Source organism: Drosophila novamexicana, unplaced genomic scaffold (assembly GCF_003285875.2).
Source record: "Drosophila novamexicana strain 15010-1031.04,08,12 unplaced genomic scaffold, DnovRS2.1 tig00000485-arrow-pilon, whole genome shotgun sequence".
Taxonomy (NCBI): Eukaryota; Metazoa; Arthropoda; class Insecta; order Diptera; family Drosophilidae; genus Drosophila; species Drosophila novamexicana.
The window spans coordinates 4,642,594-4,784,158 of NW_020824808.1; the positions used below are offsets into that span (position 1 = coordinate 4,642,594).

Genomic DNA, 141,565 nt, shown 5'->3' on the forward strand with positions numbered 1-141,565 from the left:
AAGCTGTGCACACTCAAATACACACACACGCAGACACATACCACATGCAATCTAGAAACGATTCTAAACAAAAGAAATCCGCTTTCATAATTTCCCTATGGAATGCACATTCTTTTTATTGCCACTAAGCGACCAACGTTGAAATAACAATGCAAACAGACTCAGCACACGCACATAGCCACACACACTCCTATGCACACGTATACTCCACGTATACACACACACACACACTTACACACTAATACACACGTCCATGACGACTCTCGGCTCAATTACAATTGCAATTGTTTGCCTGAATGCGTTTTGGTTTCGCGCTGTTCGCCGCACGGCCGCGTTCGCGAATGCTGAAGCCATTTTAAAAAACAAGTAAGAGGTTCTAGTCGGGAGCTCCGGACTAGGGGATACCCTGAACCCCCTTCTTCCAACATCAAATGCATATATGTATATATTCTATTTTAGAAGCTATATGTCAAGTTTGATGAATCTAGCTCTTATTATTTACCAAAATTGTCCAAAAAACAGGATATCGATATCGATTTTTATCGATTGCTTGGAAACGGAGTAAGTTATCGATTATCGGATACAAACTCGATCTGCGCGGGAACTAGGAGCATCTACATCTAAATTCAAGTCTCTAGCTCTTATAGGTTCTGATATCCTTGCGATCATACATACGGACGGACGGACAGACAGACGGACATGGCTAGATCGACTCGGCTATTGGTGCTGATCAAGAATCTATGTACTTTATGGGGTCGGAGATGCTTCCTTCTGCCTGTTACATACATTTGGGTTTTGCACAAATACAATATGCACTTATACCCATTTTTAATGGGTTCAGGGTATAATAATGTTCGCCATGGCTTATCCATTGTGCCAACCCCATAGCAGACACATACCACCCCCACCCCATTGGCAGTATCAATTTAAGCTCCTTTTCCTCATTTCGCAAGTCTTGTGTAATTTTCCTGCAGTTTCGACTTAAATCACTGTGCACAAGGCTGAAAGCTGACCGAGCGCAGTGGCATTGACTGCTTGAATGCCTGTATACTGTTGATGCTGTCTAGCTCTGGATCTGGTTCCCATGACAAAGCCAGCGACAACACCAGTTGTATATTATTGGAGTAGTGATTACTGAGTAGTAAACGTCTCTATTCCAAAAATGATTTAAACGATTTATAATAAGCTTAAGTGTTAAAAATTATTTAATTGTATATTTGAAGCACCTGGCTATTTTTATTTTTGCTAAATCTAATTCAAAATACATGAAAATAGTAAAAGTGAAAAAGCTTAACTATTGACTTAATTTGTACAGCACTTTAAAACCAGTTTCAAGTCTAAAAAATGTTATATAATTGCAGTTTCAATTATAAAGACAATATGTTTTTAAAAATTTAATTTAATATCAACTTTAGCCAAAATTAGAAACTCATTTTAAATGTTTTAGCTGATGCATTGACATATCTTTTGATTTATAACTATGCATATGAAAATATTGCGCATACGCCGCGTTGTCAATCAAATATAACTGTATTGACACTGTCCTGTAATTTATGCAAATGCAAAAATGTTATAAATCGCACGTCTATGGGCCTGTCAGAGATACACGCACACTTATATATAAAATACATTACTATACAAAGAATGCGCCACAAAAAAAATTGCGTATACGTTATATGAAAGCTGATTAGACGCAGCAAACAGCAAACAAAATATGTAATTTTGCGCCCATGTGTGTATGTGAGGGTAAATGTGTGAATTTTTCTCATTAGAGACTATCAAAAGTTCAATGGCCCATAGCCTAGTCTGTGCCATAGCCAAGGAAGCAGATGCAGATACAACTGCAGTTACTTATAGGCTACATATGCAGCATCAAATGTGCCTATGTGTGTTCAGTTAGTGTGTTAGTCTAATAACTCTTTGGCTGCAGCTACAGTTATTAATAATCAGCGTGAGCCGCTGCCCACTCGAACTAAGTCCCGCTCAGAGTTCTGCCCTATATATAGATAGCTGGTTGGGTGTTTTTAATTTTCCACAACGTTGCGCAAAGAAATAGTTTCGGTTTTTCCGGCATTACTTCGTTTTTTTCTTTTTTCGTTCATTTATTGTGCGGCAGCTTCTTGGATCTGCTGCTGGGTAACCAGTTAAGTTGCAGCCATTTCTTTAGTTGTTCTTGTTGCTGTAGTCACTCAAGTGTCTCTCCTGGGAGTCATAAGGTTTTGTTGTTTTTTTTGGGCCGCGCTTATGAAGCTTTTGATGTTTGCGCAACCAAAGGGAAACACAAAAACAAAAAAAAAACGGTAAAACCACAAGAGAAAATCACTGCATAGTTTTCCTTCATTTCTTGTTCATTTATATTTATTGTTGTTGTTTTTGTGCTTATCGATGCGGCAGTTTAATATTAACTGGCTCGCTGATGCATTCAATTTGGTTTTTTGGCTTACGCTTCATATCTCTGCTGCCCATTAATAGATATTAAACATGTCCCCTGACTCTCAATATTTCCCATGCATAAGCTGTATTAGTTTATTTTGTGGTCTTCTATGCCCATGTGGTTATGCGGTCAGCCGATAGCCCCACACAAAACTCTTTGTAGTTTGTGATCAAAATTAAAATAATATAATTTATTTTTGTTAAGGCACAAGAAAACTCCTGCCACGACAGATAATCATACATATTCCTGTATATGTCTGCCCGATCGCCATTTGTTGAATTTGTGGCAGCCACAGACATGGCCATCTGATAATGGTTTTGCATTCTGAGCGTAATCAATGGGAAATGCAATTGTTGACCATTTGCCATTATATTTGTTGCTCGATGTGCATTGTTCAATCAAATTTATTGAATTTGTGTGCACATGCCACATTGGCTAGATCTCTGTGTGTACATATCTGCACACTAGGCTGCACAAGCAGCATCCACGCATGCACACACACACACACACACACTACTACCACACACACCTGAGGCAGCATACCAATTCCAATTGCTTTATGCAAACTAAACTCTCTCTCTCTCTTTCTAAATGGCTCTCGCTGTCGTTTAAGTCCCGCTTGATTTAGCCGCCAATTGAGCAATGCGCATAATTTGATAGAGCACAACAACTGTGAGACCTATTCAACCTCTCGTGGTAACAAAGCCGACTGCATTCGTCCTGTGACAAGCAGACTGTACATGTACCTGACAGCTGTTGGAATTGTCTGCATCTTGTCTAGTCAAAAAGTAGTCATAATTGCTGTGCAATTTTCCCAAATGTTTTGTTGTGCAAACTCAGCAGCCAGAGTGCACAAACAGCGGGGAGCGATAAGCGTACGTTGATTAAAAATGTCAGCGCAGAGGTTAAACAACTCTGAAAAGCAGCAAAGTAGCTTAAATATATATACATAAAACATCTTTGTGATGATAAAAAAAAGAAGCACAAAAGAGTGCACAGAAAGAATAAATTATTTTTGCAAAAATTCTAAAGAACCAATTATAGAGAAAACCGTAGTGTATTTAAAGAGCTTTATGAAAAATATGCGGAATTTAATTCTGTTAATTAAATTAACGGAAGACACATATAGAAAAAATTATAGTGTATTAAAACAGCATTAATTTTAAAATTAAAATAATTTATATGTTTTAAGTGAATGAGCGGAAGACAAAATATAATGAAAAAGCGCAGAGTGAGACATCTAGAAAGATAACAAATAAAAAACAACAGACTTTTGAAGAAAAAAATCGGAAAAACAAAATCTTAAAGCATTTATCTAAAGTAACAAAAGAAGCTGCGCTAAATAAGTTCAAAAGACTCAATTTTAGTTCACTTTTCTATTTTCGTCCTAACTAATTTAATTGGTTAAATCATAGTAACACCTCAACACCAAAGTTTACAGTCAGGATGCAGACAAAGGAAAGCGGCCTTTATTTGTGCCCGACTGCAGCAACTTTGATATATAATTGCCGTTTATCTAGTTCTGATTCATATGCAACAACTTATTTATAATTAACCACCCTCAAGCACAAAGTACAACACATCAGTTGGTTTCCAAATTGCGGAAATCTTCTTTATGTTTTTTTGATCTTGGCAACCTTTCTTCATACGTGCGTTAAGCTCACCTGAACAGCATTCAGCCTATAACTAAATAAATGCCTCTCCCGTAATAAGCCTGTCTCCATATATTCCCAACTGTCAGCATTTCGGGGCAAACAATTAAAGTACTTAGGCGCATCAGCAGCCGCACGGAGCCCTGTAAATATTCAAAGAGCGACTTGTCACCGACACACAGCACACCAATTCTCTGCCTACCCTGCCTGCCAGGCGCACCCTACCTTAAATTGTATAGAACTCCGGCCATACTGTTTGTTTGCGGTGCACATGTGTTTTATGTGCGTCTGCCTGTCGGCTTGTCACTTACTTTTGATTTCCTTCCCGCCTCATCGCGAGAATTTTTTTCGGCCACTGTGATGTCGCCTCGAATACCCTGTAGACAGAAATGTATATAAAGGCTAACACAATACTTTCTTTATGTATGCAACAGAAGAAATGTTAAACCCTGCGCTATACATTGATTTATATTTAATATTAATTATCTTGATTTTATATGCTAATATGGTATTTTATCTGCACACTGGGCATCCCTAGCTTGAATACTTTTAACTATAATATTTCTGTATTTTTTCAGCTCTTATGCTTCGCAGCTTGTGTTTCCCTTGCCAAAATTGTCTAGCTTTGATTTATGCCACACACATGCATTGCATACTTTTTGGGGCGCAACTGTCTGACGCTCTTCTTCTTGTGTATTGTTTTTTTTTCTGGGACTCATCCTTTCATTTTTTCTATGTTTTTTTTATGTCTGTTAGAAATTAGATTTGCTTTTGCCTTGTGTGCTTTGAGATTTAACAAACAACAACAAGTCGCATATTTGTTGACGACTGGGAATTAAAAACGTGTTTCCCATCGCTTACAAATACACGTGTTGTTAAGTGCGTGTCTGTGTGTGAGAGTAAAAGATTATGCAAATTGAGTTTTTATGAGCGAAGCAGCTAAGTAATTTAACTAAAGCGGTTGCCACAAGCACTAAGTACAGTTGCCTCAATTTGCATCATTTGGACTATTTATATAATAGCTGGCAATAATGGCGTGTGTAAGCTATTTAAAAGCTGTTGCACTGCTTAAAAGAACGGTGAGAAATGTTGAAGAAAGGCCTCAAGAAAAAAGGTGTACCACAAGTATTTAACTGAATGATCAGTTTAACTAAATAGATTGCTACTAAAAATGTAGCATTAGATAGTTAAGGAAATCAATAAATAACATTTTTGCTAGCAAGCTTGCAAGCTTTCAATACTTTTCAATTTAATTTGTCGATATAATATATATATATATATAATATATATATATATTTTTATTTTTGTACTGATATTATGATATAGATAATTAGACTTCTCGACCAAAATTGTGAGGTATGACGATCAGTAATAAGATATACATTTTTTGTCGAAACAATATTCCAATTATCGTATAACAAACAAACTCTTTGTGCCATTGGAATATAAAATTTCCGTAACATACTCTCGGAAGCACTCAAAATAAAATTTGATATAAATGTTAGGACAATTGCAATTGAAGAACCTCACATGAGTGCAGGAATACAGTGAAAGCAGCTTGTGGAACTCGTATCGCATAAAACAAAGCTAAACAAACGCAGCAGCACAACAACAGCAACAACGCCACAAACAACACATACAGATAACAATTAAATTACAACAACAGCAACAAGAGAAAAGACAATCAGAACAAGTGTTAACTGCAGCAAATGTGCAATAACTTTGGGAAAATAACGAGGCATTGTTTTAGAGCTCCCAGTGAAGCGATTTGAAAATGGAGCACGTCTTCAATGCAATCGCCCCCAAAGCTGCAGCCCCTAAGCTCGCATATTACGTATACGCCTGGCTGGCAAAGTGCTAAAATGGTGATACGGAGGCGGGTGGAGGTGGAGTTAGAGGGTGGTGCGTGGCCAGGACCTGGTTATGGTGGGGTTCAAACGTTTCGAGCAATTAGCGTGTGCCACAATCTCGGCAAAAGACTAAAAGGAAGCTGCAAATGCCAGCAGGGATACACACGCACACAGCTACACATACACAGTGCCGGCAAATGAATTGGTAAGCTGCGAATGCGAGTCAGAATGTGAGTATGCATGTGAGTGTATGTGTATGTGAATCTAAATGAATGTTTCTCTATCTGACTCTGTCTACTGAGTGTGTGTGTGGCCAATACAAAAGCTGCTTGAATAACAAAATAATTTGAAGTTGCAGCATAAAAAATAAACATTTTCTTATTGTTAATTGCATTGGAAATACACAGACATAGGCAAAGCTAATTTTGCAAATAAAAAACAATAAAATTAATAACACTAATCAGAAACATATAATATATCCATATAATTTATATGTTTAAGTTACATATATTAATTTGTATTTTCAGTCATTTTCTTTATTAACTAAGTATTACTCCAAGCTTCATTTCTATATGACCCATTTCCTCTGAAACTATAGCCCCTAGACAATTGCTTCAAGCTACGTTCCTGTTTTATGTTAAATAAGCTCACACACACACGCAGGCACACACACGCACGCACAAACGCTACGCAGCTACAGTTGGTTGTAGCTGCTTCGAGAACCAATTGAGCCCCACTCCAGCAGCCAGCATGCACACACACAGACACGCACACGCACACACATGTGGCATTAACTTTTTCGTTATATTAATTGCCAACATTTGAACTTTTATTCAATTTACGAGCTGCAGCAACTGCAATGCCAATTGCTGCTGCCTCGCCAGCAAAAAGGCCAAACAACTTGCAGATGAGTTAGAGGTAAAGGGGCGGGTGTGTGAGTGCATTCCCAAGGATAGCTCTGGCAGACATTTGCTTTGTCTTGCAGTCAAGTCTTGACTCTCGAGTCGCAATCAAAGCTTACTATCTGTGTGTGTGTGTGTGTATGTTCGCGCGTACAAATAAAACAAAGCCGCGCAGCCATCGTGGCGTATTAGCAATATGCCCAACTGAGGTCTACGGCCAGCTATAAATATATGTCATGTCTGCCAACTGCTACCCACATATACTAAGGCCTTAAAATTTATGTGGATCCGCTCGGGTTACACGGGTTATTCGAGACTTATGATTTTAATTTAAGCAACGCGAAAGGTTAATTGCCATTAAACTTAAAATGTTTTATGCGAGGGGTTGGTAAATGTTTTATTCATAAATAGTTTTTATGTTCGGCGCGGGAATTGTCAAGATTTTATGTGCATTTGGGGTGCTAGGCGGCAAAAACATCAACTGAACTACATCACTTCAAATGCAACCAAACTTCAGACATTTACTTCAAGCACCCCCCAAAACCAAACAATGTCCTTAACTAAATTTTAATATATTCTTTAAAGCTTATATTTATATTTTTCATTTACTATAACAACAATATGGAATAATAACATATATTAAGAAGTAAGAGGTTCTAGTCGGGAGCTCCCGACTATTAAATACCCTGGGCCCTTTTATTCCAACACCAAATGCAGCTCGCACTTCAAGCCTTTTTGCCTTAGTAGTAACAAAGATACAAAAAAAAAGTTCCCTTGGCGGGGTTCGAACTCGCAACTGACCTCATTACTTGCTGCCGCTTCTTCTCAACAGCCACACAAACCAAAAAAATAAAGTAGTTCCCTCGGTAGGGTTCTAACTCGCAACAGACTCGTCACACGTATTGTTAATACTTAATCAGAAAAAATAATTTAAGTAACAGCACAGAAAACAATACAATCGCAATTGCAATGCCGTTGATCGAATTCGAAGCAGACGCGCATGAATGTGTGTGTGTACATGTATACAAACACGTGCACAGTCAAAACTTAATGAAATGTTCTACAGTATATCTTTTTGTACCATAGAATATTTGTGTATTCTCAAAAAGTGAATTGCATTTAAATTGAGGCTAATCTTGTTTACCAATACAATACGGACATGGCTAGGTCGACTCGGCTATTGGTGCTAATCAAGAATATATATACTTAGTGGGGTCGGAGATGCTTTCTTCTGCCTGTTACATACATTTGCACAAATACATTATACCTTTTTACCCATTTTCAATGGGTTCAGGGTAAAGTATTTCTTTGGTCATAATTTTGGGGACTTTACGCCAACTGAATGCGTAATTAAAATGTTACCAGCTGCTGTATACTTTGAAAAGTTGCTGTGTAGTGGGGATAGGGAGAGGAGGCACGAATGGCCAAGGACAATTATATAAAGAAATTTCAATTTGGCATTATAAAGTGCGCAGGCACAAAATTAACAAATGTGCATACAATTTGCGAAACAGTTGCTCTTAACAATTGTGTGCAACTCCATGAGTGTGACTGTGTGTGTGTCTGCGAAGGGTATTATACCCTGAACTCATTAAAAGTGGCTAAAAAGGGTATATTGTTTTTGTTTATTATCTGAAGAATTAAATATAAATATAAATATTTAAAGTACTTTTATTAGGTACAACTTTTTGTTTACAATAATTTGTATACCCTGAACCCATTGAAAATGGGGTAAAAGGGTATATTCTATTTGTGCAAATGTATCTAACAGGCAGAAGGAAGCATCTCCGACCCCACTAAGTATTCTTGATTAACACCAACAGCCGAGTCGATCTAGCCATGTCCGTCTGTCCGTCCGTCTGTCCGTATGTATGAACGCAAGGATCTTAGAATCTATAAGAGCAAGAGAATTGAAATTTTAGCTGTAGGTCCTCCTAGTCCATTCGCAGATCGAGTTTGTTTCCGATAATTTATAACTTACTCCGTTTCCAAGCAATCGATAAAAATCGTTTTTGAGCAAATTGGGTAAATAATAAGAAATAGATCCACCCAAAGTGACATATTTACTCAAGAATAGTATATAAACATATATTAAGTATCTTTAATTTTTTACCTATCGCCACCTCCCCGCTACTACCTCATAGCTATAAATCAAGTTAATAACCCAATTTGTATTGGCCACCAATTTAAGCTACAATTTTAAAGCAATTAACTTTTTGAAAATACACAAATATTCTATGGTACAATAAGATATACTGTAAAAAATTTTAATAAGATCGGTTTTTGTTTTATTTTTCGGTATTTTGACTGCGCACGTGTTTGCGACGCAAAATCCAAGAATTTCTGTTTACATGTGCACACACACATTCATGCGCGTCTGCTTCGACTTCGATTGTATTGTTTTCACTGCTGCTATTTCAATTAGTTTTTTTGTTCTCAATGACATTCAATTATAGATGTCGCTGTTAAGTAGAGGCGGTGGCGTGGTATGTCACGAGTTCGAGCCCCACCGAGGAAGCCTTTTTTTTTTTTTTGGCCGGTGAGGCTGTTGAGTAGAGACGGCGGCAAGTAGTGCGGTTAGATGCGTGTCCGAGCCCTGCCAAAGGAAATTTATTTTTATTTTTCTTTATCATTACAAACGAGCGAGTAGCGCGTGCTACATTTGGTGTTGGAATAAGAGGGTTCAGCGTATCCCCTAGTCGAGAACTCCCGACTAGAACCTCTTACTTGTTTTGATATATATTTCATTACGAAAACAAAATACCATTTCGAAATGAAAACTATCATTCTTAATCCATTTTTTATGTCTTAACCTTTTTTATAAATATATATATATATATATATATAGTGACATATCCATAGTCGCACCCACCCTTTAACATTACTTAGCACATAAGCATAAGCACAAGTATAAACATTTCTAATATTGTAAACAAACAGCATGGTGATAACATCGACATTGGTGAAGATCAAACTGTCCCCCTTTGGTAGACATAAACAATTCACCCTAAATATCACGCCACTGTCGATGTTCCCACCAGAGCATTATCCCACGCATAATTGCTGACGCTGCTCAAACTTTACTCAATTTTAACTTAAGCTCTCTCAAAGCGAAGTTTGCTAAGCGACGGCAATAGTTAGATAAATCAGTTCATATTCGGGAAGCAAATCGGATTGTACTCAGCAAAAGTAGCCGCTAGTGAAAATAATAAATTGAAATATATTTTTTTTATGTAACTGAACGTGTAAAACGTATAAAATAAATGTTGTCAGAAAGCTTTGAAAATGATTTTGAAACTGATCGGACGGTAAACGAACAACTTTCATACAAACGTTTTCCGCCAATTTACCACTGTTGCGAGTGGAATATCCCAAATCGTTGTAACACGTATTCATTAAGTTTTTATGTAGAGCCTTAAAAATAATTTTGAAGCAAATCGGAAAAAATTTAAAACATCACCAAATAAATCGTTGAATTGTTCTTTACCTAGGACACTGCAAAAAATGTGAAATGGGTCTCAAACGATTTTTCTTTTGGATACCTAAAAATGAATTAAAGTGCGAAACTTCACCCCCAAATCTTTGACCCCCATAACTACCTCCTGAAATGAATTTGAGCTAGGATCTTTGAAAATGAGTTTGAGGCTAATCCGATAAAAACAAAGTTTCATACCAACGTTTTTCGCTAATTAACCACTGTTGTGGATGGAATTTCCCAAATGGCTGAAACACGTACTCATTTAGTTCTTATGTAGAACCCTGAAAATCGGACACCACTTAAAACTTCGCCCAAGAAATCTTTGAATCGCATTTCTTCCGAACGAAAAATGTGAAACACGTCTTAAACGATTTTCCTTGAAAATAAATTTGACGGCGAAACGCCATCTACCAAATATTTGACCCCTTTTTCCACCAAAGAGGAATACATTTTTGGAAAAGTGTAAAACACCCCTCAAACGAATTTGAACAAAGATTTTTTTAATTGAGTTTGAGGCCGATAGGATGGTAAACAAAAAGTTTCATACAAACGTTTTTCGGGATTTTTCCATACTTGCGGGTGGAATTTCCCAAAACGCCTTCTTAACATGCACCTTCATCACATAAGGCAACTACAGTGATAATTTCAGCTTCCTAGTTCTTACGGTTTGGGCTGTGCGTTGATCACCAATCAGTCAGTCAGTCAGTCAGGACAAACAGTTTTATATATAGAGATTTACTGAATAAAATGTTTTATAAATTATTTGCATGATATATACAAAATTGCTGAAAAAAGAATTTAAGCCAAAATGTATATAAATATATACATATTTATTTTTTACCTAAATTTTTATTCATTTTATTTAGGCTGTCATTAAATTCTTGAGTTGCTATCTGCATAATAACTATATCCCACATTTTTGCGGTTTTTTAATTTTGCAATAGAACAGGCAATTCAGAAGTGCCACATTAGCAATAAATGTGCACTGAATATGCATATAATTAAATTCTACAGAGTACAACAAAGTGTCCAAATGCTAATCAACACATTTTTCACAGCGTGCTGCACACATTTTCTATTGGCAATTAAATTCAATTCACTGCGCACTGCAATCAAATAGTAAATTTAATAAAAATTCGAACTTTAACGCGTCCATCAGTTGGCGCATTAATGTATTTAATTGCAAATCGTATTTGCAATTGTAATTCGTACGTTTTTGAAATTGTGCATATTTATTGAACTGTCAGTTTATTCCTAACATAAGAGTTGTTAATTTTAGTTAATATAATTAGTAATAAGTCGTTGAGCTGTTTGGTATTGTAATTATCACAGCCAATCAAAGTTTATAAGCATGTAGCAAATTTCTAAACACATAATTTATTGGCACACATTAAAAACAATTTAATGAACAAAAGCTAACCGGTAATTTGGATGTAATTGAAATATATTTGTGGCCTACAGCATTTTGTAAGGTCAGAAATGTTTTTTGAGCATTCACTGGGAATGCATAAATATTTCTTTATATATAGGACAACTAAATAATTTATAATTTATATGCATTCAGTGAAATTCACATTTAAAAATAATATATACTATATATGCATGATAATTTCTCCCGATAATAGATAAAATGTATGCTTTAACAACTAAAGCACAGATATAAAATAATGTCTCCCTCATGATCAAGTTCCAAAAAGTAAATTTACTTTATTTAAGGTAAATGATGTATAAAAGAAAGATTAAATTTATATGCATGCAGACTTCACACATTCTAGCCTGATACATAAGCCCTTATATAAACCATTAACCACAAACTAAATAGAAACAAAATTTTGGTTACTTTTGACCATCATCAGTTTTGGGTGGGATCTCACGTAAATCCAAGTGCAAATGTGTGTGATAAACAAGTAGCCGTTATTGCTCAAGTCAGGTATAAACTATCGCCTTGGCCACGCCCATCAACTTTGCTTCGTTTTTGTAGATTTTTTTGCTTTTTTAAATAACAGTGAGAAAAGAGCTTGCAATAAACTTTGTTTCAGCATCGCCCACAACAGCAACAAATGGGGCTGGCCGTAGGCTAGGCAGTGCTTGTAGAGGCGCCTAAATAAACATTGCATGCTTTTAGGCGGGCGCTCATCCTACACGTTTACAGTTGGTGTTGTGTTAACGCTGTGTTACCGTCGTGTTTGCCCTTGCTGTTGACATATGCAAGGCGACTACGGGTGTGGCGGGGCAACGACAGGCGGTATCTGCGGCCATGTTAAAAGTATTTTGATTTAGAAAATGTAAATTCCAACTGACTTATGCACAGGCAACAATACACTGGCAGACGGCAGGGATGGAGGAGTGGAAGAGGGCGCCCATGCCGTGGCTGAGCACAAACATTGTAAGTCTGGCAACAAGTTCTTTTTTTATTGCTTACCAAATGAGCTGCAGCTAACCAGACCAAGTTGGCAACGCTGCTCGGTGGAAGCGTCCATAAAAACGCAGTCTATATGACTGAGCCTGGCCACGCCTCAGACGCCCGTAATGGGCACGAGATTAAATCTAGACGAACGAGTGCTTATCAAAAACGCAAAACGCGCATTTCCATTTCTTGACGCTACGTGATTTGCAATTTTCCAATTTTCCCAAACGCCGAAAATAAAGTTAAGCTCTGGCATATCAAGACATTCAGTTGCGGTTGTCCTCGGCCGAGAGAAAGGGGCAGGGGGCATTATATGGTTCCCTATTCAATTTTTTTATTTACTTTTTTTGCCTCTCTAACATGTTACACAGTAATCACTCTATAAAAGAAATGCGTGGATCTTTAAGAAAAACATATTTCATACAAGTCTATGAATAATAGGAAATATTATTTAATTTAAATAATTTAAAAAGAAAAACTAAAATTAACTCCAATAACATTAAACTTATAGAATTATTTAGAAAATGGTTTAGACGTTTCCCTTAACCAGTGTTCACTGTACAGCTGTCACTGATTTGGTAGCAGTTTTTTGGTTTGTTTTTACTTTTGCAGCGCACATTTGTATTGCATTTTATTTACGAGCTGTTCCCTTTGTTGTTGTTGTTACTGTTGTTGTTGTTGTTGCATTTGCTATTCGCGATATGCGCTTCTTGGTCTGATACCTCAACTTTGTATATCCGTTATTTCTTTAGCATTTCTTTAGCATTTCCTTAGCTGTGATTTCTATTTTAGCGCTGCCAACGGTTCGCTGCAAGCCAATAAATATTTTTCGCCTGGCACGCGATTTTCGTTACGCCTGGCCCCCAACTATTTCTTCTACCCACTTCGGCTCCCCTCGCCACACCACCTCCGTGTAGCTGAACGTGTTAGTATTCGCGTCTGCCGCTATTGTCTGGCACACAATTTAATGTGTTTACCAGATAATCGAAAGCTCGGATGCAAGACGCTTTCTCCGGTTTTATTTGTTGCATCTAGCCCGAAGGCAGCTGTGTTCGAAATTGTAAGCTGCATCTTAAAGGATTTGCGAGTATATATCTATACAAATATATATCTATTGTGAGATAACAAGTTATATTTTGTTTATAATTATATATTGTGTGCATTTTCAAGCATTTAACACCAAATTAAGTTTTCACAAATTGCAAAGTTTTACAATTTATAGTAGCTCGCAGGCAAGCAGCAGGCTCAACTACTAATTAAGCACAGGAAATGTTAATGTTTCAAGCAATTTACGCCCTTAGCAAAACAAAAAATGAGAGTTTGACTTTGTAAAATGTGCTGCTATTTTCTACAGTAGCTACGATACTGAAAGAATAGGGTATGAAGTATAGGGCATAAGGTTTAAGATGCTAAGTATAAAATATAAGGTATAAATAAAATAGCTTGGGTAAGGACGGTAGTTAGAATATAAAACCTTTCTATAAGATCTCTATAGAACACGCTTTATTATATATTTCGTAAGATCTCCTTTTACATGACTTTATAGCTTAACAGAAGTGGCACGCTTTAATACACATAAATGACCTGCCAAAAAGGTTTTGTTTTGAGTAGGAGTATATGTATTTCCACTTTAAAAACAAATCATGAATTTAATTCAATTTACACAGCCTGCATATGAGATATTTTAGATACTAAACATATTAGCAAGGGTATTTTATATTGCTCTTTTCAAAGATAAATTCAGTTTGTGATTAAACCTACAAATTGGCAGCGGCACTTGGCAGATTGCAAGGGGCAAATAATTAGTAGAAGAAGAAATAAAGTTGCACACAAGAATTGCAGCACCTGCTGCAGATGCTCATATGTGACTGTTGTGTGTGTGCGTGTGTCTTACTTGGCTAGCTTTATCGTAGCTGCAAATTTGTTTCTCTCTGCAGCTACAACAGCCAAACGGAAATTGTTGCTGTCTGCACAAGTGGCACAACCAAAAAAAGTTAAAAAAAAAATATAAAAATTGCATACCCTTTGTATACGTAATATGCAGGTGGCGATTGTACAGTTAAAAAGCCGTGTCGAAACGGAAACTGAAATTCCATTGCATTTAGCTAATTTGATTGCATAGTGTCAGCGCTTTTTCTATGTCCATTGCCTGCTTCAACTTCCATATGGTCATGCACATATAATTTTATGGAGCTTATTCAGGGCTTGGCGGGTGGCTACAACTTTTATCATATGGCAAATATTTTGCTTACACTTTTATTGTTTACCATTTGTTTCGCTGCAAAAGTTGGCACTTCAAATATAAATGGGCAAAAAAAAAACAGTAAGCCAACTATTGAGAATTGTTTTACTTTTGTTTAAATGTTTGCTTGTTGCATTTTGCACTGTGCGAGGGTGTGGAGCATATTTTCGCTTTTTGCCAACACGTTTGTAATGGGAAAAGTTTTTGGCATGACCAAAAAATGCCTTCGTTGTCTGCTGGCTTGTTAGCATTTGTCATTTAGTTGCATTTAAATTTGCTGGCAATTTGACTTTTAATGAGATTACAAGCTGAATACAATATGTCACCCTAGTGCGACATGTTCGTTAATATAATAAAAAAAATATTATAATTAAAAAAATATTAATATTTTTAGCTACTATGTAGCACTTGTTCTATACAAACACAAGCCAAATTTAAATACTAACAGAAACTAAAACTCGATCTATATCCAAGTGGAATAATAGAAAGAATACGTCTTGAAGCCTGGTTGAAACCTTGAATGAAAATATATAATCATTTTCATACTTGGTAAGCAACATTTCCAAAGCTCTTGTCAACTAATTTTTAAGGCCTTTAATCGTATACCAAGTTAATAGTTTGTAGCTCTAGCATTAGCTGGGCACTTCGTGTATTTGGGTTGAGCTCCAAATGCGTCTCGACATGTGGCAACTTTTTGACATATTACGGGTTCTATTAAATTGAGTCTTAATTAACATTCAGCAAGCGTAACAGATCTGATGTTGGCAGCCTAGCAAAAGCTAAGCATATGCGAACGACTACTGCTATTAATATTACGTATACGCGCCACAGCATTGAGTTGCAAATGAACACAAGTTGCGGGAATTTGTGATGAAACGCTGCAGCCAAAAATTAATTTGCAGCTAGCAAAGTTTTTCGACAGGCCATAAGGATTCAAGGGGTTGGCGCTGTACAGGAGTCAGCAAGGCACAAGGCACAAGGACTTGCCAGAGCCAAAACAAGCCGCATTAATTAGTGCCCAAGGACAAGCGAGCGCGCAGGATAACCGCTCGCTAGCTCGGTGCTGCATGTTGCAACATTTTTCTTGCTGCAAGCGCCCAGGCGCCATGACAAATTAGATATGCGCTGGAGAGTGTCCAGGGCAACGCGGCAAAAATACTAGACCTTTTTGCTGCTGTGGTCTTTTTACTGTTCTTGCTGTTGCTGCTTTTTGCTCCACTGCTGTCTGCTTTCTGCTGTTTTACGACAATTCCGCCCACAAAAGTATGCAACATGCAACGCTGAACCAACTGCTGATATGCATTGAGTGCATGTGCATTATGCGCGTCTCTGTCTGTGTGTCCTACATGGGTGTGTGTCTGTGTTTGTGTATTTGTGTTAGTGTGTGCTATGTATTTTGCACTGACACTAAAAGCTATTTGTAAATTTCGTGGTTGCAATTATGTTTGCTGTGTTGTTAGCGAACCGACACGCCTTTAGTCAACCTACACTCCGCAATTTCCCCATGCTTGTCCAGCGTCAGACTTGCCGCACTTAACTCATGTGCCGCTTGTCCACACACATACACCCCCCCTCCCCGCTCCACACTCTGTTCATTTTTTTTTTTGTGGGCCTGCTGGTTATTATTAGTTTGCTGCGGTTTGCTGGCTGCGGCCGCTTTTCCTGATGCACTTTCAACAGCCCCCTTGTGTCACTCTGCACCCCCCCCCCCCCCACAGCGCCGTCTATTTATAGTATTTTCTGACCACATCACACATATAAACAAATATATATACACATGCATACAAATATTTGCACAATCACACATTAAAGATTCGGCTTTGGGGTTTATTTTTTGGCACGATTTTTATTATAAAAGCAAATTATTCAGTTTCAGTTTGGCTCACATTATTGGCCCATTTACTGGGTCCGGCTTTAATATTTTATCAAGCAGTCCAAAATTGGGTCATTCCACTCTACATGCATACATATATATTTTTTACTGTACACAACTACAGAGAACTTGGTAAATGTATAACCATGACCAAGTGCTTTTCCAAAAATTTCTGCTTTTATAGTTTCACCCATTTTTTGCCCGTGAAATGATTTAAGTCAATTATAATTTATATAGCTAACTGCGAGTAAATGAAAAAAATTTTCTAATAATTCAAGCACATGGCAGCTGCTCCCAAAAAAAAATGGCCCTAAGTTGCTCGCTTCTCACTTTTACCTTTAAATATGCCATCAAATACTCGAAATATTCACACTTCGACGCTGTGGCAGCGACTTCGATGGGCTCTCTTCTCAGGGCCGAAGTCTGTTGCGCTGGCTACCACAAATCATTCAGTGCCATGAATTATTGCTGGCGCTTAGAACGTGCTCACAGCGCTAAAGTGTCATTACTGGGGCTTAATGAGTCTGCCAGCAGCATACAAAAAAATTAAATAAGTAAACAAAAATAACACAAATAATAAAAAAAATAAAAGCGCTTAAGTGTGCGCGCGCCAGAGAAAAAAATGTGTACCAAGAGGCACACTACTTTGTCCATTGTCTGCGCCTTATTTATGTCGGTCCTTCGGTCAGACAATAAATAATAGTTGCGAATACCCTGTCAGAATTTGACAATAGCAGCGGCTGGATAGGTAACAACTTAGACGACTGACACGAAGGTTATACAAATATAAATATATGTGTATATAAGTTTATTTATAGGATTACTTATGTTAATTCAGATCGAAGGTATATATAGTTTATTCAGAATGAAGGACTTGTTTATCTATTGCTTCCCTTATATTACATTAGGAAATAAGGTTAGCAACTGACTACAAATATATATTAAACAAATCCTTCATTCTGAATGAATTTTGAAAGTATTGTGCTTAAAAATATATTGAAAAAAATTTCGCTTTCAATAAATTAAATACTAAATTCTATTTTTAAAAAACCTAATTAAATTGGGAATTTGCATGTGGTAATCAGAAGAATTAGGCTTCAAGCAGATTCAATTTTGTTTGGACCCATATTTTTGGTGCTAAGACGCAAAATTGGGAATTTGAAGATTATAACAGCGTACATTTGGTAGACATACTTAACCTTTGGATACAATGCCCCTCTCACCAAAGTAAGAGCTATGGCTTTGGAGTTGGTATCTATGTATCTTTCTGTCTAGCCCAGAGCCTCAGGCACTGTAAATAGTTTATTTTATTTAATATTATAAATATTTTAAATTTGTAAATTTAAATGCTGAAGGGTATTAGTAGTCAATGTTGAATTTTCGAACGATTAGTTACTAAGTTGCCACTTAATGAAATGTTGTGCAGTCTGTTACAACTGCTGCTGCTGCGGTTGCTGCTGCTGATTAGTTTTTTAGCCTGACATGTTAAAAGTTATTAACACCCATACGTCACGTGGGCTGGCGGGCATTGCGATATGCTAAGCAGCTGCAACAGCTGGCTGCAGGCAGCAAGTAGTAGAGCCACCCGCAACCACTCGCAAACCGCTTCGCAACTGGCAGAGGGAACCACATAAATCGTGGTGCCCAAAAAGCATAAAGCAAGCATGTCGCGCAATCATTTTCAGCTGCCACGTGCCTGGGCATACATTTTGCGCATTTTATGGGGCATGCAGCAAACTGCAACCAGCGCACAGTCGAGCTACTGTGGCCAAGAAACAAACAACAGCCACGCCCCAAAGCTGGGGGCAGCAGCTAGTTCAGAATTTTAAAGCTGATTACTCAATAACTTTACTGGCGAGTGCATAAAATGCGGGTCGTATCCTTGGAGTGCATAATTCCTGGCCAAGTGCAAGTGGGTAAGGTGCTGTAAATGGTTGTGGAATGGTAGTGTTGTAGGAGGGGGGAGGGGTGTAAAGGAATATTTCAGTCATTTTATGTGCACTTAAATTGTGTTTGTTATTAAAGCTGTTGCCCCCCGCTGTTGTTGTTTTGTAAGTGGAACCAAAACGAAATTTACGCTCAAATTGAGCTGCCTCGAAGTGATTTTCAGGTGCAACCTACTGGCTGCTTCCTTTCTGCAGGTAATTCAAGGCACTCAGCAAAATAATTTATGCTTGCAGCATAATAAAAACACACACATGGAGAGAAAGAGAGAGATGCACTTAAGAGCGTTGCCCTGGCAGCATTCAGGGTCAGTCAAAGTGGTTAGCAGTTAGAGTTAACGGAAATCTACAATTGATCAGCAGATGTTTTTTTTAGTGCCAAACCTAAGCCAATGACACATTTATTTAGAAATTTTATATATATTTCATCTTAATTCACTTTGTGCAACTGACAATTATTCAATCGAACGTTTACCAACACTGAAACAAAGCGCTCTCGCTATCATTCAATGCCTATATTCTTTATCAATTAGTTTAACTAGAAATAATAAAACGAGTACGCTACAAAAATCGACATTGGCAGCTATTTCGAGTCGCTTTTCTTTTGCATGTTTTTTATTCGTTTATTTATATGTGCTGTACATTCAATTAAGCCGACATGCTAAAAAAACGAGAGAATTTCACATTTATAGCTGAAATTCAATTACAACCGCTAATGCCACTTGTATTGCCCGGTCGCTAGACCGCAGACTGTTCAGCGCTAAATACCTGTAATCCGGCAAATTTAATTTGATAAAAGTTGAACTTCAATAAGTGCCAAAGCTGGCTAGGCCATTATAATTGTGGTTGGCCCTTGTGTGTGTTCGTGTGTGTGTGTGTGGGTGTGTGTACAGTTTTTGTTAAGCGGCAACCACAACGAAAAACCACAAACAAATATGATCAGACATCAAGCTGACTGTGTCGAGCCCAAAAACAGCTACAACAAACACCAGCAACTGCGAACACGGCGGATGAATATAGCTTAACAGCAACAACAACCCGCACGCACACAAACACACGCACGCTCATACATACCCATGCGTGCAAACAGGTATTGGTGGCATATGCCAACAGCAGAGTTTAAGCAAAAAGCGTTGCATACTTTGATGCGCCCGCAAGAAAGCGCTCAGAGTGCGGCTGCCAAAATGTGGCTGCATTTTAATACATAATAAATAATACACACATATTTAAAGGGGTATATATATATATATATATATATATGTTAATTAACCAACTTTTCATTACGTGTTTAAAATAAAAAAATAAAAAAATGCTACAAAAAATAGACAGCTGCTTCAGCATATCACATCTAATTTAATCGAATATTTAAAGTTAATAAATAAAATATATATAAGTCAAATATGTCAGCCAGTTTTGACAAATTTATGTAACAAATAATCATTTTGCTTTTAAATAGCCATAAGCCTATAATATTATTATTTATAAGCCAAGTAGCACATTATACATTGAATAAAAATAGTCCTTAACCAATTTGGTATTATGCAGGTTTTTACAGTAATGTTATTTTACACACAAAAACTCAACTTATTGAAGCCGCAAAACAATAAAAGTTGATCAAAAATTGCGTTCGCTTAATTTACTTGCAGCTTAAATTAAAAATAACTACCAAAAATATTTAATCAAAAGGTCCATGTCAAGGACTTTCGCAAAAAAAAAAACAATCTAATTTATTGAGTTCACGCCCATTTTTACACGCTGCGCACATGGCCAACATTCAAGTGACACGCCCCGCCGCATGTCACAACCATAACCCGGATCTAAACCTTAAAAAACAGAACAGAAAAGAATTTTTAAAATACCAAAAAGAATGAAACTCTGACTTGGTGCACGGCGCGTCGACAAATGAAATTTCACCGTCGCGCAGAACACGCGCCAGGACCACGGTCGACGTGGGCAGCCGTTTTGAATTTACCACACAAACATTTTGGCATGTGCAAAAAAAAGCAACCAAACAAAAAAAAAAAACAGATTAAAAACTTGCAAAAATTTTAGTAGAATTTTATTTTACCCTCTATTTTACACCCACACACAAACACTAGTTCTTTTACCCGCTCTCTGGGGTCGATGTTGGCGGTCGCGTTGCGGAAAATGTTGTCGTTGTACCCTTTGATTGTCAAGCGTCGGCTTACACATATGTATTACATACAGCCACGAGAGAGAGTGTGTTTGTGTGTGTTTGAGTGCATGTGTAGGTGTGAAGAAACAATACAGCAACGAGCTAGGAAGCGAACTCGGGTTAAGGGTCAGACATTTGACGATAAACGAAACTGTTAGCTTGAGTGAAAAGTTTTCTGAAATACAAGAAATTATTGAAAACTAGTAGAGAAATTTAAATGCGGTCACCCTGACGTGCAGCAAAGTCGTGCAGAACATATAAATAAAAGCATTATAACAGCTAGCAACAGCAGTAAAGGAATTACAAATGTGAGGGATTCCCCGGAATTCTATTAACAATAAGCAAATAACATTTAATTCGGCTGCAAACATTTTTAATGTGTCCTTTCTTGAGTTGATTGTCCGCTGTCCAAGCATCAAGTTGCCGTCAAATCGAACAGCAAGTTAAACATATAAAACTTAAACTCGATAACTTATGTATGTTATGTTAGGCTAAGTGACCTACTTGTTAGAACCTATCCACCATTTGTCTGCACTAAAAGCTATAAATATAGTGGTCATTCGTATGCATTTATCTACATGTTAAATAATTGCACTGCTGCTGCCACCTTTTAATTTATTGAAAACAACACAATCTGACATGGCAACGCTCATCGTCTCACTTTGCCCATTGGATTTTATAATCTAGCTTATTATTTCATATGATCCTTTTATATTGCACATTTATAACCTAGCTTATTATATGATTCAATCATTTTATAGTGCACACTCCTTTATAAGATAGGTGCATTCATTTTATTTAAGACATGATTTATAACCATGCATATAGCGAGAGGTCCCACTTAATGTTCTTCAAAACTCCACAGTGTGGCAGTAAAGTTGCTACATGGAACCACTCTGCATTGTCCAGGCTTTTCAGCTAACGGCATTGCCATACTTGCCTATTAATTTAACATTTCCCTTACAAGTGGAAACGGGAACATTTAACTTTTTGTCAAATTAAATTTCCCAAGAAAGAAATAAATTTAACATTATATATCAAAAAAATGCAGAAGACAACTTTATATGTATAAGACATTATAATAGATGACTGCAATGAAATAAATTGTGCTTCCTTACAATCATATTAAAAATGTTTATTGTTCACTTCTATTTACTGCATATGGAGAAAGGTTGAACAAAACACAGCTCGTCAGAATAAATAAAAATAAACTTGAGTTTAAATATAAAAAATGCTCGTAACATTTTTAATATATACAAGATATTTACATGCGATACAAACGAGGCCTCAAAATCTGTTAGCTAAAGCTATAGAACCAATTACAACCCAGATCTAATCTAGCTTAAAGTTTATTTCTAGAATAGAAACTATCCCAGAGATGTAGCTTGTCAAGCTCGGGCAGCGTCTTGAACTCAAAGTCTTGTCCTATGTTTAGGCACTGAATCTGTGTCTCACTCTCGAGCGGCGCAAATTTCAGCTGCTTGATGCTCTCGCAGTTGGGATCCCCATTGGCCGCAAAGCTCGTCCAGATGTCAATCATGCCAGAGATGATCTTGTGCTCGGCTGAGCCAGCCGCCGCCTTATTGGCCAACATGCTGTGAAAGATGTAGCAGAGATCATCGCCATGGCACACACCACGCATCTCATTGCCGCAGAGCACAATGCGTATGGCGTTGCAGAGCTTGGAGTCGTGATCGAAACGGTACAGATATGTGGGAGCGCTGCCCAGACGTAGTCGGGCCACGGCTGTGCGATAGATGGGATGCCAGAATTCGCGATACGATTCCAGATCGAGGAACTTCATCATATTCGCCTGATTGCACGACTCCTTGCCAAAGTAGGCGCGTTTCAGCTGCAGTGCGTAATTCTCGCGCAACTTGGGATCCAGATTCTCGCCCAGATCAATGGGTAAAACATTCTGGCAATCGCCCACCTCATCCAGTGTGGCAGGACGTCGAGTAACCTCTGTAAGGTGTAGGTTAGGATCAGAATAAAAAAGATGTCCGGCCGCAGCCAGGGCTACAACTCACCTGGATAGAAGAGCAGCCCCTCAAAGCTAGTGCCGCCAAACATCATGGGCACACGCCGACTCCAGGTCTGCTGCATGAGCTCGTACGGCGACTGGCCAATGACCGTGTGCCCAGTTTTGTAGGGCTCCACGACTGGTCCAAAGGCAAACAGCACGCGGTTGTGTTTCTCCTCCTTGTTAAGCACCTGCGCGGTCGCCTTGACAATGTCCCCGCCCCTGGCCAGGCGCAGAAACTGAAATATCTCCCGATCCTTATTGGCCCCCGTGTAGCCCAGCTTCTGTGCCAGGCGAAGGGCCCAACCGTTGTTCGGGGGCTGTGCCCAGGGGCACAAAGCGCTGCCGGACATCACAATGGCCTTGTGCAGCAGACCTTCTGTCTGGGAGCTGAGCGTTATCAGATGCGTGGAGGCACCACCTGCGCTCTCACCAAACAGGGTCACATTGTTGGGATCACCGCCAAAGGCTTCGATATTTTCCTTCACCCAACGCAGGCCCATAATTTGGTCCTTGAGTCCTGCATTGCCGGGCACATTGAGCTCCGGATCCTCGAGGCTGAGAAAGCCAAGCGCGCCCAGACGATAGCTTATGGAGACTAGCACCACATCCTTGGACATAAAGAAATCCGGACTGTACATATCACGCGTGGCCTCGCCCACCTGAAACCCCCCGCCATAGATCCAGACCAGCACAGGACGCGGTTTCGCTGGCTGCAGCTGTTAAACGCGAATAAAAAGAAGCAGTAAGTGATTGCTGACTAAAAGCTGCCTGCTACAATTACTCACATCCTTAGCGTACACGTTCAAATACAAACAATCCTCGGAGCCGGCAAATTTGCGAAAGAAGGGATGTGTTTGGAGCGGCTTTTCGCCCGGCGAAGTGCAGTCCAGCTCCCGTTCCCAGGGCTCCGCCGGCTCCGGCGCCCTGAAACGCAGCTCGCCCAGGGGCGGCTTGGCAAACGGAATTTTCTCGAAGCTATAATAACTGCCGCCCCATATGGTGTTGCGTTTTACGCCCTTCACGTTGCCCAGCTTGGTTTTCACCACCGAATAAATGGCTGTGGTCAGGCGACGCTGTTCGTACTTAAAGCTGAGCACCCTGTATATGCAAGTAGACAAACAGAGAGAGGGAGAGAGAGGGTAAGTGTGAGTGAGAGTGGAAAACATAGTTATGATTGAAGCCGCAGTTTGTGGGGCGCACTTCTTGCTGCAATAAATATACACTAACAGAGGGAATTTCAGTTATGTAAAAAAAAAAGTGCGATATATGTTCATACATATTCTATATAATTTGCTGACATTTCCATATTATATATTTCAGATATAAAAGAAACACAATTTTCCATACATCCTTGATCAGTGTAAGCAGCCGAGTCGATTTAGCCTTTTCCAAGTGAATGCGTCCAAATCGGACCACTATAACCTAAAGTATCCATATTGACTATCAGTCCAATTCTGAGATTTATAAAACTTTTGACTCTTAAAATACTCTTCACTCTTCACCAAACTGAGTATAATACAAACAAATAATAAACAATATGCAATTCGGCTTACCATGTTATAAAGCTGCTATAGGAACTAAGGGTGCAAAATTCATTCTTCGAATATTTGTATATATATTATAACCCAACTGTACAACTCGTTATTGAACTATATTAGCATGCCAAATCAAAAATCAGCAGATCACAATATAATATATGATACATCTTCTAAATGTTAGGGCATTTAGACTTCGACAGTTAGCTGACTTCGTCTAACTTGTTTTGGCCTAAAATCAGTCACGCACTCAGCAAATTGCCGGCTGGTGGTTCGCTTTCAATGCCACACTGTGGTTGCGTTACGGTATGTTTTTTTTTTTTTTGAAAGTCGCGCCTTTTGACCAACCTCAACGCTGCACGCTTAATATGCTCGACAAGTTTTCTATTTACTGTTTGTTTTTTATTTATTTAATTTTTATTTTCAGTATTGTTTTTGTTTTTGATTTTTTATTTTTTATTTAGCTTTTATTGCTGCGGTCTCGACTGTGGGTGTGCGATTTATGCATTTTATGGCATTTTTTTCTTTTCAATTGCGCACCTCAAAAATTAATCACACATTTTATATTTAACACGCATTGCCCCAATGCACTGACATAGTTTAACTTTAGCAACAACAACAATAACAATGAAATTGCATACAAATTGCTAATTTCAGAAAAAAAAGAGCGGGCAGAGAGAGAGAAAGAAAGATCAGATACACAAGATTATAGTAGTAGTACGTGACGGAAATGGAGCTGGTAAGTTGAAGTCTATAATTAGGAGCAGAGAAAGAGAAGGAAGACAAGCCTAAGAATTGCATTAAGACTATGTATATATATTAAAGTATGCCCAACCAGATGGTAGCTTTAAAACCGGAAGACATTTTCGATCAAAGATCTCATAAGCTACAAATATATTGTCTAACCAGGTTTTCTAAAATTCAATTTGTTTTATTATGCCCTGGAACCGATATACACTTTCTGATCTCGACTATGAAGGAACGCTATAGTTAAACTATATACCATACACTATATAGTTACATTGTTATGAAGCTTATATGTTTAACTGTCTTAAAACTGAAAGGATTACTTAAAATACATTCTACGGTTTCTTCTCAAACTATTAATTTTTATTCACGCGTTACAAAATGTAATAAATAACTCCTGATAATTATAATTATATATTTCTTACGGATCGGGCTGAGAGCTTGTCATCAATCAGTCAGTCAGTCATCAGGGCAGTCAGTTGCTACCAATAAGACAGACTTGGTATATTCTTCTGTGACTCAGTTTTTTTTTAGAAGCTTACTTAAAAAGAATAAATAAACTGTTGAAAACACATTCCTTAGTAAGAGTATTAAGGAGATGGCTTTAGTATGAATTTTTTCTTTTTTTATATCCTGAACCCATTGAAAGGGTTTAATGTTAATGTGAAAATGTATGTAACAAGCAGAAGGAAGCATTTCCAGCCCCATAAATTATTTATATTCTATATCAGCATCAATAGCCGAATCGATTTATCCATCTCAGAACCTATTAGAGCTAAATTTTGAATGTAGGTCCTACTAGTGCCCGCGCAGTACGACCAGTCCGCTCATCGATAATTAGCCCCGTTTTGAAGCAATCGATAAAAGTTTAAATCGGAATAATTTTTTTTAGCAAATCTTTTAGTTTTTAAGAGCTAGAGTTCGAAAATTTGAAATGTAGCTCTTAGAACAGTATATGAAGAAGGTTCAGGGTATCCCCTAGTCGGGCATTCCTGACTATGGCACTTTTCCTTGTATATTTTATAGATTTTAATGGCAACAACTTTAACAGCGTAAAATAAATTACTATAATTAGTTTTTCTAGAGCTTTGAGTTCAACAAGCGGTAATATAAAATATTATTTATTTGAGAATGATTTTCATAATGCAAATGTAACCAATTTTTAAATAAATTTTTACTTAGCCCGTTTTTTTTCGATATTATTTTTATTATTAACATATCCAGCCATTAGATAAGCAATTAAAAAAAGCTGTATTATTTACTCATTCCATTCGAATCTGCTTTGTCATTATTAGTTGCATATACATATATAAGTAGAACCTTAACGACACAAAAATGTGGTTTATTAATGTGTATGGAATGCATTTTTGTTTGTTTTATAAATTATAAGTATATATATATATGGACAACTTTTAGCAATATTCAGATATAAAAACTGTTATTTGAGCTCTATATATGAGCACCAAAATCATAAATTGCTTTAACGGGATTACCGTATGATATTTAATTAGTTTCAGTCTATTGCACGAAATCGCCCCAAAAATGTCGCATGTAGTAGAGTACTCGTAATACACATCTACACACACATGTCCACTTCTACAGCTGTTTATCAGACAGCTGATAAGCTGCATGTGTATTGATTTCCATAAAATTCTTATCAGCAAACTAGCGAAGTTCTCCAAAACATTTGCAAAAGCGAAGGTTAAGCGAAAGAAATCTTCAAAATCAGCAAAGGGTGAATATATTTCGATGGATACAAACTAAAATGTTGTAAATACAATGTCTAAACAATAGATTAGCATGCGAATTAAAATTAAATATACATGATATGACTAAAACTTGTCATGTCATGCCCATTGAGTAATTCAGCACAAAAAATAAAAAACAAGCAAATATTCTACCTGAAAGCTAAATGAACTATGTACCTGACAGGCTTTATCAATCTGTTGTCGCATATGTACCTACACGTGGACTTATATGAGAATAAGTTTGTAGAAAAGCTACGGTTTCTTATTAATATATCGAAAAGTCTGTTAAAGAACGACCTTTCGACCTTTCTTCAAGCTAAACTAATTAAGTCAAGTGGTCACTGTTTGCTTGAACAGTTACGCTGATTAAAAATTCTGATTACCTTTTTTCAGATTAAATGTCTACTCCAGACTTGTTAATACTCTAAAGTAGGTACAAGTGTACGTAAGAGTACTCAGGAGTACTCAAAAGTAGGTACATACCTTAGGTAGGTACGCCTCAACATATGAGTACAATGCGTTTTAAATGATTTTCTTGAAATTATACTAAACTGGATAAGTTAAAAAGAAAAGAAAAGAATATATTTGAATATTACAAAATGCAAAAAGAAAATTCGGAACTTTTAAAAACTTCACCTCAGCTATTATATTATAAACATATAAAATACATATATTTTTTTATTATGCTGTTATATATTAAATAAATGATGCAACACCTTAATTCAAAGCGTTTAGTTTCCGCCAAATGCCGATACTAATGTCCAAATAATTCTTCCTTCTGTAGTTAAGATATTTGAGCGTTTATTTTTTTATTATATATATATATATATATATATATATATATATATATATATATGATTATTGTATTGAATCAAAAATAGCATTCATTTTTATTACAACACAGTTAACTTAGGTGGTATTTCGCCAAGGCTGGTTGGGTCCTCAGGCTTTGAGCGTTTACTGTATTTTATATTATATGATCGTTTGAGTACCTTACTTAAAGGCATATTGTAATTTCATATAGGACCAATAGCTGATCTTTTTCCAGTCAAATAAAGAATTCACCCGTCTATTAGATTTATATTATATTATTATTTACTGATTTTTTATATATGCATTGTCCTAAAAGTGCTATTGATTTTCAACTTTAGCAATTAACTAAATTCGACTAATTGATATTTAAGGAGCCCGCTTTTAATACTGTTGTATAAGCAATAAAAAAAAGAAAAACAATTTCATATGTCGGCAAAAACGTGCAAATAATAGCAATAAAAAACTAACGAATTTAGACAAATAAATAAAAAAAATCACAGCGGAATCGAAATGAAGAAAACAAAAGGCTTCGATAAATTTATGCAAAAACCAGCTGTAAAACTTGCGCAACAATTTCACCAACGCAACACTGCGTTACATACATGCAGACACAGAGATATGTGCAGATGTGTGTACATATGTAAGAGCAAGCGAGAGCAACCATCATAACGACTAACGATCGAACAAGAAATCTGTTAATGTTGCTGCAACACTCACACACATGAACTCCCACAGACAGGGGAAACAAGTGCTTTTGTTTTGTTGCTTACTGTTCAAATACTTACTTAAAGGTGAGCTTTAACATATCCATGAAACGCACAGCCATTATAGAATAATAATAATTGCACCTTTTCACAAACACCAATTAATTATAAAAAATCCAACAGCAAATTTCACGGCCCTACGCTTGTATTAGGCGCGGCTTGTGTAGCGAAAGTAAATAAATGAATTCAGTTCACGCACACAAACAATCCGATTCTTGTAGAGACACACTAGACGAACCGCTCTGCACGAGAGTGGGTCAACAACTGAGTGAAGTCGCGCGATCGCGTTGCCTTTTCGTTGGGAGGGAGGAAGTTGGGTGAGCGGCGTAACATAAACACACAATCAAACTTAAACGCGCTCTCTCACGCACTCTTCTCCGCCTCTGCTTGCTCTCAACAGGTGGTTTGTTCGTGCTCTGGGCGAATCGGTTGCTGTGTGTAGCATTGTTATTTTTGCCTGCACTGTTTAGTTGAAAGCTTTTGATTTGTATAGCGTTGCCAGTAAATGCAAGGGACTGTTAGAAAAAGCTCAAATAGCATGTTAAACAAACACATAGCAGCTGTAGATCGCTGTGGTCTGTTATGAAAGTTGTAATTCAATTACATGTACAGAGCTTTTATGATTAATCGATATGAAGACAAAGTGTAGCCAATTGGGGCATTTCAAGCTGATTCAAGGTCACTTTTTGCAATATAAATATAAAACAAGCATTTAATTTTTATAAAATATTTCTAAATATTTTATATTAATTCAAAATACTTGGCATATTTAAAAAAAGTCCCCAAAAAGCACATAAAAAATCACCTTAAGTTTTAACGAAATACGAAGCAAACGCCCAAAAGTTATTAAGGCTTAGCCAAAGTACTTTCATAAAACCGAGTGCAAAGACCTTAAAAACATACTTCTTTACGTATAGCCAGGCGTACAACTGGTAAATTACAGTTAGAAGTTGGTCTTGAACTTGAATTTGAACAAATTGCAATTACCATATTCGCATCTCATTAAAACCAGTTTTGCTCGGGTCTAATCAAACACAAGAGACCTGATTTATCGTTTCTATTAGCAATATTTTACAGATTTTTTTGTTTGAAAATTCAGCATTTTTTTGGCTCAACCATAATTATTTCTTTCCATACTGTTGTCAAAATATCAAAATATCGACATCAAAACTGAAAATCGTCTGCGGTTGTGTGTCTGGGCTCACTTTGGGTTATAACTTCAGGAGCTGACACATCTTCAGTCATGGCCAAATACAGGCAAATGGCCAGAATGCTGAATAAAATATGGAATAGTTAATTGAAAAGTTATTTTTTATACTTTCCATAAATACAACCTGAGCAAAAATAGGGCTCGCAGCGTTGAACACATCTCAACTTCTCTCTTTAGTTTATCGAATGCAACTAACTGAATCATTGGAGTGAAATGCTTAACGAGTGCTTATATGGCTTGTTTGATTTACTTATTTGCATTATTTTTATATATTTGCTAAATTATTGATAAACAGTACATGAGTAACGCTGAAAAAGTTGATGGGTTGAACATCGAGAAAAATTATCAAGTACTGTAAGTAATTTTGCTATTCTAATGTATTAAATGCTAAAGTTGACAGTCATTTTGTCGACCAATAAAATAAATAAATAATACTCACAGTATGTTTCATTATTGCCATCCCGAGAATAATACATATAGTATTTACCGCATACTTGTGAACAGAACCTCACATAACATAACCTCACTTAGTCAAACGTAACCTCATCTAAGCAAACACTACCTTACCTAACCTAGCTTAACTTTTTATAAACTAACATTTAACCCATCTCAATCTAAAAATTAATTGAAGCATTGACTTTTTCATTTTATACCTCTCACCATTATGTTCCAGGATAACTAGGATGAAAAACTAACCTATTTTCTGGCCTAACATAAGCTTAAGCCCAAAAGAGTACAGTTTCTTAGAGAATGCAACTATTTAACAATTTAATAAGCTATTTAGTATGCTAAAATTTTCCACCACTTAACCCAACCCAAGCTCATCAATATATATATCTTAAAAACTCGCTTTGGTATCAGCCCAGAAATCATATTGAAATATGATTCAGCTCTATCAAATCATACATTGCTTTTACCGCCCATTATCAACTGAAATTGTGGTCACACCTCCAAGAAACCCAATTAACAACTTGCCATTTGCACTTGAATTAGTCACGCGTCGCAATAGCTTGTGATTGTCTTTAATGGTTCTTTATATTTTTCATTTTATAGGATTTATCTGAAGAGTAGACATTGAGCTGATACGCGGGGTTTGTTTGAGCAAATAAAAGAGAAGAGTGCAGAAAGAGAAGCAAAATCGCAAGTTTCTGGTTCAGATTCAGTTGGGCGATAAGCGCTACAGTAACAGAGCCCAAAATAAAGTAAACAAGAGGTTCTAGTCGGGAGCTCCCGACTAGGGGATACCCTGAACCCTCTTCTTCCAACATCAAATGCATATATATATTCTATTTAAGAAGCTATATATCAAGTTTGGTGACTCTAGCTCTTATTATTTACCAAAATTGCCCACAAAACAGGATATCGATATCGATTTTTATCGATTGCTTGAAAACGGAGTAAGTTATCGATTATCGGAAACAAACTCGATCTGCGCGGGAGCTAGGAGCATCTACATCTATTTTCAAGTTTTCAAATTTCAAGTCTCTAGCTCTTATAGGTTCTGAGATCCTTGCATTCATACATACGGACGGACGGACGGACGGACGGACGGACATACATACTGCCTGTTACATACATTTGGATTTTGCACAAATACAATATACCCCCATGCCTATTTTTAATGGGTTCAGGGTATAAAAACTGTTTTATTAAGTAAATGTGCTATACAGACTGTGGTCAATTAACGATTTACTATGATATAAATTATAATACTTACTTCTGTACATAGTCGTAGTTCGTGTAGATGCCAGTGGAATGAGCGGACAGAACTTTCAGTTTTTTTAGAACAATTACGTACTTTGTCATATTAGATTTTTCTGACAACTTTGGCAAAGTTAGCTGAGAAAAATCTCAACTCGTTTTGTTTAAATACCTCTATATATAAAACTGTTTGTCCTGGCTGACTGACTCACTGATATGTGATCTCAATTGTGACCAAAGCAATGTGATGAAGGTGCACGTCAAGAAGGGGTTTCGGGAAATTCCTCCCGCAAGTATGGAAAAATGGAAAGATGTTTGTATGAAACTTATTTGTTTCTTTGTTCAAATTCATTTGAGGTGTGTTTCACACTTTTCCAAAAACTTGTTCCTCCTTGGTAGAAATGGGGGTCAAAGATTTGGTGGATGACGTTTCGCCCTCAAATCCATTTTCATGGATATATATATGGAAAATCATTTGAGATGTGTCTTACATCTAAACTCCTTCGGAAAGAAGAAATGCAATTCAAAGATTTTTTGGGCGACGCTTAAAGTGGTGTCCGATTTGCTTCAAACTTGTTTTTAAGGCTCTACATAAGAACTTAATGAAAAAGTGTTGTAGCGACAGGGAAATTCCACCCACGGCAGTAGTTAATTAGCGAATAACGTGAATGAAAGCTATTTATTAACCATCCGCTCGGTTTCAAAATCATTTTCAAAGCTTTTTGAGAACGTTTAATTTATACGTGCCACGGGCAAGGCCCGGCTATACCCGCTAGTTTTAAATAAAATATTTGTTTTATTTAAAATACATTCAGTTTTTATTTGTTTTTAATTTGTTTGATTTTCTTATTAAAATATGGGTTTTCAAATTTCTTAGTTTCTTATTTGTGGCATCACAATATATTTGAAGCTTATAGAAAATTGAATTTATCGAGCTCGACTTAGAATGCTCTATGTGGTATCTATACAAAAAAAAATACCAATTCAAAAGATTTAAGACTTGCATTATTTTTTGTGCATTTCGAATAACATTTCAAGGTATTTTTAGTCAACAGACACATTAAAATTAAAATTCAAGTCCTAAGTAAATACATATATATAATATTATATATATTACTATATGTAAACAAGAATCATATTCCTAAATATGTAAAACTTGGACTGGTATATTGTATACTACAAAAACACAACAAATACGTGTCCAAAAATTAGATTATTATAAAAGGTTTATATATTCAAAATCCTACACAAGTCGGTATTAAAGCTAAACAAACGATTTATATTCCAAAAAAATTAATATTATACAAAATATTTTTATTTGGGTGAATTGTTTTATATTCAAAAAATAATAATATATATAAAAAATAGTATTATTTGGGTAAGTTGTTGTTTTTTTTTTGTGCACGGAAGAGAACTGAACGCCATATAATACAAGAAAAATCATAGTTTTAGGGCGCTCTGACAGCCTTATGCATATATATATAGGAAATATATGCTTGATATAAGTAGTTTTTCTTTTGCGACTCATAAGGAACATTTTCTTTATGCACATTCATTGGCCGTACGGATCCATAACGCGTTATCAAAAGGTACTTCAGTGGCGACTTATATCATTCTCTAGAGATAACCTCAATTATAATAATTAGTATCTGAATCTAACAGCGATCTGTAGACATTATAGACAGGGATCAAACTTGAACAGGCTTAAATAGAATTTCGTTCTTGGACAAACTTAACAGCACATATATAGATGGTTCTTTCTAGACTTTAAAGCTACGCTTTGCATTGTTTTCAACATAAAGCTAATGCTAATGCTAAGTAGAGGCCCCCATTCCCCTCACAGCACACCCTTGTTCACAGCAGCTCGTCGCGCTTAAAGAAACTCTCCCAGACCATCAATTTGCGCAGCTCGGGCACATCGATTATCTTCAGATCGTCGGATATATTAAGGCACTTCAGCTGATGCTTCTCAACTGCACTGGCCGACACAGGCTCCCACAGTTCCGCCTGCTCGGGATCATAATTGGGATTGCCATATGTGGCAAAATGTGTCCACAAGCCGACCAAGCGCTCGATGCATTTGTATTCCCGCGTATGATTCTTGAGCTTGCGCGCTAGCGAATTGTAAAACAGATACGACAAATCGTCGCCGTGGCAGGTGCCACGCACCTTCTTGCCACAGCTGAGTATGCGCAGATGATTAAAGTGCTTCGAGTCGAAATCGAAGCGGTACAAATAGGTGGGTGCGCTCGACGCGTGCTCCAATCGCGACAATACTGTGCGATAAATGGGGAACCAGAAGTACTCGTGTGAGACCATCTGGAAAGCAGAGAGAACAAGTTATAGATTAGTGAATGTGCTTTCTTCTCTTATTAAAATATTAACTTTTTTTATCTGCTTCTCAACACCTCTCTGCTAATTAATATAGTTTGTAAGTTTTGCTACTGGAAACAATATATATCGAGAATAACCGGATAATATCATTATATTATATATTTTGTGGTTTTTTTAAGTAAGTAATCTTCTGCTTAGCGGACCAAATAGGAATGATCAATCAATAGCTATCTTCTTAAAGCCGTTCTCATCAAAAGCAAAAAAAAAAACTCTACTGCGTTTAATAATAACTAAATCTTATCAATATTGTTACGGCTTATCATATAGCTCCGACTAGAGCGCTAAGTCAAAAAAACGTCTTTCTTTTTCAAGCTCTCATTATCAACTTCGACAAATTTTAGTTTCATTATCATTTCACAATAAAATGCACATCAAAAAGCCTTCGAAAAACAGTTAAGAAATGTGATTCTTCTATGCAAAACTCTGACTACACTTTCTTCTACCTTCACAATCGATCACAAACTAATTATTTGTTTAAGAATAAAAATTAGATAGCTTTCTGTGACCTCTGATAAGATGATTTTTGAGATCCGAATAAACTATCGCATACGTTCCAGACTATAATTAATCTGAACCACTTCAAAGATAACTGATATATTATCTATGTTATCTACTTCCCACACACCTGCAGATACTCGTGAAGCGTGTCCAGACTGGGCGTCTTATCGCCATAGTAGCACTGACGCAGCTGCTCGCCATAGTCCTTGCAAAGTTCGCTATCGCGATCCAGGTTTAGCTCAATAGGCACCACGTAGCGGCAGTCACCGAGCTCGTTGAGACACTTGGGATTCGACTTGGTTTCGGAGTAGAGCAACAGACCTTCGTTGGAGACACCGCCCAGGATGAGAGGTATACTGTTGCTCCAGGCAGTGCGCATCATTATGATGGGCTTGGTGGGCACCACGCAGTGGCTGGTTTCGTAGGGTTCGATGACGGGGCCAAAGGAGAAGCCAATACGCTCCTTTTTCTCCTCGTCGATGCAGAGCTCGCCATTAGCCTTGATTATATCAGAGCCTTTGGCATTCTTCAGGAATTCCCATACCTCACGCTCCGTAGCTTCGCCCGTGTAGCCGGCTTGCACAGCCAGCCGATAAGGCCAATTGCGCTGCGGCGTTACAGCCCAGGGCGAAAGGGTATTCCCCGACATGCAGATGGCCTTGTGAAAAAGGCCGCGCGTCTGCTCTGTTATCATCATGTAGTGCACTGAAGCGCTGCCCGCGCTATCACCAAAAATTGTAATATTATTCGAGTCGCCGCCAAATCTCGAGCAGTTGGCCTTCACCCAGCGTAGAGCCAAGACCTGATCCTTGAGACCCGCATTGCCGGGCACATCAAACTCGGGATCCTCTAGGCACAAGAAGCCTAACGCAACAGTGAAATTATTTATTAGGTTTTATATATTTCATATAATATTCAATTTATATACACACCCAGTGGACCCAGGCGATAATTAATGGATATTACGACCACATCCTCGCGCAGCAAATAGTCTGGACTGTAGCATTCACGTGAGGCCTCGCCAAACTGAAAGCCGCCGCCATAGATCCAGACCATGACAGGCATTGGTTTAGTGGGATATAACTGTGCGATAAAAGTAATTATAAATAAATTGTAAACATATGAGTTTTTCGTTTCTTTTTCACTTACATTCTTGGTATACACATTGAGATAGAGACAGTCCTCAGAACCATCTGTCATCTCGAATACAAAATGCTTCTGAAGCGGCTTTGGACCCTGTGATGTGCAGCTTTTGACCTCAGTCCATATTTCTGGTGGCTGTGGCGCCCTATAGCGCAGCTCCCCAACTGGTGGCTTGGCAAAGGGTATACGCTCGAAACTGAAATACGATTGACCATAGATGGACTTGCGTTTGACCCCCTTGATGGGGCCATAGGTGGTGCTGACGACAGTCTTTTCGCTGGTACGATAACGACGCTGTTGCACCTTGAAGTCGACCATTCTGCAAAGCGAGAATGAACGTCAAGAGAAGCTATTAGAGATTTGCAATTATCAGTTTATATTGGGATTAACCTGAGCACAGTTAAAGTTCTTATGAAACTGTCAACTTACAGAATATGGTTAAGATTGATTATTTGAAAACTCTTAGTTTACAGCGTATACCAAAAGGCTGACTACAATTTCCTATCGCATTGTAGTTCCAAGGACTGAAACTTTCGGTGAGACAAGTTATATTATTGAGCACTTTATTTACAAGGTACGATTATGCAGCACTTAAACACTTAAGTCTATAAGCGTTACATCAAGTTAAATCCAAGATTTAATTAAACTATCGATAAAGAGGCTATATTTTGTATATAGCCTCGCAGCCATAAAAATGAAACCCTGTATCATTCCGAAATTTATTCAAATTCCCATTTAATAAACAGGGTATATATCTTTTATCTAAGTGTGGGCTTTCCTGTTGTACTTTAGCCTTAAAAATTGAAAGCGTTTGCCATTAATCAGTCAAAATGAACGATGTGATTTCCGGCATCAATGCTTTTATTGATGGGCCGTCTTTCCCTTGTTCAGCTAATGCATATATGTATATGAATAGACACGGCCAGTGATAAAGCCAATTCCTTATCAGCACTTCGTCGCGAGCCAGGTGTTTGCCATTTATCAGCCGCAGCCCCAAGAATTGAGACGTGTTGCGCGACTCTTAAGAAGCGAAAAAAAAAATTGTGTTTCCGTCTGCTTGCTTATAAATCTTTTTTTATTTTGTTAAAACTAGTACGTCTTACTAAAACAAATTGTTGCTGCTTTTTATTTGACGATAAACAAAATATAGGTAGCACGATATTTATCCAAACTTTTTTGGTTTGATTCAGATAAAAAGTATGAAAAGCAATAAATTTCTGTCCCTTGAAATTAAAGTGCATACTTTGTAAGACCAACTAGTTATTACAACAAAATATGCACTAAAATTTAAATTAGTGGAAAGTTAAAAACCGGTTTCATTTGCAGAAAGTCTGAGAATGCAGTTATATTAAAATATTAGCGACAAAATTTGTAAGATATGTTCCATATTTTATTTTACTTGAAGTAGCCATAAAAAGGTTACATTGTAAAACAAAGTCTGGGAATGTAGTTGTGTTTAAATATTAACAATTCAAATTTTTCTCCCTTTTTTATTTGGCTTGAAGTAGCAATAAAAATGTTACACTTAACAAAAAGTCTAGGTATGTGGTTATATTAAAATATTATAAAAAATTGGTTTTTCAAATATTTTCACTATTATGTTTGGCAGAGTGTATAAATAAAAATGTATTTATAAAAAAAAAAAAGTCTGGAACCCTATAATATATATATGAATATTTTATAAATAAGATTTTTGCCCAAATAGTTTCCAATCTCTTTTAAGTGGCAACAATACATCTTTTGTTATTCTAAAAAAATAAAAGTTACATATTTTTTAAAAATATTTTATTTCTTATTTAAGAAAGTTCAACATTTCTTAATAGGAAACCCTTGAAATTATAATTAATAAATTACAAATTATGAGATCAAGCCACTATTGTTTTTTGTTTTTATTGTATACCATCATGTGTAAATATAATTAAGTAAAATAAAAATCATAGAGAAAGATTAAAATGGCATTGTAGACATTTGCCTCTTGAAGATATGATTTGATCCAAATATCTTGGAAACCATAACATATTGCCATACAGGAACCTACTTTTCGAGCGATAGTTCCTATATGATTGCAGCTATATTATACAGTTGTCTGATGTTGAAAAGAATTTGCATACATATGAGGAGCATAGTGAAACTAATAAATGCCGAGTTTGGCCACGATATTTTGGTAAATACAAAAGTTTCTTATACAGAAACCTACTTCGTGACTGATCGTACCGATATTGTGGTCCGATCCGACCAGTTTCGACACATTTACTGCCTGCAACAGCAAGGCGGAGCTTTGCATATTCAAGGCGATGGCTTTAAGACTAAGCGACTAGTTCGCATGAGAGCAGCCAGATGGACAGTCGGACATGGCTATATCAACAAGGATGTTGATGCTGATCTGGAATATATGTAACACATTTCATGACAAAAAAAACACACTCTGCAAGGTTATAAATTGAATTGAAAATAGTTGACAATATTTTCACCTCTTTAAATATGTATCTAAATATTTACACCAAATACTATAATATTTACGCTGTCGCAAGAATCAATCTGTTTATTATAGATTTCAAGGCTATCGCATAAATGCGCATAATACAATATATTTGAAAACACTTCCCTTTTACAAGGTGGCATTGTATTTATTTTCTCTCTATTCCTTCGGGCTGAAAGACAAGCTTCTGGCTTACAAGAAGTATCTAATGTGTTCATCTCACTTGTCTATTCTAAATAAAATATGTGTAGACATGGGATTTTACAGCTTTGACTGCATTTGGTCATCAAATGAAACGTGCTTTAATTTTAAAGCAAATCTTAAGCATTCAGCGCTATAAAGCAACAAAAACCTACGCATGTTTCTAGCTGTTGTTCCCTCGTGATTTGTTATTTTATTCAGTTTTTTTTTTTTTGCATTTCAGCAAACTCGGCAAAAATATGTCATATTTATGCTTATTAATAGCCCGACGAGCTGTTGTATATTTTGTTGGTGTGTTATTTTTTTCGGCTATCATATATGGCAATGCTTCTGAGTTTTTGACTATCGAAGCGTTGGCCCTGAACTTTGCCATAGAAATATTGGGTGAAAAGCCAGTCGAACGATTCAGCGAATGCCCAGCAGCGTCCCATAAAAAGAAAGGTCAATATCAAAAATGTTCAAGACGGGATGCGTGTCATAAAAAAGTACAAGAAAATTTCTAATGTTGACATTGCGTGTGGCAAAGTTATTTCGCTTGAGGCCCTACGGCAACGAGGGACACACCTAAATTGGGATATTTCGGAGACATAAATTTGTGCGTTTTACAAATTGTTATGAGCAGCTAATTAAATGCAGCCAATTTTACGCTCGATTCATCCAATTGTAATGTACCCAAAGGGGACATGATCTATGTGCAAAGCGTTTCATTCGTTTAAAATTTCGCCTCGGATTTACGTGTTCTAGAGCTTTGCGTTCGAAAATAAAATTTCCAAATAAATAAAAATAAACAAAATCTTGTTGCTCTTTCTCTGACGACAGCAAAAAAAAAATAAAAAATAACAGGCAATTAAAAGACAAATAAGCAAAAGGCATCGAATGGACCGTCAGACAAGTGGATGACCAGTTCATATACGAATTTGTGCTCGAATATTTGTTTGTAAGTGCAACATTTGTGATTTCTGCAATTCTGGCATTCCTGTGGCTCATATATACACTGAAAATCAGTTTATTTGTATCACATAATTGCTGACATTTGCCAAACAATTGAAGGTATTTCAGATTTGGCCAACTGAAAATAGTTTGCAGCCAAATATTATAAAGACCTTTACGAGATTGTCGCATAATGAGTGTCAAATATGATATATGTAAATTTTGGTGCGTATCTTAAGTGGAAAACTTTGGTCGTTTATGATATATATTAAATCGAATTTGTATTTTTCTTTTGATAAAAAACTGAAAATACAACTATAAATATAGTTTATTTATATTTACATATTTATTATAATAGCTTTATTACTTTATAACCTTCCGACCCCATAAAGTATATATATTCTAGATTAGCATCAAGAGCCGAGTTTATATAGCTACATCCGTCTGTCCGTCTGTTTCTATGCGAACTAATCTCTATGTTTTAGAGCTATCATCTTGAAACTTTGCATAAGACCGAAAAGTAGGTAATGGTATGGACACCTTTTTCGTATAAACATTGACAAAATTTGGGATTTATTAGTTTATAGCCGTAAAACTCATATATATACAAAACAGCATCGGGCCACTATATGGTATAGCTGCTATAGTAAAGATAAAGATATCGAAAAGTAGATTGTTATAGGGCAAAATATTCTGTTATCGAATTCACTACTCTAACATATCTGCATAAGGGTATAAAATCTTTGGCGTGCGAAAGATATCCTTAATTTTTCTATATTTTAAATTGACCCTGACACATAAATGAATAACATAAATAAAAACTAAATGAAATTTTCTATGTATTAAGCAAATAAATCTTTAGTTAAAATGTATTTATATTAGATATACTAATACTTAAAACTTATGTTTAGTTAATTTGTATATAAATATTGTAAGAATCATTTGGTATATTCTTTAAATATATGCATAAATATATACATATTTAAGTATTTTTGTATTCTATTTTTTTATTTTTCTTTTTTTTTCCACAACTAGATTTGAGCATTGCAACCATTTATTACATTTGACGCTCTCTTCCAAACAAATATGTTAAACAACTTTCGACAAGCGTGCAATAGGCACATTGTGATTTAAATCCAAAACATCAATTCATTGAAATTCCTTAATCGAACAATATTCAAAATCCTACAGAAATGCTTTTGGCACGTTTGGCGCATATCCTGCCAGCGCGTTCGACACGGCTGCTGTGCAAGGCACCCATCAACGGCGGCCAGGGACTTTGGAAGTCAACGCTGCAGGCGCCCAGATGCAGACCCGACCAAATGCAAGTTGCGGTGCCCAAGCAGCACAAAACGCTGCTGCTACCAAAACGTCCTAATATGAGACGTAACTTTTCCGAGGAGCCGGAAAATCGCAATCGATCCCACTTGGACCAGCGCACAAAGGCACCCACGCTCAAGGAACGCATGATGGGTCCGCCCAGCGAGAACGCCTACTCCATGGGAAAGGGCGCAGCGGCAGGTGCGGCACTCATGGGTCTCGTCGGGCTCTGCTATTACGGCCTAGGTCTGGCCAATCAGCCGAGCATCTACGATCACTCGGTCATGTGGCCGCAGTACGTAAGGGATCGCATACACGCCACCTACGCATACTTTGGCGCCTCCTGTGCCGTCACTGCAGCATCGGCAGCCACTGTCTTTCAATCGGAGCAGCTGTTACAGCTAATCATGCGCAGCGGCTGGCTGGCTACCCTGGTGACGATGGGTCTGGTCATGGGCACGGGCGCATTGACGCAAGCGCTGGAATATGAGCCGGGCCTGGGCATGAAGCAATTGGCCTGGGCATTGCATTGCGCCGTCATGGGAGCTGTTGTGGCGCCCATGTGCTTTCTGGGCGGTCCGATATTGGTGCGGGCTCTGCTCTATACGGGCGGCATTGTAGGCGCTCTCTCCACGGTGGCCGCATGTGCGCCCAGCGACAGATTCCTGCATATTGGTGGTCCCTTGGCCATTGGCCTGGGCGTCATATTTGCCTCATCGCTGGCATCCATGTGGCTGCCGCCGACAACAGCTCTCGGCGCCGGTCTGGCATCCATATCTTTATACGGCGGCCTGATTCTGTTTAGCGCTTTCTTGCTTCACGACACGCAGCGCATTGTTAAGGCAGCTGAGATGTATCCGGAACACGGATATGTCCGCTACGATCCAATCAACAATGCACTAGCTATTTATATGGACGCCCTGAATATATTCATACGCATTGCCATCATTTTATCCCAAGGAGATCAGCGCAAAAAGAAGTAATTAAGTAGGCAAAGCGAGGACAACGGAAGGCAGATATTCAAAATTGCTTTGGTATATTTTTTTTTATTTAGGTTGCAGTTTGTTTCAAAATTGTGCAATAATCGATTTAAAGTACACGGAAATTCGGAAATGTTTTAAGTGGGATTTACTACTTGTAGTTGGAAGGACTAGTAGCATTGAATTATTTAATATCAAGGTTTAGCTAATTACAACATATTTTAAAGAAGCAATTAAAATAGCAATATGAATTGTATTTGACTTAAAGTCTATGCACAACAATTTTAAAGTAGAACAAGCTTGAAAGCACAATTAAAGCCGCAAGCGTATAAAGCCCACCTAATTTACCTAAAAAGGCTCAAAGCTCCACGAGTACACGCAAAATTCAATCAAATCATAAAGCTCGACTTTGCTAACTGTGAAGAATTTTCTATAGTACTTGGACTTAACTGTCACTTTAAATTAATCTCACTGAACCATTAAAAAGTTCAAGTGCACATTAAGTTGCCGTGGCTCACGCTCACACTGAATAGTTGCTTTCATTGTTCATTTTGCTCCCATGCTTAAGTGAGTAATTTCAGCTTGTGTCATTGAACCACATTGAGCCTGAACAACACAGACAATAGCACCTTTGCTCGCTAGTTCTATCAGCAACTATAACAAATAAAATCATTGTAATCTCTCGCACTCTCTATCTCTGACTTTCTCACTGTCTGGCCCCTAGTGATAAGCGCCGTCATGCAACAGAATATGTCGTAATAATTGCATTAATTTTCTATAAACTGACGAGTCTGTCGGCAGTCTGGCCACATCCATTCATCAGCCCCCCGCGCACCATAATTATCAGGCATGTGCACGGACAAGCTAAACAGCAAAAGGCAAACTCGTCAAATGCCGAGTCCCATTAAAAACCATATTAGAATCATCACAACAAAAAATCAGACCGGAAAAATTTGTATAAAAAAGGAAAAAGGAAACCTACATCAGCGCAGTCACATCATTTCCGTAACAAAAAGAAACTTTCGACACTATTTGTTTAGTTTTTAGCTTGTGTCCATTCTGCTGGTTATAAGCGCATCTGTCAGCGGCAGGTCCTGTTGACCTTGACACGCAAGGCAGCCAAGGCGAAAGCTTACACGCGCGAGCTTTTTTTCGCCTGCCGCTGCTTATGAATGAATCGCAGGCGCACAACCCCTGCTGCTCATACGGAATGAAAGCTCGCAAGTGGCGCAAGGATAAAGCACAAGGTAAGCGTTACTTGCTGGCTTGCTTTTTTTCAACTCTGATGTCAGCCATGTCAAGGAATGTTTACCGCGTAGTGTGCTTAAATATTTAGTATATGACTAACGGCAATTTGAAATGTAGTTCTAAACGCATCACGGCACTTACTTAAACAATATTGAGGACAAAGGCTTAATTGAATTTCGATGTTCTTTTATTTTATACTGTTATACAATCCAATTAACCTGGAAAAGTAGCCGCAGCTCAAATAAAGCTAGCGAAATAATAGCTACAATTTAGGTTGCATAACTGCAATAAATTTTTGCTGCTAAGTGTAATTGATCTGCGCTTTGCAAATATTATTTTAAATATATATTTTATATATATGTATATATTATAAGCCCTAAGGCAAGCTAGTTGAAATAAAAACCAATTTTCAAATATTGAAACAATTATTTGATTTCTAAGATAACTGTTTTATTGTGTTTGCTTAATGTTTGGTGCTGACTCAATTATTAAAATATTAAAAAAATCAAAATAATTGCAATTAGATATTGTTTTGTTTTTCTTAATTAATAAAATATTTTAAAATGCAATTGAAATAAAAAGTTCTAAGTTTAAATTTAGGTTTTTATATTTCCTTTTTATTAGCTCACGTGTTAGCCATAGAAATATCTTCTTGAATATACGCATATATACACACATATATATATACAATTCAATAGAAAAGAGATTTTTATGTACATACATAATAAACCTATATCAAATGCTGCTGCTGCTGTGGCAACTATTTTTTGCTCGCCATAAAAAACTCACAGAAAAAGAGGCATACAAAACGCGACAAAATTAAATGAAATTGACGAGCTCACAGATACATATGTATAGACAGATACACATGTATGAAGGTGAGTGCGCTAGTGTATGCGGTTGAGTAGTGTGGGCGAGCTGAACAAGAGCGACAGCGACAAATGCAAGAAGAGTTGCTGCGGAACGCAACACGCGGCGTATGAGCAATGTCGAATAGCTCCCGAAAAGCGAAAAGACAACACATAAAATATTTGGCACCCAGGGCAAATATGAGGAAATTTGTGTTTATTTAACGTTAGAATGAAAAATAAAAAAACACAAAAAGATATTGAAACTATAAAATTAGCAAAGAGACGCGCACAGTAGAATGCTTTTGCATTGCATCAAATTTTGTTTGACGAAGGCCCATTATTGAGCAGTTTAATTGCTGAGCTGCCAAATGTTTAATTCAATTTGGTCAAATGCCACACGTGCGCCGAGAATCGTGTGAGAAATACAATAAATCTGAAGGTTAATAGGCGTCAGTGATGTAAAGGCAGATGTATAAGATAAATAAATATGTTTTGTTCAATTATGGGAACAATTGATCAAATTGAACAATGGCTACAAGCTTAAAATACATCAATAATTCGAGCAGAATAAATTGACAATTTGAAGTTTTACTGCTGAAATTTATTTATTAAATACTTTATGAATATAAATGACGAGTGGGTTGGCCGGTTACCCGGCTCAAATGTCATGGAATAAATCACAGCCAAACAATAGATATGTAAATTTTTCCGCGAAATAAAACATGGCTGGCCGGAGTTGCGACAAAATGTTGCACATGGCCACAAAGTAAAAATGTAAGAAATGGCATAATTAAAATATCAATTCATAAATTTTGCTAAAAATGTTTTCCACGAAAATACAGTTTATTAAAATTAAAACAAACAAATAAAAAGGTTATTAAAATAAAATTAATAAATTTCTCTATATATATTTCGCTATAAAAACTATGCAAATTGAAAATGGCAATTAAAGGACTTCTATTAATGAAACAGTTTATTGTAATATCATTGCAATCGACTATGTGAAATACCTTTCGTCAACAACAATACCAACTAACTAGAAAGAGCTGCAGCTGCCAAAACTCTTTGGGAATTCCAAGCAAATGAAGCTTTAATTAAGGCTTCATAAAAACTACAAAAGCGAGTTACAAATTGACGAGCTTTTTTAGTTCACTGTCTTGGTACAAAAATAGTTTGATGATTTCAAGCGAAAGAGGAAGCGCAAATTCAAGTTCTGCGAGCTTTTGTGAGTCCCCTCCAGAAATAAGCAATTATTAATTAGTCCCAAGCCTACTACAATTATGTGTACGCACCTTAAGCCATACAGTGTGTAGAACTTCTGGGAATTAAAAGGGTATTAGAGCTCCACAGTACAAAACAAGTTCTGTTTCGCTTTTAATAGAGCTTACGAGCTGTGGAGCTCTACAAGCCAGAACTTGCCCGTCTGCCCATTTCATGTAGGCAGCAATATTATCAAATTAGTTGCTTTTATGGTTTGGCAAGCAAACCTGATGCTCTACTGCTGATCTCATAGCACAATCTCTTTGTCCGTTCTCTCAAATATTTCGCTATGACACAAATGACTCAGCTTGGGTTTTTGTACAATAGACAGAATTTACATAAATAGGTTGCTGTTTCTATAGTTTTCTCATACCCTGTACTCAAGGAAAGGGGCTGATGGGGTATATTATATATTGGTGGGACATCTGAATAGGTGGTATGTACATCTATTGTTTACATAAACAGACTCAAAAGCAAACTATATTTAAATGATATATCAAATTATCGATAGCTTGATCACATGTAATCGATAACGAAATGATCGACTATTGATGTCCCATTTATAATAAGAGACAGTTTTACGATTTTTTCTTTAAGTGCAAAAGATTATAACAATCGAAAAATAAACAGATATTAAAGAATATCTTGCCTATGGGTTGAAACTATGGAAAAGAGCCAGTACAGCCATGGCTTAAATTGAAAATCGCATAGAAGGCACTTTGAAAGTACGTTCCAACAGGTCGCAGCGGAGTGCAAGGTATCTGCTTGTAAAGCACGCTCAATTAGATCACACTCATTTTGTGTTTTTAAAGCCGCGGGACGCTTTGAGAGCAGTTCTCTACCTAATTATTTGCGTAGTTAAAGTGCCGGCAGAGACAGACAGAGAAAAAAAGACCATCAAAATGACAATGAGCCCCTCTAATGACACTGTGCGCTTGGCGCTGTCATTCGCCGTGTTTATGTTTACTCGTTATGCAGACAAATTACAGAGTGCTCGGGAACCAATGGAATGGGGAGACCCGTGCGTAGAGCATGGCGCACAATATGGACAGAAGTTAACATGAGTTGTCAGAAAATTGTAGGTCCTGGCGTCAACATATTGCCGTTAAGGCTTGACACACAGTGTAACTCATTTGCACAGGATGGCGACGTGTGCTTGGTCCTTAGTCGCCAAAGGACTTGGGGGCAAACAACACACAAATTGCTGCAATTTACTTTAAAAATTCATTTAATTAACAAATGCCCGCGCAGACAAAAGCGCTTTTGTTTGCTATATAAATATTTTATCACCGGGATTTGCTCGAGTTATATTTGCCTCGCTTATCTGAGCAAATATATGTCTATATACACTATAAATGTCGCTACCTACAAGTTGATAGATATATACACATATATATAAATGCTTTCATTAAGCTGATTTCTCTTGACATTTTATTAAAACATAACTTTAGATGCATATATTATATATCTTGTTTGCTTATTAGTTTGTAGGTAGCTGTTTAATGCCCTGTAATATGTAGATGGGGTTTACGAGGTTTGCAATAATATTGAGCATCGCATGAAAAAGTTTGTTTATAATATTTATCTCGGCAAACTCTGATTCTATGAGAGCTACGGACTACGAATTTGATATGTAAGCCTTGAATAATAAGAAGATATAACATCATACCCAGTTTTTAAGAAGTAGCGTAAATCCTTCAAATTCCATATATAACAAAATTCTTATTTAGACTTCGTTATCTATCAGCAGCAACGTAATATATAGATTTTCTTTAATTTTTTTGTGGTTAACTTTTTATTATCTTAAACTACATACTGTGCATAGGGTAACTATTAAACAAGCAACATAGTCATGTACACTCCTACACTCTGAAACTATATATTATATTTTATTCATATGTAAAATATTATTGTTTCTTATAGATGACACAATTCGCTGATGTCATTCAACTGACTTTAAAAGGCAACCATAATTAAACAGTTTAGGTACATTAAAGTTTATAAATTACGTCAAGTACCAGAGATTAATTAAATGCCAAAACAAATTAGCTAAGACTATGGATTTAATGATCTGAACAAACTGAATCAGTTCTACTTTAATCAGCTGCTGAGCAATATGCAATTGAAATAAATCGTTGGAAACTGTACATGATTTTCCGCAGGGCTCATTTTGCTATTATTTATTATTATTAATATATTAAACAACTTATATACATGTACACTTAGGACTTATAGGGCTTTATTGTCGCGCTTACTTGAGTCCAATTTTGATTTGATCAAATGCAGCCATGGAAGACATTTTGTTGTGTATTTTTTGTTGTAGTTGTTGCGACGTCGTCAAATGTAATTTTTATTAAAAATTTGCTTTTCTTGCTTTTCAAATATATATATATTTTTTGTTTTTATATTAAATCAATAAATACTTTTTTTATTATATTTATGTTTTAATTTCACCATCAAAATGATTGTTATCAAATAGATTTGTTTTATTTGTTTAGTTTGTTTGTTTTTGTTAGGTCCTTTGCCAGCTGTTGACTTGACCTTGTGCCTGATTGCCAAAAAAAACGAGATAGGCTGCTGCAGCAACAGCTATTACACTGATAAGCAGCTTTCGGCTGGCACGTCCTGCGCAGCTATAAAAACACGCGCACAAGCACACGCAGGATATTGTCACTGCGAAAAAAGCACACACACGCACACGCCGAATCTTTTGCTTATCACATAACTTTTGCTTTTAAGCGAAATAAAAACCACACGAATACTGTTGTTGTTATTTTTGGTGTTGTTGTCGTTGTTGTTGCCGTGCCGCGTGAATTTAAATAAATTCTATAATAGTTTATATTATATTATTGTTGTTTTTGTTGCTGTGCTATTGTGGCTATTGTTGTTCTAGTTGATATTGTATTAGCTAGCTGTTGCTTCTATTTAGCCTCTTTAGTTACACTTTGTACTACGTCCGTTTGGCTTGAAGGCAGCTCATCAACTGTTTTGCAAGCACGCGACGGTAAAGCCCCACGCTAAAGTTCTAAGCACAAGGCACATGCGAAAGCTCTCCGTCGAGCATAAAGAGCGCGCGAAACAAGCTGCTGCTGACTTGCTTGCTGTTGTTGTTGCTGTGCGTGCTTATGCTTCTTCTTGATTTTCTCAGTGGCTGTTCTTGTTGTTATGCATTGACGCTTTGGTGCTTTACTGCGAAGTAAAAGTCATGCTGTAATCCATATAGGGGCAAAGAGACACAGCGAACGAGAGAGAGAGAGAGAGAGAGTGAGAGAAATAGTGCTCTAAAAGTGAACTACATGCATGGTATAATCAGTGCAATCAACGTTCGGGACTTCCCCATTGAGTATAAAGCATTTAGAGATGCATTTTCTCTCAAGAGCTCTTATATCCTCTGGTAATCCTATCACAACAGATGGTGCATAGGCTTACAGCTCCATATGGCAGAGCTAATAAACTATTGAATCATTTATGATTCACTATTACGATATCGTTAAGCCTCAATCAACGCGCCTTATTGTACTTGCCTTATCAGTATTGATAAATGTTAATGAGTATTTTTTTTTTGTATATGCAGACGTCAAGTGCTCCGAAACATGATTTCGCAAACTGTGATTTCGCTTCTTTGCTAACACGCATTGTAATTTTCTGAAAAAATCATAAAAAAGTACATTTGTACATGTATAAATCATATTGATAAGGCGAAGTTTGCTCAAGTGGGCGTCAGTTATTCCGGGCGTGAATGAATCATGTATTTTACAGGGAATACCAGTCGCGGGTATTTGAAATGCTTTAGGGCAAAGTTCATATTTATAAGGCATAGTTATATCAACTTATACGGCCTACCTTGCCATGACATGCCTGAAATTCAACTTTATATCTTATCTAAGGCTTTTCTGTTGAACACAAATCATATTTATTTTGCCGTTACAAAGATATTCAAGATATGTTGTCTAACCTCAAAAGTAACTTATTTTTTGGTAAAAATGAAGTTATGAATATTATGACTATGCTTTTTATGCTTGCTGTGGAGCTGCACGCGCCGCAAGCTTTTTGCGCAAAGTAAACAAATAGACTGTACATACACTCACGAATAAGGATATAACAGCTGACTGAGAGACTAGGCCATGAGCTCCTGTTGCTGTTGTTGCCACACGCCAACTTTTACCTCGCTTAAAGCTTCCGCTATAGCTTTCGCTGTGTTGCGCTTTTGAACGTATTAATTTTCAAAATGGGGTCAGCCAATTGCTCGGACCAAGCAATAATAGGTAGTTATGGCCAGTTGCCGTTAGTAAACGTTACTTAGTGGGCTGCACGCAACTGAGGAACACGCTTAATCGCAAAATCTCTCCATATATTGTATTCGCACGCAATGCGCGCGCTCTGCCTCAAATCAAAGTTGATTTAACTTATTAAAAGTAATTTTATTTCGTCCGCCCCTTCTGCGACCCCCACATGCCGCTCACATTGTTCTTATACACTTATACGATAACTGTCTGACCTTGGGCAATGCTCGCCGCAAAAATAAAAACCGCCGGCTGCTTTCAACATAAGCTCTCGTGACTTATGCTGTCATATGTTTTGCAGCTGTCGCTCTCGGAGCTTTCGCAAGAGCGGAGCAAAACTTGATCAAGCGCTGTCACATTTATTGGTGCGCTCTCACGCTCTCCCGCTCACTTGCCTGCTCTCTTTACGATCTCGTGCTCAGCACTTTTGGCACGTTTGTTTATTTTGTATTATTATTGCGTTTAATTCATTTAAATCAATTGAAAATTTGCTTCTATTTCTGGCTTTAGTTTGCACATTGTTAAGTTCTAAATTATTTTGATTAATTAAATTAAGCTCTTCATTTGCTTCGCTGTGCTTGTTATAAATTGTGCTTGGGTTTTATTTTGTCTTTTTTTTTACCTGATCTATGCCATCTGCTTATGCATCACAGATCCGAATTCCCATTTCTTTGAATTTCTTTGTCCCGACCAAATGCTTTTATGGTTTTGTGTACAGAATTGAATGAAAACTTTTTGTTCAATTATATGAACTTTGCACTTTGGCCGTCAAAAAAACGATTTTTTTTCAAATACTCTTTACTAGAATGGAAATAATATTTTCAGTTGATTTGATTCAGTTGAAATTCGAATTCAAAATAAATTAAAGGCAAAATCTTATTCATTTATGCATAGAAATGATTGAGTTAAACCATATTGTATTCAACGGTTCGCTTTCTGAATATTCTGATATAAATGGAGACAATTTCATTCCCATGAAATTAGCTTTTCAGTAGAGCTTGTTAGATATTCATGGTTATAAACCTTACTGGATATCCTTTTGTTTACGTTGTTTTGTAATTCCGTAGCTCTAACGTACAGAGTTATGCTAAAAGTTAAAAATCCTCATTACTCTTGTCCCCTAATCTGCTGCTGTCCGGCTGGCATGTTATTTATTGGGTCTTGGCGGCCAAACGCTTGTCGCGCTCCTCCGAAATGTTCAGCTTAACACCCTTGCCCTTTGGCAGCGAGATGTAAGGCGTATTGCCCTTGCCAATGATGAACACGTTGGTCAAACGAGTGGCAAATACATGACCCTGCGAATCCTTAATGTGCACAATATCGAAGGAGCCGGGATGACGCTCACGGTTGACAACGGTGCCAACACGTCCCAAAATTTCTACCTCCAGTGATCATGCAGAGGTTGCCTGAATCAAACTTGATGTAGTCGGTGATCTTGCCGGTGGCAATGTCCACCTGCACGGTATCGTTGGCATGCACCAGAGGATCGGGATAGCGGTTGGTGCGGCCATCGCGCGTCACCAGGAATGGCACGCCCTTGGCACCCAATTGTGTCTTGCGCACCTTGCACAGCTAGTACTTGGCCTCCTCAGCGGAAATGCGATGAATGGTGAAACGTCCCTTCACATCATAGACCAGACGGAAGAACTCACCAGTCTTCTCAATGGTGATGACATCCATGAAGCCGGCTGGGTAGGTGGGATCCGTGCGCACCTTGTCGTCAACCTTGATGAGGCGCTGCATGACAATTTTGGTCACCTCGGCGCCGTTGAGAGCGTACTTTAGACGATTTCTCAGGAAGATCAACAGCGGCAGCGACTCGCACAGCTTGTGTGGACCTTTTGAGGGACGTGGAGCGAAAACACCGCCCGATTTGTCCAACATCCATGTCTTTGGTGCGGCTAAACGCTTCAAATGTTTCTAAGGTCCACGAGCCATCTCGTACGATACGTAACTTATTATAAACTGACTGATCAATAACCGTTTTTCTGAATAAGTCGTCTTTTTAGGGCAGTTCGAGGACTAAACAAATACATTTTTAAATATCAATCCAATCATTTTTAAACGAACGTTTAGTAAAAGAAAATTTAATTATAAAATGAACTAATCAAAATATCCTATAAAGTATTTCAAATACTCATAAATACACATATATGCGTTCTATGTCAAACAGTTCCTAAGTAAATGTTATGCACCCCGTACACGCGCGCCGAACCCCAGATGATAAGAAGACCAAGTAAATGCCAGCTGTCAGACATCAAACAGCGTGACAGTTGCCCAGTTGGAGGGGGAGGGACGAAGCCCCAACACTGTACTCATGAATTTTTCAAAATCAAATCAAAAGTACACTCGCCACGACCCCTTTTGGATAGAAATGGCTAACCCCAACAATCATAATTTGCAGAGAGTTCAACAATCTCGCGTGACTTTTGCCCAGCCATTCCGTGTCTCGAATATGGCACATGTGCAGCATGCGTCGTCCTCGTGCCTCCGGCAGCGGCGCCACAGCGAAATGGTGCATGGATTGCTGATGTTTTGGCTGCACGTTTGTGTTAGCTTTACCCATCTTCCGCTTCGCCCACACTCGTGAAATATGTAAGAAAAAAGGAAAAAAAGAATATTATTTTCTGGGATTTTAAAAATTCAGAAGGATTCACATAGGTTAGGCAAAAGGCGCGAATGCTTAACTTGACTTCATCTGTGGTCAGATTAGACTACTCAACTGAATTATAAGATAAATTAAAATTTATAAAATATATAAAATATATAAATTAAATTTATAACTACAAACTACTTCCTCTACTTGGTAGTCTATTATACAAATTTACAAGGGTTACTTTATGAATCGATCTGGGAGATCGATTGGGTGAGACCTTCGCAATCTACTCCGCGTATGGAGTCCTCTAATTCTACGCCTTTTTAGAAGACGCCTAGCCAGACGATTAGGATGGTTTCCCAGTCGGGCCGTGTAATTTGCAGCCTGTATATTTATAACGCCCCCGACTTTCGGTACTCCTAGGTCTTTTTCCAAATCGGAAGTTTTATATACCAGGAGGCACCAGACAGGTATCGGAGCGTTTTTGCTTGGAACACCCTGAATTTTGTGAGACCTGAATGCCATAACGCCAGGCGGGAGCTATGCAGGATTGCTCTTATGAGAAAAATAATCATACAAATGCTGCAACTTACATTTAAATAACTCGTACTAGAAAGCTAGAAAATGTGTTGTATACTTTCAGGCGGAAGCTTTTAAACAAAATCTGTAATTCAATCAGCGCCTAAAAGATGCTTACGGCAACATTTAAATAAATTTCAAGCAATTTACAAAGCAACTGTAAATAATAATTAAAATATTACAAGCAAAAATACGACTGAAATTCTGTAACTCACACGACCTAAATGGAATTTTTGGTGTAGGTCCCACAGCTTAGTGAATGTGAAGCACGTGTAAGTTGTTAATTACAATCAATGTCAGGCGCGTTGGGGCGATGGAGCCCGAAGTGCCCTGAGTTTTGTATTTACGCCAGACAAAGTGACTCTTCAAGTTGCCACATAGAACGTGTAGGACAAAAAAATACAAAAGGTTGTTGTTTCGGTTAAAGCCGCTCAGAGTCCAAAATACGAGCCAATCATTAAACATTTTATAGAGTTCAATCAGTTTATTAGAAGCTTTGTAACCGATTGAGATGAAGAGTTCCTTATAATTTATTTAAAAACTGATTTTAGTAAACTTTTCCCTTTTTAAATACTTAGTTTGCTGCCTTAAGTTGCATGGTTTAATTTATTATAATAAAAAATTAAACTTTTATTTAAAATATTTATTTTAGACGTGTAATTTTTTGTAAATAATAAAATTGTATCAAAATATCTTTTATAAACAACAATTAGTTGAAGTTAATCAAAATGCAACTTTTTTTAAGATATAAGATATTTATACGGTCGCTATTTCCTTGTGCGCCATTTGTGTGTCTTTAGTTGTGAGTCGCCAGGTTTTTAACAATGTAAAAACTACTTAATAATGTAACGTGAACTTCTTTATATTATTCTTTTTCAAATAGACTTTTTGATTTTTTTAAAATGAAATTTTTTAGCAGCCATACATATTCACACATTTTCTTAGAGCACAGAAGCGTCGTAGAGCACGTGGAATTTTGTTGCCCAAGCTGAGTTGGGATGTGCGTATATGTGAGACAGGTAAATATGAGCTTTGGCTTTCAAACAGCTTGAATGTACGTGATGGTGTGCAGGTGTCGGAGAATTTTGGGAATTTTTAATACCATAACGCGTAGCATACTTTACGGTTGGTTTTTCCAATTGGTTGGCTTAGCGGCACTTTAGTGTTACGTAGGGTTTGTTCAACCTCTGGAAAGCCAATGAAAAACGTGAACTACAGAATATGTGTAAAACTATGTTTTATTTCTAGATGTTTTAATCTAATATTACAAAAATTTGACGAAACAGCTGAATAATATAACCTATAATCATAAATATTCATATAGTATTTTTTCCTTGTTGCATAGTGAATTTAAGAGTACGAAAATATATGTGAATTTAACGCTTAAATATTGATTTTTATTCTTTTATATTTAATCGACTTATGTTTACGCTACATTCACATTTAATATTAATTCAATCAAAATATAAATAGCCAAAGGTTTTTCTAAAAAATATGCTCAATATTTACACTCTCACGTTTTTGTTTGTATGTGTATGTGCGTGTGTTTTTATTTATTTTTAATAGCCTAGCTATAAAACAAGAAAAAAAACCTCTATTTACACATGTACATTTGATGCCAGCGCAGATTTGCGTTGTGGCTGTGCATTTAGGGCCAAACTGAGAGCCACAGCTTAAAGCTATATAGGTAAATAACAGTGCGGCAGGGGATACAGTGGGTGCGGGGGATGGCTGCAGCCATATGTCTAGTACAATAGTTGCTTGTCGGCGTACATGCTGTCCCAGAGCCGCAGCTTGTCGGCCTCGGGCAAATCAATCACCTGCACATCATGTGAAATATTCAAGCACTTGAATACCGCATCCTGCCGGGATATGGGAAGCCAGACCTGTGACTGTGACTGCGACTGCGACAGTGCCTGCCCCTGCGCCGCCTCCCCATGGGGTTCCTCGTGCGTGACGAGGGGTATGCTGGGATCGCCGGTGGCGGCAAACTGCACCAGCATGGACACCAGACGCCTAATCGTCTTAAACTCGGCAGTGCGGCGCTTTAGCTTTTTGGCTGCCGCATTGTAAAACAAATAGGATAAATCATCCGCGTGGCACGTGCCGCGCACCTTGCGGCCACAAGTAATTATTCGCATTATGTTGAAATGCTTCGAGTCAAAATCGAACCGATACAGATATGTGGGCGCCCTGGGCGCGTGCAGGCTCCTCGACAGCAGCGTCCGATGTATGCCATGCCAGAAATATTTATACGAGCAGAGCTGAAACGATTAAAGTATTTGATTAAATAAAGCTTGTGCAAGTCAAATTAAACTTTGCGTCTTTCGATATTTATATTCTTCGATCTAAGCGCGTTTGAAGTAGTTGAAATTAAGCTATAATATTACTATTTTTATATCATGGCCAGGGTACATCACTTTAAGTCAGGGTATATATAACTTAATATATTAATAATAAAATAAAATAAAATAAAAATTATAATATAATATAATAATACAATAACATATATATTTATCTGTTCATCTGAATCGACATATTCTATATATATCCATACTCAGATTTTTGCTTTAATTGTTTAAGCAGCTATCTTTTTTCTATTATTCTATGACTGTTTCTGTTTTCTTATTAGTTTAATAAATTACAATATAAAAAAAATTATTCTCAAAATGTTGCTAAAAACTATATATATTTATTTATCCTTTGTTCTGTCTATACACAACATGCATTCACATGCACCCATACTTTTAATCCATATAGATAATAAAATTTGCCAACTTATCTAATAATTTATCTTTTACTAGAAAACTGACGTACTAACATTTACTTATATTTACTTTACTTTTTATGTCAAACATAAATTGTCTTATTATTACTTTAAGATTTACAGACAATTTACTTGTCCGGAATAAATAATTTTGTTTTTCTGTCGATTATCTTTCCTAAAATATAATAAGTTATTGTTCAAATGGAAATATAATGACTTATATTTTTATCTAAATAGAGATTCAAAAAATATAAAGCTATTAAATTTACCTTTTAAATTTAAAGTAATAAATAAAATAAATAAAAAATAAAATTAATTTTTCATTTATCTATCAGTATATACATCTTTCCAAATTCTTTATTTCGATATATTCTTATCTGAATAAAATTAGAGAATAATAAAATTAGAGAATATATATATATATATATATATATATATATATATATTATTCTATATATAAATGCAAATGCATATATATTTGCATTTTCGATATATTATTCTTTTAAAACATACATACATTTAATTTTCTATTCATCTATCCGTATATCCCGTAAATTGTATATATTATTAATATCTTCCTTAAATACTTACATCACTGTATTCGAGTATTGTCTTCTGACTGGGCTGTTTGTCTCCAAAATACGTGGACTTCAGCTGCTTGCCAAAGGCGCGTCGCTGATCCGCATCCAGGCCGGCATCCTCGGGTGACAGATACTCACAGTCGCCGAGTTCGCAAAGCAGCTCCGGCCATTTGCGCACCTCGGGAAAGACGAGCAGCCCCTCAAAGGAGTTGCCACCCACCACGAGTGGTATATCGTTGCCCCAGCAGTTGCGCATCATCTCCAGCGGTGGCTTGGGTATCACACAATGCTCTGACTCATATGGCTCTACGGTGGGCGCAAAGGAGAACATTACCTTGCGCTGATGCCGCTCCTCCATGGTGATAATATCCTCGGCCATGCGCAGCATGCTGCTCGCCTTGCAGTGTCGCAAATGGTTGAGGATCTCCCGGTCATTCGGCTCACCCGTAAAGCCCGTGGCCTGAGCCAGGCGACATGCCCAGTTATGTTTGGGCGTTATGGACCAAGGCGACAGCGCTGAGCCCGACATAAGCACAGCTTTGTGAAAGAGATTCCGCGTCTGCTCCGTTAGCATCATGTAATGCGTGGAGGCGCCGCCAGCGCTCTCGCCAAAGACGGTTATATTATCCGGATCTCCGCCAAAGAAGTGACAATTGCGCTTGACCCAGCGCAGAGCCATCACCTGATCCTTGAGGCCCGCATTGCCGGGCACATCCAGCTGCTCGTCGTCGAGTGTAAGAAAGCCAAGCACGCCCAGGCGATAGGCGATGGTCACCAGCACCACATGCTCCATCATAAAGTAATCGGGACTGTAGAGATCACGCGAGGCTTCGCCCATTTGAAAGCCGCCGCCATAGATCCAGACGAGCACGGGCAGCGGCTTTTGTGGATGCAGCTGCGTTCGAGTAGAAAATATAAATAAGTTCCAGATTCAACTATGTATATCCATAAAGAACTCACCTCTCTGGTATATACATTCAGGTACAGGCAATCCTCGCTGCCTTGCACTTGCTTCAGCACCAGATTCACCTGGCAGGGCTTTGTGCGCTCCCGTGTGCAACGCTTCACCTCCGTCCAGCGATCCGGCTCGACGGGCGCCTTGAAGCGCAACTCCTCCACAGGGGGCTTAGCAAAGGGTATGCCCTCAAAGCTGTAGTAGTTGTTGCCATAGATCGAACGCCACTTCACCCCCTTAACCTTGCCGTAAATCGTATCCGCAATAACCTTATCATTGCTCCGCAAACGCTGCTGCTTTGTCTTGAACTTGACATAGCTATTAGGATGAAAATAAAAAAAAAGGTGAGAGCTGTTAATGCTATTCCAGTCGGCAGACAGGTGAGTGCATTTCGAGCCAATCAAATCGGCGGAGTGTTTGGATAAACATTCTAGGCGCTTTGCTTGTAAAAATTTATCAGACATTTTGGGCCGGCTTTTAATTACCTTCTGTCCTCGGATAAAAACAACACTAACAGATAAAACTGAAAACATATAACAACTAATTTAATTTTCCTTAATGCATGCAAATTCTTAGAAAATTTCATTAAAAGTTAAATCAAATTCCAATAATAGAATAAACGTAGAAAATAAATTAAAATATATAAAATGAATATATATTTAGATTATAACCGAATAAATTCCTTATATGAATCAAAATTTCATTTTACCGGAATATATACGCCAAACAAAGCTCTTTGATATATTACATTTGAACAGTCAGTTGCTTTTAAGGACACTAATATTAAATTAAGATACTTGGCATAAATATCTTTATATCTCTGCAACTTTTCATTTTTAAAAAATTCCGAAGTCAGCCATTACATCATAGTATCTAACTTTGCTAATTGAATAAGAGATGCAGCTCAGCTAAGAATCCGCGACTCAGCTTAAAATAACTTAATTTTTATTATACCTTAAAGTTTATATTGAAAAAGTAAATCAAAAAATCAGACACTATCTTTTATCAAGGCACTTCACAGACGTTAAGAACTCAGGTAATTCAGGAAGCTTTCTTATCAGCATAAATAAATACAAAAGACTTATCAATTTAACTCCAAAAAAACTGATGATCTATAAAACAATCAAGACCCAGTCTAGTGTTTTAATAGAGTAGGGTATTACGAGCATAAGTATTGGATAGAGGCAGCGCGATGCGGCGCTGCCCAATTTAATATTTCAAGTGCGTTTCCATTAGAAACGTGCGAGCTAATCGATGCGTGAGTCGATCCACAGCAGACCGAGGCGTCTTAATATAGATTTCATATATGGAAATATTTAAGATTTGTACACTATCCCAGACAATTGTACACGATCCCGGACAATTTATACGACTACAAATCATTCAAAAGACTATGCGTAGTTCGAGCTGCAATTAATTAGCAACTGGCGAAGTTCTTCTTCTTGTTTGGCAGTGTACAACCTTGGAGATATTTTCATAATTCTAGTTAAAATCTCTCATGAGTACTTGGTGTGAATTATAATACTTTTATATATCGCTAATTACATGCAGCAATCCCACAATTCCGCCAAGTTCGAGGTCAGACTCGCCTACATTAAAAAACCTAGCTACTTGAATATTGACATGGAACTGGTTTCTCCAGTGAGCAGTTAACTTAACTGTATTCATATGCTTGAATGTATATTCATGTATAGTTTTTATTATTGCTCGTGTTTTTAAAGTCATCTAGCAGTAATCAAAACATCAAGTCGCACATGAGACGAAATATCCCAAAACCGGGCCGCATCAGTTTCTGGGTCTATCATAGACAAGTGGAAGCGATTTGTATGCCGAATGGAACCACAAAGAAACGCTAACAAATCTCTGACATTGACTTTGCCTACAAAACTAACCACAAAAATAATTTACAGTATGTTAATTAGATATGCACATAATTTATATAGTATACATAAGTTAATCGGCGGAAGAGGTTATATCAACAGCAGCTGTAAGTAAATGCTTTTGCATTTCGAAGGTGTGAACATTTATGATTATTAACCAGAACAAACAGTTAGTTTGATATGTCTAAAAATAAATACACTTGCAGAGATTTGTGTCGAAATAGAGCTTTTAAAAATGTATTGTATAATTATTTAATGATAGAGTTATGTTTTGTTCAGTAATATGCCAAGTTATGTTGTGTGTTAAATTGTAATGTTCTGTAATGGTATGTCTTGCTATGTTATCTTATGTTTATTTATATTTATTATATGTTATGGTACGTTATGCTATGGTTATGTAATGGTATACCATGTTAAGTTATACTATATTTTGAAATGTTATTCTCTGTTCTTTTGTGGACTATTATGCTATTCTATGTTATGTACTGGCTTGTTATGTTATGCTATGTTATGTAATGTTATGCTATGCGAATTATGTTAGGTTATCGCAAGTTATGATAATTTCTTTTACACTCTGCCACACCCACTATATCCTTTTACATAACTAAAAAAATTATTCTTAATGTTTTAATCTGTTAATTAGTTCGTTATGCTTTTTCGAACATCATCATTATTAAAAAATTAATTTAGCAAACATGCCACAGCTCAAAATAAAATTGTTCCATTCAAACTAAAGCCCATCGAAAATCAATCAATACTTCAATTCATCAATCGGCAGTAACGTTGCAGGTCAATGGCATTTCGAAAGAGCACATTTTATTTTGGCTGCCAAGAATTTTCTGAAAAATGTTTCCATTAATCAAAATCATGCAACGGTGTGTAAAGTAATGCTAATGCAAAAACGAAAACGATTGCAATTTAAGCAGCCATTGATGTATTTCATTGCACCGAAGAACAATCGAGATACAATGCACTAAACGAAGTACAAATATTGAATATACAAAATTGTGCTAACCATACAAATTTATTTTGCTTGATTAACATGTAATATTATTACTAAATATATATCTCTATATATATATAACTGTTCGTCCTGACTGATTGGCTGACTGACTGACTGATTGGTGATCAACGCCCAGACCATACCGCGAAGTGTCCGATTTGCTTCAAACTTATTTTCAAGGCTCTACATAAGAACTTAATGAATACGTGTTTCAGCGATTTTGGGAAATTCCACCCACAACAGTGGTTAATTAGCGAAAAACGTTGGGATAAAACTTTTTTGTTAAGCATCGGATCGGCCTCAAGCCCATTTTTAAAGATCTTAGCTAAAATTCATTTGGGGTTGTTAATAAATAGCACAACATAGTCAAAAAAGCGTCCATTAAATAGTTAAAAATAAAAATAAACCAGTAAGAGGTTCTAGTCGGGAGCTCCTATAAAAAAAAAAGAATTAAAATCATTAAAATCCCATATTTCATTGCGCCGTGAACCTTTAAAAATTATCCTTTGCTTATCCTAATTTTTATACCCTGAGCCCATTAAAAATGAGTATAAGGGTATATTGTATATGTGCAAAATCCAAATGTATGTATCAGGCAGAAGGAAGCATCTCTGACCCCATAAAGTATATATATTCTTAATCAGCACCAATAGCCGAGTCGATCTAGCCATGTCCGTCTATCTGTCTGTCCGTCTGTCCGATGAATGCAAGGATCTCAGAACCTATAAGAGCTAAAGACTTGAAATTTTAGATGTAGGTGCTCCTAGTGCCTCGGCAGATTGAGTTTGTTTCCAATAATCAATAACTTACTCCTTTTCCAAGCAATCGATAAAAACCGATATCGATATCCTGTTTTGTGGGCAATTTTGAGAAATAATAAGAACTAGAGTCACGAAACTTGACATATAGCTTTTAAAATAGAATATATATATGTATTTGATGTTGGAAGAAGAGGGTTCAGGGTATCCCCTAGTCGGGAGCTCCCGACTAGAACCTCTTACTTGTTCTTCATTAATCAGGCACTTAAACATTACTTCTTAGAAATTTTCATAAAAGACTTGACTCAAGCAAGAAAAAAACTTGGTAGAAGACCTGTTTTTTATTTTTTTTTTTTTTTAAGTAAACATTTAGTTGACATTTCGATTCGTTGCCGCGACGCAGCTCGCAGAGTTGACAGATTTTTTACAAAACAATTTTATAATAGCATTGACATTTGCAGAAGTCAACCAAACGTGTTCTTTTCGCAGTTATCAAAAACGCAGCAGCTGTTGATCTTGACTTTGGCCCCTTAGTCAGTGAATTTGACAGTTGCTCAATTTCACACTAATTGGTTGAAATTGCAGCTGATAGTGAAATTTCCAATGTCACATGGTAAGCCGACTAAACTTGTGATTTATGTAGCCAAGTGTCGTAAAAAAACACAGACTGACGCGATTCAAGCAACCGGACAATAAACCGAAAAAATCATACACTCAACTAATATCAATAATAAAACGCGCCCACAGGAGCGGCTCTTATCAGACAATTTGATATTGACATTTTATAATTAATACTATGAGAAGAAGAAAAAACATAAGCAAGAACCTTTAAGCTGATAACGACTGACTAAGCACCTCCAAAAACACACTGCTAAACATTTTCAAATTATGTGTGCTCATTATGACGGTGCTGGGAACAAAGTTCACAGTACAGTGGAACCAGACAGATTCCCAATCTTATCATTAGCTGCTGAAGATCACCCGGTTCCGCAAGGTGAATCGTAAGTGAAGACAACGCGGATGCAAGGCTCAGCTATTTATAAGACCTCCAACCATCTGTATGTGAACCGGATTCGGGGTGCTCGACAGGCGCAGCATCTGTCAATTGATAAGCAGCTCTCTCAAGCTCTGACGCAACTGCTTCTAGATTTCGACAAATTTGTTTTTTCGTATAACTTTTTCAAGACTTTGCGATAAGCTATGCTCATGTTACTGGGTCAAAGAGCGCAGGGACAGACGTCAAAGATCAATCGACACTTATTCTTAAGATTGTCATTGAGGTAATTTGATTGCAATATTTATTTATGCATCGCTCGCAAATGTCACAGAGTTCACACGTTTATAATTTCAAATAAAACTAATCAGTGTTTTATTTTAAAATTTATTCATTGTCGCGATCTAATGCAACTAAACTGAATTTGGCCTAGATTATTATTGGAATTATTTTATTTATTGGTACTTAAACTGGATGCACAGTCTTTTAAAGTATAAGCAAAGAAATAGAAATAATGTTAGAAGTCTGTATTGAATGAAATGGACTATTTTCAATTTGAAAATTTTCTAGCAAGCAAATGTAATATATATTTTATCAATTATGAATAAAGATAATAATCACATTTATTTGCCACTTACTTTAATGCAATGCGCATCTGATCGGCGATGGCAATATCGAATGACATGTCGGTCTGTGTTACCGCACCACCACAAAACGTAGCACAATTTGATTCCTTGCTGCTGGGCAATTAGCTGCACAGCTACAGATATTAGCTATATGGACACAAAACACACGCACACCGACAACCAATAGAAAAAAAAACAATTCGCAAAAGTTGCCTGAAATCACAGTAAATGTCAACACGACAAGGCCAAATTGTTTCAAGTGGCAAGCATATAAAAAATTGTATTTAACACCCACGCGCCGTATGCGCAACGTGCCCTTTTCGCAGGCTTTTACTAGAAACGATTGATTTTTTTCTATATATTTTTGTTCGATATTCTTTTTAAGTTATACTTTGATTTTTAATTTTATTTCGGTTAAATTCTTGTTTATTTATTAAACACAACTCGTCGCACTTGTTGCCGCCAATTGAAGACGCGTTGCATACGCGCGGTTCTATTTAATTGAATGCGCTGCGTTTTATTTATTTTGATTAATTAAACGCCGGCTTTGGAGCCTCAGGCTTGAGTTGCGTTTTACTCAGGGGTTGCGCGTCAACTGAAGCATTTGAAGTAGGCGCCGGCTAGGTTTAGTGGTCGTCGAACGCTCGACGGTCGGCGTTCAGCGCTCGGACGTACGTACGTGCGGGCATATCAAGCATACACACACGGAGGTGCTCACACACACAAACACAGTTTTTACATGGGGCTTCCACTCATTTAGTCTTGCCGGAGAATGGCTGGCGTATGAGTGATATTCATATGATGCGTCTGTGTGCGTGTGTATACATGTGTGTGCACTGCCTTGTTTCGCACTCAAATGCCCATGGCATTGTCTGCTCGAGTGAGTACGCTTGCTTGGTGTGCTGGGCGCCGTTGTTTTGTTTAAACGTTATCGTTTTTGTTGTTGCCTTTGTTTATAGTTTATAGCATGTCCACTCACACGCACACATAGACACACCCAAGTACACAAAATAGTTTCCACTGCACTTGTCATTTTTTGTTCTTTGTTGCTGTTGGCTTTGTTTGCTGTGTGTTTGACTTTCGGTTTTGAAGTTATTTTATTTTGTGTGTGTATTTTTCTGCTGTGTGCAAATTACAGTTTTTTTTTTATTATTTTGTCACACAGGGCGTATGTGTAACATTTTGTTGTACATTGTTTTTTATGTATGGGGCCTGTGTTAATCAACAGTTTGTGACAAGTTTGGAGTTCAAATTGGTTTGCTGGCAAGTTTATACGCTTCAAGTTTTCTTGATTGAAATAACATGTTGAACAATATTATATTTAATATATTGATCATATTTATATTTGGAAGCAAAGTTTAGTTATGGCAAAGTTAGGTTGAACTTCATATTAAACTCAACTCAGTTGAAAAACTTTTAAAAAACTTGCATATATGAAAGCCGTTTGTCAGAAGTCTTCACCAACTGCTTATAGTATTGTCTCTACCAAAAATATGGTGGTCATCTCCAAGAATTAGGCATGCAGAAATAAATAGTTGTGCTTTCAATTACATTAAGTGTAACCTACCCAGTCCGCAATTTCCTTCCTCACTTTGCACTCAATTCAAAAGTGTTGCATGTTCTGCTTTTAATATTATCTTGGTCATATGATATGACATGTCATTTGTAATGGCAATTACAGTTATTAAAACGGTTAATTCAATTCAATTAGCTGAACATTGAGCGTCCATATATGCTTATATAATTGAGAGGGCGATACGAAATTCATCATGGAATATCTATATTAAATGAATATGTGTTTACAGGGCAATTCATTACAAATGCGTGGCAATAATATTGACGGAAAGGCAACCTATATTTTATATACGAACATCAATAGTTGCTATAAATTATATACATTCAATTAACTCCAATTGGTTAGAATTAAACATTATTGTCCCTAAATTATAAAGTTTGCCATATTGTTTCTATACAATTCCTGGTTTTGGGCTTGATAGATAAGCCTTATCATATTGCATATGTAATCTCTGATTAATGTCTTGTCAGTAAAGTTGTTAAGGTTAATAGTCGCTTATCAACATGTAGCCCTAGGAATAATATTTTTATAAATTATAAAAGCACCAAGAATCTAGAATGAAAGTTTATATAATAGAAATACAAACGATTTAAAACAGTTTACCCTAGCCCCAACTGGCTTTTCCACTTTTATTAATTTCAAAATTATTTCAAGCTCGAACGTGTTTATCCACTATCTATTTTTATATAAGCACATCATTTCATATGTAGTTATACTTGTTTGAACAGTCTATTATTACTCGTTCATGAACAATTATTTCTAATACGAAATTTGCAGGCTTGATATAATTCATTTTCAAGGACAAACCCTTTTGCGCACTAAGTGCTTGTTAAGATAGTTAATTCTAGACAGATTGATAGATCTTATAGAAAAATGTAGAGTTAAAACAAAAATTACAACAAAAAGAAAAGCTTACAATTGCCTGCGACATATTGTATTTAAAATATATCTTTAAGTTGTGCTGATTTCTTTAACAATTGAGAATTAAGCTAGATTTGATACAGTTTAGTCTGGAGTTAAACTGCCAGGAGCAGAGCACAGAGCACTCGACAAAGTGTTGGCTAATCGCATGATGAAAAATGACCAAAGGAAGTCAATTGCCAGTACTTGAATCATCTACCCGATCATCTCTCCTAATAGGCTCTAAAGGAATAGATAATTATAATAATAGAAAAACTAATTTTATTATATATACCATTTTCAGCATTCCATTGATGTGTCTATATCTTAACTAATGCTCCCCATGAAATTTTAGTAGCTTTTCAATTAATTAACAAAGCCATACAAATCCACATTTCTCAGGGCCAAACTAACCACAGAGTGTGACATTAAATTCAGGTAACTCCCCATTGTAAATTCTGTGCCAAACGGCACAGCTCGGCAATTGTCAGAGTTATTGCAGTCTGCTAACTGTAAATTATTCAATAGCCAGGCTGGCAGGCTTTTGGCCTATAAATAACTGGACAGATGGAGCACATGCTAGCACAGGTTAAGCATTTGCATCGTAAGATTAGTTGAGGTAGCCAAAGGTAGTAGTTCAGTTCGTATTTATAGGATTATGTGTAAGCAGCTACTAAATTTAATTGAATTTCCAACAAAAGACAGCAATAAATAGTTTGAAGACCATGTATATAGAATTTTGTACAGATAAGGTTCTTCCAGTTGTAGCCAAATTCTGGCGAGTTTATTTTTTTTTATTCCTATTTACTGGGGACGCTTTTCGGCATTCTTTTTGGTAAACTCCTCCGCGGACTTCATAAACTTTTTGTGCTCTTTGACAAATTCCTCGGCCAAATCAGAGCGCAATGGATGCTCCGGCTGGGGGTTATGCACAATGTCAATGAGAGCCTGGAACACCTGCTCAGTGCGCGTTGTGGGCTTCCAGTTGTCGACTGTTATAATTGACAGGCACACCTGACCCTTCTCATCGACATTGGGATGATAGATTTGGGTCTTAAAGAGTATCTTCGGGGGCATAAAGGGATACTGTGCTGGGAAGCTAACCTCAATGCGAAAGGCGCCCTTATTGTAGGGCGCCTTCTCTGGCACCAACAGCCCCGTCCACAGCAGCAAGGACTCATCCGATGCTTCGATATTGCGCAGGACTTTCGACTTGGCAGCCAGAATATCGCTTAGTTCGCGACTTAAACGACGTAAGGCGGACATAGTCTGATTTTTTTTATATTTTTTTTTTGTTTTTTTTTTTTATGGCAGCTGTTAAATTTCTAAATACAAATAATTTTGGGCAGTTGCTGAGTGAGTTTTACTAGCCTGTTATGTCTATGTATGCACACATATATATACAGAAATATTTCCCTTTAATTATAATAACAATCCCGCAATTGTTTTACATTTTTTAAATTCATATCAACATAGCTTGACTAATGCACAAATACACATACCAACAACTTCTTTTCTTCTCAAAACAACAGCTCCCTGTTATCATCGAAGAGACTCTCCCAGATCTTTACTTTGGACCACTCGGGCAACTCCTCGAATTTAAGCTCATCGCTAATATTGAGACATTTTATGCTCTCGTCGCTTTTGCGTACTGGATCCCATGTAATCATATCCATGCCGTTGATCTCCGAGCTATAGGGATTACCACTTCTCGCAAACTGCGTCCAAATGCCCACCGTGCGCACAATGTTGCGGTACTCGCGACTATCCTTGGGCATGCGGCGAGCCAGGATACTGGTGAACTGATAGGTCAAATCATCCGCATGACTGACGCCCTTCACGCCACGCCCAAAACGCATGATCCGATAGGGGAATATAAGCTCCTCCGAGTCAAAATCGTAGCGATAGAAGTAAACGGGTGAGCCAGCAGCGTGAGCATGTCGAGAGCGCACCACGCGCAGAGCAGGAAAGATAAAGTAAACCATGGAACACAACTACAAGCAAGGGAATAGGAGATATAGTATAAGATAAGCTGACATACTTCAGCTCTATAACTAGACCTAAGATAAATTATTCTTAATTAAAGTAATTTTCAATTTTAATGGGATGTGATAGAAGTGAAAAACCTTTTATATAATTTGATGTTGGGGATCTGTCAGTCACTTAGCCCATCAATAAGTCAATTTATCTTTTAATCTTTTGAAAAGCCAGACAGTCAACATGCTAGTCAGTCGTCAGTCAATCAGTCAATCAGCCGGCCAGGTATTCAGTTATTTAATTAGATCCTTACTCTGGCAAGCAATTAGTCAACCAATTAGTCAGCCAATCGGTCAGTTTAATATTCAGTCAGCCAATAAATCAATCAGTCAATTATTTAATTAGTTAGCCAATCAATCAGTCAATCAATCGTTCAGTTTAGCAGTTAATTAATTGACTGATGGTCAGTCAATCAATCTGTCAATCTTTCAGCAAGATAACCACTTAATTTGTTGATCAGTCAGTCAAATAATTCGTCAACCTATCAGTCTGTGCATCGGTCATCTATTGATCTGTCTTTCTAATAAACAAACAGTCAGGCAAGCTATCAGTCAGTCAGTCAATCAATTAGTTAGCCAATCAGTCACTCAATCAATCTTCTAATCTGTCAGTAAATTAATAAGCTAATCTAATTTCAAGTCAGTACAATTGTCAATCTCGTCAATTTAATAATCATTCAAATACTGTGTCAGTCAGTCAGTCAATCAATTTTTCAGCCTCTCAATGACTAAGCCAGTTTATCTGGCACTCAAGATAACACTTCAAAAATTGTTGATTATAACCAGTTTGCCTGAAGGTCAATCAAAAAATGAGTTGGTTAATCTATCAGTATTTCGGACAATCTTCCAGTCATTTCGCCAGTCAATCAGTCATCAATTAAGTCTGATCTGCAATTATAACTTTGTTACTGCAACTTACATCCATGTAGTTATCTGGTGTGGCCTTCTTGCCAGTTACATGGGCACTGCGTATCTTTAGAGCCCAATTGCTAATCTTCTCGCTGTCGAGCTCTGCTAGCTCACGTGGCACGAAAGGTGTGCCTTCATCCAGTTGCTGCACCACCTGTGGCATCATTTTTAGCTCTGCAAAGGCACACCGTAAGCTTGTGTTCTTTTGAGGATAGCTGAGACTGCACTAACCTGGCACCCAGAGCAGCCCCTCAAAGGAGGTGTTGCCTATCATCATGGGTATCGAGTTGCTCCAAGCGTTTTTCATCATTTCACGTGGATGCTTGGGCAGCACACACTCAGGCGTCGTATATGGCTCCAAAGCAGGTCCAAAGGGGAACATCACCTTTTTGGCATGCTCCTCCGGCGTCAGTACATGCTCCTCCACGCGTATCAGATCCCTGGCTGGGGCTGTTTGCAGAAATTGCAGCACATCCTTCTCATTGTTCTCGCCCTTGTAGCCGGCCAGCTTGGCAATGGTGAAGGCGCGATGCGTGATGTCCCCATTAAAGGCCCAGGGTGCTATAGCGCTGCCCGACTGCAGGATGCCGCGATGAAAGAGGCCTTGCGTCTGCTCGGTGAGCATCATGTAGTGCGTGGAGGCAGCCCCGGCGCTTTCGCCGAAGACCGTTATGCAATCCGGATCGCCGCCAAAGCTGACACAGTTGTTCTTAATCCATTTAAGTGCCAACACCTGATCCTTAAGACCCGCATTACCGGGCACATTCAGGTCGGGTGTCTTCAGGCTGAGAAAACCTACGGGCAGAGAATATGATTAGTTGGGAACATGAGCTCTTGCTTACAACTTACCCAGGGCACCCAAGCGATATTGTATGGTAACCAGAACGACATCTTCCTTAATAAAATAGTCCGGGCCGTACCACTCGCGATTGGCCTCACCCAAGACGAAGCCACCGCCATGTATCCAGACCAGAACAGGACGTGCTTTGGAAGGACTTAGCTGTGCATGCAGCAAAATTATGTTGATTATTAAATTATGTTTGATTCGGATTAAAGATCGATTAGGATTACAATATATAATAATAACTTACATTATTCGTATAGACGTTTAGATAGAGGCAGTCCTCGGCGCCTTCCACCTTGTCGTAGATGAAATTCACCTGCACCGCCTTCTCTTTGGGATGCGTACAGTCCCTAACGCCCTCCCAGGGTGTGGGTCGTTGCGGCGCACGAAAGCGCAGCTCACCAACTGGTGGCTGGGCATAGGGAATGCCTTCAAAGCTAAAGTAGGGCACATCGTAGATGGATAAACGCTTAACGCCCCGCACTTTGCCATATTCGGTGTCGGCTAAAACCGATTCGTTTGTGGTTTGGCGATATTGTTGGATTTTATGCTCGATGGTTCTGTAGAATGTGAAAATTAATATAATAATACAAGTCAAAGCATGTATACATATACATATTAACTTAGTTAATATAACATTTGTGTCGTCTGTTGCGTGCATGATGCCCTGCAAACATGTTGAGGCAAAATGGGGTACACTCAACTTGACTATGTTATATGTTATATTTTATATGCAGACTTCCGCGTGTGATTTGAGATTTTCCTGTTTATACCTGAATATGGACTGTAACATTTCATAAATGCAGATTAACTTTTCCTCGGTTTTCAAGCTGGCTATTGGGTTGTTAAGTGGCCTCTTTAAATATTATTTAGGGAAAAATGGGGAGCACTCAACTTGACTATTAATAACTATAATATATGCAGACCATCCGCATCTGATCTGAGACTTTTCTATGCAATTTAATTTAATATTAGCTTCTATTTTTATTTATGAATTCTTTCTCCCCATCTCACCATCAAGTAGGCTGCAGGGCAACTACCAGTCGAGCCCGCATTCTTACATGTTTCAATTAACATTAAATTAAAATTATTTTGTTGATGCGGCTGCTGTGGCTACTATTGCTGCTATTTACCATATCGTCAGCTCATCAACTAGACAACCTTATCTTTTGAAGCTAAATGGAGCATTGGCATGCATTGGGGGCCTTTATGTACCACATCCCGTTAACTGGGCACGTCCACCAGTGATAAATGAACACCGGCTGACAAACAGGCCAGGTCACGCTGCAGTGCACTCAACTGGCAGTGGACGAACACTGGGCGTTCTGCCTGCCCTCACTTAGAGTAGCTCTCAAGTCCGAGCACACACTTCATGTTGAACTTTGTGTCGTCGAGTAGCTCTCAGTTATCAGCGGGACACAAAACGCATATATAGAGATAAAGCAGCAGCATCTACTTACTATAGAGTGCCAAGATTATTTATATAATGATTGCTAAAGTAATAGCACTTATCACTCGGGCTGTGTTTTCTAAAGCAAGCCCCAGCCAAATATAATAATACTCATAAACATATGGAAACTTATATTTGAATGTATTGTATTGCTTGTATATTTTAATATATATATATTGAGGGATGTACCAAACAGAGAGGCTTTTGTTATTAGTAAATGCGCTTTCAATAGGCACTGTATGTGTTGATTTAGACTAAATCAGTTCTGAATATATACCACATGTCTATCAATGCGTTACACATTTTGTATTGAATTACTCTCTGGTTATATTACTTAGAAATAGTTCTATCAATGTCACCATGTCGTCGAACAGCTCTGATTATACTCTACATATTTTTGTATAAGAGAGTGAATAACATTTTATAATCTATTTTGATTGTGAGAGGCAACTTGAAAGGTATTCAACACTCGGCACATAGATCGCGTTTTAAACTTTACCCTTGCATAAATGCATTTTCTCAATAATAATTATATTTGATTGCATTTAATAAACAAATAAAATTTCCAACGTTTATTTTATTAAAAACGTGTTAAAAAAGTGCATTTAACAATGGAAGATATAAGCAAAAATTGTCGGAAAACTTAAACGTGCGAATTAACTCTCATATATTTATACTGTATAATATAAATGTGATAATGGGCTCGTTGGGTGCATGTCAGGCATGAATGTGTCTAAGGCGCGGGCGGTATGCCCAATAATATCATATTCAGTGCGCATATCGGGCCATTTCCCATTGAAACTCAACGCCTTTGGCATACTTAGAAAATACTTCTATTAATACTATATAGTACACAATTGCATTTATCTGTTTTTGTTAGAGTCGTATAAAAAGAATGCTGTGAGTAGTTGACTTTGGCACATATAATAAAAAAATATATATCTAAAATCAACAGACCCGAACATAAAATTTGAATGTGTAAACAAAATGTTTTTATGCACATATCTTCGATTATGGCGAACTATGCTTTAATGAAAGGTCGTAAATACAAAATATGTTACTCATTAAACTGATTAAGCGATAAATAGTCGAACGTATTAAGCGATTGAGGGATATAAATTAAGGGATTATGTGACATTTTTATAGTTAACATAAAAACTTTATTGTGTGTGGGTGTGCATTTTATCTGTGTGACTAAAGCGCTAACTTTTTGTGAAATATGATATCTCAAGTTTATGTTAACGGAACAAGTCATAGTTGATTTATTAAATAGCTATTAATTACTATTCAACTGCAATTTGTGGCAAAAAGTTGTACGATAAAAATTTATTTGTTTCATATTACAAAAAAAAATCCAAAAAAAATGCATTGTTATCTATGTTTATTTCATAGCATTCGCAAGTCATTTCCAGGTAAAGCTCATTAAGATGATATAAAGTCTATCTGCATAATACTTAGGTGCTGATATATTTTTATGAATACCATAGAACTATAAGAAAAGAGGTAGATATTTAGATTTTAGCTTTTGAAATTAAAGTTTTGACATTTTTCAAAATACTGCTTTAAAATGATTCTGCAGTTTTAGTATTTGTTACTCTGATCGATTAATTTATTAAACACCTTAATACGAGCTTCAGTTAAAAATCATGCACAAAATATTTATATATTCAAACATACATAGATTCCTTAAAATTGCAGCTTAATTTTTTGCTATATAGTATATCTATTATTTATTCATGCACAGTATGTTTGCATTTGCATGAAGAAACAAAGCTAGAATTTATTTTGTACCTAAATTTTACTTATTAATGTTCAAGTGAACCTGCTTAATCAGCACTTTACTCAAGTGTTTGTATCTGCTATGTATTTATTGGTAATCAAGGTGTTGGCATCATATTGCACAAAAATAACTTATCACATATTTTTATTAGCTTACAGAATGAGTCAGAAAGATAAGTCATGCGTCTTAATGAATATGAATATGAAGACAGCCGAATAATAGAGATTGACACATGATCTATTCAACGATATAAGCAATAATGAAATAAATGAACATGGATTAATTGTGGGTCAGAGGCGCACTCACTTCAAACGCCAGCGTAAGCGCTCCACAAAGCCGATATTTTTGTTCATTTTTAGAATAGACAATCAACCGAACTATATACGTTATAGAAGAAGTAACAATATTAAGTTAATTTTGTATTTCCACCGATCGCGTGGACTGTAACGGGCCAGCGCTAAACTGAAACTGAAATTAAAACTTTTTTATTCCATATTCAGTTCAGTTGTCGACGCTTCAGGCGTACAAAACAAGCGAAACGTGGGTGGCGGGCTGAGGGGCGAGGCAAATAAACATATATGTATATAAGTATATGCTATATAGAATAAACCAAATATCAGAATAAAAACTAAGCAAAACAAATAGAAAACACAACACAAAAAAAAAGGCGGCACAAAAAAAATATCAAAATACAACTACAAATTTGTATTTCAAGTGCGCGGACCGGCACAGATACAGATACGCAACTGTTGGATCGTGGGCGGGTGAGTGGGGCGCCCGCAGCCTATGGCTGTGGCTACTTGTAGACGCGCCTAAAGCGACTGCATAATTAATCAATTGAATTGCCAATAGCTACACAACACGAGCTGCACCAAACCACAGACAGTTTTTAGCAACAAGTCAACCAAATGCGAATTCAAATATCTTTTAACTGCTTAGCTGAGGTAAGGCAAATTCCGGCTGACTTATTAGTGGGGAGGGAGGTTCCGCGTCCAACTCCCCGGCACTCTTGATCGCGCCGACAGTGTAAACAAACAACAAGAATTATTGTTGCCGGCGCGTTGTTAACAACACGCTTTGCATTTCATGGGGCATCGCTACAAAAAGCTTAGCCGAAAGAGCTTAAAGCACAAAGCACAGAGTACAGTGGAGGATCGAAATATTAGTTCGGCTCCAACTTAACACTGCTAGTAGTGCCTTGCATTTTTATTAATATTTTGTATATTAATGTATTAGGTATATCAAGTATGTTATTGTTTTTAATCGATTTTCTGATTACCTAATGACAGCCACATTTGCAATTAAAATATTCTGATTTACAGCAGGGTAAAATGTTAAACAATGTAACAATGTAGTAATGTCATCTGGTTAACAGCTGCGCTCTCTAACAGGCCTTTTATATTTTACAACGACCATTTCAGTAACATTGCAAGTCTATTTAACAGTCTAAAAGCAGTCCAATGCCTCGAGATCTTTTGCTGTTAACTGAATCGCAATGTTACTAGTTATATTAACCTAGTAGTTCTGAACTTAAAAATAAGTTTTTATATTCTCTGTTCCGTCCATTCTGACCATTCCCAGATATGAGCAGGGGCATAGCTTGCCGGACTGGCTATAAATTTCCCCCCACCGTAACGGCGATTTCCCACTACTATCTCTGTATCCTATCTACCTAACACTCTAGATATCTAGTTCAAATTCCTTTATTTCATAATAACTTCTTTCTTTCTTTTTGCCTGTTTAATTTATTTTCTAAACGATTATTTTTAAATTTAACTAAAGAACACTATTTTCTCTAATATCACCCTTCTTCTTGCTGTAGGCTCTAATAGCTTCACTGACAAAATTAGCTGTGAAAAGGGGCACAGCTGGCCGGACTGGCAAATAAAACACCTTCATCGATCGGTGATGTTATTTGAAAATTGTGTACTCTAACTAGGCTTTTAGCATTACATTTTCATATTATATGTATATTGTATTGAATAATTAGGAAGACACTCGTTTTGTCGACCGTGTATAAAAGTAAAATAAAATAAAATATAAAAACCATTTAAATTTATTAAAATGACCTATGAAATTTAAAGTGAGCTCAAAGCAATTGTCATCCACCATAAAGAAGATGTTTGTCATTATCGTAGATACTATTCCATACTTTAATACCGGCCCTTTCACACTGAGGCTGAAACTCTACTTTGTGCCCAATATTCATTACATCAAATGGATTTTCTCTATCCACAGGCCTCCAGTTTTCCGTCTCGGTTTCTACACAGTTTGGATCTCCCGTGCGTGCGAATGATGTCAGAATACCCACCATTCGGTGTATAGTCAAACTCTCCGCTTCATTCAAGGGCTTCTTCCGAACGCTCTCCCTGGGAAACATGTAACCCAATTCATCGGCATGGCAAACCCCACGCCTTATGTCATTCCCGCATAGTTTGATCCGCATCAAATTGTAGTGAGGCGAATCAAAGTCAAACCGGTAGAGATAGGTGGGCGCCTGAGCAAAGGCGAGTCTGGAGAGCACGACACGATGTATGCAATGCCAGAAGAGTTTATAACTGAAAAGCTGAAACAAAGGACATTTTAACTGAAGCAGAGCATTAAATATTGGCATTGTCTTGACTTACGTCCAGAATTTGCATAATATTGTTCACATTGATGTCCCCACGTCCAAAATGGAAGTTTATCAGTTCCATAGCGCGATCATTCAGGTCTTTCATTGTATGCCTGCGGTACACATCATAGGGCAGCACCAGCGCTGGCTCCTGCTTGAGCAGCTGCAGCATGAAACAATTGTTGATCTTGCAGTGGGGATACATGACCAGACCCTCGAAAGAGGTGCCACCCATTAGCAATGGCACCTCCTTAGACCAAGCGTCTCGCATCATCTGCAGAAAGGGGCGTTTTAGCAAGCCTTCAACACCCGATTGGTACTCCAGCGTAGGCACAAAGGGATACAAGTGCCCAAAAATATATTCCCGTGGACCGAAAAGTTCGTGCTGTACCAGCTCCTCAGCGGGGAGCGAGCGTAGGAACTCTAAAATTGGCGACTCCAACATGACGCCCCTGTAACCCTTGATGTTGGCCAGACGGCAAAACAAGGAGTCCGTATTCGGCACCTGAACCCAGGGACATGTCATGGCCCCGGACATTATGATGGCCCGCTGAAACAGACCACATGCCTCCGGCAGGCACATCATAAAGTGCACAGAGGCGGCACCCGCACTGGTGCCCATTAAGGTTACATTCTTTGGATCTCCATTAAAGTGCGAGATATACTTCTGGGTCCAACGCAGCGCCAGAAGCTGATCATGCAGGCCAGCATTGCCCGGTACGCCCAGATCGGGGCAGCTTAGAAGTAGGAAACCCAAGGCGCACAGCCGATAACTGAACTGCACATAGACAATGTCCTCGCGCATCAGAAAGTCTGGGCCATACTTAACCCTTGTGGCGCCGCCTGTTTTAAAGCCGCCACCATGAATATAGACTATGACCGGTAGCGGCGATTTTGCCGTATCGAACTGAATTCAAGCTGCGATTAAATTCAATTGCAATTGATTCCCATCCAAACACTCACATGTTTGGTATACACGTTCAAGTAGAGACAATCCTCAGCGCCTATCGTGCAGCCAGAAGAGTTTTCCGACTGTACGGGACGCGAACGCTCCTCCAGACAGTCCAAGACCTTGCCACACCAGGGATCCGCCGGCTGCGGCGCGCAAAAGCGCAGCTTCCCAATAGGCGGATTGCCAAAGGGTATGCCCTCAAAACTATAGTATTCATGGCCACATATGCCAACCTGAAATTTGCCCTTCACCTTGCCCACGGGCAGGTCCACGATCTTTGTCTCGATTCTGGCTCTCTGGGAGAAGTTCGACTTGCTGGCCACCAAATGCAGAACTTTAAAATTGCTCTGTCTACTAAATTTAAACATGTCATTGCCGAATATAAAATAAGTTTAGCTAAGCCAAAGCCCACTTGTTTGCACTGCTCGTACTAAATTCTATTCCAAAAGGAGACCAGTTTCTATTATTTCAAGCCAGAGCCCAAATTCCCTTATACTTACATGCATCATTCAAACACAAATAGCTAACCAAAGATGGTTTCCCTAATGGCTAACCATTTATTTTAACCCTTCTCAACCATTTGTATATCTTTTACTATTTAACTAAAAATGCATTCTGGAACTTAATCATCTGCTCACATCTGCGAATTTCATCCACCAAAGAGTAAGCTATTGTGATTATCGTATAGCTTATCCCACATCAACAATACTTCCTTTTCAGACTGAGTGCCGAATTTCAGCTTCTGGTCAATTAACATGGCCTGGAACGGATCCTCATTCCTCAAAGGCTTCCATAATACACTTTTTGTTTCTTCACAATTTGGATTTCCGGTGCGAGCAAATGTCGTCAGGATACCAACCATTCGCTGTGTGATAAGATTCTCATCCTCACTCATACGAGGCGTACGATTCTTTAGTGGAAATAAATAGGCCATGTCTTCGGCATGACAAACGCCGCACGTAATATCCTTACCGGTGAAATAAGGGCGCACAATGGGCGTGGGCGAATCATAGCTGAACCGGTATAGAAACGTGGGCGCCTTGGCATGAGCGAGTCGGGAGAGAACCACGCGATGAATGCCATGCCAAAAGAGCTTATAGCTGAAGAACTGGAAAATAAAGATGAATCAACCAATCACTTGGCTTCAAGGCAAGAGTAAGCTCTACTCACATCTAGGAGCTGGATTACACTATTTTTATCTATGGGCCTATGTCCAAAATGAAAGCGCATGAGCTCTTCTGCGGCCTCTTCACGCTCAGTCTTAGATAGTTTCGTATGGATTTCATAGGGTAGCGCCAGCGCCGGATTTTTCTTGAGCATTTTCAGCATCTTACCCTTGCTATTCCTGTATTTGGGATACATGAATAGACCTTCGAACGAGGTGCCGCCTATCAGCAGTGGCACATCCACGGACCAAGCTGTGCGATACATCTCTACAACGGAGCCCTTAATCAGAGCATCTTTGCCGCCGTCATTTGCGGATGGGGCCTGAACCAGTGGCGCAAATGGATACAGATGACCAAAGAGATAGTCGCAGTCGCCAAAGTGATTCAGACGCACTACCTCCTTGGCGGGCAGACAGCGCAGGAATTTCAGTATTTCCGTTGCCTTGACGTCACCCCTGTAGCCCTTTTCCCATGCCAGCCGGCAGAATAGGTCATCTGCATAAGGTACAATAGCCCAGGGGCAGGTCATTGTGCCGGACATCATGACGGCCCGATGGAAAAGGCCAGACGCCTGTGGCGCACACATCATAAAGTCCACCATGGCGCCACCCGAACTAGTGCCCATAATGGTTACATTATCTGGATCCCCATTGAAGTACGAGATGTATTTCTGCACCCAACGCATTGCGGTCAGATGGTCGTGCAGGCCGGCATTTCCAGACACGCCCAGCTCTGGGCAGTTGATCCTGAGGAAACCCAGCGCACTGAGCCGATAATTAAACATAACATATACGATATCCTCACGCATAAGATACTGAGGACCGAATTTCTCGGTTATGGCGCCGCCCGTGCAGAATCCACCAGGGGTAAAGTTCACGATTACTGGCAATTTCTTCTCTGACTCGTCGAACTAAAAATACAAATTCCCTCTAAATGCACATCACAATGGAACCTGAGAGTTACTAACATGCTTGGTATACACATTTATATACAGACAATCCTCGCTGCCGGTGATTTGGTTTGAAGATATTCCCATTTGCGTGGGTACAGAGCGATCCTTAGTGCAATCTAGAACCATATTACCCCATGGCTCTGCCGGTTGCGTTGGACTAAATCGCAAGTCCCTGATCGGAGGCTTACCATAGGGTATACCTCTAAAGCTATAAAAGTCGTTGCCACAGTGACCCTCCTCATGGGTGCCCCTTACCTTGCCCATGGGCAACTCTACAGTTCTTACGGCTGCGCATTTGGAGTAGTTTAGTATTAAAGTTTTTACCAGATTATTAGAGCTGTGGCCACGACTTTGTAAGCTTAATTTTAACATATTATAATTTTGATATTTGTGTTCTGAAACTGAACATATTTTTGATTAAAAATGAATTGGCTACCCTCGAAACAGTCAGATCTTCCAGGTTCAAGTTACAATAAACGGCGCATATAAATTTATACAAATAAAATTACTTTCTCGAAGGCTGCACAAGAAAGTTCCCAGTTCGAATCCCTGATTTCAACTGGAACAAGTGTCACGCAGCTGAGAATCCTCAAAATTGAATTGTATTCATAAGGCGAATGAATATTTACAAGCTTACCTGAGTTCATTAATTGCAATCAAAATGGTATATCGTATGTTTCTTGAAAAGTAAAGAATTGTTTATTGGCACTGACGTATTTATTTATTAATTTTTTGCTTTATAAGCAAATCAAAACAGAGAAAAACATCCTTTAGTACTTATAAGTTAATAAAATTGAATTACATAAATAAACTAAAATAAATAAAATAAAATAAATAAAATATATAAAATAAAATAAATTGTTAAATGATCTATATTTAATGCCAATACTTTAACAGCACTCTGTTAAGCAGAAAGTCTACTGATACTTACAAAACTGTCAAGCCAATATAACAGCTAAATTTAAAACCTAGCTTTAACTACAGTAAACTGATTTCATGGCTGGAAAGAACGCAATTAGTCAGTGATGCAAGTATGCCCTTTTGCTTAGGTAGATAAAATAATATTAAATAGTGTTAATTGTGATCTTACAACCTGAGCACACATAAAAATTCACTTATATTTTTATTTTTCAACCAGGTATTGCGACCCATTAAACGTTAACAACACGAACAGCTGTCGACAAATTGTTGTAGCAGCGCTCTCTGTACTGCCCGGTACAACGGGCATTATCAATAAAGTTTTCATGCTCCCATTGCCATATGTTTTTCAATAAGAGCAACAACAGCGTCGTCTATCGAGATAAGCGGTCGCTTTTGTCGTTCGTGATTAAAACATCAACTGGGAGACTCCGGCCGCTTCGAAGATTGTAATAACTGCATACAGTGAACACTGGCTAAGGCAACATTTTCAATTAATATAAAAACGTCATGAATGATAACAGCAAATATTTCAGGAAATAATTAAAAGATCATATATTTTATTCTAACTCTAACCAGAATCCTCTCCTGCATATAAAATGAAAGCATCATGTGTCAAAAATTTATGAAAATTTATACTGTCAAGCATTTTCTGGTCCATTTCTTCACAACTAAATTACCAAGTTGCCGTTAGCGAGTTACCACTGTGTATGAAAATTGGGTGCGCGTACGAGCATTCGTAGACAGCCCTATTCTAGTTGAACGTTCAGTTGAAGCTTGTCAATTGCTAGGGACGGAAGTAAAAGCAACGCCAGTCACAGAAATTGGTTCGCGTAAAACCCACAAGGACGTAATACCCATCCGACATGAATGTGCAAATGGGTGTTGCGGATCTGCTAAAGCTGGGCACCAAGTAGGTGACATGAGTCTTCCCATTGAATCGCTGTCAATGGCATCGTAAATGCCAACAGCCAGCAAAAGCTCAGCGATAAGATAAGATCAACTTGTTTAGCAGGCCAATAATATAAATTTCGATTGCTCTACTCTAATTCAATGGCAGGCTCATCGGCCACAAGATCGTCCAGTACACTCTGGCCACAAAGGTCACGGCGGTGCTCGAAACCCAGTATGGTCGGGTGCGCGGCCTTCAGCGTAAGACCCTCTACGAACAGGAGCTCTATTTTGCCTTCGAGGGCATACCCTATGCCAAGCCGCCGTTGGGTGAGCTTCGTTTCCGCGCGCCACAGCCCCCAGAACCCTGGAAGGGCGTCAGAGATTGCACGTATGGACGCGAGAAGCCCGTGCAACAGCATTTTCTGATGCATGTAGTCGAGGGTTCCGAGGATTGCCTTTACCTAAATGTGTACGCAAAGAAACTTAAGTCGGAAAAGCCCCTGCCCGTCATGGTGTGGATCTATGGTGGGGGTTTTCAGATTGGCGAGGCCACAAGGGATGTTCACAGTCCAGATTACTTTATGCAAAAGGATGTTATTCTAGTTACCCTTAACTACAGGCTAGGAGCTTTTGGTGAGTGCTTTAATCTTGGGCTGAGTTTGGAGAGTGTGGTAAAATCTCGGAATTCTGTGAAATTTTCTCTCACTCTCTCAACGAAAACAAGTTTTATTATAAGTGGTTTATTGTATATGTATATGTGGAGCACTCAATAGCGTGTAGACAATCTAAATTACATGCTGTGATTGACGATATGGGACGTATAACCAACCTGTATTGCGATAAAGAGTAGTGTTATTAATTTTGTATTATTATTATTATTGCGGCAAATGGAAAATGTATCCCAGATTTTCTTTACTTATATGGTTATACAAAAGTTTGATTTGTGGCAACTACACAATATTTTGCTAACCAACATGTAAAAGCAATGTAAAGGTTAATGCTGTTAACTTAACAGAATGCCTTAAAGATCCGCCAATCCAAAATACTTTTACAACCAAAACTCAAATGACAAAAAGGGAATAGTAATTGAATAATTAATATATTATATTTTGCGAATGTAATTAATGTAATAATGCATGCCCTTGTCACAGGTTTTCTTAGCCTCTCCGACCGGGACTTGGATGTACCTGGCAATGCTGGACTCAAGGATCAGGTAATGGCCCTGCGTTGGATACACAACAACATCGCTAACTTCAACGGGGATCCAAACAACATTACACTAATGGGCATAAGTGCGGGCGCTGCTTCCACCCAGATAATGATGTGCACAGAACAGACACGAGGTCTCTTCCACAAGGCAATCCTCATGTCGGGCTCATCACTCTGTGGCTGGGCCCGTGAGCCCCAGAACAATTGGTCCCATCGGCTTGCATGCCAGCTGGGCTATGCGGGCAGCGACAATGAGAAGGAAGTCTTTCGATTTCTACAGAGCGCCTCGGCTAGAGAAATTGCCAGCTATACAACGCTGCAAAACCAGGAGGAGTTACGTGATTATATACTGTTTCCATTTGGACCCGTCATAGAACCTTATGTGAGCGCCAACTGTGTGATCTTCAGGCCACCTGAGGAGATGCTTTCCCAGGCCTGGGGCAATAAGCTGCCCATAATCATTGGTGGCACCTCCTTCGAGGGCCTCTTCTCCTACCAGTTCGTAATGCAGGATGCGGAGCATCTACTTAGCGCTTTTGAAGCCTTAATACCCAGAGAGGTGCGTGGTGTGTCCACGCCAGCGGAGCTTAAGGAACACATCAAACAACTCAAGATGTCATCCTTCGAGGATCCCACAAGAGGCCGCATGGAGTTCAAGGAGTGCCTGCAATTGCTTTCCTTGAAGCACTTTTGGCATGGTATCCATCGAACTGTACTCGCCAGGCTGGCCTATGCGCCGACCAAGCCCACCTATCTTTATCGCTTCGACTTCGACTCGCCCACCTTCAATCACTATCGCATTATGGTGTGCGGCCGCCATGAAAGAGGCGTTTCCCATGCGGATGACCTCTTCTATTTATTCTACTGCATCCCAGCCTACAAGCTGGACAAGTTTTCGCCGGAATACCTCACTATCGAACGTCTGATTGGCATGTGGACAGCATTCGCGACACACAGTGATCCCAACCGCGCCCAGGTGTTGCCTGTCACCTGGGAGGCCGTGGACTCGAACGCTACTACAAAGTGCCTAAACATTGGACGACAACTCCAGTTCATAGAATTGCCGGAAATCAAGCAGTTGAAACTGTGGGATAGCTTCTATAAGAAACTGAAATTGTATTAGGTCAGTGTAAGGTCGACAGGATATTGTATAATATTTGGGTCATCACATCAAAGATTTAAGAGGTTTGAGATATCGTTCGTTAAATAAATATATATATATATATTTATATATATATACATATATATATATATATATGCAAATATATATAGTCTAGTAAATTGTACAACAAGATAAGGACGCATGTCGTAATACTTTTTTACGGAAAAAGGAAAACATCAAAAGGTTGACCAAAATTAAAAATATTTTTTAAGGTAATTATTTATTTATTCTGTTTTACAATCATTTTATAATTTATTATTATTGTGTACTGCAAAATAAAAGACAATGCCTTTTATTATCAATCTACTTACGCAAATTCGTGTCACGTTAATTGCCGTCACAACACCCATCTCAAACTTTGTTGAGAGTCGAATCCATGACTTTATTTATTGCTGTATGCTCCTGACTGTCTGAATGGTGTGCAACGCACAGCCCACACCGTTAGAGCTGGGAAGCGGAAATTTTCACTGTAGTTGCCTTATGTGATAAACGTGAATGTTAGGGCGGGGTTTCGGGAAATTTCACCCGCATGTGTGAGAAAACGCGAAAAACGTTTGTATGAACATTTTTTGTTTGCCATCCGATCGGCCTCAATCGAATTTTCAAAGATCTTTGTTCAATTTCATTTGAGGGGTGTTTCAGCATTTTCGAAGAAAGCGTTTGTCTTTGGTGAAAAAGGGGCTTTAAAATTATTTTCATAGACTTTTGTGATCATTTATTTGATACGCTCTTGGTTGGCAAATGCGGGTAAACGGTTTTAGGAAAGTGTATTCATCAGCTTCATAATTCTCACCGCAAGTCTAACATCGGCGGAACCTGTTGATTTCAAAACTTGGTCCCGTATTCGATGCACTTAAAAGATATTTTTAAATAGAAGTGGAGATCAGGATGGTTAGATTGTAATTTTCCACGGGCATGTTCTTAATGGAAAGGTAATATCTAAAATTGTTAGCAAAATCGTTGCAACGGCAATGCCGGCCAATACCCGCTAGTATATATATATAATTGCTTAATAAGCCATAAACCAATTATAGAACTAGTTTGCTAATATACTAGTTTTTTTACTTAATCGAAGTTCGTAAACTTGTTTATAAATAATAGACGATCGTTTAAATAAACGCACAAACTGTTATTAAATATTTCGAAAATCTTCAAAAATGTATTGCTTTGAAAAGTAGGCAAGGCGCTTCGTTTCTCACGAAAAATGTCAAATATATTTTCTATTTCAAATTGAAACAAGTGAAAGGGGGGAGATACACTCCACTAGATGAAAGAGATACCCAATAAACATATCCTTATATGTCCTGTAAATTAGTAAGACACTCTTTCTGAATGGGGACAAGCATGTGATACTCTTCCGAAATGAATGTGAAAGTGTGTGCTACGGAGCGTTTTAGGCTGGCCACTAAGTAGATGACACAAGTTTGCAATAAGAGGACACTCAACTTAAATTTTCATTTATTTAAAGGAGCATCGCTCACAGGATTGTGCAGTACAATCTGGCTACTGATTTCGAAACGATCCTGGATACCCAGTACGGAAGGGTGCGCGGCCTTCAACGTAAGACTCTCTACGACGAAGAGCTCTACTTTGCCTTCGAGGGTATACCCTATGCCAAGCCGCCCTTAGGTGAGCTGCGTTTTCGGGCGCCCCAACCACCGGAGACGTGGACCCACATCATGGACTGTAGGCACCCACGTTCAAAGCCCATGCAGCGACATTTGGTATTGCATGTAGTCGAGGGTTCCGAGGATTGCCTTTACCTAAATGTGTACGCAAAAAAACTTAAGTCGGAAAAGCCCCTGCCCGTTATGGTCTGGATCTATGGGGGCAGTTTTCAGATTGGCGAGGCCACAAGGGATGTTCACAGTCCAGATTACTTTATGCAAAAGGAAGTTATTCTAGTCACACTTAACTACAGGCTGGGAGCCTTAGGTGAGTGTACGAACAGAAGAAAAGGAAAGAAAATTGCAACCGATTGTTACCCGTCAAAGTAATACATATATATAGGCTTGTCCGATTTGGTTCGATCCTTAGAAGAGCAGCGATCAGCAGTGTTCGCCCACCATCTCATTCTATCTTTAAACTATGGGTGATATAGAATTTCACGATCTATGGTGGCGGGGTGGTTGGGGAAGACATCAACTGCAATATTAGGGAACTCCAAGTCTGACGCGCTTATACACTTTACATATTCCATTTTTCCAGAGATGCTTGGCTCTATTTTATCGGGTACCAACACTTATTTTCTTATTTCAGGTTTCCTTAGCCTCTCCGATCCGGACTTGGATGTTCCTGGCAATGCTGGGCTCAAGGATCAGGTAATGGCCCTGCGCTGGATACACGAAAACATCGCTAACTTCAATGGCGATCCGAACAACATAACATTAATGGGCCTAAGTGCGGGTGCTGCTTCCATTCAGATAATGATGAGCACGGAACAGACACGTGGACTCTTTCACAAGGCCATCCTCATGTCAGGATCGTCGCTATGCGACTGGATCGATGAGACCCGCTACGCCCAGCCCTATCTGCTGGCCTGTAAGCTGGGCTACGATGGCGATGAAAATGACCAGGAAATATTTAGCTTTCTGCAGAGCATCCCAGCAAAGGACATCAGCGGCTGTAAAAGGTTGATCATGAAGGAGGAAAAACGCGATTATGTGCTGATTCCGTTTGGACCCGTCGTTGAGCCCTACGTGAGCGAAAGCTGTGTGATCTCCATGCCGCCTTGCAAGACTCTATCCCATGCCTGGGGCAATAAGCTACCCGTGATCATTGGAGGCACCTCCTTCGAGGGCTTGGTGTTCTACCAACATATAACCGGTGATATAGAATACATGCTGGGCGCCTTTGAAGCTTTAGTACCCAGAGCGGTGCGCTATTCATCTACGCCGGCGGAGATCCAGGCTCACGTAAGACGTCTGAAGGTCTCCTATTTCGAGGATGCCACGCTAGATCAAATGGAATTTAAGGACTGCCTACATCTTCTTTCTTGCAAGCACTTCTGGCATGCTATTCATCGAACTGTGCTTGCCCGGCTGGCCTATGCGCCAAACACGCCCACCTACCTCTATCGCTTTGATTTCGACTCACAAAGCTTCAATTACTCTCGCATCATGGTGTGTGGACGCAATGAGCGTGGTGTTTGCCATGGCGATGATTTCCTCTATTTGTTTTACTGCATACCATCCTACAAATTGGAGAAGACTTCGTGGGAATACCGCACCATTGAGCGGCTGATAGGTATGTGGACGGCATTCGCGGCACACAATGATCCTAACTGCGATATTGTCAATCCAACCATTTGGGAGACCCTCAAATCAAACGGTATTCCAATGTGCTTAAACATTGGCACAAATCTTGAGTTTATTGAACTGCCCGGGAGGAAAGAACTGCAATTGTGGGATACCTTCTATAAGAAATTGAGACTATACTAAAGTTCTGAAAGATTAAAGAGGATCATGATATCATGGTCCGTAAGGTCAAACGATAGGTCAAAAAGGTGTAAAGCCTTGTTACTCAATTGGAGAGTGTATAATTGCATTACAAGCAAAATAGTAGTTTCAGAGCTAGCTTAACGTATTCCACGCGATCATAAAACAGTACGACAATTACCCAGAAATTAAAAAAAGCAGATCCATGTTACAAGGCGAGTCAAACGAAGGATAGTTGACAAATTGACAGGAGAGCAGGAACGCAGAAAAACATTTTGTACATGATTTTCTAATAACTGAACGCTTACGGAGTCAGAAAAACAAAACTTCAGAAAACGATGGTAGCAAATTGAGATATTCTCATAAAATGGCGTATAAAAAAATCTCCTAATCAACTAATAAAGGTTTGAATAAAATAGATAAACAAAATAAAACTAATTGAGAAGATTTGCCTAGAAGAGTCTAAATAAATGTGTTAATAAAGTAATACTTAGGAGCATTCAATTTGAAACTCATTTGAATTCTTTTCTTTTTTAAAAATAGTAGTTAAAAAATGATTCTAATTCTAAAAACAAGTAAGAGGTTCTAGTCGGGAGCTCCCGACTAGGGGATACCCTGAACCCTCTTATTCTAACACCAAATAAATTAATAAAAAAAGTTCCCTTGGCAGCGCTCGAATTTGCAACTGACGCATTACTTACTGTCGACTCTACTCAAGAGCCACACCAGCAAAAAAAAAAAATAATAAATCTTTCCCCGGTAGGGCTCGAACTCGCGACAGACCGCACCACTTGCTATGCCTATACTCAGCAGCCACACCAGCAATTATGTACTTATGATAAAAAAAGAAACTAAAATAACATTACAAAATAAAAAGGCAATTACTATGCTATTAGAATGCGAAGCAGACGCGCATGAATGTGTGTGTGTACATGTATACAGAAATTCTTAAAGCTGCTGCCCCATTCAATTGCGCAGTTGCATATAACTTTGGTTTTTCTTAACCGATCTTTATGAACTTTTCTACAGTATATCTTATTGTACCATAGAATATTTGTGTATTCTGAAAAAATCAATTGCATTTAAATTGTGGCTTAAATTGGTTGGCAATAAAAGTTGGGTTATTAACTTGATTTATAGCTATGAGGTGGTAGCGGGGAGGTGGCGTAGGTATGAAATGAAAGATACTTGAAATATCTATAATATTCTAGAAGCAACATATCATGTTTGGTGGCTCTCGCTCTTATTATTTACCCAATTTTCTAAAATTTTTATCGATCGCTTGGAAACGGAGTAAGTTATCGATTATCGGAAACAAACTCGATCTGCGCGGGAACTAGGAGCATCTACATCTAAAATTTCAAGTCTCTAGGTCTTATAGGTTCTGAGATCCTTTGGCTCATACATACGGACGGACGGACGGACGGACAGACAGACGGACATGGCTAGATCGACTCGGCTATTGATGCTGATCAAGAATATATATACTTTTTGGATTCAGGGTATAAAACAAAAAAATAAAAATAATTTCAAACAGCTTTTATATGCCATAATACGATTTATTTACATGTGGCTACAACACTCTCAGGGCAAGAGTTGGAGCAAACCTAAAATAATTGCTCCTTTTTATATAGGCTATCCCAGACGAGCAGCTTCTCGTGCTCGGGCTGATCGATGATCTTCACCTCATTGTCAATGTTGAGCACACGCTGTGGCAGCTCCTGCTGCGCGGGCTGCCAGTTCAGATGCGCGGTTTCGGCGCAATTGGGATTGGAGGTGGCCGCAAAGGATGTCCAAATTTCCACCAGGCGCTGTATGGTGCGATATTCTCCCGATGCTTTGTCCAGTTTCCAGGACTGCGAGTTGCGGAACAAATAGCTCAGCTCATCCGCATGGGCAACGCCCTTCTTAATGTCATCGCCACAAAACTTCTTGCGATAGAAATTGAAATCTGGCGAATCAAAGTCGAAGCGATAGTAATAGGTGGGCGCCTTGGCATAGGCCAGACGGGCTTGCAAAGTGCGATGGAAGCCATGCCAAAAGATCTTATAGGAATAGTACTGAAAGAAGCAGAAATTTGTTTAACAGAATATGGAATATTGATTGCTTTAGTCGGGAGTGTCCGACTAAGACTAGGGGTCGGAGATGCCTCATGCTAACTATTACATACATTCTCAAAACACTATTATAACCTTTTCCCATTTTGAACAGGGTACAGGGTACAAGAAAGTGTTTCAAACTCACGTCCAAAAAATTCATGATGTGCTCTGAACTGGGTCTAGCATCACCAAAGTACAATTTTATCAGCTTGTTGCTGAACTCCAAATTCTGCTGTTTCGTATTGAGCAAAAGCACTTCGTAAGGAATTATACGCAACGGATCCTGCGGCAAGGTATCCAAGCCCTTGAGATTGGCTTTCAGAGCTGGATACATGAACAGGCCCTCGAAGGAGACACCGCCCATCATGACGGGCAGCTCATTGCTCCACGCCTCGCGTGCCATTTCCAGCTGCCGCTTGGGCGCCACGCAGTCCGGCATGATGTACGGCTCCACGGTGGGCCCAAAAGCATAGATGAGGCCATTGCGTCGATCCTCGGCGGTGAGCAGGCTGTGATTAACCAGCTGATGTGGCGCCACGCCCCGCAAATGTTCCAACACCAGGCGATCAATGTTTTCGCCCTCATAGCCATGCGCCTTAGCTAGCCGATAGGCGAAATCTGCGGGAGGCGTATTTGACCAGTAATTGTGCAGGGTGCCCGACATGGGTATGGCCTTGTGGAAGAGTCCACGCGTCTGCTCTGTGCACATCATATAGTGGGTGGAGCAGCCGCCGGCGCTCTCGCCAAATACCGTTATGTTGTTTACATCGCCATTGAAATGGGAAATATATTGCTTGACCCATTTGAGAGCTAGAACCTGATCCTTGAGTCCAGCATTACCAGGCACCTCTAAGCTGGGGTCTTTCAGACTGAGAAAACCTATGTGAATGAGATAAGGAAGAAAGCATATGTAACGTTAGCTTGAAAAAAACTAGAAAGGCTAAAAACGAATACAGAAACTAGAGGTGCAGATTTTCCGCAACGCACAGCCCACACCGTTAGAGCTGGGAAGCGGAAATTTTCACTGTAGTTGCCTTATGTGATAAACGTGAATGTTAGGGCGGGGTTTCGGGAAATTTCACCCGCATGTGTGAGAAAACGCGAAAAACGTTTGTATGAACATTTTTTGTTTGCCATCCGATCGGCCTCAATCGAATTTTCAAAGATCTTTGTTCAATTTCATTTGAGGGGTGTTTCAGCATTTTCGAAGAAAGCGTTTGTCTTTGGTGAAAAAGGGGCTTTAAAATTATTTTCATAGACTTTTGTGATCATTTATTTGATACGCTCTTGGTTGGCAAATGCGGGTAAACGGTTTTAGGAAAGTGTATTCATCAGCTTCATAATTCTCACCGCAAGTCTAACATCGGCGGAACCTGTTGATTTCAAAACTTGGTCCCGTATTCGATGCACTTAAAAGATATTTTTAAATAGAAGTGGAGATCAGGATGGTTAGATTGTAATTTTCCACGGGCATGTTCTTAATGGAAAGGTAATATCTAAAATTGTTAGCAAAATCGTTGCAACGGCAATGCCGGCCAATACCCGCTAGTATATATATATAATTGCTTAATAAGCCATAAACCAATTATAGAACTAGTTTGCTAATATACTAGTTTTTTTACTTAATCGAAGTTCGTAAACTTGTTTATAAATAATAGACGATCGTTTAAATAAACGCACAAACTGTTATTAAATATTTCGAAAATCTTCAAAAATGTATTGCTTTGAAAAGTAGGCAAGGCGCTTCGTTTCTCACGAAAAATGTCAAATATATTTTCTATTTCAAATTGAAACAAGTGAAAGGGGGGAGATACACTCCACTAGATGAAAGAGATACCCAATAAACATATCCTTATATGTCCTGTAAATTAGTAAGACACTCTTTCTGAATGGGGACAAGCATGTGATACTCTTCCGAAATGAATGTGAAAGTGTGTGCTACGGAGCGTTTTAGGCTGGCCACTAAGTAGATGACACAAGTTTGCAATAAGAGGACACTCAACTTAAATTTTCATTTATTTAAAGGAGCATCGCTCACAGGATTGTGCAGTACAATCTGGCTACTGATTTCGAAACGATCCTGGATACCCAGTACGGAAGGGTGCGCGGCCTTCAACGTAAGACTCTCTACGACGAAGAGCTCTACTTTGCCTTCGAGGGTATACCCTATGCCAAGCCGCCCTTAGGTGAGCTGCGTTTTCGGGCGCCCCAACCACCGGAGACGTGGACCCACATCATGGACTGTAGGCACCCACGTTCAAAGCCCATGCAGCGACATTTGGTATTGCATGTAGTCGAGGGTTCCGAGGATTGCCTTTACCTAAATGTGTACGCAAAAAAACTTAAGTCGGAAAAGCCCCTGCCCGTTATGGTCTGGATCTATGGGGGCAGTTTTCAGATTGGCGAGGCCACAAGGGATGTTCACAGTCCAGATTACTTTATGCAAAAGGAAGTTATTCTAGTCACACTTAACTACAGGCTGGGAGCCTTAGGTGAGTGTACGAACAGAAGAAAAGGAAAGAAAATTGCAACCGATTGTTACCCGTCAAAGTAATACATATATATAGGCTTGTCCGATTTGGTTCGATCCTTAGAAGAGCAGCGATCAGCAGTGTTCGCCCACCATCTCATTCTATCTTTAAACTATGGGTGATATAGAATTTCACGATCTATGGTGGCGGGGTGGTTGGGGAAGACATCAACTGCAATATTAGGGAACTCCAAGTCTGACGCGCTTATACACTTTACATATTCCATTTTTCCAGAGATGCTTGGCTCTATTTTATCGGGTACCAACACTTATTTTCTTATTTCAGGTTTCCTTAGCCTCTCCGATCCGGACTTGGATGTTCCTGGCAATGCTGGGCTCAAGGATCAGGTAATGGCCCTGCGCTGGATACACGAAAACATCGCTAACTTCAATGGCGATCCGAACAACATAACATTAATGGGCCTAAGTGCGGGTGCTGCTTCCATTCAGATAATGATGAGCACGGAACAGACACGTGGACTCTTTCACAAGGCCATCCTCATGTCAGGATCGTCGCTATGCGACTGGATCGATGAGACCCGCTACGCCCAGCCCTATCTGCTGGCCTGTAAGCTGGGCTACGATGGCGATGAAAATGACCAGGAAATATTTAGCTTTCTGCAGAGCATCCCAGCAAAGGACATCAGCGGCTGTAAAAGGTTGATCATGAAGGAGGAAAAACGCGATTATGTGCTGATTCCGTTTGGACCCGTCGTTGAGCCCTACGTGAGCGAAAGCTGTGTGATCTCCATGCCGCCTTGCAAGACTCTATCCCATGCCTGGGGCAATAAGCTACCCGTGATCATTGGAGGCACCTCCTTCGAGGGCTTGGTGTTCTACCAACATATAACCGGTGATATAGAATACATGCTGGGCGCCTTTGAAGCTTTAGTACCCAGAGCGGTGCGCTATTCATCTACGCCGGCGGAGATCCAGGCTCACGTAAGACGTCTGAAGGTCTCCTATTTCGAGGATGCCACGCTAGATCAAATGGAATTTAAGGACTGCCTACATCTTCTTTCTTGCAAGCACTTCTGGCATGCTATTCATCGAACTGTGCTTGCCCGGCTGGCCTATGCGCCAAACACGCCCACCTACCTCTATCGCTTTGATTTCGACTCACAAAGCTTCAATTACTCTCGCATCATGGTGTGTGGACGCAATGAGCGTGGTGTTTGCCATGGCGATGATTTCCTCTATTTGTTTTACTGCATACCATCCTACAAATTGGAGAAGACTTCGTGGGAATACCGCACCATTGAGCGGCTGATAGGTATGTGGACGGCATTCGCGGCACACAATGATCCTAACTGCGATATTGTCAATCCAACCATTTGGGAGACCCTCAAATCAAACGGTATTCCAATGTGCTTAAACATTGGCACAAATCTTGAGTTTATTGAACTGCCCGGGAGGAAAGAACTGCAATTGTGGGATACCTTCTATAAGAAATTGAGACTATACTAAAGTTCTGAAAGATTAAAGAGGATCATGATATCATGGTCCGTAAGGTCAAACGATAGGTCAAAAAGGTGTAAAGCCTTGTTACTCAATTGGAGAGTGTATAATTGCATTACAAGCAAAATAGTAGTTTCAGAGCTAGCTTAACGTATTCCACGCGATCATAAAACAGTACGACAATTACCCAGAAATTAAAAAAAGCAGATCCATGTTACAAGGCGAGTCAAACGAAGGATAGTTGACAAATTGACAGGAGAGCAGGAACGCAGAAAAACATTTTGTACATGATTTTCTAATAACTGAACGCTTACGGAGTCAGAAAAACAAAACTTCAGAAAACGATGGTAGCAAATTGAGATATTCTCATAAAATGGCGTATAAAAAAATCTCCTAATCAACTAATAAAGGTTTGAATAAAATAGATAAACAAAATAAAACTAATTGAGAAGATTTGCCTAGAAGAGTCTAAATAAATGTGTTAATAAAGTAATACTTAGGAGCATTCAATTTGAAACTCATTTGAATTCTTTTCTTTTTTAAAAATAGTAGTTAAAAAATGATTCTAATTCTAAAAACAAGTAAGAGGTTCTAGTCGGGAGCTCCCGACTAGGGGATACCCTGAACCCTCTTATTCTAACACCAAATAAATTAATAAAAAAAGTTCCCTTGGCAGCGCTCGAATTTGCAACTGACGCATTACTTACTGTCGACTCTACTCAAGAGCCACACCAGCAAAAAAAAAAAATAATAAATCTTTCCCCGGTAGGGCTCGAACTCGCGACAGACCGCACCACTTGCTATGCCTATACTCAGCAGCCACACCAGCAATTATGTACTTATGATAAAAAAAGAAACTAAAATAACATTACAAAATAAAAAGGCAATTACTATGCTATTAGAATGCGAAGCAGACGCGCATGAATGTGTGTGTGTACATGTATACAGAAATTCTTAAAGCTGCTGCCCCATTCAATTGCGCAGTTGCATATAACTTTGGTTTTTCTTAACCGATCTTTATGAACTTTTCTACAGTATATCTTATTGTACCATAGAATATTTGTGTATTCTGAAAAAATCAATTGCATTTAAATTGTGGCTTAAATTGGTTGGCAATAAAAGTTGGGTTATTAACTTGATTTATAGCTATGAGGTGGTAGCGGGGAGGTGGCGTAGGTATGAAATGAAAGATACTTGAAATATCTATAATATTCTAGAAGCAACATATCATGTTTGGTGGCTCTCGCTCTTATTATTTACCCAATTTTCTAAAATTTTTATCGATCGCTTGGAAACGGAGTAAGTTATCGATTATCGGAAACAAACTCGATCTGCGCGGGAACTAGGAGCATCTACATCTAAAATTTCAAGTCTCTAGGTCTTATAGGTTCTGAGATCCTTTGGCTCATACATACGGACGGACGGACGGACGGACAGACAGACGGACATGGCTAGATCGACTCGGCTATTGATGCTGATCAAGAATATATATACTTTTTGGATTCAGGGTATAAAACAAAAAAATAAAAATAATTTCAAACAGCTTTTATATGCCATAATACGATTTATTTACATGTGGCTACAACACTCTCAGGGCAAGAGTTGGAGCAAACCTAAAATAATTGCTCCTTTTTATATAGGCTATCCCAGACGAGCAGCTTCTCGTGCTCGGGCTGATCGATGATCTTCACCTCATTGTCAATGTTGAGCACACGCTGTGGCAGCTCCTGCTGCGCGGGCTGCCAGTTCAGATGCGCGGTTTCGGCGCAATTGGGATTGGAGGTGGCCGCAAAGGATGTCCAAATTTCCACCAGGCGCTGTATGGTGCGATATTCTCCCGATGCTTTGTCCAGTTTCCAGGACTGCGAGTTGCGGAACAAATAGCTCAGCTCATCCGCATGGGCAACGCCCTTCTTAATGTCATCGCCACAAAACTTCTTGCGATAGAAATTGAAATCTGGCGAATCAAAGTCGAAGCGATAGTAATAGGTGGGCGCCTTGGCATAGGCCAGACGGGCTTGCAAAGTGCGATGGAAGCCATGCCAAAAGATCTTATAGGAATAGTACTGAAAGAAGCAGAAATTTGTTTAACAGAATATGGAATATTGATTGCTTTAGTCGGGAGTGTCCGACTAAGACTAGGGGTCGGAGATGCCTCATGCTAACTATTACATACATTCTCAAAACACTATTATAACCTTTTCCCATTTTGAACAGGGTACAGGGTACAAGAAAGTGTTTCAAACTCACGTCCAAAAAATTCATGATGTGCTCTGAACTGGGTCTAGCATCACCAAAGTACAATTTTATCAGCTTGTTGCTGAACTCCAAATTCTGCTGTTTCGTATTGAGCAAAAGCACTTCGTAAGGAATTATACGCAACGGATCCTGCGGCAAGGTATCCAAGCCCTTGAGATTGGCTTTCAGAGCTGGATACATGAACAGGCCCTCGAAGGAGACACCGCCCATCATGACGGGCAGCTCATTGCTCCACGCCTCGCGTGCCATTTCCAGCTGCCGCTTGGGCGCCACGCAGTCCGGCATGATGTACGGCTCCACGGTGGGCCCAAAAGCATAGATGAGGCCATTGCGTCGATCCTCGGCGGTGAGCAGGCTGTGATTAACCAGCTGATGTGGCGCCACGCCCCGCAAATGTTCCAACACCAGGCGATCAATGTTTTCGCCCTCATAGCCATGCGCCTTAGCTAGCCGATAGGCGAAATCTGCGGGAGGCGTATTTGACCAGTAATTGTGCAGGGTGCCCGACATGGGTATGGCCTTGTGGAAGAGTCCACGCGTCTGCTCTGTGCACATCATATAGTGGGTGGAGCAGCCGCCGGCGCTCTCGCCAAATACCGTTATGTTGTTTACATCGCCATTGAAATGGGAAATATATTGCTTGACCCATTTGAGAGCTAGAACCTGATCCTTGAGTCCAGCATTACCAGGCACCTCTAAGCTGGGGTCTTTCAGACTGAGAAAACCTATGTGAATGAGATAAGGAAGAAAGCATATGTAACGTTAGCTTGAAAAAAACTAGAAAGGCTAAAAACGAATACAGAAACTAGAGGTGCAGATTTTCCTCATAAAGGAAAAACTACTAAAAACTTGGAATGAATTTAAATTTCACTTTCTTTTACACTCAATAAAAGGTATAGAATTGGTGCACTTTAAATCTAAGCGAAAATATCTCATTTACAGCTCGTACTTTATACCCTTTGGAAGCTATCAGCGATAAGAGAAACTTGTTCAATAACAAAACAATCTAATTTTGGAGATTGTCATTACGATTAGATATTTAATTCTTACCCAGACAATCAACGCGATAGTTGAGCGTTACTAGAACGACATCTTTAGCCATAAAATAATCCGGCGCATACAGCTCCCGGGTGGCCTCGCCTATGGAAAATGCACCACCGTATATATAAACCATAACAGGCAGGGGTTTTGCCGTCTTAAGCTGTTATCAGTGGAACATGGGCAATTATAGCTATCCATCACAGGTTATATTCTATTTTCAGATAGTCACCTGCTTGGCGTACACATTCAGGTAGAGACAATCCTCGCTGCCCTCGATGACACCAGTTAACATGGCCTTCTGCACAGGCTTCTCGGCAAAGTGGGTGCAATCCAGTACACCGGACCAGGGTTTTGCCGGCAATGGCGCCTTGAAGCGCAGCTCGCCCAGCGGCGGTTGGGCAAAAGGCAAACACTCGAAGCTGAAGTAATCGTCATCGTAGAGAGTGCGACGTTTAACGCCCCTTATCTGGCCCACGGGCAGTTCAATCTCACAAGTCTCCAGGCTAAAATAACGATTATAAAATTTGTTAATTATGTGTATGATATTAAAAAAATGTATTTAATTATATATATGACTTTTAGACACCTCTCTGACATGATGCTAAACAATCGCTCGGTCGTCCGCTCTGCTCGCGTGCCGCTTGTCAACTGAACATCGAGTAAATCAAAAGAACGTCGCAAAGCTAAAGAGTGTACACAGATGGCCATAAAAACATGTACACCAACCGTGGTGGCTGGTGGAACTGATTTATCGCGCATTTGTTGGGTTTTTTGAGTTGTATATTTAAAGAAAAAACAGCCAGGCAGAATTCTTAATACTCTTATATGGAACCAGTGAAACTTGGCGAATAGCTTATATTATTCGATATACAGTAGTGGACAAAGAATATGATCCGTCATATCAAATATTAGTTTAACCGCGAAAAGAAATATTTCATAAGTGTACCAAATGTTAGTTTAAAATTTTAGTGTTATATATACATATACCGCAACAAAACCAGCCATGGTTTATATTTATATTATTATGCTATTTACAGAAGTGGACAAAAAGATAGGATACGGTGTTAATTTTAACGGCATCATGTAATTCTGAATATGTATTAACAGTAATTAATAGTTTAAAGTAAAATAGCACACATAATGTTAGCAGATGGAATTCGACACAACAAGTATGTTTACTTACTCTTTATTATTTTAATACCCTGAGCCCATTAAAAATAGATAAAAAGGGTATAATGTATTTGTGTATTTATGTATGTAACAGGCAGAAGGAAGCATCTCCGACCCCATAATGTATATAAATTCTTGATCAGCATTAACAGCCGAGTCGATCTAGCCGTGTCCGTCTGTCCGTATGTATGAACGCAAGGATCTCAGAGCCTATACGAGCTAGAGACTTGATATATTATCTGTAGGTCCTTCTAGCTAATGCGCAGTACGAGTTTCCGGAAACCGATAACTTCGTTTCCAAGCAATCGATAAAAATCGATAAATCGATATCGAAATCCTGCTTTTTGAACAAAATGGGTAAACAGTCACCAAAATTGATATGTTGCTTCTAGAATAGTAGAAATATATCAAGTATCTTTCATTTTAAACCTATCGCCACCTCCCTGCTACTACATCATAGCTATAAATCAAATATTAAAACCAAATTTTAAAAGCAATTGAGTTTTTGAGAATACACAAATATTATATATGATGATGTACTGTATGAGATACAAAAGTTATGTGTTTTGGCTACCCACGTGAATGCGGCAGCTAAGGAAAATTTCAATATATGTACACACACATTCATGCGCGTCTGCTTTTAAGTCTATCAACAGCATTGCAATTGAGATTGTTTTATTTTTTGTGCTGCTATTTTAATCCTTTTTTTTTTATTGAAGCAAACGAGCGCATAGCGCGATCTGAATTTTGTGTTGGTAGAAGAGGGTTCAGCGTATTTCCTAGCCGGGAGCTCCAGACTAGAGCCCCCTACTTGTTTTTATTATACATTATCTAAAATTACATAAGCTGGTTCCTTATCGTAACTTATCAGAGCTCACAGATTCACAGTTAAATGAGTTCCATTTTAGCATTTCTGTACAATTGTTCGTAAAACATTAACTTCAAACGCTCCGGCTGTGCAATGAACTTGAGTTCCTCATTGATATTCAGACACATTGTGGGTTCATTCTGTGAGACCGGCTGCCAGTCGACCAATGACTGGATGAGTGGCGCATTCGGATTGGATCTGCGGGCGAATTCTGTAAACATGGCAATCATGCGACACAGGGTTATGTATTCCGCTCTTGATTTGTCCAGCTTGAAGGTGCCGGGCAACTTAAATATATAGCACAACTCATCGGCATGATGAAGGCCACGCCTTTCGGGTCCCCAATAGCGTATGCGATATAGATTGAAATCAGGTGAATCAAAGTCGAAGCGATACAGGTAATTCTCGGCCTGGCTATAGGCCAGCCGGGCGCTAATCAGACGCTGCTGATAGTGCAACAGGTTGAGCGCGAAGATCTCAGATATGCCTGAGGCATGCGATACGTTCAGATCCGAACTGTGCACGCCACAAAACTTCTTCACCAGCGTCTGTCCCAGGTGGCGACACGCGCTGGGCTCGCAGCGCCGGAGTATGGAATACGGCAGCATGAACTCCGGACGCTCCTGGCAAGCTTTCAGCACTGCTGCATCCTTTGTCATATCGCATGTACTACTAAACAAATCCTCGTTGCTGGTGCTGCCAATGATGATCGGCAGGCGATTGCTCCATGCGCTGCGCTGCAATATCCGCGGCTCATCCAACAGCACAGCACCCTGTGTGGCATAGGGCTCCACTCGGGGCATAAAAAGAGGTAACCCAGAGCTTTGCAGGCGTTCATATAGCTGTCGAAAGTCCGTCTTGGCCAAAAGTTTGGGATCTGCAGCATTTAGATAGTGCCATACTTGGACATCGTTGTTGGCGCCCTCATAGCCCAAATGCTTGGCCAGCTCGTACTCCACGTTGGGCCGATTGCATGTATCCGGATGGAAACCAGCCAAAAGTATCGCCTTGTCGAAGAGTCCTTCCGCCAGCGGGCTCACCATCAGCAGGTGCACCAGACAGCTGCCCGAACTGTGGCCGAATAGCGTAATGTTATTCGCATCGCCATTGAAGCTGCGCACATTGGCCCTTATCCACTTAAGGGCCAGCACAATATCCTTTATGCCCGCGTTGCCGGGTATGCCCAGCGACGGATCCGAAAAGCTCATGAAACCTGCGCACGTTCACATAGCATTAGCTTTAGCTTCGATTTCTTTTCGGATACCCACCAAATGGACCCAATCGATAGCCAATGCTGATGTAGATCACCTGCTCGCGCATGAAATAATCAGGTGAAAAGAAGCGCCTTGTCGGATCCCCACTCTTAAAGGCACCGCCATGCACATAAACCATCACTGGCAACGGCTTTTTGCTGGTTAGCTAAAATAAATATATTCTAATAATCTCAATCCGTGCATGTGTAATTTGATGAAAACTCACGCTTTTCACGGCTATATTTAGATACAGGCAGTCCTCGCTACCCTCAACCTGCTTTGTTAAGCTGGCCACTTGCAGGCACTTGTCCCTCGGCTCGGTACAGTCGCGTACGCCCAGCCAAGACTCCGCATTCTGCGGAGCTCTAAAGCGCAGCTCACCCAATGGCGGCTGGGCGTAGGGAATGCCATCGAAGCTATAGTAGAGCTCATCAAAGAGACTGGTGAGTAACGCGCCACGCACCTCACCATGCGTGGTAAGCACCACAGGCGAAGTATCCGAGCTGCAAATGATTTCACTCTGTTAATCTTGGAGTTTGGCTTTTATCCGACCGCTACCTACTAGTCCGTTGCCATTTAAGGTTTGTCGCAAATTAACTGAAAGTAAAAAACCCTCCACTTATATAGACGCATACGCTTTTCTGAAATTATCTAATGTGGTAAAATTCCAAACTGCGAGCCAGTGCTGCCAATTTTTCTAGCTACATGTGGCTAATTGCACAGTTCGTTAACCGGAAAATATTAATTTTGAACCGATTTGGTTTTAATTTGGCAGATTAGAACCAAGTACGGGCAACTCTCGTTTCCAATTAGTGGCTAGAATGCTAATTCAGCTTCTTGTAGCTATTTTTAAAATTGGCTTTAGCTACTTTTTGCTGTGGTGAAATGATCGTTCTGGTGAGAACTAATCTGTCTAGCGTTGTGGTGCGAACTTTAATGCCAATTTTGGCATTGGTAAAGCGATTGTTGTCGTGAATTTAGATAATCTAACATTTTATTATAGTAAAATAAAAGTTAAAGATAAGTTTATCTTTTGATGTTTCTTAGGAGTACCAGCACTATAAGCCAAAATAATAAACAGAGAATACAAAAAGATAAGACATAACATTTTATAGAACTATATAACGCTCATAATTATTGCGTTAGCCGCAAACCACAAAATATTTATGTTAGATTAACATACTGCCAAAATGAATTATACTAAGTGGATTTTATAAATCAAGTTTACCCAATCCGTAACTTGGTTTAATACATGAATTATGTTAACAGAATTTCCTTTCATATAAGCACACTAACAGCTCACTGTTAACATTTGCTATGCTAATATACCAAACATACAGCTTTAAAAAAACATTTGGATACACTGTTAATTTAATGGCTTTGTCATTTTAGAATTTCGTTTATATTAAGGCAGAGTTATCTCACTCGCGCCTTATAGACGCTATCCCAAACCCGCAACTTGGTCAGCTCTGGCAATTCGATCACCCTCATGGCCTCCGAAATGTTTAGGCACTTCATATTCTTTTTACTTAATGGCTCCCAAGCCGTTCCCTTGGCCAAGTTGGATTCAACACTCCCGCAATTTGGATCTGAAGTGCTAGCAAATGTGGTCAGTATGTCAATCATGCGCTCAATGGTTTGAAACTCGGCCGTGTGCTTGTCCAGCTTCCAGGAGAAATCGCCATACCAAATATACGAATGATCATCCACATGGGCAACGCCACGCAGCTTATCGCCGCAATATTTTAAACGTTGATGATTGAACGTGGATGAATCAAAATCGAAGCGATATAGATAGGTGGGCTCTGTGGAGCATTGTAGGCGTGCCTTGATGGTGCGCAATATGGGATGCCAGAAGACCTTATAACTGGCGTACTGCAAGAATGGAAAATGAATATTCGTTTATACATACAATTTAAGATAAAAGAACAATATACGCCCACCTCACAATAGGCCGCCACGCTGTCTGGATTCAGCTCCAGTGGCTTATCCCGGAAGTGCATATATTGTATACGCTTGCCCAGCGTACGGGCCAAGGCCTGCGGCAGCGTGCGTTTCAATTCCAGCGGCAGCAGATGCTCCGGCTGGCTCTTGAGGCTGGTGAGCAAATAGGGCGACATATGCACACGTCCATACATTAGCAGACCCTCAAAGGAGGTGCCACTCATCAAGAGCGGAATATTATTGCCCCATGCATTAGCGAGCAGCTCAATGGGCTGCTTGGATATCGCACAGGACTCGGTGGCATATGGCTCCACGACGGGGCCAAACTGAAAGACACTGTCATCCAAGTTTTCTGCTTCGCTGAGCAGATAAGGCTTCACAAGCTGATCGCCAGGCACGCTCTGTAGAAACTCCAAAATCTTGAGATCCGAGGCCATCTCCAACTTCTGCATGCCCAGATTTTCAGCGAGTCGCCGCGCCAAATTGGGCACCGCACATTGCGCCCAGGAGCACAAAGCATTTCCAGACTGCATAATGGCTTTCTGAAAGAGGCCCTGGGCATGCGGATTCACCATAAGATAATGCACTGAAGCGGCGCCAGCACTTTCACCAAATGCAGTTACATTCGTTGGATCCGCATTAAAACTGGATGCATTCTTTGTGATCCATTTTAAAGCCATCAGTTGATCCTTTAAGCCGGCATTGCCGGGCACTCCCGCCGCAGGATCCTTCAGGCTGAGAAAGCCCAGTGGGCCCACACGATACGAAACGGTGGCCACGACCACATCGCGCATCATAAAATAGTCGGGACTGTGTAAATCTCTGGTGGGATCACCCTTTTCAAAGCCACCGCCAAAGAAAAAAACAATCAGCGGCAACGGCGTCTCCGTGTGCAGCTAAAGCGAGGCACAGTTTACCAATTAAGGTTTTTACTTTTACTACAATTGGGGTGCGTGACTCACCGACTTGGCATACACATTCAGATACAGGCAATTCTCAACGCCCTCCAGCTGCTGGGTGTACTGATTGAACTGCAGCGGCTTCTCGCCCTTCTGCCGGCAGTTCAGCGCCTGTTTCCAGGGATGTATAGGCTGTGGCGCCTTGAAGCGCAAGGAGCCCAGGGGCGGACGCGCGTAGGGTATGCGCTCGAAGCTGACGTAATCATCGCTGTATATGCTTGTACAATGTTTTCCCACAACCGGCCCACTTTTCGTCTGCACAACGGCGTCGGAAACGCTGCAAAATGATATAATCAAATTATCGTACGATCGTAATATATCCGACAACTCACCTCGCCATTTTCAGCTGTGGTCTGAGCGGCTTTTACACGTTGGCGCGATGTTCTCCTAGGTTTTTTATTGGCGCTTTTTTGTTTTTTTATCTAGATAAAAACATTTATAGAGGTTGTTTTTGTCGCTAGCGCACAAGACACCACACAAATATAAGCTGAACAACAAGTGCAAGGCCAAAAAATCAAATATCAAATTTTTAATATCAGAGACAGCTGATTTTGTGTTAGCTGCTTTGTTTTCGGTAAGGGCTAATATTTATAAATGCTTCGTTTGCTGACATCGTAACGGTTGTGGCTGCTTTCTATCAGCAATGCACGCGAAGCTTTACGGCTGCCGGTGACGAAGGCGGCGCTGAATGCGACTGCGAAGGTTTATTTATTTATTTTTTCCAGGGCTGCACCAACACTTTTTAGCACCATTCTAATGTTAAAATCAGAATTACTTATGCCGATATTATATTTAATGTTATGCCCATAATAAACTATAACTTTAAATAAGCGTACTTTCCTAATAATGTTTTTAATATTTTTAATATTGAACTTAAAGCATTTACGCAGTTACATTTTGTATGCTGCTGCAGCCCTGGCAAACCAAATTGCTGATTCAAGTGCACTTGAATGTTGGGGCTACACTGAAAGATAGGCGGAATGAATGATAAGTTGGAACAACAAATAAAACACTGTTTAATCACTCACTTATTATTATTATTATTATTATTATTATTATTATTATTGTATTTATTTGTTTCATCCGTAGCGTCTAGCCTTTGTTTTGCTTAAGATAAACTGAATTTATAATTAGCGTGTTTTATGTGTACATTTAAATTATTAAATGCAATCCAGACATATGATAGTCATAGTTTTTGGCGAAGTATTTGTAAATGTAAATTATTTTTACCTAGAATATGGTGAAGTGCAAAAATTACTTCACATGTCAATGTGCTCGCATATTAGAATACCTAACATCATGGGGTTGCTGCTTTATGTGGAATGCATATGAACTGATATATATGTATGTAAATATATATATATATATTTATATAATATTTATATTATATATATATATATATATATAACCATTAATAATAAATAAACAATAAATAGCATAATAATTTGTCTTAACCCCTTACATACAAACTTCCACGTGTCATTCCAGCATAATTTTTTAAACAAAACAAAGCACACTTGACACTATATATACAATAACAGCTGTTAAGCCTGGCGAGCACTGCTAATGTAAAGATAAGTCGCCAATGTTAATGTCGTGTTACGCCAATCTATTTTTATTACGCCGATGTCAAAAATTTCTATTGAGAGAGAGAGAGAGAGATAAGTTTTGGCTAGCCGTTCAGAGTACCTTGCACGCAGATATATATGTTTATACATGGCGTACATAAATATAGACATGTGTGTAATATAAATACATACATCGCCGGGACTGTTTAAATTTGCCGGCAACGTAACAAAATTCTGTTAATTGCACTGCGACGGTCAACAGGATTGGAGCAAGCAGAGCAAACAAACAGTTGATTTCAAAATAAAAAAAAAAACTGTTCGAACAATCCTAATTGATATATTACATACATATGTACTTATGTGCATGCATACATAGATACGCACATATATATACATACATAATAGGTCAATAAACATGGAGGTGCACGTTGGTATTCCAAAATTGCTGCAAATGGGCGCCAAGTGAGTATATTTACGGAGTATACAGGGTATCAGTGTAGCGGTGAACATTGGGGACAATTGGTCTCGTTATTTGAAGTCACCGTGACTGGCGCATTCTCCATGACATTGATCTTGAACATTGGACCTGGACCACAGCGGCGCGGCAATTTTTGAATGGCATCGCGCCGACTCTGTTATCTTTATATATGTAGATCAGTATCTGTTATCTACATCACCTCTAACGCTCTGCCACCCACAGACTTGTCGGTCACAAGGTGCAGCAATACCGTCTGGCCACCAGTCACACAGTCATCGTGACAACCAAATTTGGTCGAGTGCGCGGCCTACAGCGCAAGACCATCTACGATGAGGAGCTGTATTATGCCTTTGAGGGCATACCCTATGCCAAGCCGCCGTTGGGTGAGCTGCGATTCCGTGCACCGCAACTGCCGGAGCCGTGGGAGGGTGTACGCAATTGCACCACATACGGCGAGAAGCCGCTGCAGCGTAACATGGTGCTAGGCTTGATTGAGGGCTCCGAGGATTGCCTATATCTGAATGTATATGTAAAGCAGATGCAGTCGGAGAAGCCGCTGCCCGTCATGGTGTGGATCTATGGCGGTGGTTTCCAGAAAGGTGAAGCCTCTAGAGATATCTACAGTCCGGATTACTTTATGAAGCAGCCAGTGGTCTTTGTTACCATCAGCTATCGGCTGGGCGCGCTGGGTAAGTAACAAGCAGATGAATCGCACGCGCAGTCTAACCAATTTCTGTTTACCTTGCAGGTTTCCTGAGTCTCAAGGATCCCAAGCTAAATGTGCCAGGGAACGCGGGGCTGAAGGATCAGGTCCTGGCGCTACGCTGGATCAGTCAGAACATTGCCCACTTCAATGGCGATCCCAATAACATAACGCTTATGGGCGAGAGCGCGGGCGCAGCATCCGCGCACATTATGATGACCACAGAGCAGTCGCGCGGACTGTTCCACAAGGCCATACTACAGTCGGGCTGTGCGCTGTCCGCCTGGGCGGATACACCGGATCGCAACTGGGCCTATCGCCTCGCCCGGCACATGGGCTACAAGGGCAGCGAGACGGAGGCGGATGTGCTGCGCTACCTGAGCAAGGCATCTGCACGGCAAATTGCCTCGAGTGATCAGGAGATTGTGACGCAAGATGAAATGCGCAGTTTTTATCTGTTTGCCTTTGGGCCCGTTGTGGAACCCTATGAGAGTCCACACTGTGTGGTGCCCAAGCCGCACAAGGAGATGCTGGCCAGTGCGTGGGGCAATAGCATACCGCTCATCGTTGGCGGCAATTCGTTCGAGGGCCTCTTCTCGTATCAGCTTGTGCGTAACGATCCCTGGGTGATGACCCATTTTGATAATATAATACCACGCGAGGTGAGCGAGTCGAGCACACCGGAGCAACTGGAGCAGCTGGTGCGCCGGCTCAAGCAGGTCTACTTTGGGGACGAGCAGCGAGAGCGCATGGAGCTCTTCGAGGCGCTCTATATATTCTCACATCGGCAAATCTGGCATGATCTGCATCGCATGGTCATGGCCCGGCTAACCTATGCGTCCGCCACGCCCACCTACTTATATCGCTTCGACTTCGACTCGCCGCACTTCAATCAATTCCGCTGGCTTGTCTGTGGCGACCGCGTGCGCGGTGTCTCCCATGGTGATGAGTTGTCCTACCTCTTTTATAATGTGCTGGCCACCAAACTGAACAAATCCTCCCAAGAGTATCGCACCATAAAGCGCATGGTCGGAATGTGGACGGCCTTTGCAGCCAGCAGTGATCCCAACTGTCGGGCCACAGCATTGGCCAAGTGGACACCAGTGCAGCAGACACCAGACGGCGCTCACAATTGCTACAACATTAGCGAAGAAATGGAGATGATGGCACTGCCCGAGGCCACAACGCTGGCCGTCTGGGATACATTTTACGACAAAGAAGCTCTCTACTAAAAACAGAACCCAATCTTGATTCCAATGCTAGATATATATATATAAGTAAGATAAGAACTTCCAAGCTATATGATATAGTACTTCAATGTATGTATGTGCATATCTTTTATAAGTACCAGTGTGATGAGAAAAATTTATATTAAAGCATAACCAAATTCCTTGTATAAGTAACCGGTATTTAAATCCTTAAGGAACAGTGCATTCAAAATAAATCGTGTTTAAATTAAGTTTAAATGTTAGAAATATATTGTAGTTAGGTGTTAAACCTAAGCAAATTTTATATGTCCATATTAGTTCCCATCACTGTAAATAATTTCATTGCATATATTATATAAGCTACACAATAGTAACTATACATAATCCCCTTCTTCGCTTGGTAAAGATCAGAAGGCACTGAACGATTCCAGCGCAAAAAAAATAAAACTTAAAAAAAAAGTGAAGTAGTAAGAATTTCATTTAGATCTCAATTTCAACAATCTCAATCATAAAAAAATGTTATAGCAATTTTATAGAAGCGTGTTCGATACTTTTATAAACAAAATAGCTATAGGACATTTCATTTTAATATTTTTATTTTTAAGAGGACATCAAAAAGCAAATTTATAAATCTAGATTTAACAGATTTAATTTTTTTAAATATATAAATACATTTTTAAATTTATGCATAATGTAAAAAGTCTTTATGTACATACAGTATGTCAATAAAGTGTTTTTACTAACGAAAAAAAACTAATTTTTTGGGTTTAGTTGAAAATAAATGTACCTAAAAGTGAGAATTTTTTTTCAATTATAATTTATTTCGATTCTATATTTTTCCTAGAACTTAATGGCAAATGTACATATGTATAAATTCTACAGACTTCATAATAATAAAAATAAAACTTAAGTTAAAATTGGCATCAGCAATTATTAAATCGAAAATATCCATTTCAAATCTAATTTCTAATTATTTTTGTATTGAATAAAACATTTCAAGCTATTAACATTTTAAGTTTTGTCTAACGTGTGTCGCACACGTTACGACATTCCAAGACCATCGATTAATTGTTACATGTGTGAACTACATTAGACCTGTTTGAAAATTCGATAGAGCGGAATACAGCTCTGAAATCTATGTCAATTCTGACATCCGGCAACCCAGCAAAATTCCTTTTCCGTTTGAAAGCCGGCGAGAACAAACCAACTTGAAGAATTGAGCAATAGAGGAAATGTAAAAAGCATATTTATTCTCAAAGTAAAATCAGTGGAGTGCTAACATTTGATTGAGTTATAGTTAAAAAACTTAACAAGCGTAAATGAGAGCACGCGTAGTCTGTGAGGGGTAAGTATCTTAATAATTTTGCAAAAATAATACTGAATGTAAATAAAATTGAGCTCTTGCATTTATTTATTAACTTCAATTGCCCTTGTTGAGCTTCATGTGAGTAAATGTAAATATTTTGGAAAGCGTCGCAATTGCCGGATGTCTCACGTTTTCTAAGAAATTCGCGCAGACGCCGAAAAACAAGTGTCGATGTGTGTGTGTATAGTAATATGGCTGCAAATATGTGTGTGCGTGCGTGTATGTACGTCTGCATGTATACAATAGCTTGGCTAAATAAATATATACAAACATTTTTATGGAAACTCATGTAATTGACCGACGGAAAAATCTTATGATATGCAGTTTAGGTTGATAAGTTTTGAATGTTTTAATAATTATTTAAGAGTATCAAATAAAGTTTGTAACAGTTTTCATTTAACATTTGCCTTACACAGGTAAAAGCTTCGTCGTCCTAATATCTTGAGTTGTCTGATTAAATGAATAATTATAATTGCGCATTAAAAACGTTTTAATTAATTTTTGCTAAAGCTTTTTTATTCAACAATTTTAACATTTCCTTTATAAAGTTTTAGAATTTTACGCAGACTTGCCAACACACACACACCCACTGCGTGTTTAATTGCGATTGGCATCTAGCTTTATCTCGCTTTAACCTGTACAAGCCAGCGGCAGCATTACCAGCGTGCATAACAATGTTACATACCTGCTGGCAACGCTGTAGTGCGGTGGCTTTCAATTTTCAGTGCGTAACTTTTAGCATTTGTCAATTATGGCGCCTTTTTGTTAACTTTTTATACCCTGAACCCATTAAAAATGGGTAAAAACGGGTATATTGTATTTTTGCAAAATGCAAATGTATATAACAGCCAGAAAGAAGCATCTCTAACCCCATAAATTATATATATTCTTGATCAGCATCAATGGCCGGGTCGATCTAGCCATGTCCGTCTGTCTGTCTGTCCGTCTGTCCGTATGTATGAACGCAAGGATCTCAGAGCTTATAAGAGCTAGAGAACTGAAATGTAGGTCCTCCTAGTCCGTACGCAGATCGAGTTTGTTTCCGATAATCGATAACTTACTCCGTTTCCAAGCAATCGATAAAAATCAATATCGATATCCTGTTTTTTGGGCAATTTTGGTAAATAATAAGAGCTAGAGTCACCAAACTTGACATATAGATTCTAAAATAGAATATATATATGCATTTGCAGTTGGAAGAAGAGGGTTCAGGGTATCCCCTAGTCGGGAGCTCCCGGGTATAACTTCTTACTTGTTGACTTTTACCTCGCTTTACAATTTCACAACAATTTCCAATCAATGTAAAAAAAGAAGAAAATGTCACATACCAATAAGACTTTCCACAGTGCCAAAAATGTTACAAAAAAAAAAAAAATAAAATAAAGTAAAATGTTAACAATGTTGATGAAATTGCCAAACTTTCAGCTGCAAAGTGAAAGTGAAATGGAAATTATGAAAATTGCGGAAAATTGTAAGCCAGTAACAAGTGAAAATTTGATGAGCTATCAAAATATAACGTTTATTTATATATTGTAGTAAAAATGTCTATTATGTGCTTAATTCTTAAGCGGCGGCTGTTGTTAATTAAAAATTGTCATAAATCCCCTGAAGTTTAACCCCATTTACACTCGAGTGGGCTGCTGAGAAATGGCAATAAGCATTTTCCTTTAGCCTTCTTTTTTTTTATATTTTCCTGGGGCCCAAGCCCCATGCTCAAGGATTTTACGTATTGCTCAAGTACTTAATTACACTTGCGCGCACTTTAATTTTCAGCTGCAAAGTAGGATGGGCGCGGGTGTGAGAAAGGGGTAGGCGTGGGTGCTGCACAAAGAAATTTAAATTAGGCCGGCAAGTCAATGTGAGCCGAATCCTTGTAAATTATAGGCTTAAGCTGCTGTCGGGACGCGCAACTTCCCATTGGGGTTACATGCTGCTCAGCTCGGGAAGCCTTTGGGGCAGAAGGCTCGCCGGCTACCCAAAAGGCTTATTAAATTATGTACACAACGACGGCTTGCTCTGTCTTTTTGTACTGAACATCAAGCAAGCAATCTAATCTCACTATAAGCTCAACTCCACTCAAATTGGACTGACTGCAAGCGCTCGTAAGTAAATTGAATGTCAAAGGGTTACGTTTTCAATGTCTAAAATATGCAGCAGTCATAACTGCTTTGCCATAAAATCAAAGAACATAGAGTACAGCTTTTATATCCAGAATGGGCATAAAAAAACAACTGCAGAGCATAAAAAAAATTTGGGTACAATTTCAATTTTTTTTCTTTTCTTTTATTGCAGTCAAGGGAATTTTCTCCATGAATTTTAGCTTCAGCTTTTTTTTCATATTATTTTCTCGAAACTATTTTGATTCTGAAATTGCAGACAAATTTCTATGCGCTCGCATTATGCGGCTTTTGTTGTGCGTGGGGCCAAGTTTTTAGGGTATAACAAACACAAGAATTGAACATTGATTTGTGCGCCCCACTGTTTTGTGTCCAGGGTGGTAGAGAGGGAGGTTATGCTGAATTTACTAAAGAATTTGAAACAGCTTCAATTTTGCCAGAGCTTTGTGTTCTGGATGAGGGGAACAGGGGAAATGTATGAAGTTTTTCGTGCATGGAAAACGTTCGAAAATGTTGTTCAATTATTTCATTAGTTTAAGTGCAATTTTCAGTTTCTGGTTTCTTGAGGGCAAACAAAATTTGCAAATCAAAAGATTAATAAATAATATGCAGCAATTAAAATAATTACAGAATATTTTATTTGAAAGCAGCAAATAAAGTTCAGGTTAAGCCAAACAGATTTCTAAGAAAGAAAAAATTTATAAATATATATTTAAAACAAATTTAAATTTCCATTAGCAGTTGGGACGCATCTTGGCAAGAATCTGGCTTCAAGTATCTGTAACTTTTTTTTTGCCGTTCATAATTAAACAGTGAACGAAACCCTGAAACAATACCCAAAAGAGCCTATTAGCCCAAACCCAAAAGGGCAAACTTTATTAAGAACATTTTTTTTGTTAATATAAATTAGATCTTTTATTTTGGGTCCTAGCTGCTGGTAAAAAGGTGGGCGGGGCCAAGCAGAAAAGTAATTTAGTTAAAAAATAAATAATTATTAAACAGCTGAGAAAGGTACAAAAAAACAAAACGGTTGCCACATCAAACTTTTCCAAGACGAAGCGAACCGAAGCCAAATGCAACCAGGAATAGGAAAAGTTATACTTGAGCAGCATTTTTAATAAATTAAAATGGTGGGGTGGACACGGGAGGGCACAGAAGAAAAAAAATACATAAATTAAGTTGGAAAAGAAGGGAGTCAACGTAGCCAGCCGTCAATTGTCAAATAATGGACTCTTATTAACTAAAGCGCTTTTTGATCTGCCAGGCAAATTACACGCCACAACGCGGCGATTTACAACACTGAAAATATAGGTGGGGCTGGCGGTGGCTTGCTGTTATGGGTGCAGTGCATGCCATATAACACTTGCCTGCTTTTGTGGGACGTGGTCTATAGTTGGGCATCGCGTTGTGCGGAGTGCCGTCTGTGGCATTTGTAATTCACTTTGATTAAATATGCAGAGCGTTGGGCATTTGCATGGGCTGGGACTGGGATTGGAGGGGAGCAGTGCATTAAAATGCCGCAACAATGTGGCAGCAGAGATACAACGACTGCAAGTGACTGTCGTCCTGCAGTATCCTTCTTGCACAAGTCAAATAGTCAAGCCAGAAGCCGAAGTTGGACAAGAAAGCGCAAAACAAGTTTTGTGAATTTCGGCAACTGCAGCGTGTCCTCTGACAGGATATAAAACAATCAGCGCAAGCTAGCGGAACAGGAAGTGTTGCTGTCGCTTACCCCACCACCCAGCGCTTCCACTGCGCTGCGGGTGCTCAGGGCAATGAGAATTGTTGCGGCAGCTATATGTATGTGAGTTTCTTGCGGCTGTTGTGAAATGTACTCCGATACTGTCTTGTGGCCGCCATGCGGCCTGTCCTGCTGGAAGACGCCACAGCAGCGCACCACCTCCCACCGCCGCAACCGACTGAGAACTGCTTTATGCGCTGCGTCTGTTTGACTATTGTCTGGTCTTCAGCTGCAATGTTTCGGGTTTATTAATATGGCAAATTGAAATTTCACGCTTTGTTGCGATGCCTTTGGTCCGCCTGTCCGTCTGTCTGACTGACGGGCTACTTTTTGTGTGGTTAAGCCAACGATTGCACCAACCGCACTATCGCAGCGCTTCGCCAGACATTTGGCCTTGCAATTTGATTTATATTCAATGGTATTTGATTAATTGGCCTCAAACTGTTTCAGTTATTCGTGACATGCGGATTGAAGAAAAATGAAACGATAAACGCGATGCGATTAGTCAAGCTGACAGGATATTCTGTTCGAGAAATGTAATATAGAATATGTAACCTAAGGAATTAAGCGTTTTTTATAAGAGATGCGTTTCGATTGGAGCATTATAATAGATAACGTAACTTAATATGATATTCCTTTATGGAGAAAGTAAGGTTATCTTCGGCAAGCCAAAGATTTAATATCGAAAACAAATATATAATATCTTATATTGAAGCTCGTAAATGCTCAGCTCGATCAAAATATCTTGGAAAACAGAATATGTTGCTACTTTTCGACAGATTGTTTCTATGGCAGCTAGTTTATATAATGGTCCGATGTTGGATAAAAGCAGCATAGTTTAAAAAGTAAACGCTGGGGTCGGTCAAGATATCATGATGAACAAAAGTTTTCCCATAATAGAACCTACTTTTCGACAGATCTTTCCCATCGCAGCTATATGATATAGTAGTTCGATCTAGGTAGGATTTTGCATATATGTAGGGAAAACTGTTAAATGTCACGTTTGATCAAGGTATCTTCAAAAACAAAAACTTTGTACCAATTCTAGACCGATCCGATTATTCCTATGGCACCCATATGATAAGATTTTGCATAAATACGAGGAGCTAAGAGTAGTTGTATTTTGATATGGCCTAGGCGAAATTTCAAGACGATAGATTCAAAACTGAGGAAATAGTTTACATAGAAACAGACAGTCGGACATGACAATATAAGCTCGGGGCCAGAATTGTTTCCTTCTAGTTTCATGACAAAATAACAATACCATTTTTTTTACAAGAGGGTATTTTTATTAATAATTAATAAACACACAATTAATTTGTTTAATTTTTCACAGTTGCTTAAATATTTGGAATTATGTCGAGTGTGTTTTCAGAGGAGGAGGTATTGTTATTTTTCATTCTTCATATTGCACCTCTAATAACTATGTATAATAATAATAATATGTACACTTAAATATTTTTCCATTTCCCTAGCGAGATCGTACGTCATGCCCTTGGAAACCAATTTTATACATTGCTTTATTTAGCAATTTTAAAATTTATTTGATAAAAAAGTTTCGCATAGTTTTTTACTTAGTTTCTAGTGTAATTGAATTTGTCTTTAATGCATCACTTATTCGCACATTTAACATCAAATTTTGTCAGGATGGAAAGGGGGGAGGCGCTCTGATGGGCGTGCTAAAATGTCAAACACAAAATTGACTAACAAACTTTTACTTTCTGTGGACTTCTGTGAACTGCTATTTTTGGTTGGCTTCACCTACTCCCTGCCCCGTTCCCCCCTCCACTTGTCGCTCTGCAGGACTAGCTGCTCGTTGTTCATGATGACAGCTGTCGGGCAGCAGCGTGTTGTTGTAGTTGTTTGGGTGAGGGCGAGGAGGTCAGTGCGATGTGCAAATGCAAGGATGAAGAAAAACACAAACAGTTTTGCGGTCTTGCATTTGAGCGTCGTCCTTGTGGTCCTTTGCCGTCTCGTTGGTGGTTATAAATGAAGCAGACAAGCAACACGCTGCTCGACAGTTGAGCAGGGTGCTGTGTAGGGAAAAGGAGCAGAGTGCCGAGTCAGTCAGGCGTCCTTGCTTGTGCCGCCTGATGCTGCTGCTTCTGCTGCTGTTGCGGATGGTCATTCGTCGTTCTCGCTGATTCGGCATCCTTTTGCTAAGCATGTTCAGCACAATGATAAACTGTCCTGCTTGCCACACCCGCCCAGCTGCCCCACCGCCGGGCCCCGCGCCTGCCTGGTACTTGTGCATTTGAACTGTGAGTTCATTTTACATTTTATGCTGTCATTAGATGTGTCTGCTTAAGTTACTTATATTGATGAGTCTCCGGCGGATTTTAGCTCGCGCTGCGACGCTTCATTAACATCACCCTGAACGCCAGCCCGCCCCTCTATACAATACGCCAACATATTTAATGACAGTCTCGGTTATTTAAAATTTTATATTGCCTCCTTCGCCAGGCGAGGATCACGTTTCACTTTTCACTCTAAGTGGCATAGTTTTTTTGTTGTTGTTTGTCCTTTATTTTATTTTTTCTTCATTACTTTGGTAAATCGCAGCTGAGAAATGCGTCAAGTTAGCTCTGAGGTTCATCCTTGTAATTCCAAATGTCAAGAGATTGGCACACGGCCCTTTGACAGATGCTGCATCACGAAGCCAATCAGTAAAAACTCATTTTGCTGTATGAAACATTTGCGGTCTTCTATATGCATTCAAGTCGCTTTCCTCAGGATGTCAATAAAAACTGCGTTAAGCGGAGCGTTTTAATATAACTGCATAGCGCGTTGCGCTTTTGGATCGTTCCGTTTTCACATTCCCTTGGAAAATGAACTTGAATTACACTTGAAGAGGCCCTGATTTGCAGTCAAAACCAGTTAAGATGGCATTTAATTCATAATAAATATAAATTGCATTCCAATTGTTTCTGTAAAAGTTCTTATTGCGAATTGGCTCCATTTTAAATATTCATATGTTTAGTTGTTACATTTCTGGCAGATCTCCTGTCTCTTTTCCAAATGTTTCGTCTCTATTAGTAGCCATTTTATATTTCCATGTGTCATATACATTTTTTCATCCAAAACTGTCGCATTTTTCGCTGCTGCCTGTCAAATTTGTTTCACTTTCCAAACTTCACATTGCTTTATTTAAAATTGTTTGCTTCCACATTGTCTATAATATTGTTACACTTGAACTCTATATCGCTTCATACTAAATTGTTTCATTATAAATTGTCTTGTGATTCATAGTTTTATGAATGTTTCCTCGCATTTTATTCAGTTCATATTCAAATGTTCAGTGTTCCATTCCAAATTGTCGCGTATTTATTGTTTTGTTTGATATAGTTCAATTTGAAGTTCCAACATGTTAAACATATTGATTCCCAATTGTACCGACTTGTACTTACTCTGTCTTCCTGAGCTACGTCCAGCTCGCAACTAACTAGGTATTTTCCATATTCCACTTCGGTCGCATTCTTTTCAGTCCCAATTAGACGAACCCAGGGCCGAACCACACGACAGCAACGCTAATTAGCAACAACAGCAGTACGGACTTAGGTGTTTGACACCTGCTCATTAGATGGCAACTGTATGCGCTGGCGTTGCCACACTTTTGTACAAGTCCTCGTAACGCTCTCTCGATGTCCTCAATACCTACTCCATGTACTGTTATAAATACTGCGTGCCCAGCCAGACATGCTGTTGTTGTTTTTGTTGTTGCCCCATGGCCGGACAGAGACGACGCTCTGCTAATTTAAATTTATTGGCATTAAATTTGCGCTGCTCCTCAGTTTTGGTTGCATGCAACGCACAAGTGGGTTGGGGTGGTGTCGAGGAGTGGCTAGGGTATGGCTGAGGCCTGCTTGGGAATCGGGAGTGTTGCTTCTGCTGCGACTGTGGCTGTTGCAAGAATTTATTGCGTTCGGCTGCATTGACACTGGCAGCTTGGATATATGGCAACCATTTCCCTTTTTCTTTATCCTCTGCTCTTTTGAGCCTGGAACTCGACATATTCCTCGTTTCCAGCAAATGGATTATGTAAATGTACCGAACTGTGTGAGACGATTTGCAATTGTTGGACTGCACAAAAATTTGAAATCATTTAATTTATTTTAATTAATCAAGTACGCTTTAGGATATATTCAAATTCAAGCTAATATGTACGTTGCTATAGCTTTCTGTTAATCCATTATCTTTTCGAATTACTTTCTCACAACTACATTTGTTTATATCTATTTTTTTAATAATTGATTTCCAGAAACTCTGGTATTGGAAATACTGGCTTCATGCCAGGCTACGTCAGAAGATCGAAAATATTGAAAATAAGTAGTTGAGATCGTACATTTTCTACTGAAATAGGTTGGGGCTCTTAAATACTGAAAACCCATGTAATTTCATATGGTAGATTTATTTGTAAAGAAATAATTCAGTTTTTTAATATTTCAAAGGTTTTATTAAAATATGATCATTACATGTCTTTGATTCAGATTTTAAATACTCGATCAAGTTGAAAAAGAGTTCGTTTAAAAATAATTTTAGTTTCACAAGATTCAAAATAAATATGTACAAAAAACAATAAAAGCTATAGATGGCTTTGCAAAAATATAGGCATATTTGATTATAATTATCATTTAAAATGTTGGAAAATACACAAGTAACACATGCATTTTGCTAATCTTTATTATGAAGCTTACAAATTTAAAGGAATTTGAAAGTATCTTTGAGGAAACATTATTATGAGAAATGTTACATAAAATGGAAGAAATATCGTTAAGTTAAAACATTTGAATAAATTGTGGAATGTGAATGGATGTGAATCAAATATGTGTTATAAAGCTTTTACAAATCTCTATAGATAAAACTGTTTGCCCTGACTGACTGACTGACTGATTGGTGATCAACGCACAGCCCAAACCGTAAGAGCTAGGAAGCTGAAATTTTCAGTCTTTACCTTACGTGATGAAGGTGTACGCTAAGGCAGGGTTTAGGGAAATTCCACCCGCAAGTATATAAAAATCGCGAAAATCGTTTGTATGAAACTTTTTTGATCACCATCCGATCGGACTCAATTTCAAAGTTCTTTGTTCAAATTCATTTGAGGGGTGTTTCATACTTTTCCAAAAATGTATTCCTCCTTGCTATAAATAGGGTTGAAGATTTGTTGGGTGACGTTTCGCCCTGAAATTCATTTTCAAGGATCTATATGAAAAATTGTGTCGCTCTTAAATTCATTTCTCAGTGTCCATAAGAAAAGTCATTTGAGACCTGTTTTACAACGATCAGTTTCAACATCATTTTCAAACACAACAACATTTCTGCCATGGGCAAGGCCGGGCTATACCCGTTAATAAATATATATTTTGCCATCTTTAAAATTACAATCGATACAATATTTTGCCATCTTTCAAATATTAAAATTGATTTGTGTGAATTGGCTTTTTATTTTAACATTTTACACTAATATATTACTCTAAAATAATAAACGTTACGCAAATCGCATTACGTACGATATCTGTTTAATTCAATTGAAGGTTAACCGAATGGCTGCTCGATCGAATAGTTTAAATCTGAGAAAGTTCAAGAAAACCTAAAAACTAAAAGAACTGAAAAGTATTTGACGTACCCTGGGCAAAGTGTAATAATAAAAGCGGTTTGATAGCGAGAGATATGCTTGGGGTACATATTTATACCCTTGCAGAGGGTATTTTAATTTTTTCGTGAAATGTATAACGCATAGAAGGAGACAACTCCGACCCCATAAAGTATATATATTCTTGATCAGCATCAACAGCCGAGTCGATAGATATAGCCATGTCCGTCTGTCTGTTTCTATACGAACTAATCCCTCAGTTGTAAAGCTATCTTAATGAAACTTTGCAGAAGTCCCTCTTTCTGTTGCACGCAGCACTTATGTCAAAACCAGCCACAGGAACGATCGGTCGAAAACTAGGTTTTTGATTAAAAACCTTTTTTGTTTTTCAAGATATCTTGCCCAAGCTCGGCATCAACTATTTTCCCTGTGCTTCTTAGATACGGGCGAATCACTATAAGCATTATGAAAAGGTTGGGTCTGCAAGGTATTAGATCTTCGGCGTGCCCAAGATAGCCTTTCTTTCTCGTTGTTTGTATTTTTTATTTTATTTTATTTTTTTTTTTTTTATTAATATTTATTGTATTGAATCAAAAATAGCATACATTTTAATTACAACACAGTTAACATAGGTGGTATTTCGCCAAGACTGGTTGGGTCCTCTAGCTTTATTGGGGGTACATTTTGTTCTTGCTAATGTTCCTCAGGGATCCCATGGAGATGACATCAGCCAGAACAGTATGGAACAAGAATAGGCGGTGAAATAGGTTAAGGCAATCCAATCTTATTAGTTCTTGGTTAAAATTGTTCTGTCCGGTTGCTCCTCTTTGTGTTTGCCAAGATGAGATCAGTCAGAATAATTGATACCTTGGACAAAAAGCAGCATAGTTATGGCTATAATGTGTAAGGTACATAATATTCTCGCCTTTCTATCTTTGTTTCAAGCCAGATGAAAATAAGCGATAATAATGTATAAGCCGGTCGTAAACTACGATGTATTCATATTTTTTGTTTAAGTGAACACAAAAGATTGGATTGTGAATTGTTCTTGCTGCCGTCTCATCTTTCATTTGTTTCTTGCTCGATGAGATCAGTCTGAACAATTCGTAACTCAGTTCAAAATCGACTTCGTTCCTATTTAAGTAGTTTACTGTAATTTACCTGGAAGATATGCGCATATTAATTGCAATAGAAGGCAACAAACGTGTGAGCTAAAAAAAATTGTAGGAAATTTTATTTAATAGAATTAAGTAATTGGTTATTCAACTTTTTTTTCACATTTTTTTTTTTGTGAGTTTTCATTCAGGCAACTCAATTTTAAGGACTTGAACTGGATTTGTATTTTTATGATTTGGCCCCACAGTTTAATCTGGCGTATATGATAAATGAGATAAATTGCAATCGCCAGTAGGATTTGCGTTTTAGTGTTTGAATAAAGCCTTAGCTTCATTAACAGTGAATTCTGCAACAAATACATTTTTTCCCGTTTAAGGGTCTATTTTTTTATGTAATTAAAGTAGCATGCGTGCGGGTGATGATATTTTTTGTTTTGTTGTTGTTGCCTTTGGCAACTACGCACATTTTGTTTGGGGAGAAAAAAGAAATGAGGGCGCTTTGTTTGTCGTTTTAGTTCTGTGCCGTTAGTCATGCATGCGGGGGGTGGGAGGTTTCTGCCTAAAAATGGTCAAGAGGGAGAAATTTTAATTGAAATTATAATAGCCTCATTATGCAAATGCCGCTTTGTTGCTTGTTTTGGCCAGGCCTAGCATAAAACAGGACAAGGCACAAAATGTTCCATTTAGTTGTATTTTTTTCTGCATTGCTTTTATTTTGTTTAAACAATTTTGTGTTTACCCATCGCGAGTTAAGTGTTAAAGGAAATTTCAATTTGCAGACAAACTTTTAGATAGATTTGTAGATCGTAATATTTTTTGTCATTGAGACAAGGGTCTGTTAAATGGTCAAAATTGTTAATTATAATTTCTGTTGGTTTTTAAACTGGCCGTACTTATCATGAATGCAATCATTTGTGCATAGCTATGCACAAATGCCCATAAATAAATTAAGCCAAACAAATTGTGTGCATCGCATCTGGGCGCACAAATCTGGGTCTAAATAGCCAACGATGCTTTGGATTTTTGCCCTTTGTCCCAGTGTATGCAATACTAAAACCCTACGGAATGTATCTGAATTACCTTGCGTATTTGAGAATCGTGTGAGTATTAACATTTATGTGCATTACCTTTAAATATATAAAACAAACAAGCATCTTAATAATGGACACTTTTCGTTTTTGTTACAGTGTGTGTGCAACGAAATCGTAGGGTATCCGGCTGCGGCTGTCATCTTTTTGCTGACGCATAAACATTAGACAATATTGTTTACTTACAACATATTGTCTATTGATTGTGCTTCGGCACTAAGCTAATATCTCGAGCAAAAAGCGTGTCAGTGTTGTAAAGTTTTCGTAGTAGTGCAGTCTAGACTCAGCGGTGAACCACATCAATTTTCTTAATTGAGTTTTTTAATGCAGAAAGTTGATGGTGGTACACAGCTAAGTCTACAGGCAAAAACAACATTTCAGATAACTAAAATTTCAATAATTCTATCAAATTATATTACTTGAAGTATTCAGTATTAATATATATTTTTTTTTTATATATAAAGTGTGCTTTTCTAAATCTTCTAGCATATTCGAATTTATTTTGTTTTTTCGAATTACTCGATGATTTTGCAAATGAACCGAGTAAACTACGAAGCAGCGCAAACTGAATAACTTGAAATCTCTTAAAAACATATTCATTTATCTTTAAATTATTTCAATTGCTTGCTCTATATCGTCACATTGAGACTCTGAGTGGTAGTAAGGCATCTAGAAAATTGCCATTCACAGTATCAATGGAATGATTGCGCAATTAACATATGAAATGAAAACTTATTAATGCAAACAGTTAGTGTTTATATTACATGATTCGTACGTTACACTGAACAGATTTCTACATTAATGATCTGTTCAATGGGATGTGTGAATTATGTGTGTAAAATATGGCAACTAACAAAATAAATGGAAGCCTTATACATTTTGGACCAATGTAATTATGTAAGTAGAGCTTTTTATTAAGTTAAAGAACCCTTAATAATTTGCAGTATTTTCTATTTTAAGTTTGTTTACGCGATCTGCTTAGAGAGATGCTAAACAAAACTATATATATATCATTAGAATCGCATGGAGAGCTGCATAACAAACCCATATCTGTCATGAGAGTCGCACAGAGAGTTGCATAACAAAACCATATCTTTCATGAGAATCGCACAGGGAGATGCAGAACAAAACGATACTTTCATCCTGAGAATAGCAAAGAGAGCTGCATAACAAAATTATATATATATATATATATATATCATGAGAATCGCAAAGAGAGCCTCATAATAAAACCATATATATGCCAAGAGAATCGCATATAGAAGCACATAAGTAGCTCATACAATCGTCGCTTTAGGCGGTTCGGTAACAAAAATGGCGGCATAATTTTATAAATGGAATGCGCGTTGTGCACTCTATGGATTGTCGTGCCTCTGAGTCTAGGCAAGCGTAGCCAATAAAGCTGAATGCCATGCTGGCTCACCCTTGCCGGCTGGTCAAATGTGCAATGGGGCGCTGTATAAATATGTGCATATAAATATTTTGCATGCGCTGCATTAAAATTTATGCAAAACAAACACAAATTGACCCGCGACGCGTATCGTCCACTGACGGTCGTATTAATATTGTAAAAGGGCTTTAACTTGGCCAATAGATTGTTGCAGACAGTTTAACGCGGATTGCTTGCAAATTTTTATTTATAAATGTCACCAGAGTTTGGAATTTTGTTTCACATTTTTTAATCGATAAGCGCCAATTGGCGGACAAAAAATGCTTCATAAATGTGATGCCTCAGTGGGAATATATATATTGGATATACATATATATAGCACCGATTCTGTTGCAATGTCGGTCAATAAATATTAATTGGTATTTTAATGATTCATTTAAAATTGTTATTGTTAATTGAAATACGCATTAAGATAAGCGAAGCATTCCATTCCAACATTCCCATCAATGAACCTTGGGTACAAACTATTCAATATATTTGATATGTTTTTTATACCCTTGCAGAGGGTATTATAATTTTGTCGTAAGATGTGTAACGCATAGAAGGAGACATCTCCGACATCTCCGTGTATATATTCTTGATCAGCATCAACAGCCGAGTCGATATAGCCATGTCCGTCAGTCTGTTTCTATGCGAACTAGTCTCTCAGTTTTAAATCTATCTTAATGAAACTTTGCAGAAGTCATTTTTTCTGTTGCACGCAGCACATATGTCAAACCCAGCTGGATCTGACCACTATATCATATAGCTGCCATAGGACCGATCGGTCGAAGTTAAATTTTTGTATCAAAAAAACATTTTGTTTATCAAGATATTTTGACCAAAATCGGCATTTATTAGTTTTACTACTCATATATATGCGTAATCCTATTAAGATCGGACTACTATATCATATATCTGCCATAGGAACGGTCGGTCGAAAACTAGGTTTTTGATTAAAAACTTTTTTGTTTATCAAGATATCTTCACCAAACTCGGCATTAACTATTTTCCCTGTGCTTCTTAGATACTGGCAAAGCACTATAAGCATTATGAAAAGGTTGGGTCTGCAAGGGTATTAGATCTTTGGCGTGCCGAAGATAACCTTTTCTTTCTCGTTTTATATTCCTGTTAATATTGTTTTTTTGCTTTTATGCACGACTGAAATACTTTCTTTCCTTAATAAATAATGGAATTTATTGAACTTAACGCTATATATGTATAAAACCAGCTTTTAAGAGTTTTATTATATTTTGCTTATATTTTATTCTAATTATTTTGTTTATGCAAAATATGCGGAATGTGTTGTATTTATTTTTTTATCTATATATAAGAACGATAAACATGTCTTGCAATGGATTTCACTAGAAAGTAAATACTATGCAAACGCCGCGTCAGCTTAAATCGCATAATAATTAATTGGCATTGTTTGCCAAACATAAAAAAATAACTTACAACTACAACAACACGTGATAGAAGGTGTATAAAACGCTGAAACGATTGCATATTATAATTGATTGTTTTATATTAACACTAAGCAAACACGACAAACTATAATTAAACGGCAAAGATAAACAAAACAATGAAATGCACACGCCTCACTATTCAGCCCACGTACTTTTCCCACTTCAAATTAAATTATGTGTTCACGCTGCATCAACTTAGATAAACAAATGCGTATTTCGTAATAATAATCACACGGCAAACAAATGAGGAAAAACTATTTTCTAAAATCCTAGAAAAAAAAACGAAATAAAAAAATAATTACAAAAATAAGTGAACTGCATTTAAAAGTGTAAATATTTGATGCTTGCAAACACTTCGTCAATTTGCAATTTGATTTATTTTTTATTTTTGTGCTTTTGCAGTTTTGAGCGTCGGTTGGTGTTTGCTTTCGTCCGTCCACTTGATTAAACCCAACAAACGCTTAAATTTATAAATGCCCAGCAGCTAGACGTCAAGTTCCTGAGATATATAGTGAATGTCCTGCGTGCGTGCGTGTATGTCTGTGTGTCCTTCATATTGAAATACAATATTTATTGCATCTATAGACTGAGCTTTCATTTTTAATATAAAGCCAGGCTTTGGATGCACTAAATGGAGTTGCCTTTAAGCGTATGGATGGAAACAATGTCAAATTTCTCTTTAAGCAAATTAAAACAATGGCAGCTGTCTGATATGGTAATATGATTCATTTTATAAATATATAAAAAAATAAATAGCCGCTTAAAGTAATTAACTAGAAATGCTTTTAGATTCGACTCATTTGGCCAGACAGAACGTTTAATCATATATGAACTGAGAGCATAAGTTAAATTATGTGTGGACATGTCGCAAAAGATTTAAGCAGCTAAGATTTAACAGAAGTTAAAGCAGTGTCCAATCGTCGCACGACAGACAGAACAAAAGCTGCTTGGATGACATTTAGCACGAAGAGTTCGTTCTTTTTATTTTCTGTGGGAACTTGAGCCAACTTGCAGCTAACAGGCAAATAAAGCAATTTCGTGCAGTATTTGCAGGAAAAATACTTCAGGGACACGTAGGAGCGGCGACGTGTAGCACGAGGAGTGGCACACAAGGAGCCGCTACATCGAGCGACTTGATGCAAATAAACCGCAGCAAAGACGAGCATAAGTGGAAGCAACAGCAGCAGCAGTTGCAGCAGGCGGCGACTCAATAGCTGCTACATAGTTGATCTTTAGTTTCGAAGCAAGGACAACAGTTGGGCACATGTCCAGTAGCCGAGTGAGGAGGAGGCGGGTAACATTTTAGTTGCAGCTTAGCTGTGTGGCGGCTGCTGTAGGCCAAAAGGATGCATGCAAAAGGATTTGACACTTTTTGGACAGTTTGCCAGTGTGGCACAAGAAATGTAGATTTATATATATTGCCTTCGAAATGCATTTTAGTTGTATTCCTGGTTGGGCGTGGCCGCCGTCCACTGGTAAGCAGATAAAAGCAAACAAAACTTGCACTTGCCCAATTTTGCGCCAACTCAAAGGGTTCTTTTCGGAAAAAATCCAGCACCCAGCGGCCCCTTTGGACCGCCCGCGCATTTCTCGTGCGAAAAAACTTTAAATTGCAAATTCAACAAAATTCAGAGCGAACTAAATTCCAATAGAATTTACATTTATAAGAAAAATTGCTTTACAATTCTGTGCAAATAGTTTGGCTGCATATGACACAGCCAACACACAAAGCAACGAAAACCAGAGCATAAGTAAAAATAAAAAACATAAAGCACTTGAACTAGGTCCTTGAGATAAATTTGTAAATATTTCTTGATACTTTGTAAACAAGTAGAATTTAGCAATTAACTTTAGTGAACTTTCGGAATGCTACAAAAAAGTTCTTGCATATAAAGTAGGGAAATAATGCAATTTGTAATAAATTACTGTAAAAGGTTATTATAAGATATTACCTTACATATACTATAAGCGTTTAATTATTCGAATCTAAATTAAATTTACACTCGATTAATATAATGATGTGATATAATGTATGGACATCATCTAGCTGCCCGCCTGAACGCTCTTCTGTGCCTTACAAATTTTGTTGTATTCATTTTAAATAGTACACATTAGATATTTATAAAAATATATAAGAATAATGTTGACTGACATAGATTAGACCGACGGCTTTCCACCAAGGGGGTGGATTTTCCGAAATATGGAAAACACAGGCAAAACGAATTTTCCCTAAAATTTTTGAAAATGATTTTGGATCCGATCGGATGGAAAATAAAGCCGTGCCTATTAGCTCAAGCTGCGACTTGCTGTATCTGAGTTAAATACATATAGAGTTATTTACGTGTCAAATTTGATGCTTAAAATTTTAGATAAGTAGTACACGCCTAGTAAGGACAAACAGATTTATATATAGAGATAATCAACTTTTGGCTAATTTGACTAGGTAATAAAGCTTAATTGAAACTGATAAAATACATTATACCTTTTTTACATACTTTCAATAGGTTCAGGGTATAAATATACAACTTAATTTTAGTATATGAAGCTGTGCAAATTTTTACAATTTCTTGCGACCATTGTGTATATAAAAATGCTTAAAACTTGTAACAGTTATACATAGTTGAGTTGCATATGTTGTCTGATTATAAAAGCTGGTCTATTATTCTAAATATGATATGCTACTTAGAGCTTGTCTTGTCAGTTCTTGTATTATTTATAAGAAAAAGTTGCTGGCGCCTGTTGCCGTTACTGCCATTAATTACCAAACTCATCCAAAGTAATTCTATGGAAAAATTAGTTTAAGCGCGCGTCGCTGTTCGAGAGGCGAGAGATTCAGATGCTGCCGCAGTCGCTGCAATTATTATGCAATTACAGGAGCTGATGACGCCGCCGCCACAGACGGGGGCCGAGTCATTGGGTATAACTACATAAAAAACTGTTACCTAAGCAACCTGCTCCACAAAGTTGTGGCGCAGGTTCAGGCACAGGAAGGCAATTTAGTGGCGGCGGCAACAAAAGGAACAACAACAACGGCAACAACAACAGTAACTACAAAAAAACATAAAGTACAAGGATTGAAACAGCGGCAAATCGTCGGGCGACGCCTTTGTCTTCTTAACGCGTCGGTGGCGGCTGTGTAATATTTTTCTTTCATTGCATGCCACATGCCGCATGCCCCGCTTGTCCTGCGCACTGCATGGCAGAAGGGAAAAAGCTCATAAAACTTTTTCAATTTCACTTTAATTTTACCGCGCTGCGCTCGCTGCTCCCTTCATATTTTTTTGTATCTAGTAACAAAGCATTTGCCGCGCTCTGTGTAGGCATTTTAGTTGTATGAAAATTCAATTATGTGCATTACCTTACTTTGGATATATATACTATATAAGTTATGGATATACGGCATGCTGCAAGATTTGGATACCCATACTTTGGCTAATGACAATCGAGTTAGCCGCCTTTGCCACGCATCAAAACTTTTTCCATTAATTCTGCAAATTTCACTTATGTGTTTTTTATGTTTTCTGTTCGCAAAAGGCAAAAGGGGTATATGGGGCTTGTTTAATGCCCGTTAATCAGACACTCTTAAAGTCAGGTCTAGTAAATTAGATCTAATCTCTGCCTTAGTACAATTATTAAGATGTTCAAGCCATGCCCACCTAGAAGTACTAAACACGCCCCTAGCCACCTTTTGAAAACTGTCATTAACAGCTAAAATCCAAAAATATTATTTGACAATCCATTCCACTGCCGTCTTTCACAATTAACATAGCTTACTTTCGCACTCTGCTTATGCGTCGTGTAGGGTATCTCTTAGTCTAAGCCTCTAACCTATTTTTATATTTTACACCTAGACAATTGTTTTCATTGCCTTACCTGATAAGCTCGAGTGCCCGCCGCCGCATATTTGCCCACTTATGTATCAATCATGTCCCTTTCACCAATCCCTTCAGACGGTTATTGGCCTAATTAAAATGTTTGGCTCTAATTGAAGTTTCTTGTTGTCGGTTTAGTTTCATGTTTCAAGCCTATAATGCCTATACGAAATACTCTTAACTTGAGCTTAATTTCCCGTTGCATCGGTTCTCTAATCATATGTTGCTGCGTGTGTGTGGTTGTGCGTGTCGACTGTGGCTTAGAAGTAGCTAAAATCGTGTTTGTAAGGTGGCAACACGGTGGGTGGTTCTTAGTTAAGTTAAATATGTTGTGCAACCGGGTCCGGAATCAAACGCTCCTTGCTTAAGTACGGAATTATGTAGCTTCATAATTATCGTCCTACCCTTTGAAAATGTTCAAGAGTCGGTGGTTAATTTACAATGACACTCTTGATACTTCTGAATGTTGAAGTCTGCCGGTTACCATGTGCTATATTGTTGTAAAATAAAGAAAAATTTAAAGTCCACATAACTGAGTAAATTCGGCATTCCAATCGATAAATGTGAGAATCCGAATATTAACAAGTAAAGGTTCTAGTCGGGAGCTCCCGACTAAGGGATGCCCTGAACCCTCTTATTTCAACACCAAATGCAAATATTTACACTATTCTAGAAGCTCCATGTCAAGTTTGGTGACTCTATCTCTTATTATTTACAAATTTGCCCAAAAAACAGGATTTCAATATAGATTTTTATCGACTACTTGGAAATGGGGCAAGTTATCGATTATCGGAAACAAAGCGAACTGCGCATCTAAAATTTCAAGTCTCTAGCTCTTATAGGCTCTGATATCCTTGCGTTCATACATACGGACGGACGGACTGACGGACGGACATGGCTAGATCGACTCGGCTACTGCTGGTCAAGAATATATATACTTTATGGGGTCGGAGATGCTCCTTCTGCCTGTTACATACATTTACATTTTGCACAAATTTAATATACCTGTTTTACCCATTTTTAATTTGTTCAGGGTATACAAATTTGATGGGGATAGCTATACAGATTCAAAGTTATCGACTATGGAGTCAACCGATAATAGCGAAAGTTGATACAAAAGTGATTATCGATAACTGCAAATATTTCAATAATAATCCAGCGAAAACACACACTAATATTATCAGTTGTTATCGTTTATACCCGTGGAACGTTTCGTGCTAAAATTTTTAGATATAACCTTTGCACTAAGTACACACCCGTGGAAAATTTAAATCTACCCAACATGACCTCTACTTCTATTTAAAAATATGTTTGAGCTGAAGAAAAATGTGTCGTTTATTAAACCTTTGACCCGCAATTGCCACCCAAGAACGTATCTAATAAATTCTCACAAATATCTTTAAAAATGATTTTGAAGTCGATCTGATCGTAAGTAAAAACTTTCATACAACTGTTTTTTCGCCAAGCTACCACTGTTGCTGAAACACGTATTCATTGAGTTCTCGTGTACAGCTTTGAAAATAAAATTAAAGAAAATCGGAAAAAACCTAAAGCCTCACCAATAAAATCTTAGAATCGCACCGGGAAAGCTTGTATTTTACTAAAAGTGTAAAACCTGTATCAAATGATTTTTTATATAGATCTTTGAAAATGAATTTTAGCGCGAAACGCCACCCATCAAATCTTTGACATTCATTTCCACCGAGGAAGAATCGATTTTTCGAAAAGTGTAAAACATCGCTCGAATAAATTTGAGCAAAGGTCTTTGAAAATGACCTCATTTCAGATGGTAAACAAAAATGTGTCATACAAACGTTTTCCTCGATTTTTCCACAGTTGTGGATGGAATTTTCCGAAACACCGTCTTAATGTGCACTATCATCAAATAATGTACTATAGTGAAAATTTCAGCTTTCCATATATTACGGTCTGGGCTGAGCGATCACCAATCAGTCAGTCAGTCAGTCAGGACAAACAATTTTATATATAGAGATATCGAGGTTTTGATGTTTATATTGTAAAACTGAGTAGATAACCACAAGCTGACTATCGATTACTTTACAGTGCCGCTGCAGCTTCAAATAAATTGAGTACACAGATTGTTTTTCTTCTTTATTCAGACTAACCCCTAGTGTCAGCTAGCAGTGCTATCAATAACGCACAGCTATTTGTATTCCGGCATAGATTATAATTGAAACCCATCCAATACGGTAATCAAATGCAAACAGTTTGCTCTGCCAACATAAGACAGATGCCTCGTATCAAGCGCTGCCAATTTGTGCAGCACCTGATTATTAAGTATTAAGTCAAGGGGGCAAGCGAGCAGCAGCTAAAGTAAAGGGAAAGAGTGGGATATAGGGCGACGGATAGGTGGGGTGAATTTACAATGTCATCGCATCATAAACATGAATAATTGCGTTGCTTAACGGTCTTTGAAAGCTGTGGACAACTTAGATAAGCTCTAGCTGCTGATGCTTTTACAGATTTTCTTCGATTTCGTTGTTCGTGCGAATCGTGAAAGTGAAAGAGGGGGTTGGGGTTGGTTTGGAACGTGTGTTTGGGGTGGGGGGCTTGCATTATGGTGAGTACATGAAAAGTAGCTAAACATTAGATACAACTTGCGACACTTGTCGGGGCAGTCAAACCCATTGACAGCCATCGAACGCAACACCGAGATTCATCTCAATGACCCAGTCAAACAAAATTTCACAATTCGATATCTATTCGCATTTCTGAGAGCTACGCGTGGGGTTATCCGGTTCTCATTTGTAATTCGGTTTCGCTTGCAGCACAAATAGTTGGCCCTGGCCCCAACTGTATGTGTGTATCTGCGTAATGCGTTTGCCATGTCGAACAAATACAGATGCAGCTGCATCAAAATATTACTTTGAAATATTGATTAATGTGCTGGGCTGCTCAAGTAGATTACATGGAAGTCGGCAAGAAAGCTTTTCGATTCCATTTCAAATGAAATTCTGTGTAATTATCTTGTTAAAACTGAAAAGGCAATGCAATTAATTCAACGAGAGCCAATTCAAAACTGGTTTCGTTGAAGCTCTCACAAGCTCTGACTAACACATACACACACAGCCAGACATTCACATGCATATGGTTGATTAGGGGTATTCCAAAGAATCGTAAAGCTTTCAACTCTTTTAGCAATCCGCCGGACAGAACACTTAGTTCAGTTGATATTAAGAGAGTTTGTAGATGCTATGAATTATTGAAATGAAAGTTTTAATTATATTACTTACTATGAGAAAACATATCTCTAGAATTGAATTTCCTTCTGGATCTGCGTTTGGTATGAGAGGACATACATATGTAAGTAAATGCACATATGATTCTAAATTGATAGTTTTATAGTATTATTTTGGTTTACACACACAAAAGTAAAGAAAATATTTATATATTCAACTGCCACGATCCACGCTCATTAGTTCTGCTGAACAGGGAGAGGAATAACACGATTTATGTAAAGCCCCAAATCTGTGTTAAGATATATCCAAGTTACTAAAAATCACAGTCTTAAGCTTTGCGTTCACATCATGACATGATGCGAGTTGAACAGTTTTTCCAATTGGACTTACGAATTGTGGGTGAGTAGTGAGGCGTAATAAACGTGGGAGACAAAGCAGAAAGTTTGCTTTGGCCAGGCGTTTTTTTTCGCAGTGCGCAGAACTCAACAGCCAGAGATATCGGTCAACAACTAATAAAACTTTGTACGGCATTCAAAGAGCGTAGAGCACGAGCTCGTATGGTTTTCTGCTTTCGGCGCAGCAAACACCACCTGACTGTGGAAAAAACGTATATAAATATTTGAAAAGTTGCAAAATGTAGCAACAAATACAAATACGACCAAAACAAGAAAAAAAGAACATATAAATATTACTAAAAGTGAGCAGCAAAAAATAATGCAAACTAATTGCTGGAAATAAAGTTTGTTGTTCAAAGTGGTTTAATGTGTAAAACGTTGGCGATTCAATGCCATGAGTTCTATTAAACTTTTTTATACATCTAGTTTTTCTCAGCAGCATCCAAAAGTTGTGCAAATTGTTCGGAATTTTTAAATTTGCGCTAGGATTTTTTTTTTATTTTTTTCAGCATGAATTTGTGTGGGATTCGGTGGGTATTTTTTTTTTACTTCAAATTGGATTTCTTCTGCGGAACCGTGCACTCAATTTCGGTTTGGATTATCGCTGATGTGCAATAAAATGAAATGTGCTAAAAAGTTTTTAACTGGACAAAAGTCGTTGCCATGGAGTTTAGCGTGAAATACTTAATTTTTTTCGTATGTTGGTAGCGACAATCAAAGTAATGTGAACTCTTGGAAGGTTAGCTGCTAAACGCCCTAACTTAACTATAATGCTTATAAATTAGATTTATAATATACAGAATTTATAGGTTGAAGTATGTCTACTACTTTGTTAGTTCATTGCATGTACGTGGCAAACGCTCATTGTATGGTACATTGCCAAGCTCATGCACTGTAAGAAAATTTTTCGACTTCTTGGCATTATATTATAAAATCATTGTATAGTTAATTGTACAGCGTAGCGTGCGATTCAAGTACGTTGAAAAGTGAATTCGTATTGTGTGTAATGAGATCTACCCTTCTGAAAGTGTATAAATTAATTACGTTATCCTCATTTACTCGAAATGTGCCGGGTAGAAGTTAACATGAAGTTTATTTTAGCTGTGCATAAGTCTCACTCACCTTCAATTGAGTTGCTTGCTTTGCAAATACTTTTATTAGAGTATAAAGCAATTTCCAACAGATTTGGCAACATAAATTAGCAACTTTCGACGCTAAGCGTTACCCTTTCCTGGCGCCTCGCCCAGCTAAACGGCCCTTGGCCCGCCCGCTCGCCTGCTTGGCCCCTAAAACTCTGTTGAGTCGTGACCTTTTTGGCAACATTAAAAGTGATAATTTCTATTCACACAGAGCCACTTGCAAGGGCTTTTATTATTTAATTTTCAAGCTTGTGCTAATAAATTAAGCACAGCATGTGGCATCCGGCCGCCCACTCACAGCGTGCCACGCCCATTACTGATGCCCCTGCTGGTGCTGTGCAATATAAACGAAACACAACACATGCAAAAACTACAAAAATACAAAACTTTTGTTGAAATAAAACCCTGCCCGTTCCCTTTGCTGGCTGTAGACATTTAAAGGGATTATGTGCCAAGTTTCCAGCTAGCAGCTCCTTGGCTCAATGCCTGCTCCGCTTCATGGTTCGTTGCCTTTTTCGTACAACCAGCTCATGTGTGCGCGTGTATCTTACACTTATTGGATTTACCCGGGCTACAAATCGCAACTAATAAAAATCACGCAAATCTTAAGCCAAAAAAGAAAATGGTTAGAAAGCGGCTAACGATGCTGCCAGCAATTTAGCCAAAATGTTTTTATTCAATTACGCGTGTGAATTATGCAAGCTTTACATAGAGCATACTTCCAGACGGCCCGCAGACCCATACACCCCCCAAACACAACCCTGTTTGGCATAGGCAAACATTTAGAATAGACTAAAGCCACGCCCGCTCTTAACTTGCCTGATATATTTTTGTTTTTACAAATTAAGCAGTTAAGCCTTGCAACATGCACGCTATAAAACAAGCGAGTGCGACATGAGCCGAGTTTGCTCGACTAAGAGATACCCAATAAGTACGTTTATACACATCTGTTTATATAATTATCTTTGAGAAATGCAAAATTTATATCCTTAAATTGCAACTCTATTTTTTTGGTTTTTAAAGAAAAGCCAGGAAATTATTGCACATTAAACTTTCTTACTCTAGTTCCTACAGTCTGAGCTGAATGAGGTTGGACAAACGAATAGAGTATAAATGGTCTCGAAAGACCCCTAATGATAGTTTTAACCTTTGATATGCCACTCCCTGTTACATTTATTAGCAGAACTACCCTTTTCACACACTTTTATTGATTACAGGGTATATTCGAACGAGTCGTCTAGCATGTATTCACTTATGCTTTGGCAAATTTGCATAATAAATCTATTTTCAATGGTTTTTTTTTGTCTGTGTGTGTGTGAGTGTGTGTATTCAGCTTTTATCTATCGTTCGCTGTCTTTACGTATAAATGTGAGCATTATAAGACGGAGTTCTTTTATGTAGTTGCCAGACCGATCAGCATATTTGGTTAACAGCTGTGCACGAGTGTGTGTGAGTGTGTGTGCAGCCATATTTGTTTCGCATAAGCACGCATACATCTATCGCATGCCATTGATCCGGCGCCTTAACTGCCTCTTAAAGTCCTCGTTATAGCCATCTTTTACGAAAGCATTTGCCAGGCGCTTTTGCGTACTTTGTATTTTTGCGTTGACAGCACTTATTTTTGGGCAGCGCTTTAAGAAATTTCTTAAAATCATTTGAAGAAAATGCTAAAAATTGAACATAAAATAAAATAAAGTGTTGTATATACTCTTTTGACATTTTTATAACTTTATTAGTATTTAAATTTTTGCTTTCCATCTGGAATGCCCTTTGCCTGTTTGTTTTACAACTGTTTGTTAAACAGTTTTTTATCAGTTTGTTTTATTTGTTTTTTTAATTTGTTCTATTTCTCTTGCTTTTCTTTACGTTTTTTGTTTAAGACTTTCGTGAACTGTTTCGCGCTTTTTTCACTCGTACACATTTCTAATGCAATAAAGTTTAATTAATTTATGTTTTAATTATATCGTTTTGGGTTTTCTTTCCTGTTCAATTATGCAGCACACTATAAATATGCACACATATATATTTCGGTATTTTTTATTGGCTTGCTATATGTATTCTAGTTTTACATCATTACAATTAACTATAAATTTATTTATATATATATAAGTATATATACGCATACACATAAGCTATGGAGCTATAGTTTTACATATTCATTTCATTTACTATATTATTTGTTTTTACTGTTGTTGCTTTTTCTGTCTGTATTTGTTTGGTGTTTGATGTTATATAATTTACAATTATTTTTCATATGAACGCAAATTTAATTGTTGTAATTTTCGTACTGTTTCATTTTAATGAACTGCTCTATTGCGCACTTTCTCAACTCATTTTCATTTTTAATTACATTTTCGACATTTACTAGTAAATAGGGTGCTTAAAATTAAAAACTGAACATTTTATTTGGTATGTTTTCGCGCTTATACACTTTCGTGCTAATTGAATTTTTAACTATATGCAGTTTTCATTTGTTTTTCTTTTTTGTTTTGTTGCCATAACCTGTACCCATGAGCATATGTTAAGGGGTTGCCTGACCTGTTCAAGCTCAGGTATAGTTCCTGGCTAAGGTCTTGAAATTTGGTATGTCGATTTTAAAATGCTATATGTTTAATTTTCGTAATAAATGTTTTGTAACAAAATGCGAACGGCCATAAAAAATCCTAAAATAAACAATTCTATTAATGGTGTTAAATAAAACATAATTTTAATTAGCTTTGTGGAATTAAAATCTAGAATTTTACTTATAATATTTTCAGATTTGGATGCAGGGCATCTGCTAGTCGAGCGCTCTCTTACCTCTTAATGCGCTTATTTTTGTTTTGTTTTTGTTTTATATTTAGTATATCCATTTTATGTTAATCGCTATATAAATATTTATTTAGTTTAGTTATGCACATAACAAAGTAGCTGCAGGATTACCATTAACAATACCATTTTTTTTTTCATCTTAAAAGTTCTGATTTTGTAATGGTTTTTAGGTTTTTGCTATTGGATTTGGCTACATAGGTTTTTCAAAGCGGCTTTCGAGAAGGGCTTCAAATTTTAAGCAATACCAAAAAAATTTTTAAACCCAGAGCAACAGTTTTTGTACATAATATAAAAACACCAGAATATATCAATTTATTAGTTTTATTTTGCAAATGTATTTATCTCGTATATTTTATGCTATTTGAATCAAAATTATTTTGGGTTAGTTGTTTTATGGCTAGACTTTTTATTATTTACACACATACACAATTTGAATTCAGTCTTTGGAAGAATAACATTTATATCGGTTTTATACATGCATATATATATATTATATTTTTTTTCGCTACAAGTTGTGAACGTTTGTCGAATAAACACAACATTTTAGCTAGTTTCTCTGAATGTGAGTTGGTCCTAGATAGAACTGTACTTAATTAAAATAATGATAAAGTAAATAAATTAAAATCCAAATTAGGCTTATAAAAATGTTGTCGAGTATTTAAATTATTTGCTTTTTATCTTAGCAGTGACAATATCTAAGCTTAACCTCACATTGATTATATACAATAAAATTTTATGTTAAAATCAACTATTTAACATATGTGGCTTAACATTCACAGCGGGCAGCAAAGGTAAAGCAAACTTTGTCAGTAAATGTAAAACAGTTGACTGACCTGACAGCATGCAGACACGCATTCACTCACACGTACTCTCACGCACAAACACACACGCAGTTTGAAACAGTTTTGTGGACTGTGCGCTTAGGGATCTTTACCTACAGATCACATTTGAAACGCACCGTCAATTAATGTCACACACGCAGCTCATCCATCAGCGGATGTTGCTGCTGCTGCTGTTGTTGCTGCTGCTGCTGCGACTGTTGCTGCTGCTGAGAGTGCTGCTGCGTTGTGGTGGCCACAATTACGGGCACTGTGGGTGGCGTGGGCACTGGTATCAGGCCGCTGGCCGTGGTCAGCACCGTGGTCATGCTTTGATTATGATGATTCTGCATATGTTGCTGATGCGTCACCCCGTGCGGCTGTTGCTGGTGTTGCTGCTGGGCGGGAGAATGTTGTTGCGCCTGTGCTGCCTGCGTTTGTTTCATGCAGCTCTTTTTGGTAAGCGTGCCGCATGGATTGCCCAGCACTTGCAACGCATGTGGCGGCGGCAGCATTCCACCGACCGCACCCTGGCCCGCATCCTGCATGGAAGATTTCATGTGCTTGGGCGGCGGCGGTGCTCGATGCGGTATGTCTGCAAATTCTGGCGGCGGCAGTTGATGATGCTGCATGGCATGATGATGCGACAATATGGTAGCCGGATCGCTTTTTGCGTGTATGGTCAGAGTTTCCAGATCGCCGCATATGTTGTTGGGTATCTGGCCATTCTCCTGCCGCTTCAGCTTGGACTGTGGGCGCGGCTCGTTCAGCCGCGTCTTGTCCCGCTGATAGTAGACGCCCGCAAAGATCAGCACATTGAGTATCAGCAGCGAACAGCCAATGGCTATGGTCACACTTAGCGCCGTGGAGTAGGCGGCAAAGCCATCGCTATCCTGCGAAGCACTTGCCGCACCGCCCGCATGCTCCGCATCCAGCATATCATCCGGATATATTTTACCGCCGCCGTAGCGTGTGCCATTGCGCTGCAGCGAGGACGAGGGTGAACTCAGGTTCAGCAACGAGAACACCTGGTTCGTGAATATCGTATAGTTGCCCATGGCCGCTGCATTGGCGCCGCGGGAAGTGTAGGAGGGATTGAGGGGCTTCACGGAAGCATCGCTGGCAATGTTATTGTCCACATCGTCGTCGTCATGCAGCTGATGATGCGCAGCGGGCACATTGTCGCCGCCTGGCTTGTGCAGATCGGGTATTAGATTCAGCCAGAATGAGAGGCGATGGGCGCGATAGTGATTCTTTAGTTTCGGCTTGGTGTCTGCATGGCGAAAGGAGATGGGCGTAATTAAAATTTTTAAATTGGAGCCAGCTCACAACGGTTCAATTGAACTAATTCAATATATTTTATTAATTATATTTAATAATTAATGTATATATTAAAGATTTGAATTAGACTTTAATCTAATATGAAAGCTATTTTCTAGTTATAATATGAGGATGTTATGCATTTTAGGCTGTCTCTACTAGGGAGACAGGTTCGCGCACAGGTCGCTTAGTTGGGGAACTAGTTCATTTGGATTAACATCAGAGCTTGCACTGCTTTATACTATATCTTGAGGTAAGCAAAGAACTAGTTTTTATGATAAAATGCACTTTGAATTAGACTTGAAAATGTAGCCAAATTTGTTATGTAAAGGTTTGATGAATGGAATTATTTTAGAAATTTGAATCAGTCCAACTGCTGATGAACTATATCTCCTGCACACAGCTATTATTAGTTAATTTGATCAAACCTTAAATCAATGAAAAAGTGCAGTTTTTCTTCTTTTCAACAGCTAATGAACTAGTTCGAATTTAACGAGTATACTCAGTCTGCTTATTTTAAAAGCTCATGGGCTACCCCACCTAAGCGATTTGTTTTATTGATCTATCATTTTGTTTCCTTTACTAACACTTACCAAAGTTCAAATACTTTTTGTGAATACTCTCGTAGGCCGTCCATTCGATGGTCTTGTAGCGACTGCGTTCCTGTCGGCTGCCGTGGTCGGCTTCCATTTGCTCGTTGGGATTGCTGTGTAGTGTGCGTAAATTGTGGCATAGATGAGTACACGCACAAAAGGGGTCAATGGAGAACGCAGAACCAATCAACACTTACCCAGAGCGCACAAAGTTAGACCAGTAAAACATAACGACCTCTGAAAGACTGATTTCGGTTTTCGTATAGTTCCGAGTGAAATGATTTAAGCCACCGACGAGTGGTGCCCCAAAGATATAAGGTAAGTCCTCGCCATGAATGCAGCCCTGACGCTGTAAAGTGTTAAATCAAGGAATGGAATTGAGTTAAATATGGGCGATAGGTTGTGGTCTGAACAACTGAACCACAAAGATATGTTCCGGAATCCTTACACTCACCTGTGGATAATCACCGAAGCGCGTCTGATAGTCGAAAACATATAGATACGAATTGCGATGATCCGCCGAATGTAAGTCCACAGTTTGTGCTGCTGGTGCCACCACCTGGGCATCACTCAAAGCTTCCAGGGTTTCATCGCTGCAGGCCAAAGGAGGAGAGAGAGAAAGCGAGAGAGAGAGAATATGAGTGAGAGTGAAAGAGGCAAGTGTTAAAATCATATAACATATTTTCGTAGTAAAAATGTTTCGGCTATTTGCCGCATCGTGTTGCATTCAAACGTACAACTAACACGCCACTTTCAGTGCCACTTTGGATGCACTCCGAATTTATTTCCTGTCCGACGGGGAGCACACCCCTCACGCTGCAGCAGCCTCCAAGCGGCTGCCTTCAAGTTAGTTCAATGTTAGTTAAGCCTATTTAGGCAAATATTCCTTTGCGTCTGATTTGCTGTCATTTGGTTTTCTTTTTTTCTACCCTGAACCCATTAAAAATGGGTACAAGGGTAGTTGTATTTGTGCAAAATCCAAATGTATGTAACAGGCAGAAGGAAGCATCTCCGACCCCATAAAGTATATATATTCTTGATCAGCATCAATGGCCGAGTCGATCTAGCCATGTCCGTCTGCCTATCGCCACCTTCTCGCTACCACCGCAGAGCTATAAATTAAGTTAATAACCCAACTTTTATTACCAACCAATTTAAGTCACAATTTAAATGCAATTGACTTTTTCAGAAGACACAAATATTCTATGGTACAATAACTGTAGAACTGTAGAAAAGTTCATAAAGATCGGTTAAGAAAAACCAAAGTTATATGCAACTGCGCAATTGAATGGGGCAGCAGCTTTAAGAATTTCTGTGTACATGTACACACACATTCATGCGCGTTTGCTTCGCATTCTAATAGCATAGTAATTGCCTTTTTATTTTGTAATGTTATTTTAGTTTCTTTTTTTTATCATAAGTACTTAATTGTTGGTGTGGCTGCTGAGTATAGGCATAGCAAGTGGTGCGATCTGTCGCGCGTTCGAGCCCTACCGGGCAAAGTATTATTTTTTTTTTTTTTTGCTGGTTTGACTGTTGAGTATAGTCGAAAGCAAGTAATGCGGTCAGTTGCAAATTCGAGCCCTGCCAACGGAACTTTTTTTTTTTTTTAATTTATTTGGTGTTGGAATAAGAGGGTTCAGGGTATTCCCTAGTCGGGAGCTCCCGACTAGAACCTCTTACTTGTTTTCAGCTGCCTTTGTAAGTCATTCGTCTTTTTTTGCTTGGTGTTTTTATACCCTTGCAGAGGGTATTATAATTTTGTCGTGAAATGTGTAACGCATAGAAGGAGACATCTCCGACCCCATAAAGTATATATATTCTTGATCAGCATCAATAACCGAGTCGATATAGCCATGTCCGTCTGTCCGTCTGACCGTCTGTCCGTCTGACCGTCTGTCCGTCTGTCTAGTCCCTCAGTTTTAAAGCTATCTTTATGAATTGCAGAAGTCCCTCTTTCTGTTGCACGCAGCACATATGTCAAAACCAGCTGGATCGGCCCACTATATCATATAGCTGCCATAGGAACGATCGGTCGAAAATTAAGTTTTTGTATGAAAAACATTTTGTTTATCAAGATATCTATTTTTCCTGTGCTTCTTAGATACGGGCAAACCACTATAAGCATTATGAAAAGGTTGGGTCTGCAAGGGTATTAGATCTTTGGCGTGCCGAAGATAGCCTTTCTTTCTCGTTTCTTTATGCATTTAAAATGCACTGTCGCAAAATTTGAATAAAAACCATTTGCCACATTTGCATACGTATCTCTCTAGCTGCAGTGACAACCAAGAGTCTAGTATGCTGCTATTTCGCTGCATAATATTTTATGTGCCAGCCATAAAACTATGTTTAAAAAATAAACATTTGTCTTTGTCAGTGAGAGCAAATTTTGTTGTAGCCGCTGCCAATACGAGCGTCTCTTGAAATGCACTGAACCTTGTCTAAGTGAAATACAAATTTTTATTTTTTTAAAGTCGGAATTCAGCTTTCGATAGCAATTTTCCGTAAGGTGTTATTTATATAAGTAAGCAATATAGTTTTTTACAGTTTTAAATGCCTTACATAATTCAATTATGCAACCAAATATCATAAATAATTGTATTTAAAAGTAGTTAATTTGGATAAATTAATTAAAATACAAATATGCACTTTTTAATAATTTATATTTATTTATATATATATATTGTTTATAAAATTGAACTGATTATTTTTTTGCATTTGCCTCTGATAAACAAAATGTTTCTATATAAGTATATTCTAGTTATATTCTAGTTATATTCTTTATATATTCTAGTTTTTCTTTTAGTGTTAAATTTTTTTTTATAATTTTAAGCATATTTTTGTATTTATTTTAAAATATAATATATTTTACATTTGTAATCATTATTATGATTTTTATTATCTTGTTATTATTATGACAATTATTTTAATATTATTAATATTATTTTTCGTGTTAATATTATTGATATAGTTGATATTACTATTGTTGTTTTATATTTTTTTTAATTTTAAGTATACTTTTGTTTAATATTTAACCAAAATTTGATTTGATATTTTTTTTAATATATGTGTGCATATATACATATGTGCTACATATTATACGTTAGTATTATTTTTGTTTATTAATATAGTTATAAAACTTTTTATTTTTATCATTGTTATTGAATTTTTAAATTTTTAATTAGCTGGCGTTTTAATTTAATACAATCAAAAATATAAAATAAAATAAATTTATTTATTGACATATCTTTTATCATTGTTTATATTTTATTATTAGTATTGTTATTATTATTATTAATATTTAATAATTTATTTATGTTAATATACAATGAAAATAAATTAGAAGTCTGTTTTTTTTTTTCATATTATCATTAAGCCATTTTATTTAATTTTAGCGAAAATAGATATGGCATTAAAAATTCAACTCCTTAGTCTGGCCACGTGGCGCGCATTTTGAAAAGGCTAGACTTGCCTTTATAAATATTTATGTTGATTGTATTCATCGCTGACTTTCTATCAAATCTATTTGAAATATGCGCACGACTCTCTTTAATAGGGGCCTGCAACCACCCACCCATCACCCAGCCATCCACTCATCCCCAGAACCATTCGCAGTCTGTCAGAGATCAAGCGTGAACCGTTTGCTGCTTCAATGCAGGCAACTTAACGCACGTTTGCACAACAGCTTTTGCATAACTGGGGCAGTCAACGGTGGAGGGGCGGCTGGGGAGGGGGTTATGGACAAAAAGAATACATATTAAGTCTAGAACGTGGGCTCCGCTGTATGTCTCAAATTCTTTTTATTTATATTGCATTTTGGCAAATATTGTATGCTGATTAAATTATTCATGCAAGGAGCTCGTGATGTTATCAATAATTCAACAAATACCATATAGAAAATATATAAAAATAGTAAATGCAAATGCAATACAATTATTGCAAGCAATTGTTGTTGTTGTGTGCATTTTGGCCTAGACGCAAACATAAATATTGATAAAAATCAAAAGCAAATCATTTATGATTGCACATGTGAAGTTAAAGGGAATGCTATACAAATTGAATTGAACATTGAATATTGTGCATCGAGTCCTGGTCATTATTTATGAAGACTGACATCGGGCAGGCAGAGTGGCAGAATGGCAGCAACAAAAAAATTTGCATTTCATTTGGCATAAGATTGAAATCAAGATTCATTTAAGCCGCTTTATTTGAAAAATCCCTCGCCACCAGCCATTATTCCCAGCTCGATGTAAAGGTAAGGAACATAGCAGCTCGCATTTAATTAAGAACGAAATATTTATTTGGGCGCGGCGCACAATCACAGCCGCAGGTCGCAATGGGAGGGGGGTCAACAACAACAATAACTGGGCTTAACGTGGAGCAAACGCAATTACTCACCGGATATTAATTGGATGCTGCACCGGTCTCTCCCAGTCCGTGTATTCATTGACAATCGTCGCGAATATCTCGTTCAAATGGAATGTGTACGTGTTGCGTACGTAGGCCTTTAAAATTCTGGAGCGTCGATCTGCCTCGATGCCATATTGCACGTCGCCGGAATTGAAGCTGAAAAAGGATTCGGCACGTGTCACGCCAGCCATCAGGTCGTATCTGCAAATGAGCGATAAGTGCGTAAGTACGTGTGTCTGCATCTTGTACTTTTTGTTCTTGTTGGTTTCGAGTATTTTGTTGAGTTGCCCATAAGCTAAAGCCATTCTATTTGGTGTTGGCCTTACAGAAATGACCTGGTCGAGGTCTTTAATAGTTATGTTGATTATTTTGTAAGTGTTGTTAAATCATTTGCTGTTACCAAGTAGAACAAAGGATGTATTGATTTCAGTGAAGTGATTGACTTGTATTAGAGTGTATTGGCGAATTTTCTATGTCTTTTCTAGTTAAGGAGTATGAGATTTGGAGTTATAGTTGAATTCCTACAGTTAAATCCTCCTCAAAGAGAAAGCCGATTATACTTTCACCATGTAGTCATATGCACAAATATTTGGCTTATACATTTGTAGGCTAACAGTTTAAGAGGCACATCTTGTTTTTAATAACTTATTTAAATGGAGACTGAATAAATTGTTGCTACACTTTTTATATTGAGCGCCCATTATAAGGCGGCTTCTTTCAATGAAACTTACTTACAAACCAACCTTAACATTCTCACTTATTTGTATACGAAATTGATTACGGAATATTGTTAAAACAGTTTACCCAGTATAACTTAACTATCCAGCAGCATTAAGCCCAGCTTCAAAAACACTGCAGCAGAGCTGAACATCAGCTGTGCCGCAAGTCAAATAAAAACTCTTGACAAACATGATAACTTGAGAGCTAGTCGAAAAATTTGTTTGTTTCGAGCGCTGCACTTCAATATTTGCCAAGTTGCACTTAAAAATTTAACTCTGCATGGATAAAAACTGTGTTGTGCTTCTGCTTGTTGTTGGGTGGATATTTGGTTGGCTACTTTTTTGTTTGGATTGCATTTTATGTTGTGCCAGAAAGTTGTTCTTTTTGCATATGTTAATGCAATTCCTTTTCAAAGTATGTGTGTATGTGTCTCCTTTGGTATTTGTGTGTGCTTGTGTGCGTGTGTGTGTGTGGGCGTGCCTTGGCCTCAAAGCAAATTGCTTTTAAATGTGCACAAAGCAATATTTATGCTCCTTACGTAGCTTGTGACTAATAGCCTCTTGGGCACTGACAGCTTACAAAGCGCTGAGCGAAAGAATGAAATACTTTTTCGCTTAACGGCCAACAGCAGCAGTTGCAGTAGCTGGCAGGCGCATCAACGGGCAAACTGCAGCTCAGCAGATCTCAAGTGTGGCTATGCTAGATGTGTTCATATAAGTACATATATCAATGTACGGCAACAAGTACCACATTCTGGTTAAAACTAGCTGCTCTTCTTCATTCGATATGCTTGAACCGCAGCATCAATTTCCAGCAAGTAGCTTGCTTTTAAATGAAACTACTTTTCTAACTCTTTGAGCCAGCATTTCAGATATTTTCGGCTTACCCTTGTGCGATTGCTTTGTTTATTATTACACATAAGCAATTATTATTCAATGGTCTTTTTAGTTCCCCTCTTGGGCGCATAAGAATTGTATTATTATATTCAATTTTCATTTCTATCAAGGTTCTGCTTTTTTTAGTATCCTTAGATTGGGCTGTCAGCTTTTATATGTTTCTTAACAATTTATATTCTATTATATAATATTATATTATATTATATATATTATATAATTCTATATATCTATATTATAATACTATTTTATACTCTATAGCTAAAATACATTTATTGACTTCTCTTTATACATTGCCTTTCATATCACTCCTCACTTCATTTCTATATTCTAAATTGTTTGCCTCGCTTAAGCATTATTTGCTTTTCGGATTTATTAAACATAACTCGGCTAATTTATTATTTCATTGTAATACTATTTGTTGTTTTTTTAACCCATTTCCAATTATAAATTTCGCCTCGTAGTGGCGCAAATGGCGCATTAATTATGAAATCGCAGCTAATTAGCTGTTAATAATATATATTAACAATGCCTAATGGCATAGTACAAAGTGCATAAATCAAGTGACGGTGCCAAATACAATAGGCCACGCCCACAAGCCACCACATTGCAGCCCAATCTCAGTTGGTGCCTCTCTACCCAGCAGGTTGTAATTGTATTGCAAAATGGAGTCGCGCATTTGCGTGGTTAATGTGCATAAATTAATAACAAAGCGTATAAGCGTGTTATGTGTATGCGTGTGTGTGTGTGTGTGTGTGTCTGTGTGTGTGTGTTTGTGTGTGTGCGTAACAGTATGGTCATCATGGTGTTAGCTCTAAGCTTATCGCCACCTAAGCTGACGCCATTTTGAATGTTCGTCGCGTCGAGATAAAATCTTTGAACAGCTCGCTAAAGTCGGCAAAGTCGAAACTTAAAATTAATTACATTGCATACTTTTGTAGGTGTGTAGGTGTGTCTGTGTGTGGCTAGCACGGTTTAAGGCAGAAATAATTAAACAGCGGCTGGGTAGGCTGTGCAGCGCCAAACCGCAAAAAACTTACCTTGACAACTTGTTAATGGCTGTTTTTCTCATTAATACTGCATTAATTAAAAACGCCAACACACACACGTGAGTGCGCACATGTGTGCGTGCGTGTATGAGTGTGTGTGTGTTAATGGCGTCAACAAACATGGTAGTTCACAAGTGCAAGTCGTCGTCGTCGTCGTCGTAAGTGACATCAGCAACAATCGCAGCGGGGTCGATGGAAGAAAAAAAGGAAATTGGCAGAAATTCATCGCATTTAAATATATTTCAAGTGCAAATTTGAGGTAAGCAAAT

General features: G+C 38.3%; 16 protein-coding genes and 1 pseudogene across 17 annotated transcripts in view; 5 read left to right on the forward strand and 12 right to left on the reverse strand.

Annotated features, from left to right (window-relative positions):
• Positions 1–22,134: 22,134 nt before the first annotated feature.
• Positions 22,135–31,635, reverse strand: LOC115761434 (esterase B1). Of its 2 annotated transcripts, none has more exons than XM_030703200.1 (4): positions 31,518–31,635; positions 23,769–24,081; positions 22,988–23,699; positions 22,135–22,922 (listed from the first exon to the last, which is right to left on the reverse strand). In XM_030703200.1, the coding sequence occupies exons 1-4, from the start codon at positions 31,604–31,606 to the stop codon at positions 22,300–22,302; spliced, it is 1,737 nt and encodes a 578-aa protein (XP_030559060.1). In that variant the 5' UTR covers positions 31,607–31,635; the 3' UTR covers positions 22,135–22,299. The 2 variants fall into 2 exon arrangements, with proteins under 2 accessions (XP_030559060.1, XP_030559061.1); XM_030703201.1 differs by lacking the exon at positions 31,518–31,635 and adding an exon at positions 28,612–28,832 and having other exon boundaries at positions 22,136–22,922.
• Positions 31,636–32,837: 1,202 nt separating this feature from the next.
• Positions 32,838–47,162, reverse strand: LOC115761326 (esterase B1). The gene is made up of 5 exons (XM_030703059.1): positions 47,061–47,162; positions 35,543–35,855; positions 35,326–35,476; positions 34,521–35,257; positions 32,838–33,820 (listed from the first exon to the last, which is right to left on the reverse strand). The coding sequence occupies exons 1-5, from the start codon at positions 47,102–47,104 to the stop codon at positions 33,356–33,358; spliced, it is 1,710 nt and encodes a 569-aa protein (XP_030558919.1). The 5' UTR covers positions 47,105–47,162; the 3' UTR covers positions 32,838–33,355.
• Positions 40,261–41,686, forward strand: LOC115761327 (growth hormone-inducible transmembrane protein). Its single transcript, XM_030703060.1, has one exon. The coding sequence runs from the start codon at positions 40,340–40,342 to the stop codon at positions 41,447–41,449; it is 1,110 nt and encodes a 369-aa protein (XP_030558920.1). The 5' UTR covers positions 40,261–40,339; the 3' UTR covers positions 41,450–41,686.
• Positions 47,163–50,239: 3,077 nt separating the features above from the next.
• Positions 50,240–51,026, reverse strand: LOC115761334 (annotated as a pseudogene).
• Positions 51,027–53,532: 2,506 nt separating this feature from the next.
• LOC115761659 (esterase B1) lies at positions 53,533–62,389 on the reverse strand. The gene is made up of 4 exons (XM_030703499.1): positions 61,840–62,389; positions 56,572–56,884; positions 55,622–56,506; positions 53,533–54,527 (listed from the first exon to the last, which is right to left on the reverse strand). Exons 1-4 carry the CDS (start codon positions 61,884–61,886, stop codon positions 54,009–54,011), a joined length of 1,764 nt encoding a protein of 587 aa, XP_030559359.1. The 5' UTR covers positions 61,887–62,389; the 3' UTR covers positions 53,533–54,008.
• Positions 62,390–64,314: 1,925 nt separating this feature from the next.
• On the reverse strand, positions 64,315–65,637 carry LOC115761269 (ubiquitin-conjugating enzyme E2-18 kDa). The gene is made up of 2 exons (XM_030702982.1): positions 64,599–65,637; positions 64,315–64,546 (listed from the first exon to the last, which is right to left on the reverse strand). The coding sequence occupies exon 1, from the start codon at positions 65,567–65,569 to the stop codon at positions 65,108–65,110; it is 462 nt and encodes a 153-aa protein (XP_030558842.1). The 5' UTR covers positions 65,570–65,637; the 3' UTR covers positions 64,315–64,546; positions 64,599–65,107.
• Positions 65,638–65,714: 77 nt separating this feature from the next.
• On the reverse strand, positions 65,715–71,770 carry LOC115761262 (esterase B1). Its single transcript, XM_030702976.1, has 6 exons — positions 71,629–71,770; positions 68,340–68,652; positions 68,098–68,248; positions 67,480–68,043; positions 67,259–67,422; positions 65,715–66,297 (listed from the first exon to the last, which is right to left on the reverse strand). The coding sequence occupies exons 1-6, from the start codon at positions 71,673–71,675 to the stop codon at positions 65,824–65,826; spliced, it is 1,713 nt and encodes a 570-aa protein (XP_030558836.1). The 5' UTR covers positions 71,676–71,770; the 3' UTR covers positions 65,715–65,823.
• A 1,611-nt stretch (positions 71,771–73,381) lies between these two features.
• LOC115761261 (esterase B1) lies at positions 73,382–75,286 on the reverse strand. Its single transcript, XM_030702975.1, has 3 exons — positions 74,900–75,286; positions 73,950–74,843; positions 73,382–73,888 (listed from the first exon to the last, which is right to left on the reverse strand). The coding sequence occupies exons 1-3, from the start codon at positions 75,254–75,256 to the stop codon at positions 73,424–73,426; spliced, it is 1,716 nt and encodes a 571-aa protein (XP_030558835.1). The 5' UTR covers positions 75,257–75,286; the 3' UTR covers positions 73,382–73,423.
• A 141-nt stretch (positions 75,287–75,427) lies between these two features.
• LOC115761260 (esterase B1-like) lies at positions 75,428–77,418 on the reverse strand. The gene is made up of 3 exons (XM_030702973.1): positions 77,022–77,418; positions 76,059–76,964; positions 75,428–75,996 (listed from the first exon to the last, which is right to left on the reverse strand). The coding sequence occupies exons 1-3, from the start codon at positions 77,376–77,378 to the stop codon at positions 75,538–75,540; spliced, it is 1,722 nt and encodes a 573-aa protein (XP_030558833.1). The 5' UTR covers positions 77,379–77,418; the 3' UTR covers positions 75,428–75,537.
• Positions 77,419–78,526: 1,108 nt separating this feature from the next.
• On the forward strand, positions 78,527–81,406 carry LOC115761264 (esterase B1-like). The gene is made up of 3 exons (XM_030702978.1): positions 78,527–78,837; positions 78,985–79,451; positions 79,970–81,406. The coding sequence occupies exons 1-3, from the start codon at positions 78,791–78,793 to the stop codon at positions 81,148–81,150; spliced, it is 1,695 nt and encodes a 564-aa protein (XP_030558838.1). The 5' UTR covers positions 78,527–78,790; the 3' UTR covers positions 81,151–81,406.
• Positions 81,407–82,410: 1,004 nt separating this feature from the next.
• Positions 82,411–85,116, forward strand: LOC115761265 (esterase B1-like). The gene is made up of 3 exons (XM_030702979.1): positions 82,411–82,598; positions 82,658–83,124; positions 83,449–85,116. The coding sequence occupies exons 1-3, from the start codon at positions 82,552–82,554 to the stop codon at positions 84,627–84,629; spliced, it is 1,695 nt and encodes a 564-aa protein (XP_030558839.1). The 5' UTR covers positions 82,411–82,551; the 3' UTR covers positions 84,630–85,116.
• Positions 85,117–86,233: 1,117 nt separating this feature from the next.
• Positions 86,234–88,089, reverse strand: LOC115761508 (esterase B2-like). The gene is made up of 3 exons (XM_030703276.1): positions 88,076–88,089; positions 86,871–87,594; positions 86,234–86,686 (listed from the first exon to the last, which is right to left on the reverse strand). Exons 1-3 carry the CDS (start codon positions 88,087–88,089, stop codon positions 86,234–86,236), a joined length of 1,191 nt encoding a protein of 396 aa, XP_030559136.1.
• Positions 88,090–88,503: 414 nt separating this feature from the next.
• On the forward strand, positions 88,504–91,209 carry LOC115761266 (esterase B1-like). The gene is made up of 3 exons (XM_030702980.1): positions 88,504–88,691; positions 88,751–89,217; positions 89,542–91,209. Exons 1-3 carry the CDS (start codon positions 88,645–88,647, stop codon positions 90,720–90,722), a joined length of 1,695 nt encoding a protein of 564 aa, XP_030558840.1. The 5' UTR covers positions 88,504–88,644; the 3' UTR covers positions 90,723–91,209.
• Positions 91,210–92,271: 1,062 nt separating this feature from the next.
• Positions 92,272–97,895, reverse strand: LOC115761509. Its single transcript, XM_030703277.1, has 9 exons — positions 97,867–97,895; positions 97,531–97,807; positions 97,320–97,470; positions 96,089–97,264; positions 94,600–94,696; positions 94,243–94,516; positions 94,023–94,173; positions 92,964–93,697; positions 92,272–92,779 (listed from the first exon to the last, which is right to left on the reverse strand). Exons 1-9 carry the CDS (start codon positions 97,878–97,880, stop codon positions 92,327–92,329), a joined length of 3,327 nt encoding a protein of 1,108 aa, XP_030559137.1. The 5' UTR covers positions 97,881–97,895; the 3' UTR covers positions 92,272–92,326.
• Positions 97,896–98,280: 385 nt separating this feature from the next.
• On the reverse strand, positions 98,281–100,818 carry LOC115761267 (esterase B1). The gene is made up of 4 exons (XM_030702981.1): positions 100,540–100,818; positions 100,211–100,484; positions 99,248–100,144; positions 98,281–99,179 (listed from the first exon to the last, which is right to left on the reverse strand). The coding sequence occupies exons 1-4, from the start codon at positions 100,545–100,547 to the stop codon at positions 98,721–98,723; spliced, it is 1,638 nt and encodes a 545-aa protein (XP_030558841.1). The 5' UTR covers positions 100,548–100,818; the 3' UTR covers positions 98,281–98,720.
• Positions 100,819–101,832: 1,014 nt separating this feature from the next.
• LOC115761263 (esterase B1-like) lies at positions 101,833–104,396 on the forward strand. Its single transcript, XM_030702977.1, has 3 exons — positions 101,833–102,237; positions 102,476–102,942; positions 103,002–104,396. The coding sequence occupies exons 1-3, from the start codon at positions 102,191–102,193 to the stop codon at positions 104,186–104,188; spliced, it is 1,701 nt and encodes a 566-aa protein (XP_030558837.1). The 5' UTR covers positions 101,833–102,190; the 3' UTR covers positions 104,189–104,396.
• Positions 104,397–130,501: 26,105 nt separating this feature from the next.
• Positions 130,502–141,565, reverse strand: part of LOC115761259 (neuroligin-3) — a 49,738-nt gene continuing 38,674 nt past the window's right edge. The window contains exons 6-11 of the mRNA XM_030702972.1: positions 141,288–141,324; positions 138,623–138,835; positions 134,679–134,817; positions 134,422–134,573; positions 134,225–134,337; positions 130,502–133,584 (exon numbers count right to left, since the gene is read on the reverse strand). Coding sequence (XP_030558832.1) covers positions 132,464–133,584; positions 134,225–134,337; positions 134,422–134,573; positions 134,679–134,817; positions 138,623–138,835; positions 141,288–141,324 — 1,775 coding nt within the window. The 3' untranslated portion in view covers positions 130,502–132,463. The remainder of the gene's footprint in view (positions 133,585–134,224; positions 134,338–134,421; positions 134,574–134,678; positions 134,818–138,622; positions 138,836–141,287; positions 141,325–141,565) is intronic.

Coding starts and splice junctions, on each gene's coding strand:
- LOC115761265 (XM_030702979.1), top strand. CDS start 82,552: ATGAATGTGAAAGTGTGTGCTACGGAGCGTTTTAGGCTGGCCACTAA. Junction 82,599..82,657: donor CGTTTTAGGCTGGCCACTAA/GTAGATGACACA, acceptor ATTTATTTAAAG/GAGCATCGCTCACAGGATTG. Junction 83,125..83,448: donor CTACAGGCTGGGAGCCTTAG/GTGAGTGTACGA, acceptor TTCTTATTTCAG/GTTTCCTTAGCCTCTCCGAT.
- LOC115761659 (XM_030703499.1), bottom strand. CDS start 61,886: ATGTCATTCGATATTGCCATCGCCGATCAGATGCGCATTGCATTAAA. Junction 56,507..56,571: donor TGAATGTATATACCAGAGAG/GTGAGTTCTTTA, acceptor ACTCGAACGCAG/CTGCATCCACAAAAGCCGCT. Junction 54,528..55,621: donor CAATACTCGAATACAGTGAT/GTAAGTATTTAA, acceptor TAATCGTTTCAG/CTCTGCTCGTATAAATATTT.
- LOC115761264 (XM_030702978.1), top strand. CDS start 78,791: ATGAATGTGCAAATGGGTGTTGCGGATCTGCTAAAGCTGGGCACCAA. Junction 78,838..78,984: donor CTGCTAAAGCTGGGCACCAA/GTAGGTGACATG, acceptor ATTCAATGGCAG/GCTCATCGGCCACAAGATCG. Junction 79,452..79,969: donor CTACAGGCTAGGAGCTTTTG/GTGAGTGCTTTA, acceptor CCCTTGTCACAG/GTTTTCTTAGCCTCTCCGAC.
- LOC115761326 (XM_030703059.1), bottom strand. CDS start 47,104: ATGTCTTCCATGGCTGCATTTGATCAAATCAAAATTGGACTCAA. Junction 35,477..35,542: donor TCAATGTGTATACCAAGAAT/GTAAGTGAAAAA, acceptor TTTATCGCACAG/TTATATCCCACTAAACCAAT. Junction 35,258..35,325: donor TTATCGCCTGGGTCCACTGG/GTGTGTATATAA, acceptor CTGTTGCGTTAG/GCTTCTTGTGCCTAGAGGAT.
- LOC115761267 (XM_030702981.1), bottom strand. Junction 100,145..100,210: donor TGAATGTGTATGCCAAGTCG/GTGAGTCACGCA, acceptor GCCTCGCTTTAG/CTGCACACGGAGACGCCGTT. Junction 99,180..99,247: donor GCGTGGCGGCCTATTGTGAG/GTGGGCGTATAT, acceptor CCATTCTTGCAG/TACGCCAGTTATAAGGTCTT.
- LOC115761508 (XM_030703276.1), bottom strand. Junction 86,687..86,870: donor ACATCATGAATTTTTTGGAC/GTGAGTTTGAAA, acceptor TGCTTCTTTCAG/TACTATTCCTATAAGATCTT.
- LOC115761509 (XM_030703277.1), bottom strand. Junction 94,517..94,599: donor TTTAGCATCATGTCAGAGAG/GTGTCTAAAAGT, acceptor TCGTTATTTTAG/CCTGGAGACTTGTGAGATTG. Junction 94,174..94,242: donor TGAATGTGTACGCCAAGCAG/GTGACTATCTGA, acceptor CACTGATAACAG/CTTAAGACGGCAAAACCCCT.
- LOC115761263 (XM_030702977.1), top strand. CDS start 102,191: ATGGAGGTGCACGTTGGTATTCCAAAATTGCTGCAAATGGGCGCCAA. Junction 102,238..102,475: donor TTGCTGCAAATGGGCGCCAA/GTGAGTATATTT, acceptor TGCCACCCACAG/ACTTGTCGGTCACAAGGTGC. Junction 102,943..103,001: donor CTATCGGCTGGGCGCGCTGG/GTAAGTAACAAG, acceptor TTTACCTTGCAG/GTTTCCTGAGTCTCAAGGAT.
- LOC115761327 (XM_030703060.1), top strand. CDS start 40,340: ATGCTTTTGGCACGTTTGGCGCATATCCTGCCAGCGCGTTCGACACGG.
- LOC115761266 (XM_030702980.1), top strand. CDS start 88,645: ATGAATGTGAAAGTGTGTGCTACGGAGCGTTTTAGGCTGGCCACTAA. Junction 88,692..88,750: donor CGTTTTAGGCTGGCCACTAA/GTAGATGACACA, acceptor ATTTATTTAAAG/GAGCATCGCTCACAGGATTG. Junction 89,218..89,541: donor CTACAGGCTGGGAGCCTTAG/GTGAGTGTACGA, acceptor TTCTTATTTCAG/GTTTCCTTAGCCTCTCCGAT.
- LOC115761434 (XM_030703200.1), bottom strand. CDS start 31,606: ATGACAAAGTACGTAATTGTTCTAAAAAAACTGAAAGTTCTGTCCGCT. Junction 24,082..31,517: donor AACTACGACTATGTACAGAA/GTAAGTATTATA, acceptor TTGCATATACAG/GGTGCTCAGCTTTAAGTACG. Junction 22,923..22,987: donor GGGGCTGCTCTTCTATCCAG/GTGAGTTGTAGC, acceptor TACACCTTACAG/AGGTTACTCGACGTCCTGCC.
- LOC115761269 (XM_030702982.1), bottom strand. CDS start 65,569: ATGTCCGCCTTACGTCGTTTAAGTCGCGAACTAAGCGATATTCTGGCT.
- LOC115761260 (XM_030702973.1), bottom strand. CDS start 77,378: ATGTTAAAATTAAGCTTACAAAGTCGTGGCCACAGCTCTAATAATCTG. Junction 76,965..77,021: donor TAAATGTGTATACCAAGCAT/GTTAGTAACTCT, acceptor TTGTATTTTTAG/TTCGACGAGTCAGAGAAGAA. Junction 75,997..76,058: donor GTGTAATCCAGCTCCTAGAT/GTGAGTAGAGCT, acceptor TTTATTTTCCAG/TTCTTCAGCTATAAGCTCTT.
- LOC115761262 (XM_030702976.1), bottom strand. CDS start 71,675: ATGAACAAAAATATCGGCTTTGTGGAGCGCTTACGCTGGCGTTTGAA. Junction 68,249..68,339: donor TAAACGTCTATACGAATAAT/GTAAGTTATTAT, acceptor CTGCATGCACAG/CTAAGTCCTTCCAAAGCACG. Junction 68,044..68,097: donor ATATCGCTTGGGTGCCCTGG/GTAAGTTGTAAG, acceptor CTCTGCCCGTAG/GTTTTCTCAGCCTGAAGACA.
- LOC115761261 (XM_030702975.1), bottom strand. CDS start 75,256: ATGTTTAAATTTAGTAGACAGAGCAATTTTAAAGTTCTGCATTTGGTG. Junction 74,844..74,899: donor TGAACGTGTATACCAAACAT/GTGAGTGTTTGG, acceptor GCTTGAATTCAG/TTCGATACGGCAAAATCGCC. Junction 73,889..73,949: donor ATATTATGCAAATTCTGGAC/GTAAGTCAAGAC, acceptor CCTTTGTTTCAG/CTTTTCAGTTATAAACTCTT.